Source organism: Lissotriton helveticus, chromosome 6 (assembly GCF_964261635.1).
Source record: "Lissotriton helveticus chromosome 6, aLisHel1.1, whole genome shotgun sequence".
Lineage (NCBI taxonomy): Eukaryota > Metazoa > Chordata > Amphibia > Caudata > Salamandridae > Lissotriton > Lissotriton helveticus.
This window is the reverse complement of record NC_136067.1, coordinates 2,028,016,904-2,028,138,799: the sequence shown is the minus strand read 5'-3', so window position 1 is coordinate 2,028,138,799 and position 121,896 is coordinate 2,028,016,904. Positions and strand designations below refer to the sequence as shown.

General features: G+C 46.3%; 1 long non-coding RNA gene across 1 annotated transcript; it reads right to left on the bottom strand.

Annotated features, from left to right (window-relative positions):
* Positions 1-6,265: 6,265 nt before the first annotated feature.
* On the bottom strand, positions 6,266-86,001 carry LOC144762004 (uncharacterized). Its single transcript, XR_013596001.1, has 2 exons — positions 85,713-86,001; positions 6,266-6,962 (listed from the first exon to the last, which is right to left on the bottom strand). It is a non-coding gene; the product is annotated as an uncharacterized LOC144762004 (long non-coding RNA).
* Positions 86,002-121,896: the final 35,895 nt, after the last annotated feature.

Here is a 121,896-nt window from a genome sequence, read left to right as displayed (position 1 = left end):
GGCGGCTGAACCCGCTGTTGCTGGAAGACCCGGTATTCCGCACGGAATTGCAGGAATGCCTTGAGCGCTATTTCCGGGAGAACGCGGGCACCGCAACTACCAGAGCGATCGAATGGGATGCCTTCAAGGTGGTGGTGCGAGGCGCGTGCCTCTCCTCGTCGGCCGGGGTACGTAAGTCGCTGCTGGCAGACGTTGAGCGGGAGGAGGACTCGCTTCGGCGGGTGGAGAAGGCTAGCCACGCGGCGGGGAGCGATAGGGAGGAAGTACTGGCGGCAAGGGAACAAGTGGCCGTACAAGTGGAAATGCTTCGCTGCCATGACTACCGGGAATACATGGTTCGGGCCCACGCTGAGAGGGACCGGGCCGGATTGCTGCTGGCGTGGCTGGCAAATACTCACTTTGGGGGTGCGCCGATCCTGTCCCTAGCCACACCTGCCGGGACGCTTGTTCACTCCCAACGGGAAATTAATGACCAGTTCCTAGCTTATTACTCGACGCTGTATCGATGCAGGCTACCCTTGCTCCCGACGGGTTTGGAGGCCTTCTTGGAGGAGGCCCAGCTGCCGCAGCTGGACCCAGAACAAGGGAACGCCCTGGGCGCTGCTGTGACGCAGGGGGAGATTAGAACAGCGTTTAAACACATGGCTCGGAAGAAGACGCCAGGGGGTGATGGTCTCCCGGTGGAGTTCTATGCTGCATTCCTGGACCTTCTGGCGCCACAGTTGTTACAGGTCTATGGTGAGGCGTGGGAACTGGGCAGGCTGCCGGAGTCGGCGAGGGAGGCGATTATTGTGCTGTTGTTGAAGAAGGGCGGCCAACCCACGGCGAGGACGGCATACCGTCCACTCTCGATGCTCACTGTGGACTATAAAATACTGAGCAGGATTCTAGCTACGCGATTGTCGACTCATATGTGTTCCCTCGTCCACCCGGACCAGGCGGGCTTCATTCCCATGCGGAATACCTCTGCGTGTATACGGCGCTTGCTACGGGTCATGGATGTTGAGGGGGAGGGACCTCCGACTGCGGCTGTCCTATCGGTAGATATCGAAAAGGCGTTCGATAGCGTGGAATGGCCGTATCTGTTCGGTGTGTTGCGTCGGTTCGGGTTGGGGGATGGCTTCGTCCGCTGGACGCAGCTGTTATATGCTTCCGCTACTGCCAGGGTTCGCACGGGCCGTACAATATCTGCGGCATGTGCGGTGACGAGGGGTACTAGGCAGGGCTGCTCCCTGTCCCCGCTTCTCTTCGCCTTGGCGATTGAACCACTGGCGGCGCGGGCGCGCCAGGGGCGGCACTATGAGGGGGTATTGTTGCGTGGTGTTCGACACCACATCTCTCTGTATGCCGATGACCTCCTGTTGTACCTGGCTGACGTGGCGACCTCGGTGCAGGGAGCACGGGCCTTGCTCCGAGAGTTTGGCGAACTATCGGGTCTCCGTGTTAATTGGTCCAAGACCTGCCTGTTCCCCCTGACTCCCCGGTGTGCGCAACCCGCCGAACTTGGAGAGCTGCGCTGGGAGCCGGAGTGTATGCCGTACCTTGGGGTTCACATTTATCATACCCATTCGTTCCTGTATAAGGGAAATGTGGGCAGAGCGCTGAGAGGCATCAGGGGCAGTATTGGATTCTGGCGTACCCTCCCCCTGTCTGTAGCCGGACGAATAGCCTTACTAAAGATGGTGGTTCTCCCGCGCTTGCTTTATTTTTTCTGTACACTACCGGTGCGGATCCCGCTCTCCTTCTTCCGGACTTTAATTTCACTGGTGATAGGATTCATATGGGGCTCTGGCAGGAGGCGCGTGGCTCTCTCCACCCTACTTCGATCGCGGGAGGAGGGTGGGCTAGCTGTGCTGGATTTTGAATGGTACTACCTGGCGGCACAGCTGCAGTGGCTCACCCAAGCTGTGTCGCGGGAGTTTAGGGGTCCGGACGGCCCACGGGACAGAATTGTACAGCGCCATGTCCTGTCCTTCATATTGCTCCAGCAGGGACTTCGTCTGGACCAGTTGTCTCTGGAGGAACGCACCCTCCGCCACTGCTGGCTTCGTAGTCAGAAACGGGCAGGTATCCACGTTCCGTATGCGCCGGAGATCCCCTTAGGCATGTGCACAGCCTTACCGCACGGCGGGGACTGGTCAGGGCTAGCCACTTGGGAAGACTGTGGGCTCCACATGGTGGGAGATCTGTACAGGGATGGTGTCCTGCTGTCGTTTTCCGACCTGCAAGAGGCATTTGATTTACCAAGAGGCGACTTCTTACTCCATGCGGCTTTGGTCTCTGCGATCCAGAGACGCTGGAAGAAAGGTCGGGCGGAGCCACCTACGTCTTTGGGCTGCCAGTACGTTGTGATGGCAGCTGACACCTTTAAGGCTATTACTTGTTTGTATAGGAGACTGGCGCAAGATGCCCCCCCCCCTGGGTAAGCTGCGGGAACGCTCGGAGACGGACCTAGGCTGACAGATACCGGAGACTACTTGGCCCCAGCTTGTGCGCCGGGCCTGGAAAGGCACGCGCAACGTCCGGTTCCAATTGGTTCAATACTTCACACTCCATAGAGCGTATTGGATGCCGGCTAAGATCCAGCGGGTATTTGGTGGGGCGCAGTCGGTATGTCCCCGTTGTAGCTCGGAGGGTGCTGACTTTGGACACATGTTTTGGGCCTGCGCGGGGCTTGGTTCATACTGGGCTGATGTTGTGGCCTGTCTGAATGAGATTACGGGACGTTGAGTTGACACTGACATGGGAGTTTGCCTCCTACTCTGGTTCCCGCACACCCCGTCCACGAAGGTTACCAGTAAATTCTTCGACCTGGGGCTGATCCTGGCCAAGAGGGAGCTCACCCTACACTGGAAATCTAGGGGGAGTCCCAGCTTTCGGAGATGGCGGGGATGTTTTCAGCAATGGGCATCTAGTGAGGGGACTCTCCGATTACAATTGGCCAACCGCGCAGCTAATGATAAAGCGCTAGACACAGCCAGGGCGTGGTGCGCGCTAGTAGCAGAATTACAATCAATGTCAGAGGTCGCGGAGAATAGTGAGGAGGAGGCGCAAGCGAACCAAGGGGAGGAGATGGCAGCGGAGAGGGCGGGGACGCCTACGGGGGACATTCATGCTAGGATTGCGTACTTGTTAGCAGTCAAGGAAATGGATCATCGCTCCAAGGGTTGTGGAGATGGGTTGGGGTTACATGCACGGACCTGCATGGCATTTGGACCCCACTTAGGCGTGGGAATTGCTGCTCGAGTACTAGGAGGAGACACCTGCCGCTTCATGTTGAGTTATGATGCGCTGCAAGACTAATGTAGGAGGCACACTGACATGGGGGGGTGGGGGTAGAGAGGGTGGGGGTTGTGGGAAAGACAGGGTACTGATATGTGGGGCGTAGTATTTGGCATATTGATCTGTAACATGCAACTGGGGAGCCTGCAATCATTTGTTTGTTTGTTGATAGTGACGTAACCACAACCCTGAACCAACTGCTGCAGTTTTGTCTGTGATACACACACATAGACTGTGTGTCGCATTCCAAAGAATTTCGATTGGAGGAATCATTACTGTACTATGCACACATGTACTGTGTATCACATTCAAGAAAACTGTTTTGAGAAGGTTTTTACTTTGATGCACACACAACATATATGCACAACATATAGTCAGCTGTGAAACGTGCAAATTTACTAAGTGTCACATACAAGAAAACTGTTGAGGTTAAAGCAATTTTGTGGTTGAGCATACACAATTGCACACAACATAGTGTCAGATGTGATAGGCACACACTTCTGTGTCCACAATTGATCATCTAAATATGCAGAGCATTAATGCTCCACCTCCTTTTCTTCAAACACCTGGAGATCCGCCCATATCTTGGATGTCATGGTTCAGGGCGTTGCAAAATACATTGGCGCCATAGGAGGAAATAGATATTGTTCGAGAGGAAGAGGTTTCTTCTAGAACATAATTTGGGGTTTGAAGGTCAATCCATCTATGAACACTTACCACCACTTGAGTTAGGGGAGGATACAGAAGATGTTGATGAGTTTCAGCTAGCTGTCATGAAGCTAGAAAAACATTTTGATGCTCAGCCTAGCTTGATAGTCAATCGACATAAATGTTTCACGAGAACAGCCTCAGGATGAGTCTATTGATAGTTATGTGGCAGCACTGCGCATACTTGCGGCTGATTGCAAGTTTGAAAATTGAACTACGCAAGTGATACGGGATGAAATTGTTGTAAGCTGATGGGATAAGAACGTAAAGGAAAAATTGTTAATGCTAAACAAAATCACACACTTTCAGAGACCATTGATATTGTAAAACGTATTGAGCTGTCACAAAAGTCGTGCATGGAGTTGATACACAAAGAGCAATGTGGTGTTGCTCTAGTGACAGAGCCTTGGAGTTACAAGCAGGATATTGGTAAGAGAAATGTCGAGAAAAAAGAAGGGAAAATCGATTCTTTTATGCAGAAGAATATGGCCGTCCCTGTCCTGAAAAAAAAGTCAATTGTAAAGTTTGTGGGAAATTGGGACATTTTGCTAAAGTGTGTCAATCCCAAAAAGATAAAATCCATACCATTCCTGAGAAAGAGATTAGTTAAGGATCTGAAGTTTCGGAAGGGATGTACTTTTGGATGTCCAGGGAGGCCAGCCAGAGTGTGTTGATCTTTACTATGTCTTGGTATAACCACACACTTTGACTATGACTCTTACTCTTCATGGGGGAAGGAGGAATGATGGGAAGAGTGAGTTGAGAGATGTGGTGTGTCATGTATAGTTTAAATTTTAGTGCCCAGCACATAGTCATTGCACTATATTTGCTCATCTCTGTATAAATGCGTTCACCTGTCAAGATCCCACATAATACATTTTCATTGCAGCTAATAAAGAATATAATTCTTATTAATTTTGTAAAAATGTATCGCTCAGAGGCCTATAAAAGTGGTATTTATGGGGTACCTTATTTGAGATTGTAAACATACATCTCTCACCTAGGCCCTTGCTGCTTGAACCTTCCCACCCCAGGACCCAAAGGCCCTTTCAAAGAGCTCACAGTCGAACTAGATTCCTGAGGTTGCAGATGCATCACGTGCCCGCGAGCACTTTTCAACCTAGAGAATTAGCCCCCCCACCCCCATCCAATCAATGAAGAGCTGGGGGCTCATTTATGAGCCCCTGCGCCACTTTTGCACCACCGGTGCGTCACTTTTCGTGACGCACCAGTGGCGTAAAACATGCGCCATGTTACGCCATATTTACAAACTGGCGCATCTAGGTAGATGCGTCACTTCGTAAACCCCTGCGCTACATTATACCTGCCCCACGTGTAATGTATGCAGGGTGGGTGTACCCCCAGAAGAAAAGGTCGTAGGAGTGGCGCAGCGAAATCATTGAGATTTCGCTGCAACACTTCTAGGATGCCAATGCGTCAAAACGTTACGCCTGCCTCATGGCAGGCGTAAGGGTGACGCAGACCCTTTCACATGGGGCTTGCCCCATGTGAAAGGAACATTGCTGGAGTTGAGTCTGGCTTCCAACACAACACCAGCAATTCGTCACTTTTCACACTGACCGATATGTCAGTTATACTGATGTATCTGTCCTTCCTTGCAACATGATGCGTCATATTGTAAATATGATGCATCATTGGTGTCGCAAGGAGGGTGCACTGAGAAGTGGGGCATTGCTGCTTTCATGCAGCGATGCACCAGGTCTCGTAAATGAGGCCCCGGGTGTTCAATGTTGCAACCCAGTACCTGTGACTCTCAAGAGAGAGGTTGTGGGTTTAGTACCAGAGCTGCCGACTTTGGAACTGGGGATCTAGATTTGATTCCCAGCGTCGGCTCAGCATCCTGTGATTCTGTGCAAATCACTTACTCTCTCTGTGCCTACAAAATATGAATGTGACCTTGTGTAATGTACTCATGTACATGCTCATGTAAATCACTCCAATACTTTAGGTTAGGTTTGTACTTTATAAAACTGCACAAAAAAAGAATCCAGAGCAAGGTGGATATGGTATCAGGTGGTAGAACTGCCTTCCGGGGAAGATATTTAGTCGCAGCTGGAATCTGTCACACGACTGGCTTAGGAGGTCAAGCAGAATATGACTGCCATGCCCCCAAGTTTGAAAAACAGAACATCAAGGGAAACAATAAAATGTCCCATGTTTGACCAAACAGGAAAGACCGCCATTTCTCTGAAACATTTTCCCTAATTTTTCCTATGGTAAATATCAGCTGATTGATACACATCTGCAATCATAAATGTGCCAAGATCAGTCTTTAATGAATGTGTAGACTTATTATTTTTAAACACATTTAAGATTTTTCCTGAAGAGCCCTTGAAAGATCAGGAGATGAGAGTCAGTATCTGCTTTTTCAATCTGGTGTGGCCTTAGCATCATTTCTCTGTGATTCGCTGATCCTCTATGAAGCTGTGCCTCTCTCCTCACCCCAGTGCTTACTTTGTAAAAAAGAAAGTGTCAGGGCGCTTCCCAGGAGCCGCTGAAGCTTGCACCACCCATTGCCCCTGCCAGATCTGCCAATGACAATACCAACAAAGCTACTAATATCGCTTATAATTCAGACTATTCCAGAACACCCAAAGCTATAAGTATGGTGTGGGTGACAGTTATTATTCATTTTGAATTTATATTGTATTACTAAACCCTCTTGATGTGCTCATCTCACAATTAGACAGACAGCACCACTATGTGGTAGACTGTGGTTGGTGCTGGAGTTGAGAATGAAGTGCTGGTGCTGAGCACCGGAATCCACCGGCTCAAATTAGGCACTGGCCAGGCAGCTCAGCTTCTCCACAGGGTACGCAAAGACTTGAACTTCGCACGGTGTGAAATATTCCCATCTGCCGGGCACAATGATGTTCACAAAGCGGCCAACCATTCCATTGCACTCAAATGTTGTCGTTGCTCCAGCCAGGATGTTTGGAATTGTGTAACACCTGTGGAAAAAAATAGGGCACACTTAAAAGAGTTTACTTGTGTTGGTGTTTATCAAAAAACTATTGTTCACTGTTTCTGTAAAAAAGAAATATGTTACATGTATTGTGGATTAATATTTGGGCAGTGCATAGTACGCACAGAACAGTGGCGTAACATAGGCTCCAGCAGCCTGTGCGGTGCGTGGCCCCCGAGCCCTAGGTGGTCCCCTCGGCACAATACACTGGCCGGAGAGCTCTGATTGAGTCCGGAAGGGGCCCCTTCACGTACCTTGCAGGGGGGGCCCCCTCAAGTTCCATTAAACCACTGACACAGAAATTTACACAGAAGAAAAGGTTGACAGCAGTGCAAGCAGTATACGTTCTTATATACTGTTTCAATGATATGCCATGGTTCTGCAAAACATTTTATGCAAATGCATGATCTATCAATCAACTTACTTTCGTGTATATATATATTCCTACTTGTAAGGCAAGTTGGGTGGTGTTGGGGCATTAACGGGGGGCAGCGGTCCCGTTACACTGACCCCCCCTGAAGTGCATGTGGGTCAGTTACCGGCGCAACTTTGGTGATATATATATATGCTTATTTTGGGAGGAGATGTTTGTTAATATTGCGCGCATTGCCAGATAATGCGCTTCAGAGGACCCGTTCCATCAAGAGGCTTGGGCTCATCTGGACCCTGCGTTTGCAGTTTTTCAATTGAGCAAGGTATTGCTACAGTCCCGAGCCCGCCCCTGAACACCGATGTTTCTCTGGGCGGCAGCAGCTGCTGAACCGTGACTTTACGGGGGGCTCGTAAGCACTGTCTTTTTCGGTCCCTGCTCGCTTCACATCGGGACTAGGAGGCTGGAACGTAAGGGGACCGGAGGGAGCATGCTGAACACTTCACTGGACATAGACTGTTGCTCCTCGTAACCCTGCCACATCAACGCTTGTCCACTGGGACACACCACCAGCAGCACTTACCTGGCTGTTGCATTATGGACCCTGCAGTTCCTACGAGCAGCAGGCATCGTGACTTCACTCCATTGGTGGGTGTGGCGCCTATTAACAAATGGGATTGCGGCAAGGACTACTTTTTCGAGCAGCAGAGTCGCCAGAACACTGTCGATGGCATCTGAGGAAGGCCTATGTCAGGCCGAAATGCATTATGCCCAACAACAGCTTTAATTAAATGGTGTCTCCGGTTCCCCCGCTGTGGCCTCTGCTTCTGCTTATTTTGGGAGGAGATGTTTGTTAATATTGCGCGCATTGCCAGATAATGCGCTTCAGAGGACCCGTTCCATCAAGAGGCTTGGGCTCATCTGGACCCTGCGTTTGCAGTTTTTCAATTGAGCAAGGTATTGCTACAGTCCCGAGCCCGCCCCTGAACACCGATGTTTCTCTGGGCGGCAGCAGCTGCTGAACCGTGACTTCACGGGGGGCTCGTAAGCACTGTCTTTTTCGGTCCCTGCTCGCTTCACATCGGGACTAGGAGGCTGGAACGTAAGGGGACCGGAGGGAGCATGCTGAACACTTCACTGGACATAGACTGTTGCTCCTCGTAACCCTGCCACATCAACGCTTGTCCACTGGGACACACCACCAGCAGCACTTACCTGGCTGTTGCATTATGGACCCTGCAGTTCCTACGAGCAGCAGGCATCGTGACTTCACTCCATTGGTGGGTGTGGCGCCTATTAACAAATGGGATTGCGGCAAGGACTACTTTTTCGAGCAGCAGAGTCGCCAGAACACTGTCGATGGCATCTGAGGAAGGCCTATGTCAGGCCGAAATGCATTATGCCCAACAACAGCTTTAATTAAATGGTGTCTCCGGTTCCCCCGCTGTGGCCTCTGCTTCTGCTTATTTTGGGAGGAGATGTTTGTTAATATTGCGCGCATTGCCAGATAATGCGCTTCAGAGGACCCGTTCCATCAAGAGGCTTGGGCTCATCTGGACCCTGCGTTTGCAGTTTTTCAATTGAGCAAGGTATTGCTACAGTCCCGAGCCCGCCCCTGAACACCGATGTTTCTCTGGGCGGCAGCAGCTGCTGAACCGTGACTTCACGGGGGGCTCGTAAGCACTGTCTTTTTCGGTCCCTGCTCGCTTCACATCGGGACTAGGAGGCTGGAACGTAAGGGGACCGGAGGGAGCATGCTGAACACTTCACTGGACATAGACTTTTGCTCCTCGTAACCCTGCCACATCAACGCTTGTCCACTGGGACACACCACCAGCAGCACTTACCTGGCTGTTGCATTATGGACCCTGCAGTTCCTACGAGCAGCAGGCATCGTGACTTCACTCCATTGGTGGGTGTGGCGCCTATTAACAAATGGGATTGCGGCAAGGACTACTTTTTCGAGCAGCAGAGTCGCCAGAACACTGTCGATGGCATCTGAGGAAGGCCTATGTCAGGCCGAAATGCATTATGCCCAACAACAGCTTTAATTAAATGGTGTCTCCGGTTCCCCCGCTGTGGCCTCTGCTTCTGCTTATTTTGGGAGGAGATGTTTGTTATATATATATATATATATATATATATATATATATATATATATATATATATATATATATATATATATATATATATATAGATATGAACCAAACAATCTACCTCCCACAGTGACACGATGGAAGGAAGCACGTACACGAAATGGTTCAGGATTCGGTATCACTTTATTGGAAGTTGTCACCCTCGATCCCAAGCGTCAGGAGAGACGTGTTTCAGCCTTCAACGTCACAAAAAATAAACAGTTAAAAAGCTGTCTGCCATTGAGATTCATGTCCCACATTAACCGCCCAAGCTGTGGAAAGTTCACCCAGACTAATGGAAAGTCTGCAAAAACATGACCTCCGACCTCAACTGCAAAGTAAAAAATGTTTCTTTCCATGGTTGAAATGTCTCAATTCTAAAGTTCTCAAAGCACCGGGACCGGACAAATAGAGTCTAATTGCGGAGTTACTGATTTAGACGATGAGTATACTTGCACCTCAAAGTCGCTCGAGCGCATGCTCAAAACCCCATCAAGACTCCAGATCCCATAATGCAGCGGAACGATAGCTTAAAGTTATGTAATGCAGGGGGGGGGCGCTAGAGGGCGCCAAGCAAGATGGCCGCACTGGTGTGAGGCTCTTGCTGTTCGGGTCTTCATCCGCCGATTATTCTAGCCATCTCGCATGGAAAGCGGCTGAAATAACACTTATATGGCTGCAAAGACAGGGCGGCATCGAATTTGGTCCACTAGAGGGAACGGAAAAGCAGATACGACTCGAAACTCGCCATCCGCTGCCAGAGCACTCATCCACAAAATGGCGGCTACCATGGCACCCTGACTGAACGAGCTGTCCCCATATACTGCAGTGGGAGCCCTGGATATCGTGGTGCAGTCGATTACAGCCCAGACATTGCAGGGGGCGCTTGGCCAGAAGTCGCGACAAAACTGAGGTGAGCATTGAGCAACTGCTGCACTGACCCTGCTGAGAACGCGCTGCTGCCTGGAGACAAGAGACAGTCTGAGCGGGAGGCGTCCCCCCCCCGGGGCTGGCCCCCGCTGCATGCCGGTACCAGACCTGAGCCCTACCCGGGCTAACTGAGAAATCGGGAAGGAGGTGCGAGGCGGACCCGAACCTGCGGCTGCGGAGGGGAGCGAGTTCATCACTTGTGGGACCCTGCAGTGACATCCCCTGCGGCCTTTGGCACTGTCGTGAACCGCTATCGGACTCCTGCTGATACTTGCTGTGCCGGCTGCTGCGGCCTGCTACCTGGCCTGAAACAATTGCTACTCTGGAGCGGAGGGGACGTCGAGCAGGCAGCGACCCCCCTGGGCTGCTTCTCGACGTTTGACGATACCAGACTTGCCTGCCCAATCTGGATGGGGGAAGAGGGAGACGCTGTGTGGCTGTCTGGGCTTGCGGAGGTGGAGAGGGGGATCACATTGCTTACGGAGACCTGGTGTGATCTCCCAGGCGACCTTGGGCACTGATGGGAAACGCTTGTGTATGCCAACTGATGTATGCTGCTCTGGGGCGAAAGGCTCGTGACGCCCTGTAGAGCTAGCCTGGCGACTACCCTCATGAGCCCCCCCCTGCCTTTCACAGGAGACCCGGACCCTGCTTGTACTGCTGCTGTAGGTTTAGTCTCCTGCCCGAGATTGGTGTTTGACCTGGGAAGGCGCACAGGAGGAGGGCGCTGGCTGTACTGTACTTCGCTCTGCGTGAACTGACGCTGCTTCTGGAGGTATGTGACTGCTTGAGGTAGCTGGACATAGGCCTTGCTAGGGGGGAGACCCTGCCAGACGAGACACGGGGGAAACACCGCACCGGCTTGCTATTGGAGGCCTGGTGGAGATTCAAGACTTGTGACCCATGTCCGGAGTGATTACCTGCCTTAGCTCTGGGGCGGAGCGGCAGTGAGCAGTCTGACATTTGCGGACGGATCCCCCCCCTCTCTCTTCGACGTAGTATCAGGATCCCCAACCCTTGGAGATGGGGAAACCGGACGGACGACAGCCGAAGCTGAACTTTGAGGCACGAAAGTCCACCTGGTCCCAAACAGACCAGGAAGAGGACCACGCAGAACCCCAACCCCCCTCCACTGCAGATTTGAAGGAACTCCTGCTTGTCATGCAGTCTAGCTTAACCTCCATTGAATCTAAGATGGATTCCATGAATGCGAGATTGGACGGCGTCACACATCGAGTAGACAAGCATGAAGATCGGCTGACGGAGGCGGAACATCGCATTTCCGACCTAAAGGATACTGCTACCATGTCTCGAACATCTGACATGGAGAGGATCCTACAAATAATAGCAGCCAAGAATGAGGACTTGGAATCCCGCTCGCTCCACAACAACCTCCGAATCCTCGGCATATCGGAATCGACTGCTACTGAGCGAATGGAGGACTTTGTTGAATGGCTTCTTATAACGTTGTATGCGAGGGAGGCCTTCTCGCCTGTCCTGGTGGTGGAGCAGGCTCACCGTTCCCTCTCTGCACGACTGGTCCCAGGTGCCTCTCCGCAGTCGATAATAGACAGGATCCTAAATTACAGGGACCGCGAAGCTGCCCTCCGCCTGTCCAGGGAGCATTGACAGCTCTGTTTTGAGGGTATGGAGATCTCCCTCTACCCTGATTTTACTATGGCAGTGCAGGAACAGAGGAGGAAGTTTATCCCAGTCAAAATGAAACTGCAGGAGATCAATTTGCCCTAAGCTATGCTCTTCCCGGCACGACTCAAGATAACGCATTCGGGGAAACAGAAGTTTTTTAATACCCCACAGCAAGCACAGGAATTTCTAAAAAACTTATCAAAGCAGCCCGCGGCCCGTGTCTCTCCTCCCCACCCCCGGAAGACAATGGTGGTGCTTCAGACATAGAGTAAAGATATGACAAGCTGACCATGCGATGCTCCCTTGATGATGGACGGGTCCTTGCCGCTTCAACCTGCCCTTCTCTGAGTGTGGTAGGAGTGAACTGACCGGGTGGCGCCGGGGGGAGGAACTGTGCTACAGACACTGACCGCGTGGTACGTATGGACTCCTGCTGAGTGCCTTCCCCCCTGATCGGTGCTGCTGGGGCAGGTGATTCCCTGGAGGGGACGGGACCGGTAAGTTCTCCGTCCTAATATTGTGACCTGCAAGCTGGTAATGACTTGATCCTGTACCTCGTCTGTATACTTGCGTTGGTCACCCAGTAAGCCATAGACTTAAGAAGTGAAATATTGCGACTTGACCATAAATTGCTGCCCAAATGCCCTCGCTACTGTGAGGAGGTATTGGCTGCCCTCTAGAACCCACCCATTAGGTGCACCCTCACTGCTATTAGCATATTGTGACTGGAGATGAAGAGTTTGGGATGTTTAATGTTTTCCCTCAGTCTTGTTGTTTGGAAAGTAGATATGATGTCTCTAGTGACACGGGGTGGTTGGGGAGGAGGGAGGGAAGGGGGCCACGGCAGGATTGAGCTGCTGATGTGGGAGGAGGGAAGTTTATTGTTGTTACAGAATCTTGCATTTTAATGTCTTGCCACGCGACACTGGGCAGAAGATCCTGCTAATGCCCCTACACTGTGACTAACACCCCACCGCACTTGCTGACACATACGGAATGCCATGTCTGCTGCTGTGATTGATCCCCCTACCCATCCAACTTACCGATTCCTCACATGGAATGTGCGGGGACTGGGAGACCCGCGCAAGCGCCATCATATCCTAGGTTATCTAGATCGCCACAATATACATTGTGCGATGCTGCAGGAAACACACTTAACCCTACCGTTACCCCCACATTTGCAGCTCGATGGGCCAGCTCATCTTATGCCCGAGGGACGTGCGTTCTCGGTAGGAAGAATCTCCCATACACTCCGATATGCTCTTTGGAAGATAAGCAGGGTCGATATTCCATTGCCTGGGGCATATTAGCTGGGAAACATCCTTTACAACGTAACTTTTACCACACAGTGCCTTTACGACGCAACTATTACAACGCATGTCATTACAATGCATAGCGCTGGGGGGCGCTCTAGGATAGGGAATAGATTTAATTTACTATCAAACACCTTCCCTACTATCCACGGGGACTGGAGTTGGAATAGTAAATTATACTATTCACTATCCAGCACCCCTAAGCACTATGCGTTGTAAAGCATGCGTTGTAAAAACTGCGTTGTAAAGGCATGCATGGTAAAAGCATGCATTGTAATGTCATACATCCATATTATCTACACAGACCTTGACACTCGTCTACTACTATGGGCCCAGCTCCGACGACCCAGAGTTCTTCAGAATACTCTGGGGTAAAATCCAGGAAATAGGCTCCACACACCTACTATGGGGAGGGGACCTAAACATCACCATTGACCCTGCTCTCGACAGCTCACACCCGCAGCAACAACATTGGTCCACATTCTAATCCACTTTAAAACTGATTCTTGATGATCACGAGATTGTCGATGCATGGCGACATAAGCACCCGTTGCAGAGGGAGGGGACCTGCTTCACCACAGCTCGAGCCTCTTGGTCAAGAATAGATATGTGGCTGATCACTAAGGGTCTCATTCGATGGTTGGCACACGCCCTTCATCTTCCTTGCACTTACTCCAATCACTCCCCGTGCTCATCGTTCTAAACCCCCTGCATGAAAGCTCTCCATACTTATCCTGGCAACTTAATCCACTTTCTCTGCTTGATCCAGTCTTTAAACAAGAGCTAGACCAGGAGATTGCAGACTTCTTCCCACAAAATAAAAACTCGGTTGTGCACTATGCCACGATCTGGGAGGCATTTAAAGTCACCATCCGTGGCCTATGCATTGCCAAGAGCGGAATCCTGAAAGATATAGGCGCCAGATTGTGTAGACTGGAGGGCGACCTAAAGCACATCGAAACCAGATTACAGACAGCCCCAATGCCCGAGCTGCATGCGCAAATTAGGAGTACACTGGACGAGTTCCAAGACACTGCTGAGAGCGAATGTAAACTCAGGGGTAAGTATTATAGGGCGCGACAATACGGAGAGGGAGACACACCGGGTAGGGCGTTGGCATCCTTAATCCGACCTCCGCGGTTCTCAAATACGGTCCTAGAGGTGGAGGATGAGGATGGCCAGACTCATAGGGATACGGCGGCTATAGTGGCAGCCTTTCGTAGTTTCTATAAACGTCTATACAGGACTCAAAGAGATTACTTTGCTGAGTTTGATCACTTTTTTGAGGACCACAGCGATAGCATGGTTGGGGGACGGACAAAGGAAATTTCTGTTACGGCATCATGAGGATAAAGAGATGGTTACAGCTATAATGCAGTTGTCGACTGGGAAAGCGCAAGGGCCGGATGGCCTCCCAGGGGAATTCTATGAAACCTTTCATCAACTATTAATCCCGATCTTGAGACACGTATTCGAAGAGGCTAGAGAGTCTGGGATCCTTCCCCCCCTCTATGTTGGAGGCGCACATTATCTCCATTCCCAAGCCAGGCAAATGCGCAAAATATTGTGATTCGTACCGGCCTTCTCCTTAATTAACGTGAATGCTAAGATCCTAGCTAAATTAGTTGCAAACCGCATTAGCCCTCTGATGACTGCATTGGTCCTCCCAGACCAGTCGGGCGTTGTACCAACTAGAGGTGCATCCCACAACTTGCGTACACTATTCGCGCTCCTGCAAGATATGGAGCTGGAGACAAACGCTGCAGCAATATTTCTAGACGCCACTAAGGCGTTTGACTCCCTGGAAGGGGATTATCTGGCCTACGTGCTGCAACACATGGGGTTTCCCCCCCTTCCTGGACTGGATTATTCTATTGTACTCAGGGCTGCAGGCACGGATCCTCATTAACGGGGTACAGTTGGCCCCTTTCACGATCACCAGAGGCACCTGACAGGGGTGCCCTTTGTCACCCCTGCTTTTTGCTATTGCCATTGAACAGTTAGCGGACAAAATCAGACAACATCATCGAGAGCACGTCCTGGTCTACCCGGAGAGGCAAATTCTAATATCACTGTATGAGGATGACCTGACGCTGTACCTGAGGTACCCCGATATAAGCCTTAATCCAATTCTTCAGGTACTAATACTGTTCGGTGGACTATCAGGAATAAAAGTGAATTGGGGGAAATCCCAGATATTCCCCCTAACTGACTCCTCCCCGCATTTCGATTCTGACTATCCTCTGGCTTGGTGTGCAGACTCGGTTACATATTTGGGTATCCACATCTCTCGATCCCGGGAACAATTGATGAGAGACAATTATGGCCGGGTACTGGATCAACTGACGGATAAAATCAGTTAATGGATTGCGATGCCCTTATCCATGGCCGTCAGAGTGTCGTTAATTAAAATGGTGTTCTTACCTAAACTTCTTTACCAGTTCATGAACATTCCTTACGCTCCGAGCCGCCATTTTTTCAAGAGCATCAAATCGCAACTGATCCGATTGCCATGGGGTGGGAAACAGCCCAGACTGGCATGGGCATGGGAGATCCTCACGCGTCCCTTTGACGCCGGAGGTCTGAAGATCCCGGACATGGAATTATATTTTAGTTGCGCCCAGGCTCACTTTGCGGCCTACTGGATACATCCCTCCCCGTACATGCCTCATCTGGCAGTGGAGGATGGGTATATGATACCCACTCATTCTTTGGCATATTTGAGCGCTTCCACGGTGCCTGAACACCTGGCTTCCACTACCGTCCAGTGCATTACTCGCGCTTGGCATGACCTGGCGCAGCAGCTTCAGAGTCCCCTACTGTAATCACCCCTGGTGCCTCTACGGGGATGTCACGATATCCCTGTTACACAAGAGGGGGGGTACTGTCGGATGTTACGGAATTTCTCTCGGCTCACTTGGGGTCGACTGTATACACAAGGGATTTTTTGAACCAGTGACAAATACTTTGGCGCTGCCTCCCCCACCCCACTGGAACTCTTCTACTATGTGCGGCTCAGGAAGGATGTTCGGGCCCTCATGCCATGCTTCCCACTCGAACCGCCCATCATGACCCCCCTGCATGTCCTGCTACAGCAGGAAACCCCCGAGCATGTAGTCTCACGACTATACTCCACTACAGAGAAGGAATGGGAGAGGGACCCCGCCCCGGGCCAGATAGGAGGAGGACATGGGACACCCCCTCACGGAAGAACAGTGGTGATTCTGCTGTCGGCAGACCGGGGAAATATCGACTAATAGCAGACTACGACTCTTACATTTTAAATACTTGCACCAACTTTATTACACACCTGTCCGGCGACTGCTCCGTCTCCCATTGCGTGATACTGACCGGTGTGACCGATGCGGGGTGGAGGGAGCGGGGTTCGGACACTTGGCCTGGAACTGCCCACTGATCTGGAAATTCTGGGGGGAGGTCCTTTCCGCACTGAATGAGATGACAGAAGTACACGTGCCTGATACCCCCCTTGTGGTGCTCTTGTGATACACTGAGCAATTGCCTGTTAAGATCCGAAAATACGCATCACTAGCTCTTTTGTTGGCAAAAAGAAGGATTGCATGCCGTTGGGGGAGAGGAAGGGCTCCAAAATTTAAAGATTGGTTAAACGATCTCATACACTTTCAGGATCAGCTACATATTTATGCTGAACTTATGCCACCTACATCTCGCCCACAGGACATTTGGGGCCCTCTGCAAACTTACCTCCTGAAACACACTGTGTTGGACTTGGCCCTTTTCCCTAAAAATTTTTGTTTTTCGCTCCCCTAATTCAGGATGTCCCCCCATTGTAATAAAGTTGTATAGGCCCTGTGAGGTTGAGATGCCCTGTGTAATATTAAAATCAATGCTAGGTGCCGTTGCTCTCTTCCTCCATCATGTCTGCCACTGACCCCTGCTACTGCAGCGTGGTCTTTTTAGTCGCACTCTAGTTGCCAGGAGCTGGCTAGAACCCCTAAACATTGTTACCATTCCATCCTGCCTTGCCTGCCCACAGTTAGAGTAGGGAAGCTCCTGGCACCTTCTAGAATAGGGGCGGAGCCTATTTTTGCCGCCTTTGAGGGTGGTCACCTGACCTGGGCCTATATAAAGAAAGGGAGGGAAACTTTCCAGTCAGTTGGGGCATCACGCAGGAGATTTAGGCGGTAGGGCCTGGTCAGGGGCCTATGCCACTGGGAGTGACAGGGCTGAGGTACTGCCTTCCAAGTAGAGTGAGGAACTCTAAACTAGCCCACTGATCAGGCCCGGTGGGAGGGGAACCCAGGGACCATCTTCAGTGACCTGCTGAGGAGACTTGATATACCAGCCCTCAACTCAACCCCCCCCTCTTCCAGCAACCAAGACACTGCTTCAACCCAAGGGCGCCCGAACCGACAAGCGCCGAGAAGAGACTCCCCTGTGTGAATCAGGACTGCTGGGGATCAACCAGGTACTGGACTGTGCTGCATCTGCGCCCCTCTATCTTCATCTGGGCCTGTGCTGTCCTGCCTCATCCCCCTTGCCTAACTGCCTGAACTGCCTGTTCACTGAGAGAGAGATTGCCTGCATTAACCCCCCCAGCGCACTACTCCTGTGCCCTTGAGAAGCGCTGTGATTCCAGAAATTGTTGTTGTCCCCGAGGCGCTGTATTTTCAAAGTGCTATTGCCTGGGCGGCTTCTGTGCCCCGCGAGGCGCTAGCCAAGGTGCTGTCATCTCACAGAGCGCACTCGCTTAAGACCCCCCACAGCTCCGGCCCATCGGAGACAGTGTGCCCCAGAGCGCTGCCTCATCGAAGCGCAACGACCCCGGAGGCCTGATCGGGGTACTCACCGCCGCCGCCCCGGGTCTGCCTGTGCCACCAGACGCTGTGGTCGAGCGCGACTGGGGTCGCAAACCGCCAACGAGTCCCTTCTGTGGTGCTTAACCTGCCCTGCACCAGTGTTGTTTCCCGCGCGGCCCCCGAGCTGAGGAAAGCCGCTGTGGGGTCGTAGAAAGGCCACGCTAGGCCCGACGAGGCCGGGAACCACCATCACGTGATGGGGGCCCCCGGCAGCGTCACGGGCCCCGCCCCCGCCGCGCATTCATTGGCCGCGTGGCCGAGCCCCTGCAAGCGAGCCTCGGATTGGCTCTGGGGCTCGGTACATGCCATTACTGCCTGATTCCTCACGTGCCCGGACCGGTCCCGAGGCAGGAGTAGTCATCGGGAGGCCCGGGACTGGTCGGCCAGCAGGACAGAGCCCGTCCCCACCAGCGTGAGGCCTCCCTCTCTTCCCGAAACACCGCAAGGGCTCCTTGTCGAGCGAAGACTTCAGGTACCCCCGGGGGAGGATGGCGGCCAGCTCGAGTGGATGCGGGGCCTCCAGGGTACCAGAAGGAGGCCCCGAGATCGGCCCTTCCCCGGGAGAACTGTGACTGGGCCCCATTGGCCCTACTGGGCCCTTAAGAGTACTGTGAAGGGGCAAGAGTCCTACCAGCCACATCTGGGCCTGAGAGTGATATAAAATGTAAATGTAAATTGATACTTGTATAGCGCACTCCTCACCCGCAAGGGTCTCAAGGCACTTGTACGAATACCGCTGTGGAACCCATCCTGGCTTTCCCTGTGAGGTGTCCACTCCTGGGCACCCCCAAGGTGTAGGCCAGGCATTTCTTAGCATTGTGGGGGCCGTTGTGGAGATTAAGCAAGCTATTGCCCAGAGTTGCAGAGTGGGACTCCATGATTGGAATAGGCACCGAGGCGTGAATTATCAGGTCCGTGGAATTTTTGAGCCCAAGACTCGCCGAGGCGGGGAATTGAACCCTGGTCCCGGGCTAGACCTCTGCATCAGGGTCTGCCGCTCTAACCATTGAGCCACACTTCTCTGATGAAGTTATGTTATAAGTTATGTTATGTTATGTTATGTTATAAAATGCTTATATAGCGCATGGCTACCCCAACAACGAGGCGTCCCAGCGCTTGCAGACAAGCCCAATTACATAACAGTCGGAGGGATGCGGCAAAATATCTGAACACCGCTGAACCTTAAATAGAGGAAAACAGCCAGGTTTTAACGTGTTTTCGAAAATGAAAATGGTTAGGAATGGAACGCACATCTAAAGGGATAGAGTTCCAGAGTTTTGGGGCCAAGAACTTAAAAGATTGGGCACCAGCTCTGCACCTCCGGATCTTGATAGTACTGGCAAGAGAAAGATCCGCAGAGCGGAGGGCACGCGGCGGAACATAGAAGGTACATATTCCTTGCAGGATTTGGGGACCTAAACAATGCAACATTCTATGGATAACACACAGAGTTTTAAATTGAATGCGCTGTTTAATGGGCAGCCAATGGAGCCTACGTAGCACCTGAGAAGTGTGGCAACGTTTCGGCAGACCAAACAGAGTACGGGCTGCAGCGTTTTGAGCTCTTTGTAGTCTATTAATGACTGTCAGATTGGACCCAAGCATAAGAACATTACAATAGTCTAGATGGGATAAGACCATAGCTTGGACAATTGTCTGTCGGATGGAAGGTTCAAAGAAGCCGAGAATAGGTTTTCAAAGAGCGTAGGCGACCATAACAGGTGCCAGCTACCCTTTTCGCGTGGGAATCCAGGGTGAGTGCGTCATCTAAAATCACGCCCACATTTTTAACTTCCCTCTTGGGCGTAGGAGGGGGGCCTAATGTAGGGGGCCACCACCGCTCATCCCACTTTTGAGTGTCGGTTCCAATGAGGAGGACTTCAGTCTTAGATGAATTCAACTGAAGGCAGTTCTCTGTTAGCCAGCTGGAAATGGCCAGGATGTCCTCTTGAAATTTGGCTTGATCTCCCACGGTATCGTTAGAGAAGGTAAAAATCAGTTGCGTATCATCCACATAGGATATTAATTTGATGTTACGTTCCCTGGCCAGTGTGGCCAAGGGGCGGACATACACATTAAACAACGTAGGGCTGAGGGCAGAGCCCTGTGGGACACCGCAGCCTAATGGAAAACTGCTGGATGAGTACGGGGGGGCATGAACCTGGAAGGAACGGTCAGATAGAAATGACACGAACCAATCCAGAGCATCATCTCTGACACCTATCTCCCACAGTCTCCTAAGTAGATCCCATGGGAGACGGAGTCAAACGCCGCACTCAAATCCAGCAGCACCACAGCTGAGGTGCCACCCATGTCCTGTGCCACCCTTAGATGTTCCGTAACGGCCAGTAGGGCCGACTCCGTGCTATGTTTGGCACGGAATCCGTTCTGGGACTCCTCCAAGATCCCATTAGTCTCCAAGAAACCCGTCAATATGGAATTTACATGTGCCTCCATCACTTTGGCCAAGTACGGAAGCAAGGAGATAGGCCGGAAACTTTCTGGCTTGGTAGAGTCCAGGGTGGTTTTTTTTAACAATGGGAGCACCTTGGCATGTTTCCAAGATTTCGGGATAGTGGCTGACTGCAGAGATTTATTAATCAATTCCCGCCCTTCCGTCATAATGGAATCCTGAAACAGGATCTTCCGGGGACCCCGACTTGATTCTTAAAGTCAAGAGTTCCATATCTGTCTGGGAGATGGGTGGGAGAGTTAAAAGGGAATAAGGAAGATCCAGTAGATCAGTAACAGATCTATAAGTCCTGTCTGTACCAGATCACCATTACTTTTTATCCCGAAATAGCGGACCTTTTTGATTTCTACCCCCAAAATGGCCGCCACTTTGGACCAGCATCGACTCAACCGTATCTGTTTCAGTGGTTGCTAGCTTTACACTGTGACGCATGCGTGAGTACCCGCTGAGGTCCCGCCCCCACGCGGACTCGGCGAGATATGGGCTACTTATACTCCACAGAAACACCGGGTCGTTGACCAGCTGCTCTGTCCTGACCAGACGGTGGGGGTAGGTGATAGCGGCACTGACCGCACGCCATCCGGGTAAGTGCTTCGACCTGCTTGAAACAGTTTTTTCCTAGGCCGTGGACGGACGTGCTGATGTTTTGGGAGTGTTACCTACACGCCCATTTGCTTGACGCCTCCAATTGGACGCGGGTGTGGCTTCGTCCCCAGCGGCCTCGATGGGTGTGTGGTCCGTTGTTTTGGTGTTTTCTGACTTTTGCTCCCGTTCGGGTATGCAGGGTCGGTTTTCGCCGATTCGGGGTCCGTGCACTCACCTTGACCACGGGGATGTTTCCAGCTCACTTGACCGACTTGGGCTACAATAGGCGCCCCAGTGGCCGTTCAGGTGGATTCCCTCCTCATGGGCATTTTCCTCCCTACGAGTCCTAACCCCCATGATGCTATTATTCCATCGTGGTAAGGCACGCACGGCTGCCTGACATCATCGCTGTCTCCCTCTTCTCCCAGGTTCCTGACCTATACGTGCAGGTCCCACTGGAGCAGACTGCGGGGCATCTTATGATCTCCCTTAGGGTAAGATCGTTAATGATGTGCCCCCTCCATCACGAGTTCTGTGTTCCTTGGCTATTCTTTACCAATTCAATCCCTGCATGATACACTATTGTTGTCTCCATTAGTAGACACTTACAAATAGCAATGCAGATTTTAATTTTTAATTTTTAATCTTTAGTTTAACTTGTTCTTTCCATTCACGAGTATGTCATTTAAGCGAGTTATGTGTGTGGCCTTTCAATATCACAAACATATAAAACCTTCACTGTGTGTTGTTGTGTATTTTCCTTAGGTCACCCGTACTCAGCAGGACTTCTTTGCCTGCCCCTTTATGACCTCATGGCATAAGGTTGTATGATCACTTATTTATTTCTTCACTGTGTAGTACGTCCCACTTAGGTCCTGATGAATTGCCCTCTGGGCATGAAACATGTTGACCATACCAGGGGGTTGTAGGTATCTTGCACAACACTATCTGTAGCAGTTATCTCCCCTCCCACCATTTTAACCAAGGGCGCCAGCCACGCCAATAAAGTTCTTTGTGGACTGACCCACCTTTTTTAAGTTTCACCACATTTCTCACGACTACACCCTTTTCTTCCCCGCACACCCGCATACACCATATGGCAGGGATTAAAGATCTCCGTTAAAGAGCCCCTTTATGGGTGCCCGCCGGACATTGCAGCGCCAGTCCGGCGAGGAGCAAACCCATATGATGAAGCATGACATCTAGCTTGCTAGGTGTGTGAGGGTTTTAGTCCCAACTAGGGTATTCCCCTCTTTGGCTTTCTTCTATCTTTCTCTGTACACGCTTCAATTTGACATACTCTACCTTCTCTCCACCCCACCTGGGGAACTTTGTACATTACTTTGTGGCTAGTCTCTCGGACACGTACACTGGACCCCATAAAACATTGTCCTTCTTGGTTCCCTTTGTTGTTATATAGTATAGTAACTAGCCTTGGTCTTTTTTATAAGCCTATGATAGGCTTTAGTGGCGATTCTAAAGTTGGATTTGGCTACAGAATCATACGATCGCCTCCAGATACGCTCAAGTGCCTTACACTCCTTTTTTTAAGTTAACCCCTGGCTAGGGGTCGATTACTGGTTTCATTCCCATGTGGCTTAAACATGCTTCATGAGAGTAATTGCCCAGGGACCTGGTTTTAGGAACTGTTGGCTCTGCTAAAGGAATGCTTTGCACTGGCCTACTGAAAGGTTGGTCCTGCATAGTGAAATGTGACCTGATTGCTGAAATGTTTTACTCCTGATACAGGGACAGAGTTATTCCAACCTAATGCTGCGGCTAATGAAATGTTTTACATTTAAGGAAATGTTTATCCTCATTTAATGCACTGCTTATTCCTGCTGAAGGAAATGTTTTATTCTTGCATAAGTAGTTTTATTCCTGCCTAGTGAGAAGTGGCCTGATCTTTAATGCCATATCCAGTCCTGCGTCAGGAAATGTTTGGTTATACCCTAATGAAATCAGTAATGCTGAGTAATGAAATGTCTACACTTGCAAAATGAAGTGCTAAATGAAAGCCCACAGTTCTCCCATGAAATGTATTGAATGATTGAGTTCCCTGCATTTTATTCCAGATAAAAGTAGATTGGTTTAAATCAAAACTCAATGGTGTGGGCTCAGTCTGTGCGTGCATTTATTGTCTCAGTGGATGTGCGTGCTGTGTAGTCACTTAACACCTGAGCTTTCGGGTGCCTACCTGCTCGTGCCAGGCTACCCCCGGAGAACTGGTGACCCCAGTTCTTACACACTGATACTGCCACTGATTCTGCTGACACACATCCAGATCAGCTCCCGGAGGAGTAGGGCGGAGGGGAGAGGGTGGGACCCTCAGGAGAGGTAGAATTATGAATTGCTGGAAGAGGTGGATTGTCAGGCGCTGGACATTTTGTGGGGTGGGGAGCAAAGATGATGTGGGATGCTGATACATGGCAGGGGACCGGAGTAGGGGTGGTCCACCGGGATGAAGGTCGTTGGCAAGAGATCTGTGGTGTTTTGTCCCGCTGAATAGTTGACTGACTAACATGCATGCCCTCCTTACGCAGCCTGCCCGATGGGTTGTAGGTGGCTTGCTGTGCTTCTTCCCATACCCTCTCTGTTGTGGATTCGAATGTGATGCAGTGCCGGCCCGATGGGATGTAGGCACCCTGTGTCAACTTTGCAACCAGTCAATAATGGTCTTGTGGAGAAAAAAAAAGCTATGTAATGCAGGGTCAGAGTCAGAGATATTTCACTCCGAGGCAAAGGCAAATGTCAATTCACCACAGTACCAGCCAGCTGAAATTGATTTCAATTAGGTACAACCTTGGGGTTGGAGGGATCCATCAGCAAAATAGATAGCGCCAAGACAACTTCACAGCATCGGCGTTGGTGCCTGCGGTGCCCAATTATCAGCTGGTGTCAGTAATCCAGGCAAGGCATTTCTTGCTGGTGCAAAACACAGTGTAGGAGAGTAGGGTCTGCTTTCTATGGTCACCCCCACTTTTTGCTGTGATTCTCTAGTTTTCTGACTTTAGTGTGGCTGTGGGCCTGCTAATCAGACCCACAGCCTAGCTGTTCTCTCTCTAAATTGATACCATGTACTTTAGGTACATACCAGATCGGTTACTGGGTCACTCTTGTGAGCCCCTGTATAGTGTACCATAGGTACCCAGGGCATAGGTGTACCCTAGGCCTACCAGGGGATGCAGCATGTATTGTGCCACCCCTGGTTTGCCTTCCAAACTGACACTGCAGGTCTGTTCACACAGCCTGAGTAAGGTGGTATAATTAGCCCTTACTTAGATATAGTATACCTATATCTACCTTTACATATAGACACATATACACCTATAAGCCACTCCTATAGTAGGCCTCGACAATCCTGGAGGCAGAGTGCTTGGTTTTATGTGAAAGGGTGCTCTGGCATGAGCTGAGTCCCTCTGCAGCTTTTGGAACCATCTCCTTATAGCTGTTCTATGATATAGCCATACCATATACTCTTAAATGCATTATAATCCTTGTGGTTAATGCTAACTTTGGTTTGGCTTTATCAAAACATGTCGTGTAAGGCTTCAAACCCTTTGGAATACTACGCCGCCGCCAAGACTGGCGACGGGGGTAGCATTCCACCCTTCTAACAGTTACTGATTTACCCGGTTAAAGTTAAACAGAGCCTCAGCATCACAAAATGGATGCTGCTGCCACAGACACGAGTCTGACCTCCTGTTGCTGGGGAAAACTCTGGCAGGAGAGGCCTGGGCAATAGGTTTCCTGTCCAGGGAGTTGCTGGCACCTCCCCAGACAGGCGTTTTGTGTATTGGGGCAGGGAGGGCTGCATTCTGTGAATGCATCTAGACACTGCCTGGGGCACACAAGGTGCTCCATGCATAGCCCAGTTCAAACCAGCACTCCAGCCCCAGTTCTGGCGCAAAACTGGACAAAGGGAAAGGGGTGTAACCACCCCCTTCTCGGGTCCACCCATAGGAGGGACCTAGTCAGGGAATCCAGTCCCCGTTCCTAGTATAAGTATAGGAGCTGTGTCCCCAGGACTTTAGATTATCCTGGATGAATCTTTGAAAGACATATCTTGGACCTTCGACATTCCATTCTGACTGGAAGATGGAAGACATCTCCCTTGTGGTCAAGGAGTCACCACCCTGTGCAAACAGGCACCAACAGCAACTTTGCCAGTCTGCAGTTTCAAAGCTCCCGTCAGAACCTGAAGACTCTGCGACACAAGAACTGGACTTCCAGACTTCTCTGGCGCCGACCCACATCCACAGCAAAGCTGGGACACGTGGCGGACACGAGAGATGTGGGACCGGACATCTTGGACATCCTGCATTTTGCTACCTGCACTCCTTTCCTGAAGCCTCCGAAAGTTGTGCATTGGAGTATGAGAAGCCCCAGCTCCGAGCACTATTTGCACTGAAGCTCAGGCCCCCCACACACCGCGAGTGTCCCGTGGGCCCAGCCTTTGCATTTGAGCTTGATGCATCTTCCCAATCATTTCCTGTTGGCTTGTGAGCCCCCTGAATATCTTCCTTTGAATTTTACTTGCTTTCCTGGTTGCTTCAGGCTTGCTCCATCTTCCCTGAAAAGGAGAAGCGCCACAGACCTTGCTGGTTTGCAACAGAGCCAATCTCGACATCCTGCATGGGTTGCGGTTGCCAAGGCTTGTTGGATCCAATCTGGATACCAACACTGCAGTCATCTAGATCCATTGTGGGACAGCTCGAATCCAATGCCTGGTCATCGTCGATGCCTCCTGGACTTAATGGCTGAAGAGACAAACTCCCCTTCTTCACCTTAAAGCACCTATCATCGCCTGGTTCCTTCCTGGTCACTGGCTAGTGACCCAGACTCTGTCCCCTCTGCTTTCAGGTTCTTCACATCTCCGATCCAGCCTCAGAACCACCCAGACACTTTTCCTCTGGTCACCTGCAGCACTTCTTTGCAGCTCTCCATAGAAAACGACGACGAAACCCAACACGAAAAGACACCTATACACACGGCTTCCCTGGGTGAGGTAACACGAGTACTCCAGTGCTCCCATGGGTCTTGACTCTCGAAGTGTCCTAGTTTAAAAGGGTTCCATCCTAGTCCATCCGGAAGTGTCCTTAAATTGTAACTTTGTAACTTTTACGATCTTTATAGAAAGTCATGGGGAACCCGCGCCTGTGTTTAGACACTGCGCGCATCTCCCGTGGGCCTCCTACTTCCTAACCTTTGGTTGTTTAGTGTAGCCCCAGCGATTCCACAGGCCATAGGCCTGCTTTCTAATTCTCTTGTGGTACTTATACCACTTTCTTAGTATATGGTTTGTGAGGCCCCTAGGGCATAACGTATACTGTGCAACTTATCGTATATTAACTGTGTGACTTGTATTGTATTTTTACCTCTGACCTCATAAAGAGTGCAGAGGGGTTGTGTTTATATTAAATACATATATATTTGATATATACCTTGTGTGGTATCCTTTCATTTGGTGTTCAAGGGATTATATATGGTAAAACAACTTGCTTAACTCGCCTACTGAAGTCTTAGCCTGAAGACTGCTGGTTCATGCTACCACTAGGATAGCTTTCTATAAGGTTGACTTTACAACCACCATCAAGAAGGGTCGATTAGACTGGTGAAAGGTGCCCACTAGAACTACTGGACATCATATGCCAGGCTAACTTCTCACACACAGGTCCCATGCTGGCAGTTGTAAAAACCACCCCGCTGCGAGACCCACTTCCTCAACCACAGTCATCCTCGTTCCTCTTCCTGGCCAACAAACTGGGGGCTCCCCCGATAGCACTCCAATACTCCTCCAAAAGACCGATCTAAAGGGAGAGCAACAAGCAACTGGTGTTCCGTGTAGGTGTGAAGACTGCTCACTCTGTATTCAATGAACCAAACAATCCACCTCCCACAGTGACACCATGGAAGGAAGAACGGATGCGAAGTGGTTCAGGATTCAGCATCACTTTATTCGAAGTTGTCACCCTCGATTACAAGCATCAGGAAAGACGTGTTACAGCCTTCAAGAGGCCTTTGTCAATCTAGTTTGGAATACTCTCACATCTCATTTATAAAGCCCTTCCCACCTGACTGATGTGTAGACAAAGAAAACATACTATTGGCACATGTAATCAAATACAACCTGCGTATTCCCCTAAAGAATCCGACACCGACAAGGGGGTAACATTGGCAATTCCATCTCTTGCTTTAATACATATACGCTGTATATATATATATATATATATAAAACATAGTGGGGGTCACCACTAGGTAGTCAGAGTTAGTTCAGCTCTTCCACTGAAAGAGCGGTTTTTGGTTTGCTAATAACTTAACTTTGACCCCGTTTGACGAATCTTCATGAAACTTTCCAAAACAAAGTTCATCCTTTTCAGCTCCTTACAGGATACCTTCAGGGTTGATGCGTCAAGCGAGGGCAGAGAAAAAAGGGGGGCCTGAAAATGCAAAATCCCCATGTATTTTCCTTAGACTTTTTTAGATAGGACTACAGCAAAAACAGCTTCACAGAATTACACCAAATTCACCTGGAAACTAGATCTTGGTCCTCAGATTGTGCATTTTCGAATTTGGTGTAAATTGCGATTCTCCTATTAACATGACCAGAGAATCTAGATTTCATTAAAGAGGCTAACATTATGCATTAATCCTTTTAATGCAGCTCACACAGCCGCCTACATCACAAAGGTTTAGAGTAAGAACAAAGTGACATCGCAGTATCTATAAAAGGCGTGTGCCAGGAGAGATCAGCCTCTTTTAAATGCCTTGAACGACAGGAGGAACGAAGAATGCATCTCGAAACTTGAAGGAGGTAATGAAGAAACTTGGAAGATCCTTGGAGAGACCTGGAGAATCCTTGGAGATTCATCAATTCATCAATTAGAATTGTCTGAAAGAAAATAGAGGGAGTCAAAAAAGACACAAGGTAACCTTCAGAAGAAGCAACAAGAAAAGCATAAGGTTAGAAGGTATGAATCATTAAAGACAATATAAATCAAGTCAATTCTCCATATCCCTCAAGGGAGGGACGGGAGGGATAATGTTAGCCTCCGTGTCTTTAATGAAATCTAGATTCTCTGGTCATGTTAATAGGAGAATCGCAATTTCATTACAAGACAGGAGGCTACATTATGCATGTTGGTAGCCCTGAAGAACAGCATCTGAGACATGTTCTATGGGTTTGCAGTAATGATGTGCAAAGGTGGAAGCATTAGACCAGTCTGCACAGTTTAGGATTACATTCAACTTACCACCGGACCAAAAGGATTTGCTGGACATAGCGCTCCTTAGAGAGTGAGCTTGGAATTTAGAAAGGTCAATACCAGCAAGGTCCATGGCCAGCTTAACCCATCTAGCAATGGAGCAAGATGAAATGGGTTTAAATGGTTTGACATAGGAGATAAGAAGTTGATTCGCATGAGGTGGACGAAGGTCCTTCATTCTTGAGTCATATTCTTTCATGCAATTAACAACACAAAGTTTTTTGCAGAAATCAAAACGAGGATAAAAAATGAAGTCAGACATAGTCTTAGTTCTCCTATGAATTTCAAATTTAACACCAAACATGTCATAACATCCATAAGAAATATCCAAGGCTTTGACGTCGGATACCCTGCAACAGGAAATCAAGCACAACAGAGAGGCAAGTTTAATTGAAAGACATTTCCTATTAAGAAGGGAGTTATCAGGCCAGGAGCAAAAGAGGTCAAGCAAAAGTTTAACATCCCAAACAGATTGATATTTAGGTCTAGGAGGTCTTTTAAGTCTAATACTTTTAAGGACTCTACAAATGATAGCATTTTTACCTACCGTCTTATGATTGACAAGGGAGTGTCCAGCTGAAATTGCAGATCTAAAACAGTTAATAGATCTATAGGAAAGACCGCTGTCGAAGAGTTCCACCAGGAAATTGACTATATTGACGATAGGAGCTTCCACGGGATCCAAGTCCCTTTCCAAGCACCAACCAGACCATTTTTTCCAGATGTTATTATATCTGTAGTGTGTTCCAGGTGCCCAAGATTCTCCAACGAGAGTGAGAGCCGAAGACGAAAGTCCAGACAATTGGTTAGATTGCCTGACACTTTCCAGGCAAGAAGGTTCAGGTTCCCTGAGAGAACCAGGTGGTGATCTTCTCCGTTTGCGTTTAGAAGGAGCCCTTGAGTAGCTGGAATCAGGAAGGGAATGTCGCAAGAAAGTTCCAGAGCAGTGGGGAACCATGCTTGAGACGGCTAGAAGGGGGTTATCAGGACCAAGGAGCATTGTTCCTGTCTCACCTTCTGCAGAACCCTTTGGATCATCGCAAAGGGGGGAAAGGCGTAAGGGCAGAGGGGAGCCCAAGGTTGGAGGAAAGCGTTCACAGCCAGAGCACCCGGGTCTGGCATCCAGCTGAAGTACTGGGGAAGTTGAAAGGTCTGCCGGCTTGCGAAAAGGTCCACATCGAAGGGACCCCAGAAGTGGAAAAGGGAATTGAAAACAGAGGTATTGAGTTTCCAATCGCTGAAGTCTAGAAGGAATCTCGAGTTCCAGTCTGCTGAAATATTGGATTTCCCTGGGAGGTATTCTGCCCTCAGAGAGATCTTGTGTTCCAGACAGAACATCCAAAGTTTCTTGGCTAGGTCTGATAGGTCGGCAGACCTCGTGCCACCGAGACGGTTGATATAAGAAACTGCAGAGACGTTGTCCATTTTCAGGAGAACGGATCTGCCCTGGAGAGAGTGTCTGAAGCTCATCAGAGCGTAGAGTCCAGCCGTCAGCTCTAAATAATTTATATGGTGGGAAGATTCTGAGGGGGTCCAGACACCACCGGTGTCCTGGTCGAGGAGGCGTGCTCCCCAGCCGTGAAGGCTGGCGTCCGACTCTAGAATGAAATCCGGAGTTGAACCGAAGATAGCCCTTCCGTTCCACGCATCCAAATTGTCCAGCCACCAAGAAAGTTCTAGTCTGGCTTGTTCGTCCAGGGAAACATGGTCTGCGTACCAGAGGCCGGATCTGAGAGCATTGGCTTTCACTCTCTGAAGGGCACGGTAGTTGAGCGGACCTGGGAAGATAGCTTGGATCGAGGAGGAAAGGAGACCAAGAAGTCTGGCCAATTCCCGGAGGGAGAGAGATTGTTGTCTCAGAACGAATCTGATTTCCTTGCGGATTTTGGCAATTTTCTTTTTTGGGAGTAGGAGGAGACAACTGGAGGTGTCCACGGTGAAGCCTAGGAACTCCAGAGAGGTGGAAGGTGAAAGAATGGACTTTTCCCTGTTTATAATAAATCCGAGGTCCTCTATGAGATTCATGGAGGTCTGGAGATCTTTTAATAACTGGGAATGAGATTGGGACATGATGAGGATGTCGTCCAAGTAAATAATGAGATGGATACCCGTGGTTCTCAGGGTGGAGACGATCGTTCTCATGACCTTGGTGAAACACCAAGGTGCGGATGAAAGGCCGAAGGGAAGGGCCTGGAATTGAAGGAGGCGATTGTCCCAAATGAATTGGAGAAAGGGTTGGTGTTCTATAGCCATGGGTATGGTGAAATAGGCATCTTTTAGGTCCAATTTGACTAGCCAGTCTCCTTGGAGAAGAAGATCTCTGAGAAGGTGGATGCCCTCCATCTTGAAGTGCCGATAGATGAGGTATTTGTTTACCTCCCGAAGGTTTATTACTGGGCGCCAACCCTTGTCCTTTTTCTCGACTAAAAAGAGGGTGCTTACGAAGTTTTTCTGAGACCAAGGTACCTCTAATATTGCGCCCTTCTTTAACATAGAAGAAACCTCTTCCTGGACAATTTCTAGGTGTTCTGGAGGAAGAGCGAGGGGTTTCGGAGTGACGTATTGATATGGGATCTCTAAGAATTCTATTTTGAACCCATGGACTGTTTCTAGGACCCAGGGATCTTGTGTCAAGGATTCCCAAGCGTGGAGAAAATGTTTGAGCCTGCCCCCGACCTTGGGAGGGGAAGAAGAAAGAGGAGCACTTACTTTGGGTAGCGTTGTTGGAGGCACCACGGGGGGGAAACCTCTTCCTCACGAACCTCTTCCTCTTGGCGGGTAGTATTGCCTGTTGTTGGAGGGGTAGAAACCTCTGCCGGTAGAGCCTCTTCCTCTTCCAGATGAGAAGGGCCGAAAGTTCCCACGGCCGGCCCGGCCTGGCCAAAAAGGTTTTTAGGGAAAACTCTTTTCATATTAAATTGGGCTCTGTCCAGAGCGGTAAAGGTCGCGACATATTTACCGAGCGTCTTAATCATGTCTTCCCCAAAGAGGAGACCATTAGGCTTGGAGGAGGGCTCTTTCTCTGCGAGATCGCCAAGTTTGGGATTTATTCTATTGAGGACGGTCCTCCTTCTTTCGATATTAAGTGAGGAGTTTGCGTTACCAAGGAGTACAATTGCCCTTTGGCTCCATCCCCTGATTAGGTTGGTATCTAGGGGAGTGTTAGAGATGTGGGATTCCTCAGCTAGGTCAAGTATTCTAGTAAGGGGGCCTAAAAGGTCGAGGAGGCGATCCTGACAGGCCTTAAGAGCTCTTTCGAGGCCCTTCCTGGGGTCCTTACCTAATTTGAATAGGAACTTTATAAGGTCAGGGTCTAGGTTAGGGGTTTGGCACACCTTATCTTCAATGTAAGGCCTGGGGCATTCAGACTTCATGGTGTTGCGAGAGTGTAACTCGAGAGAGTTTCTGAGCCATTTAGTAACAAACTTTGCGACATGGTCATGTGGATACCATCTGGAGCTGTTGGGGTGGGATATGTTGGTTGGGGAGAACATTTCTCCACCTAGGGGGTCAAGGACCGCGTCCTTTGAAGAGGGTGAGGAGTCTGCCTCTGAAAATGTGTTGAGATCCAAGTCGTCCAAGTCTCCCTCATCGAGGTCCAGCACGAACTCATCGTCTGGTTCGTTGAAGAACTCGTCTTCATCAGAACTAGGATCCACACGAGCACTGTCAGTATATGTGCCGCTTGGGACACCTGTCAAATTTGTGCCGCTAGGGACACCCAACCTAAGTGTGCCGCGAGGGGCAACCTTGCCTTTTGAGGCGCTAGGGCCTCCCAAACCTTGTGAGGTGCTTGGACCTCCCATGACGTGCGAGGTGTCACAACCTCCATCAGTGCTTGGGCAGTGCTTGGATTTCTTTTGGGGCTTAGAGTAGTTAGAGTCATGTGGAGAGTCATCAAGCAAAAGCGATCTTTTATTGGATATGACCTCCCTGAAGGTATCCAGCATACAGGTCCTCATTTCCCTCTGTAGGAAGGTTTTAAAGGCATCGCTATTGTGGTTAGGGGAGCTAGCCACTGCATCGTCTGATTCTAAGTCAGACATAGGTAAATGAGGGTAGGTTAATTAGAATTAAATATATAAGCGGACCAGGTCCTTAAGGTAAGGTGTCTCTCTAATTCTTTTTTTTTTTTTTTTTTGGTATTAGGTTCTTTACATTCTAATTATTGTAACAGGCTTTTTTTTTTATGGTTAGACTGAGGGTTAGATGACCAGGTAATAGGTATTTCCGCTAAGTGGGGAAAAAGGATTGGCTTTAGGAGCAGGAACAGCTGATCGGTCGAAGGAGGCGCTCGGTAGGAGTTTCAGAGAGCAACGGGCGTGCTCGCGCCGCTCTTTCTAACAGCGAGGAGGAATGGACCTTAGGTGGCACGTCGTGAAGCGTCACGGTTGCCAAGGTCCATTCCTCTGCCCAAGACGGAGAGCCGGCTCTGAGGGAGAGGCCGGTTTCGGGGCGATCCGCGAGCCGCAGTGGGACCGGGAATGGTTGGGGAGCAATCGGAGAGCTGCAGTAGGACCGGGGAGGTCGTTGGGAGGTCCTTGGAAGCGGGAGCGGTAAGGAGAAAGCGAGGACGAAATCGGGGTAAACATCGAGCTGGGAGGTCGGAAGGCGCGCTGTAATTAAGCACGAGACGGTGAGGAGGGGTGGAGGCTCCTTAGGGTTGATGCGTCAAGCGAGGGCAGAGAAAAAAGGGGGGCCTGAAAATGCAAAATCCCCATGTATTTTCCATAGACTTTTTTAGATAGGACTACAGCAAAAACAGCTTAACAGAATTACACCAAATTCACCTGGAAACTAGATCTTGGTCCTCAGATTGTGCATTTTCGAATTTGGTGTAAATCTGTTTGATAGTTTTTGAGCTATTAATACATAATCGTATATTTTGGCAGTTGGGCTCACGAGAGCCTCTGAGACTCCTGCGGGAGTGCCAATTTAAAGTTAAGTGTTCTGATTGGTCCAAGGAGCTTTCTTTTACTTGTGCCATCTCGCTCCCACGGGAGTCAGACTCTCACAGGAGAGAGTGCTCTGATTGGCTACAAGCAATAAGAGAAAAATGTTGCTACAACTGTCACAGGACTCGGGGACTTAGTCCCCAGTCCTGAAGTTCTGTGAAAAGAAAGATATATGGGGGCAGGGTAGGGATAACCTGACCCCTTAGCCCCATTGGGGGGACATAACAAGACCCCCCCTGAGGCCACAAAAGAAAAAAACAGCAAAAGTTGCCATGATCTTGTGAGAGTCGCGGGATCTAAAAAAGACAACAGAAAAAAAATGGTAGCCAGGCTGCATTTTTTAAATATAAGCCCTGGGGGAGGCTGTTCCCAGAGCCAATAACTATTTTTATGGGGAGGGGGGACAAATGTCCCCCCTCCCTGAGGCATTAGAGGCCCTGGGGAACCGACCCCGAGGACAAACTTATAATTTATGGGGATGGGGGCTACGCAACCCCCCTCCCCATGCCCCAAGAGGCCCTGGGGAGCCAACCCACGGGGATGACACAACTTTTTATGCAAAGTGGGGACGCCCCTGAAAAGGCGCCGGTTAGCCCTCCCTCGCGGAGATGTCTCTAAGGGATGAGGACCACGCTGCCCCCCTTCCTGAGTCACTAACCGCATGAGGAGACCACCCCCGGGCTGGCTCAGCAGCAATGTCCTGGGGTAGCCAATCATGGTATATGGCGGTTTCCCTACCGGCAGAAAATCTGCATGTGCGCTTGCTTAGTGGGAGCATTCTTAAATCTCCTGCCAAGCGCTAGAAGACAACGAGTCTGTTCCCAGCTGACAGGAGCTTCATAAATGCTCTAGCCCGCTGGTAGCTTACTTTAGATATCTTTTCCTGCCCACACTTATGCGGACTGGGAAACAGATCTAAATATTGCTCCCACTCACAAAAAGGAGTATTATTAGCTGCTACCTGTGCATGGGAGCAATACTGGCTCCCTCTGGATGCAGGGAGTTGCCTGGGACCAAGGGGGCCTTGGGGCTCCCCCGCGAAACCCAAGCAGAATATGGTATGTGCCCTGACTGGTGGGGTCCCCGAGACCTAAATCGTCATGGGGGGGACCAAATTGCCCACTCCTCCATTACTTTAGTGCCGGGACCAAGGGGATGGGGTCCCTGAGTCGGAGTTCTTTTTTTTTTTTGCAGAGTTTTATATAGCGCGAACTAGACCCGAACCGAAACGGGTATCAGAGCGCTTTACAAAGCACCAGTTACGTTACATGAGGACACAGATTCATTTTAGGCACGGAGAGATTAAGTGATTAGCCCAGAATCACAGGAGGTTTTGGCGTCGTTACCGAGACTCGAACCCAGATCCCCAGGTCCGAGGTCGAGCGCCCTAGCCGTTAGGCCAACTCCTCTTGTTGGCCCGGGAGGGAGATCACATGCAAATGCTGTTGCCCGAGAGGCTGGTTCATTATGGTATTTTCTTTCTAGGACAGTTGTGAGCAACACACACAGTCATCCAACTATTGCCAAACACCAAAACGCCAGGCATTTTAGCTTTGCTAATGTATGTTTTGAACAAGCACTGGCAAAAGTAATTGGTCTGGCTTGTAATTGAAAGTACCCCTCAGTGTATTTAGTTATCTATCCGTTGCCTTCAATTATCCATTCACTCAATCACTCACTCATGCACTCATGCATTCTTTCATCTACCCATTGGCATATTCTTGCATTAACTCACCCATCCACCCACATTACTACACAAACACAAACCCACCAATCAATGAACAGGAACTTTCAGTTATAAGCCACACCTGTTGTATTACTTCCAACTAAAGAGAACTTTTGATTGCTTGTATCATTTCACAAAAATCTCTTGGGTAGCGGAAGTGGTGAACCATGAGGTTCCCAAGCATTGTACGGCTTGTGGTCCGGCATTATTTCTGTATTCAGCAGTCCTGCAAACCACTAACCTTACATGAGGATCACACACTTTGGAAGATCCAAACAGGATCTGCGTTTGACAAACCACGTTGCCAGACATGTTAACCGAGCAAGAGATGAGTCAGATGGGAATGATAGAGCCAAAGATCTAAGATGGGGCAAGGAATGCACTGTTGCCAACCTGGGGGCAACAAACAAAAGAACCAGTGGGATAAAGGACATGGGGCAGTGACAAAGATAAAGGCTAAAATGGGGCAATCAGTGGAGAATTAAACAGACACAGACATATGAGGATGTCTCCCTCCCAATGAATTTATTGCTCTGGCGGCACCTTACTATTGAATTCCACCGGCTGGTGAAGATAGAGGTTCTATGGCCTTTACAGACCACAATCTATTGATGTGAGTTTGTGGTTTTGGCTGACACCTTCCTGAAAATTGCTACAAAGTTGGACGTGGGCAATATAGGACCCAAAGTTGCTTGGCTGTCACCTCCCCCTGTCCTGATGAAGACCCGCCTTTGATGTTTAATAATCTGCACTACTTTCAAGGGTCGAAACATTGGTGTTGTTGTCATAATTAGTCCACGCAATTCCCTTATCTGAAAAGAATATCATATCTTCTGTTGGGTTTTATGCAAGGAGTAGTGGACTTTCAAGTGAAATATTATTTGTTTGTAATATATGTGTTATTTATGTCACCCATGTACAGCACTTTGTCACATATCACTATCAGTCACTAATTGTACCACACAGCCTTTGGCTCATTCACTGTATGTGTTTTTTGTCTTAGACAGCTTGTTTTTCAGTGATTTACATATATATAATTACAAAGTAAACAGACTCGTTCTTTCACACAAATTAGTTGCTCTTTCTTGGTGTGTTACTTCAATATATGACTACAGCATATTTTCTTTTATGTATTAAGTACTTGATGCAAATCAGTTGATCTCCCTGACAGAACCATTGTTTCCTTTAGTAGCCAAGCAGGAAAAAGACTGATCCACAGATGAAGACAAGAATCAACAGAGCTATAAACTAATGTGGGCATAAGATATGTCAAAAACAGAGTGGAATCCACTAATGGGTGACTGTGGTCTCTACAATGGTGGGGAACACTAGGTGTTTTTAAAATACCCCTCACACACCAAAAGGACCCTTGGTGTCATGCTTCATCATAGGGGTCTTTGCACCCCTCTACGGGATGCGGCGTGCTGCTACCTAGGACTCCGCGGGAGCACTTATACACATACTATGTGTGGTGTGTGTAGGGTAGTGATGGTCAGTGAGTAGTGGGGTTTGAAGTGTGATAGGTGAGGATTAAAAAATACCTGGCTCGTGGGGTAGCTCGAAAAAGTTTTAATGGCCCCCGAGCTGGTATTGCTAAAAAGTTGAGTAGTGAGGTTTTTAATGTATTGTGATGTACATTAACCTCCTGTGTTGAATGTACATCACAATACATTAAAAACCTCACTACACACCTTTTTAGCAATACCAGCTCGGGGGCCCAATAAAACTGTTTTTGAGCTACCCCATGAGCCAGGTATTTTTTAATCCTCACCTATCACACTTCAAATCCCACTACTCACTCACCACCACTACCCTACACACACCACACATAGTCTGTGTATAAGTGCTCCAGCGTAGTCATAGGTAGCAGCACGCCGCATCCCGTAGAGGGATGTGAAGACCCCTATGATGAAGCATGACACCAAGGGTCCTTTTGGTGTGTGAGGGGTATTTTAAAAACACCTAGTGTTCCCCACCATTGTAGGGACCACAGTCACCCATTAGTGGATTCCACTCTGTTTTTGATAATCTGGCTAGGGAGAACGAATGCACATCATCTCTCTCTCCCCTTTTGTTATAAGTAGGCATAACATATGTTACATTCACTACTGATCATTTTCAACGACTTCTTTTGCAAAACAGTTTTACATTGCAGTCATTTACAAAGCATGCATTTACTTCACATGTTTAGTAAATGAATATACGATGTAAAAAAGGGCCCGTAAAAGCAAGTCGTTAAAAAAGTCTTGATACTTTGTACATTTGTGTGTAAGCGTTTCACTGCAGAACACTATCTCTCATTGTCCACTAGGTGGCAGCTGGAACCGATGTTAAAAGGGCTCCTTTCAAGAGATACTGGAGGCTCTAATTATGTTTTCTTTTCTTACTTTAAATTGGATAGCATCCAAACGTTAGTGGTAACAGATAAAACAGAAGAACAAACTACATATCCCAGCAACCCAGGGTAACAAACTACCAACAGAATCCACAGGTGTTACATTAGTTTCCAATAAATAGTCTCGGAAATCCATGTCTTTCTTCTTTCTTGCTGCTGCCAGCCACTCAGATAAGTCCCTTCATGTTTTGTGCAAGTTTTACTATTGAACTTTACTGTTTATGGCAATTTATTGCCTACTACCACCTGTTTTAACTTTCATTTGCAAGCGGCCAACCTATCCGGGTCCAGCGGTTGTTGGGTTGTGATGATACTGTCATGCGCTCCTTATTAAAAGTGACACACTGGCAGCGCAAGGGGCTTGTAAATAAGTCGCGGAGCATCAGTGCGTGCCACTCTTGTGCTGATTGCTGCCCCGGGGCCTCCGTACTGCTCGGGCGTCCTCAGCTGCTGAGCACGTCTCAGAGCTATAATGCTCATTTTTTTTTTTTTTTTAACAATTCTACTTTGACAGGATATGTTGATGAGGAGGAAAAGGATACCAATGAGAACCTTTTTTTAAACTAATTTGAAACAATTCCTCAGATCTTTTGTCACAACGGCTGTCAATTCCTCATAAATTCTATTGTCTAAGTTATTGGAAGAAGTGTTCCTGAGGTGATTCTGGCCATGACGCTCACTGCTGGCAGCAGCAGTCATGGATCAAACATATTTATTAAAAGCCCTGATAGCTACGAAGCAAATTTTCTGTCAAAACCTATTTGGGAATCTGTTCTAAAATGGCACATTTCTTTTTCTATTGGGCCAGTGACTAAAGCAGCTCTGTCTGCCACCATGATTGCGTATACAGGCCTGCCAAGTTCCATGCATCAGGCGTTGCACTAACGCATTTCAGTGTGGTGGTCCGCAACACCGCACTGAAATGCAAAGGCATGTATTTTAGCGCCTCCTCAGCTGTCAAGCCAGAGCACTGCTAATGCACCATTAGTAAAAGCTGGAGTGGCAGAGAGCAGTGTGCGCTGCTCCCCGCAGTCTTGAGACTGGCTCAGCTGCTCACGGTCAGCTCTAGGTGCTCTGGTAACAATGTAACATATAAGCATTCATTTACCTTAGACCAGTGCTTTAAATGTGCCGGTAGTCAACGATACGGAGTACCAGCACTTTTAAATTTGTGCCCATTGAGTACCAGAACTTCTCCTAGGACAAGGAGAGTACGGGTATTCATGGGGGCCTTGTTAGACACAGGTGGTGCTTCTCTCATTTTCTCGGGTCTCGGCAGCACTTTTCACACGACCCGCTGTGATTCTGCAATCCTGAGCTGAGATTGCATGCACAGGAGCGCCAGAACAGCAGCTCTTGTCACCTGGACACAGCAATCTTGTCGTGCTTCTCTGCAACTCTTCCAGCAGCAGTGAGGCGACCCTCCGATCCTGCACAGTAGGAGTTGAGAGTCCAACGTAAAGCTAATGGACAAGGTCTTGAAGGCATTCTTCAGGGCAGTACAGCTTTTTAGCATGCCATTATTTTAAATGACTGAAAATGTTAGTTCATAAGCAATTTAAATTAGGCATTTTTTCTTGAATTTAAATCCCTACCCTTGCCGCCAATTTTATGATTACCCTCAAACAAAAAAACACCTTAAACGCAACACAATTTGTTTTGGTGTGGTGCATTTAAAACACTTGTTTCATATGGGAAGCCATGTATAATCCAAATGTGACTGTCAGCTCCATGGAATGCCTTAGACTTTCAGATAGTTCTAGATTTTAGCTGGTAATGCTTTTGCATGCTGGGACTCATAGTTCCCCTTTTGCATTATAAGTAAGGGTTTCTAAAAATTCTTGCATGCAAAGCTTTGATGGCAAAATTCAGAGCCTGTTTTGAACATACCCTTGTTAGTAAATGCTTTATAAATGAAAATAAGGGCCATAGCCATTGGACAGATACTTCTGATTTTTTTACAATGCACTCGGATTTCTTGCATGCAAAATTTGGAAAGGTTGAAAACCTTGCCCCACCCCTGGCTCCGCCCCTAGTCCCGCCCCAAAATCCATCCCCCAGTCCACCACTCCTGTACTTGTTTTGTCCCATTTAACGCACTGCCTGAGACACCTGCCATGGCGTACTGTACATCATGACTGACGTCAGAAGTCAGTGCGCTCTGTGGCTAGTACTGAGAGGGTCGGTGAGGTTGAGGTCAGTACAAGTTTTGTCAGATACACTCTTTAATCAGTGGAACTGGAATGTCTTGCTACCCACGGCCCAAGTCGAGTGAGTGGCAGTTCAATAAAGTTTGTTTTGGCTGCAGCAGCGCAGGCAGCTCTCCGCTGGTCAGCAAATCTTTCTAAAAATATATTCATCCAGTTATCATGGATTATCAAGTGGCGAGTGGCGAGATAGTTTAATAAGGTATCCGTCATTCCCATTCCTCCCTCATATGTGGTTCGTTGGCAAGTCGTGAGAGCCAGGCTCGTTTTTTAGCACCCCCAAAGGAAGTTGGTAATCACTCCTTCTAGATCGCAAAGGAAGTTCAAGATTTATTGAGAAAAGAAGCAATCAGTCAAACTGTTTTCCTTCCCTCAGGGTTGTTAAGCAACATTTTTCTAGCAAGGAAAAAGAACAAAACAGTTTTCTCTGTCATGAATCTCAAGCTGTTTAACCAATTTGTTCTTTATGGACTTCAAGATTGAAATTATTCCCCATCTCCAAGACTGTCCACAACCTCTAGACTGGATGGTTTATTTGGATCTGAAGAAAGTATATCTTTTAGTTCCAATTTTTCAATCACACCAAAAATGTGTTAATTTCCAATAGGGAGCATATTTTAACAAATTCGCTGTGCCTCCTTTTGGACTTTCCTTGGCTCCTTGGTGTTTCACCAATTTATTAAACCAGTCATCACCTAACTCTGATCACAGGGTAACTGACTTCTGGTTTATCAAGACAATCTTCTGTTGATGTCCCAGACCAGAGACAACCTCTATTCTCACCTACAGACCACTATTTTCCAGTTGGAAGGTTGGGGTTTTGTTCTACACCAAGAGAAGGTTCTTCTGTCTCTTGCACAGTCTTTAGATTTTCTGGGATTCCAGGTCAATTTGATATGTCACTCTCCACCTGCCTCAATCCAAATTGTTAATGATCACAAAGGAATTGTGGTCTCTTTCTTCTACAACATCACTGAGCCACTTGGCGTTTATTGTCCGCCTTTCAGGCAATAATCCGAGGCCCTTTACACTATCGGGCATTACAATGTTTAAAGATCCGGCATCTCAGAAAGGGTCTTACAAACTCATATCATATTCCTTTAGATCAAGACACCAAGAAAGAGGCCACCTGGTAGTGTAAGCTTGTAACGGCAGATCACTTTTCAATACAACAGCTGATTTTCTTATAGAATCTGATGCAGGTTCGTCAGGGTGGGAGGCTTGCTGCAGCCACTTCTTGAATGGAGGGGCATGGTCAGGGAAGGACTCTTCACTGCATATCTACTATGTAGAGCTTCTTGCAGGCTACTTTGTCATCCAGTGTTTCACAAAAATCAGAGCTCAGCGTTCTCAACTTCTTAGAATGGATAACCTTACTACAGTTAGATACATCAGCCATCTCGGAGGCACCCGCTCCCATATTCTAGCAAAACAGTTCTGGGAGGTTCGTCTTCCTCGCCACATCTTGGTCAAGGCAAAACACTCCTGGTTATCTTAAAACACAGGCAGATTGGTTCTCTCGGCACTTGAGGAATTACAATGATTGGAAATTACATGTCTCACTCTTCCGGAAACTCCAGATTTTGTGGTGTCCCTTTTTGATCAACCTGTTCGCCACCAGATTGAATGCTCAACTACCTCTGTTCTTCAGTTGGAGATCAGACCTGATGACCTTACCATCAATCCTGTTTCTCCAACTGTGGGACAAAGGGCTGCCATATGCATTCCCCCTTCCTTCATGATTCCTCGTTGTCTATTGAAAACTCACAGGGAGTGGTCCGCTTTAACCCTAATAACTTCTTTTTGGCCCTCCTAAATCTGGTGCTCAGATCTTCTACAAATGTCAATAGCATCTCCTCTTCTCTCTCCCTTATTCACAGATCTGCTACTTATTCGCAAAGGGGAAGTCCACAACCCCTTTGTTTCGGGAGAACTACAGCAGATGGCATCGAAGATATCAAGCCATTCATGGTCTGTTCCAGGCCTTTCGACAGCGCTACTAGTTTCATTGTAAGGACCTAGCCACCGGACGCTTCCAGAGTCTACAAGTCAGCCTGGAACTCTTGGACTTGTGGGGGTATGGGATTACATTCATACCACTTGTCAGCTGATGTCGCTAACAGATCCAATTATCTCAGCAAACTGGAATTCAGGGAAACCTTACAGAACTGTTAATATTCACAGGTCCACAATTTCCTTACAACATGCCTACATTTAGGATTTGTGTGGTAGTTACACAATACACCACACGAATGAAGTTGAAAGTGGGAGCTTTAATGGAAACAGCTGTAACCCAGGCAGCGACAGGAGCAACTGCTAAACAAAAAACCTTTAACAGTAATCACCAACAACATTCTATACTCTATAATGTGAACATTCCACACTATCATGGAGACATGCCGGCGTACAGAGGCATGATTGTGTACATGCTGAAGAATGGCATCACCACCAGAGGCCTGTAGGTGAATCTCCTCTCATTCACAAACTACTCTGAGGACTATGGCCAAGTATCATTCTGTCTCCTAATTACCATGTGTTTTGGGATGTTACTGTTGTGTTGAACATGTTTCGATCTTGGCCTGATAATGTGAGTAAACGCATTTCTGATATCAAAGCTTTGAATCTCATTTCCATAATTAAACCTCATTCTCCTGTGTCCTCTCTCACTTTGGCCAGATGTGTTAAATGAGTCATTTGTCAGGCTGGTATTGATATCTCCAGGTTTGGACCTTATTCTTCCTGTCGGAACACGACTTCTAAATCTTTCTGGTCCAGAGCCTCTTTGGAAGATACTATGATGATGGCTGACTGGTCTTCAGATTCTACGTTTAAAAGGTTTTATTGCAAACCAATTGAACATGCTCCCTATACAGCTTTACTTTCAAAATAAGCATAATATGAGCCTCAAGTCTTGACATAAAACTGGTAGTTTCAAAAAAGGGGGAGTCAAGAGGGAAAAACAGGGCTAGGTCGCCCTCCACTCAATTCAAGCACCACAACAAAAAGACCTAGTCCCATAGGCAATGTTTCTTCTAGACCCATGAATACACCTGGATTGTTGAGAAAATCATTCCAGATCCACCTCTAACTATAGAGATTATTGCTGTATCCCGGTCTATTGCCATAATAAAAAATAGCTATACTCTGATTACATAACAACACAGGACAAACATTCACTAGAGGGACGACAAAAAATTGTGAAATAGCTGGAAGTCACCTCACGGGCGCACCACCAATGGGACCCCTGGTTGGTACTCACCAGGATGGCCCTGTTCTCATCATTGGTGACAACCATGTGGTAAATAAATAATTAATTACCGGTACTATTTTTTATATCATCAAGAAGCAGGTAGCTCAATAAATAAGAGTCAGGATTCGAGGTATCTTGAGTCAACAGGCTTTAATCAGGCATAAAGGACAAGAACAGGACAGCCTGTACGGGAAGGGAATGAAGGCAGCTGCCGGGGGCAGGATCTGGGAATAATGCGGGACTGGGATGACGTTTTGTAACAGTCCATAGTATATATATCAAAACAATTGCATTACATTCAATACAGTAGGCGTAGCAGTAGGCGTGACTCGTAGCAGTCGCGATGTAACAAGAAGGCGCTCACAGGACGTATACATAGACATGTGATGTAAACGTAACAGAATATGTCATAAACGGGGCGGAAACATGGAGGGGGCTACCTGAGCAGCTGGGACCTCTAACCTAGTGGTGCGCGCAAACGGGCAATGACGTGTTACCAGGGAGAACTGGGGGCTATGACTTCTGCGCTAGAAGAGGAAACTAAAGTCTGGAGTGTCAGAGCGACATGTACCCAAGGCATATCTAGTATCTGGTGTTTAGAGTACATGTTGATAGAATCCAAAAGTTATCAGGGCAAAGGCTAATAGACTCTAGGACTGGTGCATGCATAATCCTACATGTATTGCGTGTGCGAGGAATATTCTATGAATATTAATACAGTATTTCTCTTACATGGAGACAGAAAGGCTAGACCATGACGGAAACTATTGATGCGATTCAGTAGCTTAGGAATGCAGAGAAGGAGGGCTGGACTGATAACTGGAAGCATAACATACTCTTGGCAGACTGGGAGGCAGAGCCAGGCCGGGCCGAGCACTGCGTGGCATGAAGTAAGCTAAGGGTCAGGGATACAGGTGGGGGCTGTATCGCTCCTCGGAGAGGGTTCAGAAGACTGGAGCTGAATCTGAGTCCGGGCCCTTTTGAGGCCCAGAAACGGGGATAATTCAATGAATTAACGTGCACACTGTGAAATATGGCAACGTAGGTTTACATAGGCCTGATATTCGTTGTTTTCACGATGACTGGAAACTGGCATACTAGAGATGGACACAACTGTAATTGCGTCTTTAATCGATCAGAGGGGAATACATGCATATCGATCATGCACATATAACATAAGGTGGGGAACACGTAGGCACATATAACATGGCAAAATTTACTTTTCCACATTCCCTCCTTGTGCCCTACGTTTCCATCAGGAAACATCCATATTCATGATACCATCTATCATTTCATATAGCATCATTTGCTCGTCTCGAATTGTCTTGGAACGGGACTTAGGACTAGGAATACAAGAGGTAGCACACATGCCGCAAATCGCAGGGCCACATTGTATACAGAGGCAGCAACTGAATATGATCATTACTGCAATACCTAGGAATGACAATACTTTCCATCCCCAGGCAGATATAATACTCCAGAGCCAACCGGACCATGTCCAGGTGCCTGGATTCTGGTGTAACTGATGGGCAATTTTGTGAAGTCTGGTTATAGCTGAATAAACAGACGGCGCGTTATTAGGAATGAAAATGCAGCAACTAGATCCGATGACTCTACATGCTCCTCCTCTATCGGCCAGTATGACGTCAAGAACGAGACGATTTTGGAGCACGACAAATCTCATACCAGATTGCTCTTCAGTTAAGTTACCTAGAGCAGAAGTAGTCTCATTCACTACTGCTTCAAGGGTTCTGGTTAACCTACGTATTAATTTACTATTCTGGACAGGTCCTATAAAGAAGAAGAACCCTTTATTGAAGTCTTGATACTGTTCTAGAGTAGTTTCAGTTTGATCGACAATCGGGGACTCGATCTCCCTTCTATGTCTGACGTGTACTAGATGTGTGTTTCTGTGATAATCAGATGGGGCTAGAAAAACTGGTGGCAGTAGTAAGGCAATGTAACATGTTCCATCCCAATCGAGGGGCAGACGAACATATGCGGTCTGACCACAAACAAAATAAGAATGACGTGAGGCTTTGAAAATAGATTTCCCACTGTCACTATACTCGACAGTAGTAGTACAATCACTATGTCCTACATGTGCGGAACCATTCTTTCTGACACATAATTCGCCTTTGACTGGTAGTACTGAAATAGTAGGCAAAACTGGAGTAGTATCAGACTGAACATTCAGGACCATGAAATTCGAAGAATAATTACCTAAATCATATACTTCATTTTCTAGATCTAACCCTGTTCTATGGGAGAGACCTTGCTTGTCTGGGAAACATGTTCTATTTAGAAGGGACATATCATTGGAGGTTGACGTTAACGTGGACCATGCTCCACATGAACCATTATGTGAAAACGGATAAGGAAAGAGTGGCAGAACTCCCTTCGGTGTCTGGAAAGGGGGGAGTCGACCACACACCCAACAATTAGTGGCATTGCTGGTCTGGTGTGAATAGTGTAACATTCTGATAAATGTATTATTTCGCATAGCAAGACGATAGGATAGCTCGTGAGGAGGCAGATCACTAAATGTGTGCTCTACTGTAGCATTAGAAAACATATTTACATGTGAAATTGGAAAACATAAATGTAAAGCATAACTTGTGCAGGTAACCATAAGACTCAAAAATAGCAAAAAACTTAAAACAACGATACATCTTATAGAGTTTTGACTAACTCTCTCACTATGGGGGTCTATCTCATACATGTCAGAAACCTGTCTAACCGTTTCACCCGAGAGGGACTTAGACAATTAAACTGGCTGACTTATTTTACTAGACCGAAGTTTCTCTTTATACTCCTGTTGCGGAGTTTTCTCTAACAAGGGAACTTTAAGTTCAGAGTCTGTTTTTAGGCAGTCTTTAGGAATGAGGTAGTCCTTAGAAAAAGTCTTGTCTGGTAGTCCATGGAATTTTTTTATATGGGACAGGTGGACCCATCCTTTCCTGCCCTCCAGTTTCACGGCAGTCCTTGTTGTTAACAAGACGAGGCGGGGCTCCTTCCAACGGGGCTCCAGCGAACTTGAACGATCAAAATTCCGCACCAACACCAGATCGCCTGGAATGACTTCATGCGGTTTAACCTCGGTGTTGTCTGGAAATGCGGCGGCAACCTGTGAACGACAAGAGTGTAGGGCAGACATCAAGGAAGCTAGGTAATCTGTCAGCATATTACTGGAAACATCTGTAATACTGCGGGGTCTAGGTGTACCCCACATGTTTGGGGGGCGGCCGAATACGACCTCATACGGGGACAGACCTGATCTGGAATGTGCAACCATCCTCATAAAAAATAAAGCAACTGGCAGGGCAACTAGCCAGTCTACACCTTTTTCTCTACAAATTTTAGCAATGCGGATTTTCAGAGTCTGATTATGTCTCTCTACGAGACCGGCTGCTTCAGGATGGCGCACACAATGGAACTTCCACTGGTACCCTAACAGAAGGGAGACATGTTTCATAAGCTCGGATGAGAATGGCTGGCCGTTATCAGAATACACGACCCTAGGGAGTCCATAGCGGGGAAAGAATTCACGAACCAACTGCCTGGCAGTGGTCGCGGCTGTGTAATCTGGAACTGGATATGCTTCTGTCCACCTGGACAAAGCGCATACAACTACGAGGACATACTTGAAACCTCGACATCGCTCCATCTGAATATAATCCATCTGGAGGACTTCAAAAGGGTGGTCAGGAGGTTGGAATCCACCTTGTTCCACCGGGACACTTTTACCTGGATTGAACTGGCAACATATCATACAGGTACGGACTTTCTGCTTGGCTGCAGCTCGTAAGTGTTTGTTGAACCAAAGGTTCTGAATACTGTCTAACATAGCTTTCTCTCCTAGATGTGCTGGACTATGTGCGGTATTAATAATGACTTGAACCATAGAGTCGGGGAGAAACCATGTGGCTTTTCCCTTCGTCAACCATCCTTGATCTGTCTGGACCCCTCCTTGTTCGGACCATTTCTTGATTTCTTCGGGAGTAGCATGTAACTGTATGTCTATGACATCTTGTGTAGGGTCCTTGACTGTCATACAAGTAGTCTGATCTGGAGTGAGTGTCTGTGTCGTGTTAACTGGAATGTCTGGGGTCTGAGCTGTAAGCTTGGCTGTTCGATCTGCTAGATCGTTACCTTGGGAAATGATGTCAGTAACTTTCGTATGTGCCTTGCACTTCATGATAGCGATAGCTGTCGGTAAATGTATTGCATCTAACAGAGCTTGAATGAGGAGACCATGCTGAATCTTGGTTCCATGAGAAGTCATGAAACCTCTCTCCTGCCAGAGCACTCCAAAGTCGTGTACGTCTCCGAATGCGTAATGTGAATCTGTATATATGTTTACTTTCAGGTTTTTAGCACGTATGCAGGCTTGGGTCAGAGCAACTAGCTCTGCTGCTTGAGCAGACAGGGTGTCAATACGATGTGTTTCTATAACTTCGGTTTCAGTAGTCACTGCATACGCGGCTACTAGTTCTCCTGTACTTGTTCTCATACATGAACCATCCACATAAAGTGTCAGGTCGGGATTAGGTAATGCAATGTCTGTCAGGTCTTGTCTTGGCTTTGTCATAGTGTTAACAACTTCCACACAGTCATGTGTGGCAGGATTTGAAGTAACTGAGGGTAACAGTGTAGCTGGATTTAGAATGTTGCAGCGTCTGATTTCTATGTGTGGCTGGAACAGTGTCAATTCATAACCTGTTAAACGTGCAATTGTCAAGTGCTGAGTCTGTGTTCGGTTTAAAAGAACTTCTACGGAGTGTGGAACTTGTACTGTCAGGGAATGTCCTAACACTATGGAATCACTTTGTCTGATAGCTAGAGCTGTGGCTGCAACTGACTTGAGGCACGCAGGCAGCGCCTGGGCTACTGGATCTAATGTGCTCGAAAAATAAGCACAGGGTTTGTACTGTCCTGCTTGATCTTGTGTGAGAACAGATAATGCAGTACCATCACGTTCTGTGACAAAAAGTGTAAAAGGCTTACTGTAGTTCGGTGTTGCTAGAACAGGTGCTTGACATAAGGCTTTCTTTAATTCATTGAAAACAAGCGTATGTTCCTGGGTCCAATGGAGGACAGTCGATACGGCTGCCTCCTGTGTCGTTAACTGTATCAGTGGCTTGGCTAGAAATGCATACTGAGGAATCCATTGTCTGCAATAAGAAGTGAGGCCAATAAAAGCTCGTACCTCCTTCTGTGTTTTGGGCTGTGGAAGACTCGCTATTAACTGGATACGGTCTGGTGTCAACTGCCTACCCCACTTGGACAGTAAGTGTCCTAAGTAGACCACTTTCTGGACACAGAATTGTAATTTGGAAGGGGACACCTTGTGCCCCTGCTCGGCCAGAAAATACAGAACTGTAAGTGACGCACGCTCGCAGTCATGTTCAGAACGGGCCGTGATCAGTAGATCATCGACATACTGGAGCAGGGCAGTGTCAGTTGGCATGTGAATATTGTCTAGTTGTCTCTTAAGTGCTTGACTATAAATACTTGGACTTTCTGTGAAACCTTGAGGAGCTCGTGTGAATTTATAGCTCCTTCCATTTAAACAAAAAACAAAAAGGTACTGGCTGTCTGGATGAATGGGGACACTGAAAAATGCGTTCTTGAGATCGATAACTGTGAAAAATGTAGCTTCAGAATCAATGGCTGTCAATTGGGAAGAAATATCTGGGACTACTGGGTACTGGGGTATGATACATTTATTAAGCTCTCGAAGGTCAATCACTAATCGATATACTGGAGGTGCATTTGGATCAGTACGTTTCAGGACTGGAATGATAGGAGAATTACATACATTGGAGTCAGTTTCTACAACCACTCCTTGAGCAATGAGCTCGTCAATAATTTTGGATAAGGCTGCTACAGCCTCAGGTGGCAATCTGTACTGTCTGATTCGTGGCAAAACTATACCTTGTTTGAGAGTCACACGATGGGGTGTGATGTGCATACATCCTACATCAGTTGGACCTTGCGCCCATAAATGCTGTGGTACATTTAATAATCTTGGATCAAAATCACGTAATACATAATGACCTTTAAAGTCACGTAAAAACAATCGAACTCCTTCTGGGGAGCAACAAATTACTGCACCTAATTCCTTTAATGTTTTAATGCCTAACAAATTTTCTGGACATGAATTCGTAAGTAACAAATCAGTAGTTCGGGACAATGGACCAACTTCTAGAGTAACTGGTTTCGAAATTTCATTAACAATCGGCATTCCTGAAAATCCAAGGGAAACATTTTAGAGCCTGAGAGCGGAGCCCCTGGAACCTCGTCATGACTGATAGTAGTCCTACTTGCCCCTGTATCAATCAAAAACTTTCTGTCTTTCCCTAATACTTGACTGTGTACATAGGGACCCTCTTGATCTACAGGTATCTCGATGAGAGGCAAGCCTACCTCCCTCTCTAGGCTGTTTCATGAATACTGTTGATACTCTGGATACTCTGACTGGGCATACTGGTACATTTGCTGTGTAACATGCTGTGTTGCAGCGATAGGCTGCAGTGCTGGAACTGTCTGTTGTGCATTCTGGGGTGGCTGAGAAGTCTGTGAAACTTGTTCTTGTCTAGGCGGACGGGGTCTTTCTTTAGTCTTACCAGTAGCTATGTTGTGTTTCAGAACTGCACACTCGTTTATAAAATGACCTGGCTGTTTACAGTAATTGCAGGTCCCTTTAACGGGAGCTGCAGGATGACTGGCTGGATTCGGACCCCTCTTCTGACTGTCTTGTGGAACAGATTGTGCAACTAATACTTTCATTTTCGTGTCTTTCATACGTCTCCTTTCGTGTTCTTGCTCTTCCCTAATTCTGTTCTGGTGATACTGGAGCATCTGTAGCATTTGTGACGGAGTATTAGCTTGCCAACTACTTTCGACTTTCAATACTCGATTTTTGACTTGTGGACTTGAATTCTCGACTAGTTTGGTAACAAAAAGATGAGGGTACGATTCACTACTCGTTTTCAGACCACTGTTAATAATAAAACATTTTTCAAATCTAGAATAAAAATCACTAGTGTCTTCATCCTGTTTCTGTTTACAAGCTGAGATTGCATCCCAATCTTCCTTTTTCGTGGCTAATAACCTTGGCAAAACCTGTATCAATAACTCGGGCAATTCTTTAACTTTACCCCCAAGACCGGTACCTGGTACTCGGGAAGTATCTTCAGCTTCTAGAGCTGTCCAATCTATCTTTTTCTCTCCCACCTCCCATTCTTTTTCCTTGAGTTTTTCATATACCCCTGCGGGCAACAGGACCTTTAACATTTTAATGATATCAGGATACGTGTATTCTCCCATACGGAGCATGTCTTTTAATTCTCGATGGAACCCTGCTGGATCTTTGTCGTGACAGGGAATTAACTTTTTCATCTCTAAGAGTTCCATCTTCGTGATAGGGGTGTAAACAAATACTCGTTCTAGATCACCACCCGTTGTCCTAATTGGGTGTACTTATCGTAACGGATGCTGTCTATCTATGTAAAATGATTTACTTTCTGGAGGTGAGACATGAACAAAATGCGGATTCAGAAACGTTCGATATTTGTGGCGCTGTTCTAGAATGATACTAATTAAATCGGTACCTAGACCTCTCCATCTATACTGGAGTAACTCGTTCAGAACATCATGTAACGGACCTGGGTCAGAATGCTGTCCCTCATACAGTGTAATGAGGTGCTGGATCATATACATACCCACCAGTCGCTGCTCGGCTGGGGGCAGTTTCAGAAACATTTGTGCCACTATTTCGTCTGGAAAAGTGGTAGAATCAGTAGTCCATCGGACTGCTGATCGGGCTAGTTCTTGTTCATGCATGGTACTAAGTTCACTATAACCGATTCGTGATTTCAGAATGTGATCGGTAGCTTGAAATACTTGCTCAAGAGAACCTTGTTCTGGTGCTGGAGAAGGAAAAACTTTCTTGTGTTCTAGGCGTGAATGTCGGTCGGGAAGTCTAGTTCTACCTACATACGCTATTCTGGAGGGATTCTCGTCGTCTACCTCTTCGGTAGAAGAGTTGTCTTCTTTCTCGTTTACTCGTACTGCTTCTCGTTTCTCGTGTAACTTTATTATTTCCTTACGGATTTTCTTGTACATACTGTCTATACTGTTCTGTGTCTTGTGTCTTCCCTCGGCTATGTGGTCACTCCACCTGGTCAGGACTTTCATTTCTTCCGGATCTTTATCCGGATAATCTTGTTCTCGTATCAAACAATTAATTAAAAACTTTAAAAGCATGAGTTGAATCTCGACTTTTCTTTGAGCCATGGCCTCGCCAATGCTTCCTGGATCTGCTCCTGTACGGATAAAACAATATATTCTGTCTAGATAACCTTTCATATTCGGTAGGGTGTCCAAATATTCGGTCACCCGTCTTACACGCAATGAATACAGGACCATATCATCATCGCCTGGGACTGGATCATAACGGCATTCGGTAAGTGCTCGCTTGATATCGGCAACGGACTGGAGTTTGGGCGAACGCTGTAACGCTTGTTCATGTAGCTCGAGAAGTGTCAGACGTCTGTGTTGAGGCGGGGTTCTAGGAGGACTTCCCCCCGTGGCCCCTAGACTAGAAGCGTCGGCGGGTACTGTACGTGCTGGGAGAGTGACATGGACTGTAGGCTGGACCGGGGGTACCGTAACAGGTGCTGTAACGGGTGCCCCGGTGGCTGGAGGAACAGGAATTACATTATTTACAGGAGCTGGCGGAACAGGATTTGCATATTCTGGGACTGTGTCGTCCAAATAGGACGAGAGAAAAATATCAGCTGCGGTCGGTTTGTGACGTAGCTTAATCGGAACTAATGGCGGCGGAAAATTACATGGTACTTCCGGGGTTGCTTTCGGCAAGCCCTCGGCAAGAAGAGGATACATACCCTTAATGAGGGCATTTCTCTGTCTGTCTGACTGTTCGGCTTTAACTCGTTCACCTACTTCGATTAATTCCCTTTCTTGGGCTCTTTCTAAGGATTCCCTACTTAATTCTGTTTTTCTGATTTCTTTTTCGGTTCTTCTATGAGATTCTTTGCGCCATAACTCGATGGCATCTTTCTGGGACTGTCTGGCTTTCTTTTTCCATAATGCTTCTTCTACTTGCATGATGCACTCGGCATCCCATGTACCTGACATGGGCCATCTATATTTCTCTTCTAATTCCTTGGTGTAATCCACCCACAAATCTAGATATAATATGGCACTTAAGCCATGCTTATGATACATAAAATGACCTGGACTGTCCCTAGGCGGGACAGGAACTGCTTCCTCGAGCAGACCTTTTCTGGTTTTTAACTGACGTAACCTCGAGAATAGAGGCATAGTTTAGGCTGGAGTCTGGACACAATACAATACACGATAAACACAATAATAACTGGAAAAACAAATCACTCATACCACGACATTGAAAACACATAAAATAACATTTAAAATAACAGTTCGGACAGAATACTACCTGGTATACTGAGAACAGAACACATGAATTTTCTCGAGAACAGAACTCACTAGAATGACTAGATGTACTGCTAAAACAGCACGAAACTTACCGGTCCCATAAAGAGACACGTCAGGACCCGCGTCCACCTAGGTGAACACTTTGTGTTGGATTTGCGTACCCAAACCCACGGACCAGAGACAAATTAATTGACCCTGTCTAGATACTACCCCAGCAACGGTACTCACCGGGCAGCAAGAACGGAAGGCCTCGGACTGGACTGGACTGCTACGACGTCGGACTACGAACTTCAGACTTCAGTTACAGGTGGGCCTCCGGATACCTCGGACCTTGGACTCTCGGCTTGGGCTCTGGTCGGGACTCGCCGCGTTCCTCACCGCCTCGTCTGGATGCTGGACCGCAACCTCCGTCTCCTCCGTGGGCCTGAGGGATACTTGAAGCAGAAATATCTGCACGTGCACGGTATGGTTCCGTCACGGCTGCAGAGGATCAGGGGGCCTGCGTGGCTTCTCCGGCGCGTGGGGAAAGGGCAAGTCCCTATTCGGGCGCCATTATGTGGTAAATAAATAATTAATTACCGGTACTATTTTTTATATCATCAAGAAACAGGTAGCTCAATAAATAAGAGTCAGGATTCGAGGTATCTTGAGTCAACAGGCTTTAATCAGGCATAAAGGACAAGAACAGGACAGCCTGTACGGGAAGGGAATGAAGGCAGCTGCCGGGGGCAGGATCTGGGAATAATGCGGGACTGGGATGACGTTTTGTAACAGTCCATAGTATATATATCAAAACAATTGCATTACATTCAATACAGTAGGCGTAGCAGTAGGCGTGACTCGTAGCAGTCGCGATGTAACAAGAAGGCGTGCACAGGACGTATACATAGACATGTGATGTAAACGTAACAGAATATGTCATAAACGGGGCGGAAACATGGAGGGGGCTACCTGAGCAGCTGGGACCTCTAACCTAGTGGTGCGCGCAAACGGGCAATGACGTGTTACCAGGGAGAACTGGGGGCTATGACTTCTGCGCTAGAAGAGGAAACTAAAGTCTGGAGTGTCAGAGCGACATGTACCCAAGGCATATCTAGTATCTGGTGTTTAGAGTACATGTTGATAGAATCCAAAAGTTATCAGGGCAAAGGCTAATAGACTCTAGGACTGGTGCATGCATAATCCTACATGTATTGCGTGTGCGAGGAATATTCTATGAATATTAATACAGTATTTCTCTTACATGGAGACAGAAAGGCTAGACCATGACGGAAACTATTGATGCGATTCAGTAGCTTAGGAATACAGAGAAGGAGGGCTGGACTGATAACTGGAAGCATAACATACTCTTGGCAGACTGGGAGGCAGAGCCAGGCCGGGCCGAGCACTGCGTGGCATGAAGTAAGCTAAGGGTCAGGGATACAGGTGGGGGCTGTATCGCTCCTCGGAGAGGGTTCAGAAGACTGGAGCTGAATCTGAGTCCGGGCCCTTTTGAGGCCCAGAAACGGGGATAATTCAATGAATTAACGTGCACACTGTGAAATATGGCAACGTAGGTTTACATAGGCCTGATATTCGTTGTTTTCACGATGACTGGAAACTGGCATACTAGAGATGGACACAACTGTAATTGCGTCTTTAATCGATCAGAGGGGAATACATGCATATCGATCATGCACATATAACATAAGGTGGGGAACACGTAGGCACATATAACATGGCAAAATTTACTTTTCCACAACCAGCTTAACGTAAACGTGTCCGACACCCAGAGAAACAGTGAATGGAGCAGTGTACAAACAATTTATATGTGAACAGGACTAACAACATTCAACATATATCACGACAGATACTGTGCATACAAGATACAAAAAACTTTTATTCGCACTTTTCTTGTTGCAGCAGTACACACACATACATAAAAAAGTGAGTAGCGAATACTACCTATCGACTCGCACTCTACTTACAGCCGACATGTTTCATTGCCTTGGTCTTAATCAGGCAATTTCTTCAGGGCAACCAGTGTTAAACTGCCACTGCCAATGCCACTGTGTTATTTTTATGTGCTGTAAATCAAGAAAGGAAACTGCGTTTCAGAAGCCATACTATATTGCCTCCTGCTCACCCCCTGAGTATTTTATGTTGATGGATAATAGTTACCTAGTTGGCCGGTCTGTCTTTCATACCTTGGAAGAGAGACCTCTTTCAAAAAATCAAACTACAACTCCCATGCGGTGAGTGTGTTCGTATCTCCCTTCAATCTTTAAATCTAGGGCAAAGGAAAAAATCCCAGGAACAGCGGTTAAAAAACGGTTAATATAGTCTCACCACATTCATCTTATAGACCCCACCATAACCGGACCACTTGCCGCTTTTACCAGTGGAGAATACTCGGTCGGCGTCTTCTCAGCACCGGAACGCCGAGCGAGTGCTTCTCCGTTCTATTTACTTCCAGGGCATCGACGATGGTCTGCTCAGATTGGTCGACCTAATCACGTGATCTGTATTGATTCGGACCGAAAATTTTGCAATCACTTATCCCTCCTTTTTTCATATTTAGAAGAAACAATCTATTTCTTAGTGAATATACAGACGCGACCACTCGACTGTATATTGGGAAATAAGACTCGGATATTTTAGTCGTGGACGGTAATTTCGGGAGCCATCTTGGAACGGGCTAGCTACAGTGTAAGCCAGTATTAGTCCCCTATGTACCTACGAAAATTCATTTTTTCAAAGGTTGTTACATCGTTCATTATTTCGATTGTTTCGCCATTAGCCCCTTTGAATGGTAGGTAGACTCAGAACCCACTCATAGTTCTTCTACTAATTTCACATCTATCTCTTTGGAGCGCGTCACTTTTGGCGGCCATATTGGGGCAGTTGAACTCAATGTTGAGTTGCCATCAGACCTTTTGCTTATTATCTCAATGAGTTATTTAGCGTTATTATAGGTACACACTCGATGGCTCCTGGGACCGGCTGGTCCACAGAGCCCCCACATGGTTTCAATTTCTATTCATCACACATTTTTTGATGAAGTGTCTCCGATTCATTTCCATGAAATTAGCCTCTTCACTTAAAATTCAGTTAGCTTTATTTAGGCCTTTTCAGTTAGTATAAAAGGTGTACAGTCTATGTTCATATAATGTTCTCTATTCTGGTAAGGTATACAGTAATCCAAAGTACACACCTAGGACTATTGCGTGTGAGGCTTCACCTACTAATGTCGAATTTATACACTTCACTCTTCATAAAAAGGCCAATCGTGAGACATACTAAGCCAAGGAACATAAAGCATGTTTATTCAGCGTAATTTATTCCATTCAAGGAGTTCATTTAACCCTCTTTGTTCGCTTCGTTCCTGAAAAATCCAGCGTGCTTCTTTATTCATCAGCCGTCTTTCCATTGATTGTGACTCCCCCACCACTCTTTCTAAAACCTCCCAGGTGAACGAATGTCTATTGCGGTGGCAATGTTGTACCAGCTTTGTCGTCAACTTCCCTTGTCGTATAGTACTGAGATGTTCTTGAATGCGGAGTTTAATCTTCCGCATTGTAAGCCCGATGTACTCCAGGCCACATTCACATCTGAGTCTATATACTACATTTGTAGTGTTACAGTTACTGAAATGCTTCAGTGTCCATACTTTTCCAGATTGTAACACGACTGTAGTGCTTTTGTTTGTAAGGTGACAAACCGAACAATTACCACAGGGGAAGTGCCCGTTCAGTACAGTGGTGGTTTCTGCTTCTGTTTTCTCTAGCATTCTGGTGTGAACCAATTTATCTTTGAGATTATTGGCCCTCCGGAAGGCAAAACGCGGTGGAGGCATCTTATGGTCTGATGTTGATAGAATGGACCAATGTTTTCTAATCGCTTGGCGAATTCTTGTTGCCAGGGGGTCATAAGTCATGACCACAGGTACACACTCTGTTTTTTCTTTTCTCTGGGATTCCAACAGGGCTGCACGGGGAGTACTCAAAGCCCTTTTATTCGCCTGTCGAATGACTCTACGAGGGTATTCTCGGTCTTCCAACCTTCTGCTCAAGACTTCTGCTTGTTCTCTGTAGACTTCAGTTGAGGAACAGTTCCGTCTATATCGCATAAATTGTCCTACAGGGAGGTTGTCCCTAAGGGCCCTGGGGTGGTATGATTGGTAAGATAGAAGTGAGTTTCTATCGGTTGTTTTCTGATGTACACTCGTGGCCAACCTTCCTTCACAGGCTTCAATATCTAGATCCAGGTAGATGGCGTTTGTGTGATGATATTTCCACGTAAACCTTAGGCTCCTATCCTGTGTATTTAACCAGTTCAGGAAACCCAGGAGAGTGTCTTCATTTCCAGACCAAATGAGGAGCACGTCGTCGATATAACGCCTCCACAGACGTATGTGATCCTTAAAGGGGTTTTCCTCGGACTCGACGACGTGCTCCTCAAACTGTCCCACGTAGATGCATGCCACGCTCGGCGCCATCGTGGCACCCATCGATGTCCCCGTTACTTGGAGAAAAAGCTCATTTTTATAACAAAAAAAGTTTCTTGTTAGCGCCAATTCGACGCATTGTAGGATGAAACTTTGAGGGGCATCGTAAAACCATTCTTGTTTTCTAAGAGCTCTTGCAATTGCCATGAGTGCAGCTTCTTGGGGGATACAAGAGTAGAGGGATTCGATATCGATGGTCACAATATATTCGGTGGCAGGGTCAAAGGCCATCGAGTCCAGGGCATTGAGGATGTCTGTGGTGTCCTTCACAAAAGATTTTTGGGTTATCACCGACTCACGGAGGTAGTAGTCCGCGAATTGAGACAGGGGTTCCAGTATAGACTGGATACCAGACACAATGGGCCTGCCAGGGGGGGGCCTGGCAGGCTTGTGTATCTTTGGTAGGAAGTAGATGGCAGGGGTCCTAGGGGTGGTGTTAATCAGGAACTCTGCCTCCTTCGTGCTAATCCATTTCTTTTCTTTTGCAGTCCCGACAAGGGATACAATTATCTCCTTCAATTCTGGGATGGGGTCTCTTGCCAACGGTTGGTAATTGGTTCTCACATCTAGTAATTTTCGTACCTCAATTTCGTAATCAGATGCATTTAAGATCACGATTGCACCGCCCTTATCGGCGTTCTTTATAACTATTTTGTCGTTGTTCTGGAGAGACCTGACTGCGTCCCACTCCTCTTTCGTCATGTTTTTAAACCCCATTGCTTTGTTCTTATTTTCTATTTCCCCTATCTCGTCTAGGACCTTAGCCTCGAATACTGCGACTTCGGGGCCCATTGTTGCATTAGGGGGGCAAAAAGTGGATGGTTTTCTTAGATTGGAATAGAACCCCTTAGTTTCTTCAAACGGTTGTTTCATGAAGAATTTCTTCAATTTGATTCTACGCATTGTTTCGTGGAACTCTGTTCGACATTTAAAAGCATCATGATTAGGGGTGGGTACAAAGCCCAATCCCTTGTTTAACATCTTCTCTTCTTCGGGTGTCAGCAGATGATCTGATAGATTCACAACAATGCTCTTCATAATGTTTTCTTCCCTCTGCTCCGCGTCAACCGAGGGGAGGAAGTTTGCCATTGTGGTTGCGGTCGATTGCCCCGTCCTCTTCCTCTTCCTTGTTGCTGTGGTTGAAATCCCGGGCCTTTGTTCGATGCTTGACCCTGTTCTAAAAAATTCCTCAAAAGAGTGTTCAGGTCTGTGTTAGATGTTTCAGATTGATTAAATCTGACTCTGTTAGTGCTAGGGCCTGGTTCAGGTTCTTCTTCACTAGATGTATTCGCGAAGGACCAATTTGTAGGTGTTCTTTTTTGCTGTGGGAACCTGGCACCTCGCCCTCTTCTGTTGGGCCCAGCTTGTTGTTGTTGGTCTTGAGCTGGCTGGTAATACGCGTCGTCAATATAGGGAAAAGCCCACTCGTGCGTGTAGCGTTGGAGATTACGTTGTAGCCCTCTGATTTTCTGTGTCACCATGTATTGCTTATACTCCTCCAGGTCAGCTTTGATTTTCTCTAGATGTTCCTTGGCATCAGTAAAACTATTATCACGATTGATAGTCTCTTCTAATTCGACAATTTCTTTTAATACCTCTTCGCTTAGTCTCTGGGCTGTACTGATTATAAGAATCAACCAATCCCTGGTGCATTTATTTGCGATATAACTCCAATCGCATCGGAATTGTTTATCGTCTAAAAAAATGCGCGGTTCGATTCTTACTATTAGACTAGCAGGAGATGCTCCAGCTTGATAATATTCTGACATCAACGCCCCATGTAAGGCAATTCTGATGTGCTTCTTTTTTAAATTACTTAGTTTCTCCCATTCTTCCCTTACTTTGTTATTCCTAGTTAGGGGGTTATCATCAAACAAAGAAGGGCCTGCTAGAATCGCTGCAATTTGCGCGTCCGTAAACGCTAGGCAATTCTTATCCATCACACAATACTCTGTTGGTCTAGTCAAATTCTCGCAGTTTCAATGATGTACCAGCACTGTTAAAAATCAGAGCAAACACAATTTGCTATTGTAAGACAAAGACTCTCACGGCTAGTCCGCCGTACACAATGCTTCCAAAAAAGGGGGAGTCAAGAGGGAAAAACAGGGCTAGGTCGCCCTCCACTCAATTCAAGCACCACAACAAAAAGACCTAGTCCCATAGCTATACTCTGATTACATAACAACACAGGACAAACATTCACTAGAGGGAGGACAAAAAATTGTGAAATAGCTGGAAGTCACCTCACGGGCGCACCACCAATGGGACCCCTGGTTGGTACTGATGTGTTGTTATGTAATCAGAGTATAGCTATTTTTTATTATGGCAATAGACCGGGAAACAGCAATAATCTCTATAGTTAGAGGTGGATCTGGAATGATTTTCTCAACAATCCAGGAGTATTCATGGGTCTAGAAGAAACATTGCCTATGGGACTAGGTCTTTTTGTTGTGGTGCATAAAACTGGTAGTAACTTAAAGAGTTTTGTTGGGATCTGTAGCTTTTCTTCTGTTTTATCTGCTAACACTAAGTTTGACTACTATCCAATTAAAAGCAAGAAAGAAAGCATAATATTGGCCTCTGTCTTTAATACAATTAGCAATGGGCCTGTGCAAGCGTCAACAGTATCTGCACAGCAATTTCTCTGTATCAAACATTTCTCACAGATTGGTGATACGGTGTTACAAAGTATATTACAATGAATATGAACAGTCAGGAGTATTGTTTGTTCTTCTTTTTAATCCTGAACGGTTGACCAATGAAAACAAATCACCTTTAGTCAACCAAGGATGAGCTGCTGACCACGATTCAACATGAGAGGCCTGGAGGCCAGCCAGGCACGCTGATACTGCAGCAGGACAGACACGGGACAGGCTCAGTGGGTGCTGTAGTTTATTTATTCTGTAGTTTTGTGCCGGACAATCGAGACCCACAAAGTCAATAAAAGATTTACATAGTGGATCAGGGAGAGGCTGTTTGGGGTCACAGAGGCGTTCAGTGTACAGAGGTTCCTGATACAGGGTAAAAATATCATGTTATCAAGTAGCACAATTTAACCAGGGTAAAGTGTATTTAATTATTTTAATTGTCTCTTTAAAATGGTGTCTAGTTGCTGCTTTTTGATTTGCTCATTCTAGGAATGAAATCATGAGGCTTTCAACACTGGCACATATCTAAACTTTTGTCACAAACTTAGAAAAGCAGCTATAGGTACTTTAGAGTCTCTAGTTTCGTTGGAGATCAGTCAGAAGAACCCTGGGGGCTCATATGGCCGCCTTTTTACAGACTCTATCCGTGAAATGGTGGCGGGTGATCTATGGGCCCTCAATCCCAGCATGACAGCATTTAAAACATGTATCAAAAAGAGCGTCAGAATGTGCTCACTCATTATGGACAAAGCGCTGCTCCGCAGGCGCAGTCATGCATGGTCAGTCATGAACTCTTATGGGCGCATATCTCCGGCTACTTACCTCTCCTGTACTTATTCATTGCATTTAAAGCAGAGTTTTCTGGCCATTAGATTGGGGGTTTGGCGTTTTTTAAAAGATCTGCCCATATGGCAGCGTACCACGGAAGATCTAACTTGCAGAGGGTGCGGCATGACAACTGAAACGCTAGAGCTCGTGGTTTGCTTATGCCCCGCACTTACGCCCCAATGTAGACGTAAACTCAGAGCAGAGTGGAACAGGTTGGGTGTTCGGACCTGTAGACAGGCAATTATCACCTCTCTGTGCCCAGAAAACATAGCTCTGAATATCGCCATTACAACATATATTCGGGATGCTTATCGCATCTTTACAGCAAAGGCGTAAGGATCAGCAATCCCCTGCGCTGTCCCGTCCAGTGACCCAACCCAAGCTGCATTTTAGCCTTTAGTTTTAAGTAAAAAAAATAAAAAAAAAATAATAATAAAATTATGAGTCTTAGTTGTTAAACGCCTGCACATCAATTCCCCCTGCTCTTTTGCTAAGTGTTATCGCTGTCTAATACTAAATTGTTTTAATTTTTAAGGTGTAATATAAATCGAGTAACAGGTGTCGATAGATTTTTACTGTTCAACTGTGAAAAAATATGTTTTGAAGTTTTTTCAATTACAATGTACCGACTTGTGGATTCAATATGTAATGCTTTTAAGGATAGTTTTCTTTTATCCAAATAAAGATTTTTTTTATAATCATTCTAAGAGATGTTTAAGGTAATTATTACTTTTCTGTAATCTCTTTTCTACCAATATTCTTCATGTTACTTCAAAGACAGACGGTGTTTAATATTGAAACACTTTAATACTCAGCCAGGGCCGCTAGTCTGTGCTCTAGCAGTGATGACAGGGATGTGTAAGCTTCCAGCACTCTCACAAAGGTGCCCACCAGACATAAACACATTCACCAGGCAGTACTGGCACCATTCATACCTAGGTCTACACACAGCAGTAGTAAACATGCATACACTGCAGTAGCACAAAGATGTGTACTGTACACAGGAGAGTAAGGCAAGCCACTGAAGGCTCAACCCAGAGGCCTGGCTCTGGCTCAGCTCGAACCCCCCTTTGACTCTTGGGCCTAAAAGGAGCCAAACTTTCATGCGCCTTCTGCCTGCCGCCCACACTGTGACCTCAGGGGCCGTGCCTCCCATTTGACTAAATTGTGTATTCCTAGCAATTTCTTTTTTACTTTAGGTTTCCTTTTTCCTCATTATAAAATAGAAGAGCACTTTGTATTATATGAGCTCAAGCTGGGCGCTGTACAAAAACTCTCTCGAGTTTGTTTTAATCTTGCTCCATGTATTATAACACACTAAGCCACAGAATTTATGCACATGACAACTTCCTTCTTAGTTCACCAGTGGCATTGTCGTCTGGGAGGAGGGGATTTGAGAGGGGAATGACTGTTTGTGAGTTCATGTATAGTGAGGGGAGCTAGTTACTGAACTCAGTAACACCCACACTCCACCCATGGAACGCCTTCCCTATTCTGTGTAACACAGTAAGTAAGTAAGTAAGTAAGTTTATTGCATAGTTAATTAAAACCAGTACAAACATTTTGCATTAAAAATTTATAAAAATATAATAAAAAGTTTGATCATTTAGATCAGCATTTCTTTAAAACGTACAGTGGAGGGCCCAAAATGAATATCTAGCAGTCTTTTCCCGGAGCCAGGGCAGCATGCACCCTTTGCAACCTAGTTACTGTTTGCTTGTTGGTTGTGTTGATCATCGTCGATTTTTGCAGTTTTTGGCAGCCTTTGCTCTATTATAGCCAGGAACTTAACGTATCTGCAGTTCAGTTTGGTATTTGCTGGATTCAAACAGGCGAGCACCGCTTGCCTTCGTGTGGTAGTCCCTATCTGCTTAAACTGATCCTTTAAGAGCTGTTGGCGGGCTTGTCGAAACTCTTCGCAGAGGCAGGTCATGTGGAGTATATCTCCTTTTGCTAGGTTGCAAAGTGGGCAGGTTTCGTGGTTGTTGCTTCTGAGCCATGGTGGAATGTGTTCACTACTGGGCAGCACCCCCAGTCTGTGTTTCAAGAACTTCAGTTTGATGGTTTTTGAGTAGCCCTGCCTGAAGTATGCTTGTGGTGACAGTGTTTTGTAGGTGTTTAATGTCATCCAAGCATGGTTTCTTTTAGCGAAGGCCGCCTTGTCCTCTAGTAAGGAGAGATGTCTTACGCTTTTCCAGACCAATTTTTTGAACGGGTTGTGCCCGAGTTGCATATCCCAGATCGCAGATGCTTTGACGGCCCCCAATGCCGCCTTCAGGTAGGAGCGTGCCTGAGATACATCCCTACTTTGTATATCAAGCCACAACAGTGAATTTAGTGTGTCAATTCTGGCAGCGCGGAGTTTGTGGCAACAGATGATGTAAGCTCCCTGTCTGGCGAGATCCTGTTTTTTCAAGCCGAACTCCAGCCTTAGTTGTGCGGGCGAGGTGTAGGGCGGGAGCGAAAACATTGTTCTATATGCTTTTGCCTGGGTAATGTCATGGTTCCTGGAATCTCTTCCTCGTAGTGCCTCGCTACCGTAGGAAATAGAGGGGAGTAACTTAGCCTGAATGACTTTCAAGTAAGGTGTCAAAGTTGGCCCTGAGAGTTGGTTGGCTAAGTTTTTCAGTGTGACGGCTATTAGAGCTCCTCTTCTTTTTGTATCCTGCAGCTGCTGGGCAAATGAACCTTCACTGTCAAAGATGACTCCCAGGTATTTGTATTCGCTTGATGGCTCTATTTTCCGGCCGCCCAGGAACCAGGGCTTCTGATGTTTGTTCCTGTTGTTGATTGACATTGTGCGTGTTTTGCTCAGGTTTATTTTTAAGTTATTTTGTATTGCGTAGCTATGCATTTCATTCAATAGCTTCTGTAAACCAGTATGAGTGTGTGGCTGAGGAGTACAACATCGTCCGCATATAGTAGGTTGCTTAGAGTTTTTCCTCCCAGCCTCGGGGAGTGGGAGTTGCATGAGTTTAATTGGCTTGATAGATCCGCCATGAATAGGTTAAATAGTGTCGGGGCCAGCACGCACCCTTGTTTGAGACCTTTGGTGGTACGGACTTTGGATGACAGATGGGTGCCGCTTCCTAGCTTCACCTGCACCCAGGTGTCAGAGTGGAGAAGCTCCAACATACTTAAGATCGGTTGCGGTATACCCCATTGTGCTAGTTTCCCCCAAAGCCTGCCTCTCTCGATGTTGTCAAATGCAGCACTAAAGTCGATATAACACAGGTGCAGTGGCAATTTTTTTGTTTTTGCTGCATCAATAATCAAAGATATAGCCAGAATATTGGTAGCTGTTCCTGTGTTTTTGCGAAAGCCAGTCTGGTTCAATGGTATGATTTGATTTAAGTCCGACCATGACACAATCTCCTCTAGAATCGTTCCTGCGAAATATTTTGCCTCGTTGTCGATGAGGGCAACTAGGCGGTAGTTGTTGGGATCCATTTTATCGCCTTTTTTATGTATGGGAACGATTGTCGACCCTCTCCAGGACTCTGGAATTCTATTTAGGAGTCTTATTTCCATAAATAGTGGCTGCAGGATGGTTGCCCATTTTGTGTTGTTTTCCTTAAAAAGGGCCGGCGGGATGCCATTGGGGCCCGGGGCTCCTTCTTTTCTGCCCTTGCAGATTTGCTTTTTGATTAGGGCTATCTCCTGTTCAGCTGATGTTTCCGAGATGGCTTCGGATTGAGTTTGCACTAACCCTGGGCGGGCGGCTACGTTCCGTGCACGGAGTGTGCGTAGTGCCGGCTTCTACGCATTTTGCGTAGCAGGCGTAGAATCCGGCACTATGCACGCTCCGCAGACGGAGCGTAGCTGGCCGCCACCCGCCTCCCTCCCGCCCTCCCTAAATACTTTAAATTAATAGTGTAAAAGAATTAAAAGGCACTTACCTTGCCCGCCGCTGCCTGCCGCGTCCCCGGGGCTCGCTATCTTCATTGCTTCCGTCTTGTGTATCTAATGCGCATGCGCGAGCGGGCGCGCATGCGCATTTCTCACGAGAAATGCGCATGCGCGGTCGCCCGCGCATGCGCATTAGTACACAAGACGGCAGCCGGAAGATAGCGAGCCCCGGGGACGCGGCGGGCAGCGGCGGGCAGCGGCGGGCAGCGGCGGGCAAGGTAAGTGCGTTTTAATTCTTTTCCACTTTTAATTTAAAGTATTTAGGGAGGGCGGGAGGGAGGCCTGCGGTGCGTAGTGGGGCTACGCGGAGTGCGGAGGTGGGCGTAGTTTCTCGCCCACTTCACGTAGCTCCGCGAAGCCCCACTACGCCCACTACGCCCAGGGTTAGTTTGCACTCTCTTAATGAGTTGCGCTGTCAAGGGCGTTGTGGGAGCTTGATTTGTGATGTTACTTCTTGGTATTCCCATGAGTCGGGGGGGATCACAGGGAAGGGGCTTGCGCTGCCTTGAGTTACAGCAGATTTACCAAGCGGTGCATGGTAAAACTCATTCTAGGATTGATTTGCTTCACCTTGCTTGGTGCAAGGGCGATGCAAAACCATGATGAATCTGGGCTGAGGTTTAGTTATTTGAAGTCTACTGTAACCAAACCAAAATATCAATACAATTGCAATTCAAACTGTATCATTGTTGCAAAGTATAAATCATTCAGTGCCGGTCCTAGGCCTTCTGAGGCCCTGGGCGAAAGGGAAGATGTGAGGCCCCTCTAATTGCATATTGTGTCGCAAGAAGTGACATCACAGAAATAGGCATTCAATTATGACAGCATATTTATCGGTTAAATAAATGTGGAAATATAGTAATTTCAGCTTCATTTTTCCACAGAAATAAATATGGATAAATACAAATAAAATTGGCAACAAATAAATGTGGATAAATACAGACAGAAATGGCAAAAAATATGTACCATAAAACCGGGAGCCCTATTCATAATGTACCACATCATACTGGAGAAAAACACATCTCACACCAAAACCCCCAAACTAAAGCTCCTAGGCTCACTAGGTTACTATGTTATTGGGTTTCTGCAGTGATTTGCCATGGAAATATATATGTTCACAACAAATTAATTGGTGAGAATCTATGGCAAATCACCAACATACTCAAGCACTATGTGGCACACACTCATCTTTTTCCTCACGCACCAAAAGCTACAAGCAAAGAGGTGTATTTATTACATTAGTGGCCTTGGGACACCTGCTTAGCACTCATCATGTTCCACAGTCAACTCTTATCTACTTCATCTGAAAAGGATACACCATTCGAAACATCCAGTTGGTATATCATGCTAATAAATCTATACATAATGAGCCTGCACTCTTTATGTCTAGGGGCAATGTGGTGCGTGCGTTTCTGCAGGACACTGGGTATGTCCCCGAGTCCCCCTCCCCTCAAACTGGTTTCCTGCATTCCATCAGCTCTTGCCTAGGCACGAGAAGTCAGAGACATTGACCCCTGGTCCCTGCCCCCTCCACGTGCTCACTCTGTGCAAGAAAAAGAGCAAAGAGGAGCATATGGCAGCCTAAAATACTGTCGGCCATTTTAGTCTTTTTTCTGTCTGTGGGGTGAGCCTTTCCCTAGTTCTAGCCCAAACTCATCACTTAGGATGTCCTGGCGACTTGCAGACATAAATGCAGAAGACAGCACATTGCTTTTCTACTCTGCGTAGGAGAGCTCGCACTTCACTAGGTGCAACGTATTTTACCTAACCCCCCTAGTAGAATTTACGGTAAAAAATGTCTCCTACTGAATCTGGTTGATGAAATCTGAATGTTTTTGACATCCACTAAAATGTTACGATGTAGATTTCAGCTGATTTCATCCACAGGAACTCGTTGCCGATGTCTAAAGGCATGCATGTTTATTTTTTTATTTATTTTTAATCTAGAGAACTTCTTCGGGCAATAGTTTAATAAAGTCTAAAAAACATACTCTGCGACTAGACGCAGTAAGCACCAGTTGAAACTGGTTCACTGGAATTTCCAATAGTGATTGCATGTGGCGAGGGCCAGGGGCAGTCTGTCACTGCTGGTTTCACTTCCCACACCGCCGAGGTGGCAGGCACTAACTTTGTAGTGAGCTACCCCCATGTTCCCACCCACAGCCGGGCCGGGCATGAGCAGATAGATAACACAAGGAAGCATCTACTAGATTATATAAGGGGATGGAGACAGGCAGGAGGAAGGAGAAGCAGGAAGTGATGTCATGTGCCAGCCAAGAAGTCAGAATAGGGCCAAGCGGAGGGACCCATATTTTGTGAGCAGTGACAGCTTCAAGGTTGTTGTGCCTCAGTTTGGGGAACAGGTGGGCACCTCCCAGCGACACCCACAAACGGAGTAAAAACATACTCAAAACAAGATGCCCCAACATAAGAGAAATATTGAAGCAAGATACCGCGCTATGAGGTAAATATCTCATAAAGACGCACCGACACGAGGCAGGGAGAGCTGAAAGTTGAAGACTGTGCCTCGCCAGCGACGATGGCATCTGGGAGTCTGGAGAAAGGCTGTCTTTTTATGACACACACGCCACGAGCCATGCAACTTTCTTATTAATTTTGAAATGAAGAATCAGCAATTAGATAATGGGACCCGGTACAGGATGATGAATAAATAATCGGCGATGAGTGAATGCCTGCAGTGATGGGGCCCGTCCCGAACCGACTCCCGACTCCACCCTCCTCCTGGCCAGGGAGCGTGCGTACGGGGTGCATGCTGCATCACAGTTCTGTTAACTACTGCAGAGCGGGGACTGGCCAAAATTATGTCAAGGGCCGTCATTGGTAGCGCTTTCGCGCGCTACCAGATTGACGGCCCTGGCACCCACATCATTAACGGCCTGGCATGGCGCCCGCACACTGCGCACGGCACCACCACCACCACTAAGGCACCACCACCACTAAGCTAGGTGGTCACTAAGCTAGGTGGTGGGGTGCGTGCACGGTGACTGACGGACTGACTGCCCTTACTGTAATGTAACTGTTATTAGTTATTGCCTCAGCTGCGCGAGTGCGCGCAACGCTTTTCAACCAAATTTCATGACGGGCCGTGGGGCGGCCGGGGCCGGCCGGCGGTGGGCCCCCTGTTCTGCGATCTACTGTGGGGCCGGCGGCAGGGCCCCCAGGAGCGGGAGGCCCTGGGCAGCTGCCCATACCGCCCATGCCTAGGACCGGCCCTGAAATCATTTACCTGTGCCAGGCTTGCTTGGTTCTAGGAAATAAAATAACTTAGGGCCAGATGACCCAATACCGGTCGGTAACGGCCGAAATTACCGAATTTCGGCCGTTACAACCGGTATTGGGCATTTGGGATGTAGGTGGCCTAAATTACAAATTCGGTAATTTACCGATTCGGTCTTTTAAGGAATTAGTAAATTACCGATTCCTTAAAATACCGAATCGGTAAATTACCGAATTTGCAATGTAGGGAGCACTCAAATGAGTGCTTTTCCCATTTTAGGATTCGTTATTTACCACCAACTATAAGTTGGTGGTAAATAAGGAATACCTTTGAAAATGCAAATCTGTGCATTTTCACTTGTGCCATGTGGCAGACATACATGCCCCTAGGGCATGTGTGTGTGCCACATTTTACACACAAGCACGATTCAGGGGTGCAACAGGGTGTCAAAGTGACACCCTGGCGTCCTTGAATGTTTCCCCCATATTACCGAATCAAGGCCCATAGGAATGAATGGCAATTACCGAATCGGTAAATACCGATTCGGTAAATTCCGAATCTTACCGATTCGGTCATTTTTACCGAAAATTTATTTACATCCCATTTACCTATTCTTAAATACCGAATCGGTAAAATTCGGTATTTAAGAATAGGTAAATTGGGATTACCTACATCTGGCCCTAAAAGAATATTTTTATACAAACAAAATTGGTCTGAGTTCAGTCTTTGAATGTGTGACAATCATTTGCTGATTGAGTGTGAACAACAACTGCCTAACACTACCCTCCGATAAAGCCTTACTGTTCGCCCACACTAACACAAATAGAAAGTAAGGGGCTATCTACTTTTACCTCTGCCTACCTTTGGAATTCCACTGGACTCTGAGCAAACTCTTGATAAATCTAGGGTAATGCAAGGCAACGCAAATCGCTGACTTTTGTTACACTGCGGCAGGGAGGCATGATATGGTGGAAAGTGGGTTTTCCCATGCATCCACCCTCACATTCACACACATTCCCAGAATTGCCAACACTGGTAGACCTAGGAATGCATCAGAATTATACGCCTGAGGCACAACGAGGAGAAATATCTGTATTTGTCTTTGTTGTTTCTGCTTTCTACATGTGCTGCATTTTGCAGCAAACATAGAAAGAGGAAAATGCCTCTGAGGATTGTTTTTGTACAGGAAGGTGTCCCTTCCTGCACAAAAACAAACCTGCACACATAAAAGGTACTCTAGAAATCATGGTGCGTTGGGCCTAGAAAGGAGTTTGTGCGCCAGCACAGGCAGCAAGTTGGAATGTGCTGTATAATGTTAAATATGGCACATTCTTGCCTTCTCCGTTTCATGCAGCACAGTAATGGGGCTTGCTGCATTGTGTTGCATTAAATATTGATAAATATGTCTCTAGTGTCAACGTTGGATACAAGGATGGATTTCATGGTAAAAAGGTTGCGCAAAGTGATCCAAGGTGTTGGTGGCAGATAAAACCCCTCTGGTGTATTTTAATTCATGGGAAATGTTTTAGGGATACACAAAGGTCCGGACCAAATTGCTAAATTGTACAAATAATATATGAAATTAGTACGTTTTATTAAATAATTTCAGGAACAAAACAATGCAGGACCTCATTTATGAAAAGTGATGCATCGCTGCGTGAAAACAGCCATGTGTCACTTTTCATTGCGCCCTCCTTGCGACATGATGGATGCGTCATATTTACTGTACGATGCATCATGTCCCAAGGAATGACAGATACACATTGCTCGAGTTGTGACAGAAAAGTGACGCAACTCCAGCAATGCAGGGGGAGAGATATGGATATAGCACTGCGTCACCCATATGCCTGCCATGAGGCAGACGTAAGGTTTTGACACATTTGTGTCCTAGAAGTGTTACAGTCAAATCTCATAGATTTCACTGTGTCACTTATTCAAGGCTTACTTGTGTGGGAACACCCCCCCTGCATACATATTACCTGATGCAGGTGTAATGTAGCGCAGGGGTTTACAAAGTGCCACATCTGCTTAGATGCTTCACTTTGTAAATAGGGCCACTGATGCGTCACAAAAAGTGACGCAACAGTATGCAAAACTGTTGCAAGGGGCTCATAAATATAAAGCCTGCAGTACTCTTTACTACACAAAATCATTGATATTAATAGCAAAGCAGGCACAGCCAAAACCAATCGGCCCTGGTATTGCATACTTGAAAGTGTTTTCATTAATAGGAAGGTTTATGTGTGCAATTGTGTGTGGATGCATGAGTGAGTGAATGTGAGAATGAGTTACTATTTGAGTTATAAGCGAGTTTGTGCCTGGATGAATGAGTGACCCAGTTGATGACTAAACGAATGAGTGCATAGATGACCAGGTGAGTCTGTAGATGATTTGTTGAAAAGCTGCTACATGGATGGATAGATGGATTAGTATATTAATAGCTGAGAAGGTGAGTGAATGCATGAAGGGATGCAAACAGATTTCACCAAACTTATTGATATCAACATACCATATCAATGTTATGCATGTGTAGGTATTTCACCAGAGAAGGGCACTGTAATGCTAAGTATGCCCAAATATATGGCAATTAACTACCATTATGCATGTTTAGATGGTATGCAGACAAAATATCGAAATTTTAATATCGTTATACACTAATATCGAAGTTTTAATATCGAATGGACAAAATATAGAAGGTAAGTAATATCGACATATTTAATATCGATATTAGTAATATCGAAGTTAAAAATATCGATGTAAGTAATATCGATGTTAATAATTTCGATGTTACTAATATCGATTTTTAAAATATTTTTGTGTATATTATTATGTATTTATTATGTTTTTAATTTAATTTTATGTAATTTAATTAAATTTTGTATTTTAGTACTGTAGTGGGTTGTGGGTTTATAGGGGAATAGGGTGGGAAGTAATTTAATTATGTTAAATTAATTATTAATTAGCAGGAATAATAAATTAATATTTATTAATTGGTAATTAATTTTAATTAATTGGTAATTCATTTTAATTAATGATTAATTGATAATTATGTTCTGTAGCGGGTTGTGGGTTTATAGGGGAATAGGGTGGAAAGTAATTTAATTATGTTAAATTAATGATTAATTAGTAGGAGTAATGAATCAATATTTATTAATTGGTAATTCATTTTAATTAATTGGTAATTCATTTTATTTAATTGATTAATTGATAATTATGTTCTGTAGCGGGTTGTGGGTTTATAGGGGAATAGGGTGGGAAGTAATTTAATTATGTTAAATTATTTATTAATTAGTAGGAATTATAAATTAATATTTATTATTTGGTAATTAATTTTAATTAATTGGTAATTAATTTTAATTAATTGATTAATTGATAATTATGTTCTGTAGTGGGTTGTGGGTTTATAGGGGAGTAGGGTGGGAAGTAATTTAAATGTAATTAAGTAATGTTCTTTAATTAATTGTTTTGTTAATTATCTAATTGTTAATTAATTAGTAATTGTTAATTAAATATTATTAAATGGTATTTTTACTCCTACGCTATCCAACATTTTACCTACTGTTGCACTCTCTGGAGTGGGAATAGTAATTTATACCCCTTCGCTATCCAACACTTTCCCTACTGTTGAACTCTCTGGAGTTGGAATAGTAAGTGTTACCCCTACGCTATCCAACACTTTCCCTACTGTTGCACTCTCTGGAGTGGGAATAGTAATTTTTACCCCTACGCTATCCAACACTTTCCCTACTGTTGCACTCTCTGGAGTGGGAATAGTAATTGTTACCCCTACGCTATCCAACACTTTCCCTACTGTTGCACTCTCTGGAGTGGGAATAGTAATTTTTACCCCTACGCTACCCAACACTTTTCCTACTGCTGCGCTCTTTGGAGTTGGAATAGTAATTATTACTCCTACGCTATCCAACACTTTCCCTACTGTTGAACTCTCTGGAGTGGGAATAGTAATTTATACCCCTACGCTATCCAACACTTTCCCTACTGTTGCACTCTCTGGAGTTGGTATAGTAATTTATATCCCTACGCTATCCAACACTTTCCCTACTGTTGCACTCAATGGAGTGGGAGTAGTAATTTATACCCCTACGCTATCCAACACTTTCCCTACTGTTGCACTCTCTGGAGTTGGAATAGTAATTGTTACCCCTACGCTATCCAACACTTTCCCTACTGTTGCGCTCTCTGGAGTGGGAATAGTAATTTTTACCCCTACGCTATGCAACACTTTCCCTACTGTTGCACTCTCTGGAGTGGGAATAGTAATTATTACCCCTACGCTATCCAATACTTTCCCTACTGTTGCACTCCCTGGAGTGGGAATAGTAATTGTTACCCCTACGCTATCCAACACTTTCCCTACTGTTGCGCTCTCCGGAGTGGGAATAGTAATTTTTACCCCTACGCTATCCAACACTTTCCCTACTGTTGCACTCTCTGGAGTGGGAATAGTAATTATTACCCCTACGCTATCCAACACTTTCCCTACTGTTGCACTCTCTGGAGTGGGAATAGTAATTTTTATCCCTACGCTATCCAACACTTTCCCTACTGATACACTCTTTGGAGTGGGAATAGTCCTTTTTACCCGTACGCTATCCAAAATGTAATAATTTTTTTTTATTCGTTTTACATTGTTATTAATTGTTATTTATATTATTATTTTATGTATATAAATTTATTTGTAATTCATTATATTTTCATTTATTTATAATTTATTTAAATAATTATTTTAGAGTTAATATTAATTAAGTATATAATATGTATTATATTGTTATTATTAATATTTTTATTACATTATTTATTAATTTGAAATATTATAATATATTTTTAACTATGTTTATTATATTTATAAGTATTATTTTGTTAATATTACATTTTTTATTAATAAAAAAACCCATATTTTCTAAAAAAATGATATTTTTGACATCGATATATTTTTTTCGATATTTTAGTACTTACCTAGTTAGAGATAGGATCCCGATATTGTTGTCATCGATATTTTTGTTGCGATATTTTTGTACCTCGATATTTTTGTAGTCGATATTTTGTCATAGATTCGTTTAGACTTACTCTGTAATTCTTAGTGTGTTTTCAGAAGTACACCACAACTCATTTATAATAAAAACATGTTCAGATTAGTCTCATTAAGACATGCTATAAACCACTGTCAGCTTGCAGGGAATGGGGGTGGCAGGGAGAAAAACAAATAAAAGAGGAATAATTTACCTTGCACACCGTCGCTCCTGAGCTTCGTCCCTTCTCATGACCGCTTCCTTTTCAGCTTCAGTCCCGGAATCACACAGGCTCCCCTAAGCTAACCACAATGCTTGAATGCATTCTGATTGGTCTGAGCGCTGTGGTTCAGCGCTCAGATGGGGACTTGGAGCCTGTACATGTTCCCCACCAGTCTATGCATTACAGTTTGGTGAGGAACTTGCAAAGAGTGCATGACTGTTTGGCTGGACCAGGACGGCCAGCCAAACTGTCATGCGCACTTAGAGTTTGCATAAACCACTCCTTCCCGGCTCTGACACCAGCCACGCCCACTCCTCCCTAACCCAGCCCCATTGTGAAAAATAAAATGATAATAACGAGGTTGTTATAAATGTATTTTTACTGTTCTGAGATCAGTGGGGCAATGGTCGTCTGCCTTAGCAGAGGAGCCGGCTGCTATCAACTTGTTTCCAGTCACGTCTCTAATCTGACCTCTCGGACTACCAGGTCACATTAGCATAGAAGGGGCACTGCATATTCCGTGCTCCATTCTCACAGTCTTGTGATCACAGTGAGAGGCTCAAGACACATATCTCTCAGCCTCCACAGAGGTCAGTTTCTGATTATCCCCTTCCTGTCTACTTCTGTGTTAATCTAAAAACAGATGTTATTAAATTCCCTTTAGTGAAAATCGCAACTAGCCCACCATGTGCCGTAATTTGGCAGTGACCAGGTTAGCATTTAGCTCCGCTACACAAACTTTTGTGACTAAATTGACCATACTTGCAGGGGCCATTTTGTATTTCCTGGCTTCCATTTCCATGAACTTGCGGCCTCGTGGTCAGCATGCCCTTTTGTCCTTTCTCTGTACCAATGACCATTTAACTTGCCCGGCAACAGGCTATTTTTAGCACTGGTCAAGCTTACGCATGCGTACTCGAACATTTAGATTAATGAGTGGTCACCTTTGAGGAATGTTCTCCAAAACTGACCAGTGGTACTAAACTCCTCCCACATGTTGGCTGTGTTTAAAAAATGCCCTTATATGTACCTAAACTGTGTAAGAATACCGCCTACTCTTTTTATTGCTGTCTACATTGTATAAAAAAGGTCACGCACCGATGACCGGTGTGATACTTCTTGCATTGCCGAAGGGTGCTGTAGGAATGTACCACCACCCCATGGGGTCCTAATAAACTTGTCTTTTGCATTTCCAGTTTCCGTGCCAACTTCTATTCTATGGTGTTTGAGAGTTTTTTGCAGAGTATGTAGATCTGACGAAACCCGATACCACAAATTGGCGACCACGAAGGGACTCATCGGCGACTCGGATGCCCGAAGGAGTGGTCGCGACGAAGGATTGGAAACTTGCCCTGGACGCGTACGCTGCCACTGAGTGACCCGAGTCTTGGCATCTGCGGTGTTTCTTCCTTTCCTTCTGATCTGACCTTCCAGGTGGCGCCGGTCCTCGACTGAGATTCTGATCGGTTGGGTTGTCGTGCAGTGCCCGTTTGGCTGATTCGATTAAGGAACTTGGCAGTTGGAACCTGGACATTTGAAATATTTGGTAAGCTTTTGATTGGTAAGGTAGTCTACTGACACTTACTGTGGCTTTTTGGATTTGTATGAGTTAGCTAACATTTGGGTCTATGATTTGAGTTATATGTGGAGTGCACCTCACATAGGCAGGTATGTAGAGATATTTCTCTGACTTTGCATTTGTTTGAATGGCACCCCGTGTGTAAAACATATTAAGTGCCATTTTATGTAATATCGCGTTTTCGTGATATTTTGACATGCCTGTTCTAAGCACACTTCGAGGAATGTGCTGTCTTGGAAATTGTACCAGTTATCGATTAAATGAATCTCAACCAGCTCCCCCAGAGGGGACACCTAATCGTGAAATGTACATAAAATTTGGTCTTCCCCCTATTATGTATAGTACCTTATGGCACAAATATACGAAAGCTGATCATGAATTGCAATGGCCACTACATGGGTCGTTTGATTTGCGAAAGGTTCAATATGTGGAGCAATGTTTGTTTCATACGCCCTGGAATAGAACAGATGTTATGACACTTAAGAATGCTCTGCCTGACCCTCGCAAAAATCCAACGGCTTTCTATGAAGGAGTGGAAGGTGCTATTTCCTCATGTGTTATGACATTAGTCGATATTGATCTTTTCTTTGGGTTAATATTGCCTCCTGATATGTGGAGAGCGATTCGTAAATTTGATGATCGAACGATTTTAGGTGCAGATTGGAAGGATTTAGCTCAAGCTGATTTGGATATGGAACCTGCATGTAAGCCATGCCAATTGATTTTAGATCTCCCGGTGGCTATTTTGAATAAATTAAAAACGCTTGTTCCCCCTAAGAAAATTGATTGGACGATGGTGGCTTCTTGTAGACAGAAGCCGGATGAATCGGTCTCTGACTTTTTTTCACGTTTCGAGGAAGCATTTCATGATTACAGTGGGCAATTATTAACAGAGGACACGGGCAGGCATTTGTTCGTTGATAAGTACGTGGCTAATCTCCTATCGGAGATTGCAAAGCGTTTAAAGACTAGTGAAAGTTCATGGACCACGGCAACCCCTGTTTCTTTATTGACTATGGCTCAGTATTATGAACGACAGGAATTGGAGGCTAAAGAAAGTAGTGATAAGAAAGCGAAGGATTTAAAGACAAAGGTGATGTTGGCTCAGGTTTACGCTACACAGTCGAGAGGGAATGACAGGGGTAGACGAGGATCGTATGGTACGTCTTCTGCTGGTTCTGATATTTCCGAGGATCAGTGTGCATACTGTAAACAGTTTGGACATTGGGCTTCGGATTGTCCGGTGCTTCGAGAACAGCGTAATCAGCGTGGTCGAGGAAGCGGAAGGTCGCGGAATAATTATTCAGGGTCGAGGGGTGGAGCGAATGATCGCGGTAGGTTTGAAGCGAGTGGTCGTGGTCAGGCTGATTATAATACTTTTGATCGACGGAATCAGTATCAGATAGCTGAAGGAGAGTTTACTGAGTCTCAGGATAATATATATGCATAGGATTGCGTAGGATGGGGTGTGGAATCGGTTGAAGTACCAGTAGATCAAAGGGGTCCATATATATCAGCACATGTTTTGGGTTCTTCTGATCAGTTTCTGGTTGATACGGGAGCTACTCGTAGCGCTCTGTCCAAACACTTGGTTCCAAGGGCTCCCCTGTCTGGCGAAACAATTACATCAATAGGGTTTGATGGAACACCTTCTCTTAGTCCATTGTCTCAACCCCTTACATTTCACATTGATAAGTTTACTGCCCCATGCCTGTTTTTGTTATCTCCAAACACGCCAGATAATATTGTGGGACTCGATATGCTTAAACATTTTCGAGCAACTATACGCTGTGCCCCTGAAGGGGTACAGGTTATTTTGAATGAGAACTACCCAGAGGTTGAGAGATTATGCCTCATGCAGGAGGCCGATGCGTTAGCTTCTCTTCCAAGCACTTTATGGGCTACTTCTGATTCTGATGTGGGACAAATGATTATCCCTCCCGTACGTATTACGGTAAGGGAGGGAGTGTCTTTGCCTCGTGTACCACAGTACAAAATTTCCAGAGAAGGTGAAGTTGCCTTGACATATATTGTAAGAGACAGACACTAAGATCTATCGTTTAATTATTGATTTGAGGGAAATTAATAAGATAGTCATACCCCAGTATCCGGTGGTGTCTGACATTACTACCTTACTTACTTTGATTCCACCTACATCCACTACATTTACTGTTATCGATTTGAAAAATGCTTTCTTCTTGATTCCCATTCATCCCGATAGCCGATATTTGTTCGGCTTCACATTAAATAACAAATCGTGTAGATTTTGTCGAGTTCCTCAAGGCTACACTGAAAGCCCTAGCATTTATAGCCAGGCTTTAAAAAGACAGCTTGATTCTTTCGACTTACAGTCTGGGGTGGCTCTTATTCAATATGTTGATGACATTCTATTAGCAGCAGACACGCAGGAACAATGTGAGGAGAGTACTCTTTCCCTGCTTTCTTTTCTTGCCAAGAATAATCACAAGGTCTCGAGGAAGAAGATGCAATATTGTAGACCAAAGGTGACCTACCTCGGTCATCTTTTGTCTAAGGAGGGACGTGCATTGACATCAGACCGAATTCAAGCAATTTTAGATACACCAGTCCCTTGCACTCAGAAAGATGTTCGTGCTTTCATAGGTTTGACGTCCTTTTGTAGACAGTGGATACTAGGATTTTCGCACATTATAAAACCTTTGTTAGCATTGTTGTCCAAAACTACACCAATTCCCCTTGAATGGACAGATGAATGTCAGAATGCTTTTGAACAATTGAGACAAGCTCTTTGTTCTGCGCCAGTGGTAGGTACGCCAGATTATACAAAGATCTTTAGGTTATATGTACACGAGAAGGATGGGTGCGCATTGTCAGTCTTAGTACAGACACACGGAGGTAAACAGAGACCTTGTGCGTACTTCTCAGCAGTACTCGACCCGGTGGCTCGAGGACTGCCTGGGTGTTTTTGAGCAGTTGCAGCAACAGCTGTGGCTATACGACAGAGTGAGGGAATAGTTTTGTCACACAAATTGTTGGTGTTAGTTCTCCATGCGGTAGATGCTTTATTAAACCAAACGAAAACACAGCATCTAACTAGCGGTCGTTTAACAGGATACGAGCTAACGCTGTTGGCGCCACATATTACACTGAAGAGGTGCGCCACTTTGAACCCTGCTACTTTACTGCCATATCCTGTTGCTGAGACCCAGAAGGAAGAACACCATGATTGTGTTTCTCTAACTGAAGAACAAACAAAGGGTCGTATCGACTTACAGGATACGCCACTTTCAGATGTAGATGGGGAACTGTGGGTTGATGGATCGTGTGTAAAGTTGCCAGATGGTACGACTTCCGCAGCTTATGCAGTCACAACACTTAAGACAGTGGTAGAAACAGCACGAATACCGCAAAAATCGGCCCAAGCAGCTGAATTGATAGCCTTAACGAAAGCATGTGAGTTAAGTGCTGGATTATGTGTGAATATCTACACTGATAGTCGTTACGCTTTTGGAGTAGTGCACAATTTCGGCCTACTCTGGAAGGAACGAGGGTTCCTGACCTCGCTTGGAGTACACATCATGCAAGGAGAATTGGTACGTGATCTCCTGAATGCACTATTATGTCCAAAGAAAGTGGAGATAGTCAAATGTAGTGCACATAAGAAGGTGACAGACAAAATAGGACAAGGAAATGCTTTTGCAGATCGCATAGCGAGAGAGACTGCAATGTTACAGAATGTCTCTCCTATGTATGTGGTGAAATCACAGGCTGAGCGATGGCATGATGCCAGAGAGGAAATATTAGACATACAAAAATCAGCATCTGAAGCGGAACTTGCAACTTGGGCAACAGAGGGAGTGTTGGATGATGAGGGTTGTTGGCGTAGCAAAGATATGGAGAGATGGAAATTGCCGGCTGCTTATTTGCAAGCAATGGTTCAAATGACACATGGGCTGGCACATGTTGGAGCTCTTGCAATTACTAAAATGCTTACACGAGTTTGGGAGCATCCTGGGATTGCCAGCACGGCTAAGAGAGTAGTACAGACCTGTTTGATATGCTTACAGTACAATACTGCTAAAGGGACTTATACTCCTAAAGGAGGGTTCGTTCCACCTACTGCACCATTCGAAGTACTGCAAATGGATTACATCCAGCTTGAACGCTGTGGTAATCTCAAGTATTTCTTAGTGGTGGTGTGTGCCTTCAGTAAATGGATCGAGGCCTACCCCACAAAGGATAATACAGCATTGACAACAGCTAAGGTGTTACTCAAAGAGTACTTCCCGCGCTTTGGTGTTTGTAAATTTTTGTGGAATGACAATGGTCCTCATTTTGTTGGGAAAATAGTGGAGTATGTCCTGAAAGGATTGGGAATTAAACAGAAGTTCCACGCTGTATTCCACCCGCAGTCATCAGGTTTGGTAGAGAGGTATAATGCAACTCTGAAGCTGAAGCTAGCAAAGATCGTGGCATCCACGTCCTTGAAATGGCCGGACGCTTTGCCCTTAGCATTATTGTCTATTAGATCAGTGCCACATTCCTGATCTGGCCTCACACCTTTTGAAGTGGTGTTTGGAAGGCCTATGAATATATGGGGAGTCCCTAAGCCTCGCTTAGTACATGATGTGCCTTGTATAATGATGAATGATTACTTAGCACGATTAACAAATGATTTACTTTCTATTCATCAACAGGTTCAAGAAGCGCTCCCCGATAATTCCATTGGAGAGGCTCACGATCTCCGTCCTGGGGATCATGTCATGGTCCGATCGTTCGAGAGAACAAGCAGTCTAGAGCCGAGGTGGCGTGGCCCTGAACAAGTATTGCTGGCAACTCAACGGCTGTGCGAGTCACGAATAAGAAGCGGTGGGTATATTCCACTCACTGCCGTTGTGTCTCTCCGGATCTGGTGAATCCTGCGGTGCTGTCTGATTATCGAGACATCTTGGATGCAGAGAAGAGCCCAGCTACTACGCCACACGAATCGGGGGGAGCCTTCCCGGACCACACTGTTTCTGGTGGAGCGAAATATAACCTACGGCCAAGAAAGTAGTTGTTTTGTGCGAGACTGGTTGAGTTACCGTTCTGAGGTTTGTGAAAACGGAAGTCGAGAATATCAAGGGGGGGGGATCAGTTCTGTCCAGTGTAGCGACACCCGCCTTGAATCTCGGAGAAGAAACCAGCTGCTGCCTCGGAGCTCAGCACTCATTTTTATTTTTAGCTTTGTTTTGAAACTTTTATTGTTTTTCTTTTTGAACTATGGCACCAATTATGACGAGAAACAGAAGAATTCTTAGTGCAGTGCTTTTTGTTACGACTATAATGGTAATAGCAGTAATAGCCTGGATCGTAGAACGATTGATTCCAGCAAGAGAATATTTACTGCCTACCAGTCCAATCCCATCTGAACATTTTCATTTCACTCTGCCTTATCATGAAGAAAGACATAGACAGACTTACTTAAATAACAGCTTCATTCAAATTCTACATCATACCCATAATATGACGAATACTTCGAACTGTTGGGTATGTGGAATGTTGCCTGGACATCAGAAGAAAGAAGGAACTCCACTTATTCCTCTTCCGTTCTCTCATAATGGTTCTTGTAATGCCTGGTACACTCTACTCTTTACCTTGAGATGGCCGACAAAAGGTGGATTACTTTTTCGGCTTAATAAAGTTTGTTATAATGACAGAGATGGCTATCCACAGGCAGAAGGAACTAAATTTGAATGGGAAGAATATCGACCTGACAATGTATCTACAACTCGTATTTTCACTAATCAAAGAATTACAAATATGTCCAGTCTACATGTGATTACTGTTATTGATACCAAAGCTGATTTATGTGTACGAAATAAAGGTACTATTCCGGTAGGGAAGAGTGAATGTACTATTACTCTAACATTTGACACACCAACTGGTATCGCCTTTGTAGCCTCACGAAATACTTACTTTATTTGTGGAAATAAAGGATACCATCGACTTCCCATTGATGGTTAGGAACTTGTTATATATCTTTTGTGCTACCACCTGTATTTATTGCCCCCCCATGTACCATAATGATTTTGTATTATATCATGATTTTATATTAAATAGGGTTAAAAGAACATTAGAGATTGAGAATATTGATCAAACTGACACCTCTTTACAGCAATATGTAGATTTTAATTTAGGTCTATTTTCCTTTGTTGGTGCTGCCTTAAATAGCAGGAAAATAAGACGGCTAACACGTGTGGTGGAAGCTGTTGCTAATGAAACTGCCTCTGCCTTAGGGAACTTGACTGAGGAACTCCAAATTACTAGAATTGTAACGCTTCAGAACCGAATGGTTCTGGACGTAGTATTAGCTGATCGTGGGGGTGCATGCCGCATTATCGGTAGTAGTTGTTGTGTGTACGTTCCAGATAATTCACCTTCTGTGTATGATGCCATTTCTAAATTGCACAAAATTGCTGCTGAAATTCATCCTGAAAATGGTACATGGACATTCTCTAATTGGTTCTGGACTTTGCTTAGTACCTGGGGTTGGAAATTACTGACTATCCTGTGTATGATCATTGGAATACTCTTCTTCTTTTGTTTATGTATTTAATGTGGCCCTACCTTGTGTTCTGTATGTATCACTGCCTGCATTCTGTCCAAACGAGCTATTGCCAAAAATGAGCAAATGATTAGCAAGGAAATAATGAATATAATGTTGATTAATACTGATGATGAGTATCCTGATTACTTTAGTTATGAGGTAGCTTCAGCTAAATGCTAAAAGGACCATCTGTCGTAATTTGGCAGTGACCAGGTTAGCATTTAGCTCAGCTACACGAGCTTTTGTGACTAAATTGACCATACTTGCAGGGGCCATTTTGTATTTCCTGGCTTCCATTTCCATGAACTTGCGGCCTCGTGGTCAGCATGCCCTTTTGTCCTTTCTCTGTACCAATGACCATTTAACTTGCCCGGCAACAGGCTATTTTTAGCACTGGTCAGGCTTACGCATGCGTACTCGAACATTTAGATTAATGAGTGGTCACCTTTGAGGAATGTTCTCCAAAACTGACCAGTAGTACTAAACTCCTCCCACATGTTGGCTGTGTTTCAAAAATGCCCTTATATATACCTAAACTGTGTAAGAATACCGCTTACTCTTTTTATTGCTGTCTAAATTGTATAAAAAAGGTCACGCACCGATGTCCGGTGTGATACTTCTTGCATTACCGAAGGGTGCTGTAGGAATGTACCACCACCCCATGGGGTCCTAATAAACTTGTCTTTTGCATTTCCAGTTTCCGTGCCAACTTCTATTCTATGGTGTTCGAGAGTTTTTTGCAGAGTATGTAGATCTGACGAAATCCGATACCACACATGGGTCCAGTAGCTACCGCAGTAGGCCCAGCCTATGTTTCCACCTATGAGTCATGGAGGATTTCACAAGGACCATCAGAGCCATGCCTCGTGGAAGTGAAAAACTGCTGTGTTTTGTAACTCAAAGAAGCCAGTGGGTGAAGAGGACTGATATAAATCCCACTCCAAGGGGTAGTCTGTTGGCCTGCTATTCAGAGCCACAGGATGAGACAAAATAGGTTTCTAAATAGGATGAGAGAGCTTCCCCTTGCCACAGGGAGGATCCTGACCTATTTCTGTTCTATTTAAAGTAGAATCTGCAGAGCTGAATGGAGATCATGGCTCCAATGGGTCTGTGTTAACGCCACAAATCCCAAAAATCATGGCTCCCCCGGCTAATTTTAGATTTGAAGACTACAAGGAAATATATCAAGCATTAGGAGCTGAAATGGTAACTGAGGGCAGGGAGGCTGTGCACCAGTAGTAGCTGGACTCCATGCCCAGCCCCAGTAGTACACTGTGCTCAGCTAAAGACATAGTGCAGTGGATTCTGTGGGCCTGAGTGCTGAGTGCAGTGCTTGGCCAAAAGCTAATGCATAGGCCTAGAACTGCAATGCATGGCTTGTGGCAAGGGACGGTGTGGTCAGAAGCTACCGCCTGCATCAGAACTACACATGGCATTTTGCTGAGTAATGCTGTCTCGCAGGGCATACATGTTGTGTGAAGGATGTGGCAAAGAGAACATATGTGGCCATAGATGTTTCTAAACCATTGATACAATCGTTTCCAAATTGGAAATAAGAGGGGGATGCCCCTTTCATGCCCCTGCCTCTTTGTGATTGGGAAATGATTGTAAAAGACTGTTCTAACTCCTAAATTGGCTTTTGAACATAAAGGAAAGCCCCTTTGTAAACCCCGTGCTTTTGTAGACCATAGCAATTGCATACACAAATAGTCTTTGTATGTGAAGCCCCTAGGCCGGTGTTTTTATGGAGGTGGCGTGGAAGCCCTCTCCACCCAGGCATTCTGTAGGGACAATCTTAAAACCATATATTCTTAATACTGAAACCCATAAATCCCTTAATAGATGGAAGGAGTAAACAGGATTGTCTAGCTGGCTATCACTAGCCTTAATGTCATGGTGTCCTGACACCTGCAACTTTACCCCCTGTCCCCTAACCCACCCTGCTACAAAGGCCCTGGCAGGCCTGTTTCTGGTTTATTTTTTTCTGAGTTTTATATAGGACGAACTTGACCTGAAGATATCAGAGCACTTTATATGAGCACCAGTCGCATTACAGAAGGACACATTCATTTTTGTTAGCCACGTGCAGATAAAGTGATTTGCCTAGAATCACAGGCTGTTGAGCGTCCCTGTCGAGACTTGAACCCAGTTCTCCAGCTTCAAGGGCGACCACTCCAGCCATCAGGCTACATCTTCTCCCCTGTTCTTAGTAAGCCTCGGATGTGCCTGCTGGGTGAGTCTGTCGCAGGGGCGTCTCTTCCTAAAGAGTGGAGGAGCGTCACCTCATCTGCTGCAATCTGAGCAGGTAAACACAAATAAATAAAATGGCATGTCAATGACATTTTAATTATTTGCCACTGCACCAGCTTGCGCTGTGTGCAGTGTGAGGGCAGGACCGTGGCTGAATCCTGCAAATGCAGGATGACTGCAATCGTCTACAGTGTGCATGTCGGACTGACTGGCCAGCCCGACATGCGCACTGTGGACTCATCATTCCAAAGGCTGTGAATCAGCCGGGGATTGGAGGCACAGGCCCTTATCCACAAAATGAGCGCTGAGCTAGCCTGCCCCAACCAATTCTGAAGCTGCTCTCATGCTGATAATAGAATGAGAACAGCTCCAGGATTGGTTGGATTGTATTCCAATGAGCAGGAAGGAAGTCCTTTCCTGCTTCTGGACAAGAATCCTTAGTGAGAAGTGGCCGCACCGGCCATGCTCCCTCTTCCTACTTATGCTGAGTTGTGTGCCATCGCGTCCCACAACACTTTATTACTGCTAGTCGCCACTGTGTCTGTAGTGCTGATCTACACTGGAACTCTTACCTTTTCCCTATCCTGTGAATGCTGTGATGTCAGCAAGTCATATGTCTCAAAAAAGGAGGGCATTTTCAGGCATTAGTATTCATAGTCACCTAATACACCTAATGAAGGTGGGGTGGGGAGGTGCATTTCTAGTTCCAATCCCCAAATTCAGATGTGTTACAGAGAAATGTGACCTAGCGGTAAAACTAACAACATATATTGTAACACATCTAAGTACAAAGTTGTGCAAAAGCAGAAGTAAAGCTAGCTGTGCTCAGTCCGACAATGGATTCTCATATCAAGCTTTCGCTGACTGCTCTTTCTGGCCTTAGAGAGGCAGCTGCTGAGCTACAGAGTAAACAAGGCAAACGGTGGCAGCATCCTAGCAAAGGGCACCCACAGTCTGTCTTCTTGGAGGGTTGGTGTCAGCAAGCCACGTGACCCAAAAAAAGAGCTTGTGATCAAGAATCAAAGTAAAAGCTAAAGTCTGAGTTTATCCTTAACATGAGCTTTGTATTTATAAGGTGCACATTCACATACGGGTTTCTTTGCGCTAATTAACAGATGTGTATTTTTTATGCAGTTCAACGGTGCTCATTTTATTGGCCTTGGGAGGATGAAACGCTAAGCTGACCTGCCTGAACTTCTTTAAAAAAACAAGAGCAACCCATATTTCTATGCAAACTGTGTTCTGTGTTGATTTAATCAAGAAAAAGAGATGATATTCAGACAGAACATATTTGCAGGTGTAACAACACTAGACATGTCAACCAATAGGTTTGCAGTGGTACATAGTGCGCACGTACCGCTCATGTCAATAATGGGTTTTGCCACTGTCGCTATTTCATCGGCACAGTTATTAATGTGGATTTACCATATAGCTCATTTTTCACAGCACATTCATGTTAAGTTTCATTCATGTAAAAATAAATTACAATTAAAACAAAAAAGAGAGCATTCAATTAAAAAAAAAATAACACTTTTTTGCGGAGCGTCTCTGACCATCAGCACTATGTACAAGTAATCAAACAGGTGTAACACAGATATGAATACAATTGGTACTGTTTGGAGGACGTTTTTAGTGACAGTTTGGGATTTATAAAAGTTAAGCCTTTTATATACAATGTATTGCTGATCCTATGGTCATGTTAAAATAACAAAGCGGATGTCCTCACATGTGCAATGGGGAGGCAGATTCCATATTGTGGATAGATAGCACAGCCAGATACTTAGAGTAACAAACTTGCCCCATTCCTCCAGTGTGTTTAAACCTTGTCTGATAGAGTTACGTCTATCTATCCATTTGCACTCTAGGCTCTGTAGGGTAAATAAGACATCCCCACCTCGCGGAGAAACAATGCCCTTCTCAATAATCTGCCCCCTTAAGTCATCGGCTGTGTTTTTTCTCTATATAGTGTTGCACAAGTGGAGAATTCTCAACTTGGCAACATATCAAGCTTGTAAATTGAGCAATTCTTGTCTTGGTTGGTTGCGATGTTTGCCCCATGTATATCACATTGCAAGGACACCAAATGCAATAGATTATGTTTGTGCCGGCAAAGTTAGTATGCACAGCACATTATCAACCCGCTTTTTCTTGATTAAATCCACACAGAATAAAATAGTGACAACATCAAATTGTTTTCAAATTGAGTTCCATGTGAACACTTGTTGTAAGTTGATACAGTCTGAACATGGCACCACAAAAACAAATACAGATGGACTGATGCAGCGAATGTATTAGCTCACTGAGCCATCAGGCTCCCCTTACTATGTGTCTGTGATGGTCCTACTTGAAAACTGTAGGCTGGCCCTACTTTTCCAGTACTAATAACACATTTTCAATGGACTTACAGTGGATTGCTGTTCCCGTTGTTTTCGAGGGAGTCACCAATGCGGATTTCCGCTCCATTCATCCGTTCAGGGTAGAGGACTGTGTTAGTGATTGCAACATGGAGAATTTTGTGTGGTGCCAGTAAGTCGACCCGCCACCAAGGAGACAGCTGATAGTTGGTGATGGCGCATGAGCCATGGTAGTAATCAGAGTCCAGGTTCCCATCTATGGCGTTGTAAGCTCCTGCGGGGACAGCCCAGCCCAGGATCACACTTGACTGTGTGGCCTTACCATGCAGAGCCACATTTTCAACTGAAAGAAGAAACAACAAGGAGGTTGTGAGCAGCACAACATAGAAAGCAGAGGACATTGTGAGGATCACTGGTGTAGTTGGAAAAAGTGAGCTATGGAAACCCATAAATCAGGGGCCAAGGTGTGGGAGAGAAAAAGGGGTAGAGTCACAAGGGACAGGGCGTGAAAAGCACAGTCTGGAAGACAACATATACATTTATTTGAAAATATCTACTTGAAAGAAATTGGCAACAATGACAAATGTAGCAGCAAATCTGTTCTCTCTTACTTAGTTAATCACAAAGGGGCATCATTTAAAAATATCTTACAGTTTAGGACACCTGCTGCAGAGATCTTTGTGTGCCCAGCAATTCTGAGCGGAGTGCAATAGTGATAAGATAAGAGTTCTGTGTTTTGTCCAGTCACAGTTTTGACTCATAAAGAGTTAATGTGCCTGCTGCAAATTACATTGTGTACCATGCAGATCCACATCTGTATTTTATGTAGATAAGAAGTGGGCTGCTGCTTTTGACACTGAGACCTTTTTATTACTTCCAGTTTATAAGTTGCAATACTAATATAGCACAGTGATCTATTTACCGGCATCAAGAAGCTACATGCAAACTGTAATTTATGGGTTTAGATTCTTTTTATGTTTTTTCTCAATCTGTATTTGTTCTAAGATAATAAGAAATTAAGAAAGTCTTCTTAGGGCTGGCAACCCTACTTTGTTATGCATTATATCCTGACTTTCTGTTTCTCCGTCTCACTCACTCTTAACATACATAGACTATATGTGAGTCCTTCACCTTCAAACCCTTATTATCTGATCCTGTTCACTGATTTACAAATGTGTGATTTATTGTGTTTCTGTGTGTGTTGTAAAGCGCTCTGGCACCCTACACTGGGATGAGTAGCTCACTGCACAGGAACAGATCAGCACTCTGAATACTCCCACCCTTATGAACCCCATCCACTCTGGAGTTTGCCCACTCTGACTTTTCAAGCTCAGAAGAGACAAGATCAGTCACCAGCTCACGCCCATCCTCAATGCCTCCATAACCACAGTACTCATGATTGGACTCCAGGCAAATCAGAACGCAGCGGCCAGACTGATCTTCAACCGACACAAGAGGTCCCCCAGCACCTGAAGGACCTCCACTGGCTGCCTGTCCAGAAAAGATGCAAATTCAAGCCTCTGACCCAAGCCTACAAAGCCCTCCACAATCAAGAACCCACCTACTTGAACCACCGCCTGCAGTTCCACTGACCACCCAGGAACCTCTGCTCCACACACCTCACCCTTGCACAGATACCACACATTCTCCACGGCCGCTCCGTAGGGCGCTCCTTCTCCTACCTCGCTGCCAAATCCTGGAATGCCCTCTCCCTCCACTTCTGCACCTCACCCTCGCTGACTCACTTCAGGAAGGGACTCAAGACATGGCTTTCGCCTCAAAGCTGCAGCACAGCGCCTGGATAACCTCTCGGGTGATAAGCCGAGCTAACCAAATGTGATCTGATCAATTGAGTAGCGCTATATTAAAGAACTAAATAAAAAATAAACTTGTAGTTCCTATGTTAATCATTATCAGTGAAATTACTCTTACACATAGATAAATCTTTCATTTTTATAATGCATGCAGATTTCTAACATGGGGGGCTGAACACAATCAAAAACCTGTCTTCATGGCATAGTTTCTCTTAAGTACAGTGTAGTGATATGCTTTGCGCCCTTGTTTTCTTCCATTGCATCGGCATCTAGGTTGCAAGCTCCAGATGGCTCCCACCCATAATGATACTCGAATAAAAGAAGAACCGCTGGCTCTTTAAATCAAGTTTTGTTTAGGCCTGCCTGGAAGCAAAAATAAGAAAGACCCCTTGCTGTCTACAGGCTGCTGCATCCAGTGAAATGCAGACTATGTGTGGGCACTGCTGAATTATGTCCTTATGTCAGGAAATGACACCAGGAGAAAATCAGCATATTTCCCTCAGCAGGCCGGATCCCAGATCCCGACAGGAAATAGCTGCTGGAACCAGGATCCTCAGCGAATGTTTCCACAAGGCAAATGGTAAAGTCTTAAGGAAACGCCTCCTTGGCAAGCAGCATAATGATTGATAATAGACCAATATAAGGTCTGGGATCTGATGCACAATAAGAGGCTGGTCACAGCATGATTTTTACATTGCACTCCTACTAGACTCTCCTTTTGAAGCATCGGAGATGCTCAGAGTAGTGGAGTAACACAGACCCTTGCAGCGCTGGGGCCCATCCCCAAGCTTCAGCCCCTCCCCTAGACTTTAGAGGGGCCCCATAGGGGGGGGACCTATCATCCAAAGCCTAATGAATATCAGCCAGATATGGGAGAATCAGGGCCCCCTTATTTTGCATTATGCCCCCTTGCTCTTCAAGGAGTTTTTCCACGAAGAGTTGCAATCTGTAGACCTCGTACATTTTAATGGGGGAGGCTTGGATTGGGACTCCTAGCGAAAGTAACACATGATGGAGGTTGGGGGCCTACAATGGACAGCAGACCACCCTCGCTGCAGTCGCATTTGTTTAATCTTTATGTGCAGCCGCTGGCTGCGGTCGCCAAGCAGTGGGACTTGACTATACTCTCCTATGCTGACGACACGCAGCTGGCGGTGACACTGAGTGGGAGGCCCGACCTTGATGCCCCAGGTTCCGGGACGGTCTCTTAGCTGTAGCGGGCTGGATGACAGCTAACTGTCTTCAGCTCAATGCTAAGAAGACAGAGGTCCTGATCGTGGGCAAACATAGTAACCTTTGGGGTGAAAAGTGGTGGCCTTCAGAGCTAGGTGTTACTCAAACTCCGGTTTCAGAGGTTAAAAACTTAGGTGTCTGGCTAGACTCTGCCCTCAGCTTCTGCAGCCACACTAAAAAAGTGGCAGCTACTTGTTTCGGGATTTTGCGAGGGCTTAGGCCCATCCTGATATTTTTGATGCCCCCACTAGGCAGCTGATTATGCAGGCAACTATTTTATCACGGCTTGACTATGTCAGTTCGCTCCTATTGGGGGCCAATCAGACGGAAGTTGCCCGGATGCAGCGTGTTCAAAATGCTGCTGCCAGAGCCCTGATGGGTCTACCGAGGTTCTGCTCCATGAAAGAAACTATCCGGACGCTACACTGGCTGCCCATGGCACAACGGATTGACTTTAAGACCTTATGTCTGTCTTTTAAGATCCTCAAATTGTCCTCCCCCCAGATCCTTGAGAATCTTCTCATTTCCTATGTTCCTTCTCGTTCCCTGAGGTATTTGGGTCAAAACCTGGTTGTGGTCCCACGGTTCAAGCTCTGCCGAGCCGGAGGACGATCCTTCCGTGTCTTAGCTGCTAAATTATGGAACTCACTTCCATCCCAAATTCGTGCTCTGGATGAGTTGCTTGACTTCAGGAGGGCTATCAAAACCCATTTGTTCCCTTCTGTACTTTAGCATTTCGCTTTCCTGCCCTTTGATTCTCTGATGTCTTTTGTGTTATGTCTTTTATGCCTGTCCAAAGCACCGGGACGCCCCTTTGCTGGGGCAGCTGTGCACTATAAAAGTGCTGATAACATAACATAACATAACATACCAGCATTACACCCCCTCGCCCTTTATGTGTCAGATTGACAGCGCCACAACATGTGTCCCGATGTAAATGTGTCATTAAACAGTCCAAGAAGGGGACAGTGGGAGCTCTGTCTGCAGCACCAAATTAATGAAGGCTCCTAAAGCTGAGTGGAAGCAGCAAAATTGGGACACTTTACACTTTGTGCCTGAAGAAGTGTTCACAAAGCTCTTTGGGGCATATTTATGATCCAGTTTGCATCATGTTTGCACCATGCACCCTGATACATGCATGACACAAACCATAAGTGAGATTTATGAAGCTACGCAAGGCCACTTTGAGTGGCCCTGAGTGGCTCCATAAATCTGGAGTAAAGCAACGCAGCGTAAATCCCTGCGTTGCCTTATTCCGCCCTGGGAAGGCCTTACATGGGCGTTGTGTGGGTGTTTCCATGCAACTCTCATGGATTTTGACGCATTACCAGAATTGGTAAACCTGGGAATGCGCCAAAAAGATACACCTATCCAGGAGGGGAGTAAAAAGGAGAAATAACTGTATTTCTCCTCATTGCTTCCTCTTTCTATGTGTGCTGCATTCTGTATCACAAATAGAAAGAGGAATCGGCTCCTTTGTATGCTGTTGAGAAACATGCCTCGCGACAGCCCTTGCTTCTATGAAGCTCTCAGAGCACAGCAAGGCTAGCATCCTGATTCATAATGCCCAGTACAAATTGCACTACACTGTTCTCCATGTTGAGTTTATTTGAACTGGTTTAGCAAATGCCACGTTTTTCATGCATCAGGTTTATCTTTAGTTCACCTCACTCTTCTTTTTTGGAACATAGGGCCCGATGTAGGTTGCCCAATACCGGTCGGTAACGGCCGAAATTACTGAATTTCGGCCGTTACCGTCCAGTATTGGGCATTTGGGATGTAGGTGGCTACATTTCAGATTCAGTAATTTACCGAATTGGTAATTTAAGGAATCGGTAAATTACCGATTCCTTAAAATACCGAATCGGTAAATTGCCGAATCTGAAATGTAGGGAGCACTTAAATTAGTGCTTTTCCCATTTTAGGATTCGTTATTTACCACCAACTATAAGTTGCTGGTAAATAACGAATACCTTTGAAAATGCTAATCTGTGCATTTTCAACTGTGCCATGTGGCAGATGTATGTGTGCCACATGTGCACACAAGCACGATTCAGGGGTGCAACAGGGTGTCAAAGTGACACCCTGGCACCCTTGAGTGTGTCCCCCATTTTACCGAATCAGTATTTACCGATTCGGTATTTGCCATTCATTCCTATGGGCCTCCAGGCCCATAAAAAATTAATGGCAATTACCGAATCGGTAAATACCAATTTGGTAAATACTGAGTTTTACTGATTCGGTAATTGTCACAGAAAAATTATCTACATCCCATTTACCTATTCTTAAATACCGAATCGGTAAAATTCGGTATTTCAGAATAGGTAAATTGAGATTACCTACATCTGGCCCTAAGTGAGTTATCTCGGCTGCTGTGGATACCATGCCCACTGCAATATTCTAAAACACAAACTCAACTATTGAGTCTGGTATTTTGTTATCAATGGGCTAAGGTTTTGAGCACTGATGTAAATTCACCCTAAGGTTTCTGCGGGTTGAGTACTTGATAAAGTTGCTGCATCACAGCTGGTTTTCAACTCCTACATCACAAATAATCTTTTTGTTTTCACAAGGTGGGTTAAACATTTTTTCCTATTTTTGCCCATGTTAATATTTATAGATTTATTCTGTATCAATCAACTTTTTGGTAAAAACACATGCCATTCTCTGGTCTTAATTGAAGCAAATATGAAATCACAATGACAATAGGCTTTACTTTTACAAAATAAGTTGTGCACAAATATTTAGAAGCTGAGATCGGCTGCACTGCTTTGCTGTTAGTGGTGATAGTGAGATCAGCTGCTCTGCTGTTAGTGGTGATAGTGAGATCAGCTGCTTTGCTCTGCTGTTACTGGTGATAGGGAGATCAGCTGCTCTGTTACTGGTGATAGTGAGATCAGCTGCTCTGCTGTTAGTGGTGATAGTGAGATCAACTGCATTGATGTTAATGTTGATAGTGAGATCAGCTGCACTGCTGTTAGTGGTGATAGTGAGATCAGATGCTCTGCTTTTAGTGTTGATAGTGAGATCAGCTGCTCTGCTGTTAGTGGTGATAGTGAGATCAGCTCCTCTGCTTTTAGTGTTGATAGTGAGATCAGCTGCACTGTGTTGTAATCAATAAGATGATGGATACTTCATGTAGAATTGATCAAGTTACTTTTATTAAGTTAATTAGTTAAGATAGAATGATAACCCCATCAGGAGCTGCTGTCCTGCTGCTCAGCCCAAACCCAACTGACATTCATAAGCTACTCACATTCCAATCATCCAACATTCCACATGACATGCATACCAGCTGAGCAGCAGGGAAACTCAAGATACAACATATCTCCCTTCGTTATGGGTACAATTGCTAAAGAGCAATAATGGTTGTCAAAAGATTGCACTCTAGTACATAAAGTCAAAGATATTTAAACAATGTACCAAAGAACAAATTAACAACACATATAATACATTTTAAGATTTTAAGACATCCCGCATCCCACAGTCCATACAGGTCACAACATTACTTCCTGAAAAAACTTACTACCCTACATCCATATGCTACTTATTATACCAGTTGGCCAGACCAATACAACAAGCAAACACACAAAAGTAAACCTTAACCCAAAATCATCAGGAAACAACACGTTGACTACAAACTAAGAACAACCACTTACATAACTCATCCATACTACGGGCAACCACACACACACATCAAGCACGCCTCAGCACCAAACAAGCACTTACATACTCATTCATATGCCGGGAAACCACATGTACGCTCACAACATGCACACCTCAGCACCAAACAAGCACTTACGTAGCCGGGAAACCTCGTGCACATTGAACAAGCCCACACATAACCCATACTGGACATATGCGGCAAAACAACTTGTATACAAGCTAATAAGTGGCTCAACAACCTGACGCCAACTCACACACAACACCAATTGGGCACAAAGCTTGTTGAAATAAACATCAACACCCAAACAACACAACCAAGGGGTGACCATATACCGCATAGACCCCACAAACATGAGCAAATGAGTTGCCTAACATCAAGACACACTCGCACACAAAACTAGTTGGGAACAACTCTTGTTGAAATAATCATCAACACCCAAACAACACAACTAAGGGGTGACCATATACCGCATAGCCCCCACAAACATGAGCTAATGGGTTGCCTAACATCTAGACACGCCCACACACAACACTAGTTGTGGAACAACTCCTGGTGAAACAATCGCCAATTCTAAAAGACGATAACCAATGAGCGACCATATACAGTATAGCCCTCTAAAAACCATGTGACTAACAACGCAACCAAGGGGTAACCATACACCACATAGCCCCCACAAACATGAGCTAATGGGTTGCCTAACATCTAGACACACCCACACACAACACTAGTTGTGGAACAACTCCTGGTGAAACAATCACTAACACCATAACACGATAACCAATGAGTGACCATATACAGCATAGCCCTCTAATAACCATGTGACCATATACAACATAGCCACTACAAACCCACAAATATAGTGGTTTGGTATTTTGACACCACCACTGTTGTCGAGTTCAGCGACAATTGTCTCATCAAAGTGTCCGCAGTGTAGATCCTCTTCCATCACTAGGACATTTTCCTGTTTCAGCCATGGATTGCAGTAACAACATTGCTCTGATAAGTTGTCTTTTCTTTTTCTGCATCTTCCACCTTGCTCTCATACAAACTTGAGAAAACGGATAACACTGTCTGATACGGTCTTCATGCAGGCACTTTAATATCAGGATTCTAAGGATGCATCCAAACATAGTCTTGTTACGGCAAATTACATTTTTTTTTTTACTGCACTTCTCTTACACCGATCGCAGCTCAGGGATACCAAATGCTTTTCCTCATTTATTTTTTTTATTTTTAACAAGGCTTATATCGATCCTAAAGACTGTGCCAATAACTACTGAGTGTCTTTCTGCTTCAATGTAAGTCGATCAGCAACCTCCGAATAGCTTTTGGTTCCGAAAGTAGAGAACATGTTTGAAAAGTTTCCATAGCAACCCAGATCCAAATCAGTTTCCTTCCGGGTATATAGTCATTAAAAGTTCCTCACGAACTCAAGAGACGTAGCCGTGGTAACGCTCCCAAACAAAGACAGTTCTGAAATGGAGGCACGTATATTGCGTAGGGCTGGAGGGATCTCGGCACGTCACTGCTTTTAAACGTGCAAGCGCAGACTAAGGAGGGATCACGTCACAAGGAGAGGTGTGTTGCTCGCCTTCCTCGAGCCCTTCCCCATTGAAAGTGACAGTTACGCATTGCGCAGTTCGTTTGCAGTGTTTAAAATGGCAATTAAAAATTGTATTTGTTGTGCATTTCAATTAGCACATTTACCACCTCCAAACACGCATTTCTCATCGTGTGACACTCAAGCTGTAGCCACCTCATGCGCTGATATTTGCACTTCCCATTGAGTAGCATTTCACTCTCCAAGTCTCGATCCTACTATGGCACGACACTGCAGCTGACACTCAACATCTATTTGACACCGTGACTCGACTTCACAGGCCTACAGAGGCTCGATTTCATGCCCCCGAACTCCGTTTTTTTTTCTATTCTTCAAATATTCGGGAATCATACATCAGCTGTCAAAACTCATCGCACTCTACCGAGGCTCGATTTTATGCCTCCGAATAATTCTCCGTGACTCAAACTTTTCACTCAAACAGTGCTGCTGGCATTAATCACTTTGATTAACACTGAAAGTTGTGGGAGAGGTGTGGCGCCGCGGCCAGGGCGACTGACGCTGGAATCTGGGGATCAGGGTTCGATCCCCGGCTCCGGCGGCAGGTTAGCCCAGCACCATGTGACTCTGGGCAATAGCTCGCTTAATCTTCCCGACGGCCCCCAGCGCCTAGAGACCCTTACGGGTTATGGTGCGCTTTACAAATGTGGATTATTATTATTATTATAAAGTTCATGCGGAGTCAACATAAACATTTCCACTTGGCTCGAATTACTCTCATGAGTCTGGCAAACTTGGGCTTCAGGGCGACCGATGTCCTGGTCACTGATGGGGTTTGTTTGCCAGACAGCGTTAAACACACACTCTTATTCAAATTCAAAGTGTTTTACCTCGAGTTTTCCTTACTCCTCTTTAACAGCACCTCTCTGGTTCCGTTTCTTTTTTTTTTCTTCTCTCCTTGGTTGCAGTGTAATATAATCTTCTTCCTTTAAGTTGCACGCGTAGATTCTTTACAGAACAGTCCCCAAAATGTCGCCAAAATGTTGTAATCAATAAGATGATGGATACTTCATGTAGAATTGATCAAGTTACTTTTATTAAGTTAATTAGTTAAGATAGAATGATAACCCCATCAGGAGCTGCTGTCCTGCTGCTCAGCCCAAACTCAACTGACATTCATAAGCTACTCACATTCCAATCATCCAACATTCCACATGACATGCATACCAGCTGAACAGCAGGGAAACTCAAGATACAACACACTGCTGTTAGTGGTGATAGTGAGATCAGCTGCTCTGCTTTTAGTGGTGATAGTGAGATCAGCTGCACTGCTGTTAGTGGTGATAGTGAGATCAGCTGATCTGCTGTTACTGGTGATAATGGGATCAGCTGCTCTGCTGGTAGTGGTGATAGTGAGATCAGCTGCATTGATGTTAGTGTTGATAGTGAGATCAGCTGCATTGATGTTAGTGGTGATACTGAGATAAGCTGCATTAATGTTAGTGGTGATAGTGTGATCAGCTGCTCTGCTGTTAGTGGTGATAGTGAGATCATCAGCATTGATGTTAGTGTTGATAATGAGATCAGCTACTCTGCTGTTACTGGTGATAATGAGATCAGCTGCTCCGTTGTTATTGGTGATAGTGAGATCAGCTGCATTGATGTTAGTGGTGATACTGAGATCAGCTGCTCTGTTGTTAGTGGTGATACTGAGATCAGCTGCTCTGCTGTTAGTGGTGATAGTGAGTTCTGCTGCTCCTCTGTTACTGGTGATAATGAGATCAGCTGCTCTGCTGTTAGTGGTGATAGTGAGATCAGCTGCATTGATGTTAGTGGTAATAGTGAGATCAGCTGCACTGCTGTTAGTGGTGATAGTGAGATCAGCTGCTCTGCTCTTATTGGTGATAGTGAGATCAGCTGCATTGCTCTGCTGTTACTGGTGATAGTGAGATCCGCTGCTCTGCTGTTACTGGTGATAATGAGATCAGCTGCATTGATGTCAGTGTTGATAGTGAGATCAGCTGCTCTGCTGTTAGTGGTTGTGAGAAGTTGGCCTGGTATATGATGTCCACAGTTCTGTGGGCACCCTGTATCAGTCCAAACAATCCCTTATGGTGGTGGTTGTAAGTCAACCTTATAGACAAGCTATCCTAGGGGTAGCATGGACTAAGCAGCCTTAAAGGCTTAATGTAAATGTAAATGTATCGATACTTGTTAAGCACAGCTGTCACCCACAGGGTATCCTGGCGCTGAGACCATATCAATCCATCAGATGAAATACACTACATTGCTCTTGGAAAGAGGTGAGTCTTAAGGTCCCTCTTGAAAGAAATCAGATCTTGTCTGCTCCTCAGCGCCAGAGGTAGAGTGTTCAATAACGTAGCGGCCGTGAAGCTGAAGGCACGGCCGCCCATCCTCACTCTGTTAATCCTGGGAACCGTCACCAGGAACGCTGAGGAGGATCTCAAAGGTCTGGCAGCTTGATACCAGGAGAAGAGGTTTTGGAGCGGAATTGGTCCCAGTCCATGCAGAGCCCTAAAAACAAGTGGTACAAAAGGGGGTGGTGATGGACGGAGCATCTGAGCCAATCAAACACTCACACCCAGTCAAAAGATCTGGGTTTGATCCATCACCATTCTTTAGCCCACTCTGCCACCCCAGTTCAGACATGGCTATATGCAAATCAGTCTGACCCTGTGCCTCATGGGAACAGTCCAGCCCGAACTGCCAAGCCATGTCTTCCCTGGACCGGAAACAAGCTTCCGAGGACCGGTTTCTGGCATTCCAGCCGTCTTCAGCCCGGCTTGCTTGAATCCAGTGGCAAAGTGAGCAAGGGACTAACGTCTGAGCATACCCTGCCACACTTATGGCGGCCAAAGCGGTACAAAAGGGGGTGGTGATGGACGGAGCATCTGAGCCAATCAAACACTCACACCCAGTCAAAACATCTGGGTTTGATCCATCACCATTCTTTAGCCCACTCTGCCACCCCAGTTCAGACATGGCTATATGCAAATCAGTCTGACCCTGTGCCTCATGGTAACAGTCCAGCCCGAACTGCCAAGCCATGTCTTCCCTGGACTGGAAACAAGCTTCCGAGGACCGGTTTCTGGCATTCCAGCCGTCTTCAGCCCGACTTGCTTGAATCCAGTGGCAAAGTGAGCAAGGGACTCACGTCTGAGCATACCCTGCCACACTTATGGCGGCCAAAGCGGTACAAAAGGGGGTGGTGATGGACGGAGCATCTGAGCCAATCAAACACTCACACCCAGTCAAAAGATCTGGGTTTGATCCATCACCATTCTTTAGCCCACTCTGCCACCCCAGTTCAGACATGGCTATATGCACATCAGTCTGACCCTGTGCCTCATGGGAACAGTCCAGCCCGAACTGCCAAGCCATGTCTTCCCTGGACCGGAAACAAGCTTCCGGGGACCGGTTTCTGGCATTCCAGCCGTCTTCAGCCCGGCTTGCTTGAATCCAGTGGCAAAGTGAGCAAGGGACTCACGTCTGAGCATACCCTGCCACACTTATGGCGGCCAAAGCGGTACAAAAGGGGGTGGTGATGGACGGAGCATCTGAGCCAATCAAACACTCACACCCAGTCAAAAGATCTGGGTTTGATCCATCACCATTCTTTAGCCCACTCTTCCACCCCAGTTCAGACATGGCTATATGCAAATCAGTCTGACCCTGTGCCTCATGGGAACAGTCCAGCCCGAACTGCCAAGCCATGTCTTCCCTGGACCGGAAACAAGCTTCCGAGGACCGGTTTCTGGCATTCCAGCCGTCTTCAGCCCGGCTTGCTTGAATCCAGTGGCAAAGTGAGCAAGGGACTCACGTCTGAGCATACCCTGCCACACTTATGGCGGCCAAAGCGGTACAAAAGGGGGTGGTGATGGACGGAGCATCTGAGCCAATCAAACACTCACACCCAGTCAAAAGATCTGGGTTTGATCCATCACCATTCTTTAGCCCACTCTGCCACCCCAGTTCAGACATGGCTATATGCAAATCAGTCTGACCCTGTGCCTCATGGGAACAGTCCAGCCCGAACTGCCAAGCCATGTCTTCCCTGGACCGGAAACAAGCTTCCGAAGACCGGTTTCTGGCATTCCAGCCGTCTTCAGCCCGGCTTGCTTGAATCCAGTGGCAAAGTGAGCAAGGGACTCACGTCTGAGCATACCCTGCCACACTTATGGCGGCCAAAGCGGTACAAAAGGGGGTGGTGATGGACGGAGCATCTGAGCCAATCAAACACTCACACCCAGTCAAAAGATCTGGGTTTGATCCATCACCATTCTTTAGCCCACTCTGCCACCCCAGTTCAGACATGGCTATATGCAAATCAGTCTGACCCTGTGCCTCATGGGAACAGTCCAGCCCGAACTGCCAAGCCATGTCTTCCCTGGACCGGAAACAAGCTTCCGAGGACCGGTTTCTGGCTTTCCAGCCGTCTTCAGCCCGGCTTGCTTGAATCCAGTGGCAAAGTGAGCAAGGGACTCACGTCTGAGCATACCCTGCCACACTTATGGCGGCCAAAGCGGTACAAAAGGGGGTGGTGATGGACGGAGCATCTGAGCCAATCAAACACTCACACCCAGTCAAAAGATCTGGGTTTGATCCATCACCATTCTTTAGCCCACTCTGCCACCCCAGTTCAGACATGGCTATGTGTTTGCAGTTACCGCTCTAAGTGTACTGGGGATGCTCAGACGTGAGTCCCAGTTACTCCACACCACTGGAATCAAGCTAGCCGGGCTGATGAGAGGTGTTACCTCGAAACCGGGCCGGTCCTCGGATGCTTGTTTCCGTTCTGGGAAGGACATGGCTTTTGTAGTTCGGACTGGACTGTTCCCATGGGGCACAGGGTCAGCGCTGATTTGCATACCGCCATTGTCTAACCCAGGGTGGTGTGGAGTGGAAAAACGATGGATTTGGGCCCAGATCTTTGGACTGGGGTGAATGTGTGACATTGATCCACATTCTGTCCATCATTGTTGTGTTTGCAGTTACCGCTCTAAGTGTACTGGGGATGCTCAGACGTGAGTCCCAGTTACTCCACACCACTGGAATCAAGCTAGCCGGGCTGATGAGAGGTGTTACCTCGAAACCGGGCCGGTCCTCGGATGCTTGTTTCCGTTCTGGGAAGGACATGGCTTTTGTAGTTCGGACTGGACTGTTCCCATGGGGCACAGGGTCAGCGCTGATTTGCATATCGCCATTGTCTAACCCAGGGTGGTGGAAAAGTAAATTTTGCCATGTTCTGTGTCCCTACGCGTCCTCCATCATATGTTATGTGTGCATGATTAAATATGCATATGTATCCCCCATGTTTGATTAAAGACGCAATTACAGTTGTGTCCATCACTAGTATGCCAGTTTCCAGTTCTCGTGAAAGCTACGAGTATCAGGCCTATGTAAAGTTACGTTGCCACGTTTCTCAGTGTGCACGTTATTTCATTGTAAAGTCCCCGTTTCTAGGCCTCAAAAGGGCCCGGACACCAGATTCAGCTCCTGTCTCCTGAGCCTCGCTGAGGAGCGATACAGCCCCCACCTGTATCCTCGACCCTTCACTTACTTCCTGCCTCACAGTGCCCAGCTCAGCCTGGCTCTGCCTCTGAGTCTGCCAAGAGTATGTTATGATTCTAGTTATCAGTCCAGCCCTCCTTCTCTGCATTCCTAAGCTACTGAATCGCATCAATAGTTTCCGTCATCGTCTAGCCTTTACGTCTCCATGTAAGAGAAATACTGCATTTAATGGTCATTTAATATTTTTCATCACGCACTACATGTGGAATAATGCATGCACCATTCTTAGAGTCTGTTAGCCTTTACCCCGATAACTTTTGGATTCTATCAACATGTTCTCTAAACATCAGATACTAGATACTGTTTAGGTACATGTCGCCCTGACTCTCCAGACTTCAGTCTCTGCTCCTAGCACAGAGTTCATAGCCCCCAGCTTCTCCTAGTAACACGTCATTGTCAGTTTGCGCGCACCATTAGGTTAGAGGTCCCGGCTCCTTAGGTAGCCCCCTCCATGTTTCCGCCCCATTTATGACATATTCTGTTACGTTTACATCACATGTCTATGTATACGCCCCTGTTACACCCATTTTCACCCTTATCTTTCGCGACTGCTATTGACCACACCCACTGCTCCGCCTATCATATGTACTGTAATGCAACTGTTTTACTATATATGCTTGTGTATTGTTATTAAATGTTACGCCAGTCCTTTCCCCAGAGTGTGCCGATTCTGATCCTGCCCCCGGCAGCGCTGCCATCCTGTTCCCGTGCAGGTTGTCCTGTTCCTGTCCTTTATGTTGTATTAAACCTGCAAACTCCTACTACCTCGAATCTTGACTCTTATTTATTGAGCTATCTGTTATTGCTATGTCCAGTAAAACCTAGATCCGGTATTATTTATTTATATACCACATAAAGGCGCCCGAACAGGGACTTGCCCTTTCCCCACGCGCCGGTGAAGCCACGCCGGCCCCCTGACCCTCTGCAGCCGTGACGGAACCATACCGTGCACGTGCAGATATTTCTGCTTCAAGTATCCCTCAGGCCCACGGAGGAGACGGAGGTGGCGGTCCAGCATCCAGACGAGGCGGTGGAGGAACGCGGCGAGTCCCGACCAGAGCCCAAGCCGAGAGTCCAAGGTCCGAGGTATCCGGAGGCCCACCCGTAACAGAAGTCCGAAGTTCGTCCGTCCGGCGTCGAAGCAGTCCAGTCCAGTCCGAGGCCTTCCGTTCTTGCTGCCCGGTGAGTACCATTGCTGGGGTAGTATCTAGACAGGGTCAATCTAATTGACTCTGGTCCGTGGGTTGGTGGTACACAGACCCAAAACGAAGTGTCCACTTCGGTGGATGCGGGTCCTGACGTGTCTCTTTATGAGACCGGTAAGTTTCGTACTGTTTCAGCAGTGCATCTAGTTCCTGTTCTAGTCAGTTCTGTTCTCGAGAAAATTCATGTATTCTGTTTTCAGTATTCCAGGTAGTATTCTGTTCGAACTGTTATTTTAGATATTCTTCATGTATTTTAATGTCGTGGTATGAATGTGAAGTAATTATCGTGTTCATTGTGTATTGTATTGTGTCTAGATTACAGTTCAGTCATGCCCTTATTCTCGAAATTACGTCAGTTAAAAACTAGAAAAGGTCTGCTAGAAGCAGCAGTTCCTGTCCCGCCTAGGGACAGTCCAGGTCATTTTATGTATCAGAAGCATGGCATAAGTGCCATATTATATCTAGATTTATGGGTAGAGTATACCAAAGAGTTAGAGGAAAAGTATAGATGGCCCGTATCAGGTACATGGGATGCCGAGTGCATCATGCGAGTAGAAGAAGCATTATGGAAAAAGAAAGCCAGACAGTCACAGAAAGATGCCATCGAGTTATGGCGCAAAGAATCTCATAAAAGAACCGAAAAAGAAATCAGAAAGTCAGAACTAAGTAGAGAATCCTTGGAACGAGCCCAGGAAAGGGAACTAATCGAGATAGGTGAACGAGTCAAAACTGAACAGTCAGATAGACAGAGGCATGCCCTCATCAAGGGTATGTATCCTCTTCTTGCCGAGGGCTTGCCGAAAGCAACCCCGGAGGCATCCAGTAATTTTCCGCCACCATTAGTTCCGACCAAGCTACGTCACAAACCGACCGCAGCTGATATTTTCATCTCGTCCTATTTGGACGACACAGTCCCGGAATATGCAAATCCTGTTCCGCCAGTCCCTGTAAATCAGGCAATTCCTGCTCCCCCAGACACCGGGGCACCTCTTGCAGTACCTGCTACGGTACCCCCGGTCCAGCCTACATTACAATTTCCCGCCGCGCTGGTACGAAGAGTATCAGTCGACGATTCCAGTTTAGGGGCCGCAGGGGGAGGTCCTCCTGGTACCCCGCCACCGCACCAACGTAGAACGTTGGCCGAGTTACATGAATGTGCGTTACAGCGTACGCCCAAATTTAAGTCCGTTGCAGAAATCCGACGAGCTCTCACTGAATGCCGCTATGATCCAGTTGCAGGTGATGATAGTACAGTAATATATTCCATCCGTGTAAGACGGGTGACCGGGTATTTAGACACCCTACCAGATATGAAAGGAGATCTAGACAGAATATATCGTTTCATCCGTACAGGGGATGATCCAGAAAGTATTGGCGAAGCCATGTCTCAAAGGAAAGCTGAGATCCAGCTCATGTTATTAAAGTTCCTGATTAATTGTCTAATAAGAGAACAAGATTACCCGACTAAAGATCAGGCCGAAATGAAAATCCTGACAAGGTGGAGTGATAATATAGCCGAGGGTAAACACAAGACTATCAGTAGTATAGAGAGTATGTACAAGAAAATCCGTAAAGAAATAATAAAGTTACACGAACAACGTAAAGCAGCACAAGTAAGCGAGAAAGAAAATGACTCTACTGAAGAGGTAGAGGACGAGAATCCCACTAGAATAGCGTATGTAGGAAAATCTAGATTTCCAGACCGCCATTTACGCCTAGAACACAAGAAAATTTTTCATCATCTAGCACCAGAACAAGGTTCTCTGGAACAAGTATTTCAAGCTACCGATCACATTCTGAAATCACGAATCGGTTACAGTGAATTAAGTACTATGCATGAACAAGAACTAGCCCGATCAGCAGTGCGATGGATTACTGATTCTACCACTTTTCCAGACGAAATAGTGGCACAAATGTTCCTGAAATTGCCCCCAGCCGAGCAGCGACTGGTGGGTATGTATATGATCCAGCACCTCATTACATTGTATGAGGGTCAACATTCTGATCCAGGTCCGTTACACGATGTCCTGAACGAGTTACTCCAGTATAGATGGAAAGGTCTAGGTACCGATTTAATTAGTGTCATTCTAGAACAGCGCCACAAATATAGTATGTTTTTGAACCCGCATTTTGTTCATGTCTCACCTCCAGAAAGTAAACCCTTTTACATAGACAGACAGAATCCATTACGAGAAGTACACCCAGTTAGGACAACAGATGGTGAAATGCAACGAGTGTTTGTTTACACCCCGATTACAAAGATGGAACTCTTAGAGATGAAAAAGTTAATTCCCTGTCATGATAAAGATCCAGCAGGGTTCCACCGAGAATTAAAGGACATGCTCCGTATGGGAGAATACACGTATCCAGATATTATTAAAATGTTAAAAGTCCTGTTGCCCGCAGGGGTATATGAAAAACTCAAGGAAAAAGATTGGGAGGTGGGAGAGAAAAAGATCGATTGGGCAGTTCTCGAAGCCGAAGACAAGATACGAGTACCAGGTACCGGTCTAGGAGAGAAATGTAAAGAATTACCAGAACTGTTAATACAAGTTTTGCCCAGATTATTAGCAACTAAAAAGGAAGACTGGGATGCAATCTCAGCCTGTAAACAGAAACAAGACGAAGACACTAGTGATTTTTATTCTAGATTCGAGAAATGTTTTAGTATAAACAGTGGCCTCAAGACAAGTAGCGAGTCATACCCTCATCTTTTTGTTACTAAATTAGTCGAGAATTCAAGTCCACAAGTTAAGAATCGAGTTTTGAAAGTCGAAAGTACCTGGCAAGCTAATACCCCGTCCCAGATGTTACAGATGCTCCAATACCACCAGAATAGAATCAGAGAAGAGCAAGATCACGAAAGAAAACGTATGAAAGACACGAAAATGAAAGTACTAGTTGCACAATCTATTCCTCAAGACAGTCAGAAGAGGGGTCCGAATCAAGTCAGTCATCCTACAGCTCCCGTTAAAGGGACATGCAATTATTGTAAACAGCCAGGTCATTTTATAAACGAGTGTGCAGTTCTGAAACACAATATAGCTACCGGTAAAACTAAAGAAAGACCACGTCCGCCTAGACAAGAACAAGTTTCACAGACTTCTCAGCCACAGAATGCACAACAGACAGTTCCAGTACCGCAGCCTATTGCTGCAACACAGCATGTTACACAGCAGATGTACCAGTATGCGCAGTCTGAGTATCCAGAGTATCAGCCATATTCATGAAACAGCCTAGAGAGGGAGGTAGGCTTGCCTCTCATCGAGATACCTGTAGATCAAGAGGGTCCCTATGTTCATAGTCAAGTATTAGGGAAAGACAGAAAGTTTTTGATTGATACAGGGGCAAGTAGGACCACCATTAGTCACGCCGAAGTTCCAGGGGCTCCGCTCTCAGGCTCTAGAAATGTTTCCCTTGGATTTTCAGGAAAGCCTATTGTAAATGAGATATCTAAGCCAGTTACTCTAGAAGTAGGTCCATTGTCCCGCACTACTGATCTGTTACTTACGAAGTCATGTCCAGAAAATCTGTTAGGCATTAAGACACTGAAAGAATTAGGTGCAGTCATATGCTGCTCCCCCGAGGGAATACGATTGTTCCTACGTGACTTCAAGGGTCACTATGTATTACGAGATTTTGATCCGAGATTGTCTAATGTTCCGCAGCATCTATGGGCACAAGGTCCAACTGATGTTGGTTATATGCAAATCACACCCCATCGTTTGACTCTCAAGCCAGGTGTAGTGTTACCACGAATCAGACAGTACAGATTGCCACCTGAGGCTGTAGCAGCCTTATCCAAAATTATTGACGAGCTCATCGCTCAAGGAGTAGTTGTAGAAACTGACTCCAATGTATGTAATTTTCCGATCATTCCAGTCATGAAACGTACTGATCCAAATGCACCCCCAGTATATCGATTAGTGATTGACCTTCGGGAGCTTAACAAATGTATTATTCCCCAGTACCCAGTTGTCCCAGATATCTCTTCCCTATTGACAGCCATTGATTCTGAAGCCTCATTTTTTACAGTCATAGACCTCAAGAACGCGTTTTTCAGTGTCCCCATTCATCCAGACAGCCAGTTTCTTTTCGGTTTTTGTTTAAATGGAAGGAGCTATATGTTCACACGAGCTCCTCAAGGTTTCACAGAAAGTCCAAGTATTTACAGTCAAGCACTTAAGAGACAACTAGACAATATTCACATGCCAACTGACACTGCCCTGCTCCAGTATGTCGATGATCTACTGATCACAGCCCGTTCTGAACGTGCTTGCGAGCGAGCATCCCTTACAGTCTTGTATTTCCTTGCCGAGATGGGGCACAAGGTGTCCCCTTCGAAGCTTCAATTCTGTGTCCAGCAAGTGATCTACTTAGGCCACTTACTGTCCAAGAGGGGTAGGCAGTTGACACCCGACCGTATCCAGTTAATAGCGAGTCTTCCTCAGCCCAAGACCCAGAAGGAGGTACGTGCTTTTATCGGCCTCACTTCTTACTGCAGACAATGGATTCCTCAGTATGCATTTCTAGCTAAACCACTGATACAGTTAACGACACAGGAGGCAGCCGTATCGACTGTCCTCCCTTGGACATCTGAACATACACTTAGTTTCAATGAGTTAAAGAAAGCTTTATGCCAAGCTCCAGTTCTAGCTACACCGAACTACAGTAAGCCTTTTACACTTTTCGTCACAGAACGGGAAGGTACAGCATTATCTGTTCTCACACAAGATCAAGCAGGACAATACAAGCCCTGTGCTTATTTTTCGAGCACATTAGATCCTGTAGCTCAGGCTCTGCCTGCGTGCCTCAAGTCAGTTGCAGCCACAGCACTAGCTATCAGACAAAGTGATTCCATAGTATTAGGACATTCCTTGACAGTACAAGTTCCACACTCCGTGGAAGTTCTTTTAAACCGAACACAGACTCAGCACTTGACAATTGCACGTTTAACAGGTTATGAATTGACACTGTTCCAGCCACACATAGAAATCAGACGCTGCAACGTTCTAAATCCTGCTACACTGTTACCGTTAGTTAATTCAAATCCTGCCACACATGACTGTGTGGAAGTAGTTAACATTATGACTAAGCCAAGACAAGACTTGTCAGATATTCCATTACCAGATCCCGACCTGACACTTTATGTGGATGGTTCATGTATGAGAACAAGTACAGGAGAACTAGTAGCCGCGTATGCAGTGACTACTGACACTGAAGTTATTGAAACACACCGTATTGACACCCTGTCTGCTCAAGCAGCAGAGCTAGTTGCTCTGACACAAGCCTGCATACACGCCAAGAACCTGAAAGTTAATGTTTACACAGATTCACGTTACGCATTTGGAGTCGTACACGACTTCGGAGTGCTCTGGCAGGAGAGAGGTTTCATGACTTCTCATGGAACCAAGATTCAGCATGGTCTCCTTATTCAAGCTTTGTTAGATGCCATACACTTACCGACATCTATTGCTATCATGAAATGCAAAGCACATACGAAAGTTACTGACACTATTTCTCAAGGTAATGATCTAGCAGATCGCACAGCCAAGCTTACAGCACAGACACCAGACATTCCAGTTAATAAGACACCGACATACACTCCAGATCCGACTACCTGTATGACAGTTAAGGACCCCACTCAAGATGTCATAGATATCCAGTTACACGCTACTCCCGATGAAATCAAGAAATGGTCCGAACAAGGAGGGGTCCAGACAGATCAGGGATGGGTAACGAAGGGTAAAGCCACATGGTTTCTCCCCGACTCCATGGTTCAAGTCATTATCAATACCGCACATAGTCCAGCACATTTAGGAGAAAAAGCTATGTTAGATAGTATCCAGAACATTTGGTTCAACAAGCATTTACGAGCTGCAGCCAAGCAGAAAGTCCGTACCTGTATGATATGTTGTCAGTTTAATCCAGGTAAAAGTGTTCCGGTGGAACAAGGTGGATTCCAGCCCCCTGACCACCCTTTTGAAGTCCTCCAGATGGATTATATTCAGATGGAGCGATGTCGAGGTTTCAAGTATGTTCTCGTAGTTGTATGCGCTTTGTCCAGGTGGACAGAGGCATATCCAGTCCCAGATTACACAGCCGCGACCACTGCCAAGCAGTTGGTTTGTGAATTCTTCCCCCGCTACGGACTCCCTAGAGTCGTATATTCTGACAACAGCCAGCCATTCTCATCCGAGTTGATGAAACATGTTTCCCTTTTGTTAGGGTACCAGTGGAAGTTCCATTGTGTACGCCATCCAGAAGCAGCCGGTCTCGTAGAGAGACATAATCAGACCCTGAAAATCCGAATCGCAAAAATATGTAAAGAGAAAGGTGTGGACTGGCTAGTAGCTCTGCCAGTTGCTCTGTTTTATATGCGCATGGTCGCACATTCCAGATCAGGTCTGTCCCCTTATGAGGTCGTATTCGGCCGCCCCCCTAATATGTGGGGTACACCTAGACCTCGAAGTATTACCGATGTTTCAAGTAATATGCTGACAGATTACCTAGCTTCCTTGATGTCTGCCCTCAACTCTTGTCGTTCACAGGTTGCTGCCGCATTTCCAGACAATACCGAGGTGGCACCGCATGAAATCGTTCCCGGATCCATGGTCCTAGTGCGAAATTTTGATCGTTCAAGTCCGCTGGAGCCTCGCTGGAAGGAACCCCGACAGGTCCTCCTGGCCACCCGTACTGCCGTCAAGCTGGAAGGCAGGAAGGGCTGGGTGCATCTGTCTCATGTGAAAAGATTTTTTGGATTGAAACCTGTTTCAAAGAACATTTCCGAGGATCTTAAAGACTGCCAAAGTACTATTCTTAAGGACTGTCCCGCAAAAGACATTGCTACGAACCCTTCCCTGTTAGAGAAAACTCCTCAACAGGAGTATAAGCTTAAACTAAGGTCTAGTAAAATAAGTCAGCCAGTTTGATTGTCTAAGTCCTCCCCTAGGTGAAACGGTTAGACCGGTTTCTGACATGTATATAATAGACCCCCACAGAGAGAGAGTTAGTGAGAACTCTAGAAGTTGCACTATTATTTTATGTTTTCTGCTATATTTCAGCATTATGATTTCCTGCACCAGTTATGCATTTTATTTGTGTTTTTCAGTTTCTCATGTAAATAAGTCTGCTAATGTTACAGTAGAGCACACGTTTAGTGATCTGCCTCCTCATGAACTTTCTTATCGTCTTGCTATGCGTAATAACTCATTTATCCGCATGTTACATTATTCACACCAGACCAGCAATGCCACAAATTGTTGGGTGTGTGGTCGACTCCCCCCTTTCCAGACACCGAAGGGAGTTCTGCCACTCTTTCCTTATCCTTTTTCACATAATGGTTCGTGTGGAGCATGGTCCACGTTAACGTCATCCTCAACAGATATGTCTTTTCTGAACAGTACATGTTTCCCAGACAAGCAAGGTCTTCCCCACAGAACAGGGTTAGATCTAGAAAATGAAGTTTATAATCTAGGTAATTATTCTTCGAATTTCATGGTCCTGAATGTTCAGTCTGATTCTACTCCAGACTTACCTGCTATTTCAGTACTACCAGTCAAAGGTGAATTATGTGTCCGAAATAATGGTTCCGTACATGTAGGCCATAGTGATTGTACTACTATTGTCAAGTATAGTGACAGTAGGAAATCTATTTTCAAAGCTTCACGTCATTCTTATTTTGTTTGTGGTCAGACCGCATATGTTCGTCTGCCCCTTGATTGGGATGGTACATGTTACATTGCCTTCCTACTGCCACCAGTTTTCCTAGCCCCACCTGACTATCATAGGAATTCCCTCCTAGTACATACTAGACACAAGAGAAATCTCCCGATTGTCGATTATACTGAAACTGCTCTAGAACAATACATAGATATCAATAAAGGTGTCTTCCCCTACTTAGGTACTGTTGTAAATAGTAAACTGATACGTAGATTAACCAGAACACTTGAAGCAGTAGTGATTGAGACTACTTCTGCTCTAGGTAACTTAACCGAAGAACAATCCTTTATGAGAATTGTCGTGCTCCAGAATCGTCTCGTCCTTGACGTCATACTGGCCGATAGGGGCGGAGCCTGTAGAGTCATCGGATCTAGTTGCTGCATTTTCATTCCTAATAACGCGCCGTCTGTTTATTCAGCTATTACCAGACTCCATAAAATTGCCCATATGTTACACCAAGATCCAGGCACCTGGACATGGTCCGGTTGGTTCTGGAATATAATTTCCGCTTGGGGATGGAAAGTCTTGTCCTTTCTAGGTATTGCAGTAGCGATCATATTCAGCTGCTGCCTCTGTATACAATGTGGCCCTGCGATTTGCGGCATTTGTGCTACCTCTTGTATTCCTAGTCCCAAGTCCCGTTCTAAAACCCGTTCCCAGAAAATTCGAGACGAGCAAATGATACTGTATGAAATGATAGATGGTATCATGAATATTGATGTTTCCTGATGGAAACGTAGTGACAAGGAGGGAATGTGGAAAAGTAAATTTTGCCATGTTCTGTGTCCCTACGCGTCCTCCATCATATGTTATGTGTGCATGATTAAATATGCATATGTATCCCCCATGTTTGATTAAAGACGCAATTACAGTTGTGTCCATCACTAGTATGCCAGTTTCCAGTTCTCGTGAAAGCTACGAGTATCAGGCCTATGTAAAGTTACGTTGCCACGTTTCTCAGTGTGCACGTTATTTCATTGTAAAGTCCCCGTTTCTAGGCCTCAAAAGGGCCCGGACACCAGATTCAGCTCCTGTCTCCTGAGCCTCGCTGAGGAGCGATACAGCCCCCACCTGTATCCTCGACCCTTCACTTACTTCCTGCCTCACAGTGCCCGGCTCTGCCTCTGAGTCTGCCAAGAGTATGTTATGATTCTAGTTATCAGTCCAGCCCTCCTTCTCTGCATTCCTAAGCTACTGAATCGCATCAATAGTTTCCGTCATCGTCTAGCCTTTACGTCTCCATGTAAGAGAAATACTGCATTTAATGGTCATTTAATATTTTTCATCACGCACTACATGTGGAATAATGCATGCACCATTCTTAGAGTCTGTTAGCCTTTACCCCGATAACTTTTGGATTCTATCAACATGTTCTCTAAACATCAGATACTAGATACTGTTTAGGTACATGTCGCCCTGACTCTCCAGACTTCAGTCTCTGCTCCTAGCACAGAGTTCATAGCCCCCAGCTTCTCCTAGTAACACGTCATTGTCAGTTTGCGCGCACCATTAGGTTAGAGGTCCCGGCTCCTTAGGTAGCCCCCTCCATGTTTCCGCCCCATTTATGACATATTCTGTTACGTTTACATCACATGTCTATGTATACGCCCCTGTTACACCCATTTTCACCCTTATCTTTCGCGACTGCTATTGACCACACCCACTGCTCCGCCTATCATATGTACTGTATTGCAACTGTTTTACTATATATGCTTGTGTATTGTTATTAAATGTTACGCCAGTCCTTTCCCCAGAGTGTGCCGATTCTGATCCTGCCCCCGGCAGCGCTGCCATCCTGTTCCCGTGCAGGTTGTCCTGTTCCTGTCCTTTATGTTGTATTAAACCTGCAAACTCCTACTACCTCGAATCTTGACTCTTATTTATTGAGCTATCTGTTATTGCTATGTCCAGTAAAACCTAGATCCGGTATTATTTATTTATATACCACACATGTCTTCCCTGGACCGGAAACAAGCTTCCGAGGACCGGTTTCTGGCTTTCCAGCCGTCTTCAGCCCGGCTTGCTTGAATCCAGTGGCAAAGTGAGCAAGGGACTCACGTCTGAGCATACCCTGCCACACTTATGGCGGCCAAAGCGGTACAAAAGGGGGTGGTGATGGACGGAGCATCTGAGCCAATCAAACACTCACACCCAGTCAAAAGATCTGGGTTTGATCCATCACCATTCTTTAGCCCACTCTGCCACCCCAGTTCAGACATGGCTATGTGTTTGCAGTTACCGCTCTAAGTGTACTGGGGATGCTCAGACGTGAGTCCCAGTTACTCCACACCACTGGAATCAAGCTAGCCGGGCTGATGAGAGGTGTTACCTCGAAACCGGGCCGGTCCTCGGATGCTTGTTTCCGTTCTGGGAAGGACATGGCTTTTGTAGTTCGGACTGGACTGTTCCCATGGGGCACAGGGTCAGCGCTGATTTGCATACCGCCATTGTCTAACCCAGGGTGGTGTGGAGTGGAAAAACGATGGATTTGGGCCCAGATCTTTGGACTGGGGTGAATGTGTGACATTGATCCACATTCTGTCCATCATTGTTGTGTTTGCAGTTACCGCTCTAAGTGTACTGGGGATGCTCAGACGTGAGTCCCAGTTACTCCACACCACTGGAATCAAGCTAGCCGGGCTGATGAGAGGTGTTACCTCGAAACCGGGCCGGTCCTCGGATGCTTGTTTCCGTTCTGGGAAGGACATGGCTTTTGTAGTTCGGACTGGACTGTTCCCATGGGGCACAGGGTCAGCGCTGATTTGCATATCGCCATTGTCTAACCCAGGGTGGTGTGGAGTGGAAAAACGATGGATTTGGGCCCAGATCTTTGGACTGGGGTGAATGTGTGACATTGATCCACATTCTGCCCATCATTGTTGTGTTTGCAGTTACCGCTCTAAGTGTACTGGGGATGCTCAGACGTGAGTCCCAGTTACTCCACACCACTGGAATCAAGCTAGCCGGGCTGATGAGAGGTGTTACCTCGAAACCGGGCTGGTCCTCGGATGCTTGTTTCCGTTCTGGGAAGGACATGGCTTTTGTAGTTCGGACTGGACTGTTCCCATGGGGCACAGGGTCAGCGCTGATTTGCATATCGCCATTGTCTAACCCAGGGTGGTGTGGAGTGGAAAAACGATGGATTTGGGCCCAGATCTTTGGACTGGGGTGAATGTGTGACATTGATCCACATTCTGTCCATCATTGTTGGGTTTTTCAGTTACCGCTCTAAGTGTACTGGGGATGCTCAGACGTGAGTCCCAGTTACTCCACACCACTGGAATCAAGCTAGCCGGGCTGATGAGAGGTGTTACCTCGAAACCGGGCCGGTCCTCGGATGCTTGTTTCCGTTCTGGGAAGGACATGGCTTTTGTAGTTCGGACTGGACTGTTCCCATGGGGCACAGGGTCAGCGCTGATTTGCATATCGCCATTGTCTAACCCAGGGTGGTGTGGAGTGGAAAAACGATGGATTTGGGCCCAGATCTTTGGACTGGGGTGAATGTGTGACATTGATCCACATTCTGTCCATCATTGTTGTGTTTGCAGTTACCGCTCTAAGTGTACTGGGGATGCTCAGACGTGAGTCCCAGTTACTCCACACCACTGGAATCAAGCTAGCCGGGCTGATGAGAGGTGTTACCTCGAAACCGGGCCGGTCCTCGGATGCTTGTTTCCGTTCTGGGAAGGACATGGCTTTTGTAGTTCGGACTGGACTGTTCCCATGGGGCACAGGGTCAGCGCTGATTTGCATATCGCCATTGTCTAACCCAGGGTGGTGTGGAGTGGAAAAACGATGGATTTGGGCCCAGATCTTTGGACTGGGGTGAATGTGTGACATTGATCCACATTCTATCCATCATTGTTGTGTTTGCAGTTACCGCTCTAAGTGTACTGGGGATGCTCAGACGTGAGTCCCAGTTACTCCACACCACTGGAATCAAGCTAGCCGGGCTGATGAGAGGTGTTACCTCGAAACCGGGCCTGTCCTCGGATGCTTGTTTCCGTTCTGGGAAGGACATGGCTTTTGTAGTTCGGACTGGACTGTTCCCATGGGGCACAGGGTCAGCGCTGATTTGCATATCGCCATTGTCTAACCCAGGGTGGTGTGGAGTGGAAAAACGATGGATTTGGGCCCAGATCTTTGGACTGGGGTGAATGTGTGACATTGATCCACATTCTGTCCATCATTGTTGTGTTTGCAGTTACCGCTCTAACCGCCTGATTCATGTTCAGGCCGTTTTGCGTGGCCCTAATAGCGAATCATAGCGACTCGCTATTGAGGACACGCAAAACGGTATTCATGTAGGAATTGCTAATTAAATAGCGATTCCTACATGTTCTCTATTTGCGAGTAGCAATTTGCTACTCGCAAAAACTCCCCATTCATTCCTATGGGCCAAAAGGCCCATAGGAATGAATGGGGAGTATCCCTTATTTGCGAGTAGCAATTTGCTACTCGCAAATAAGATAGCGATTTTAAGGGTGCCAGGGGTGTCCAAAGGACGCCCTGTAGCACCCCTAAAATGCACATTTGAACAGGTGTTGCGCACACACATGTCCAAAGGACATGTGTGTGTGCAACATGCAACGTAGAAAAATGCTTTTAAAAGCATTTTTCTGAGTTTCTGCTATTTACCGACAGGTCTGACCTCTCGGTAAATAGCGGCCCCAAAAGTGCAAAATCGCTATTTTTCATTGTGTCATGAATAGCATTTGAGGGATCTCTATTAGAGATTCCTTAAATGCTATTCCTCGCATATTTGCGACTTCTTAAATAGCGATTTTTGCATTTGGGTTCATGAATACCAAATGCAAAAATCGCACTCGCAAAGGGCCAGATTCTCAGAATCTGGCCCTTTTGGGAGCGCTATTGGCTACATGAATCAGGCAGTAAGTGTACTGGGGATGCTCAGACGTGAGTCCCAGTTACTCCACACCACTGAAATCAAGCTAGCCGGGCTGATGAGAGGTGTTACCTCGAAACCGGGCCGGTCCTCGGATGCTTGTTTCCGTTCTGGGAAGGACATGGCTTTTGTAGTTCGGACTGGACTGTTCCCATGGGGCACAGGGTCAGCGCTGATTTGCATATCGCCATTGTCTAACCCAGGGTGGTGTGGAGTGGAAAAACGATGGATTTGGGCCCAGATCTTTGGACTGGGGTGAATGTGTGACATTGATCCACATTCTGTCCATCATTGTTGTGTTTGCAGTTACCGCTCTAAGTGTACTGGGGATGCTCAGACGTGAGTCTCAGTTACTCCACACCACTGGAATCAAGCTAGCCGGGCTGATGAGAGGTGTTACCTCGAAACCGGGCCGGTCCTCTGATGCTTGTTTCCGTTCTGGGAAGGACATGGCTTTTGTAGTTCGGACTGGACTGTTCCCATGGGGCACAGGGTCAGCGCTGATTTGCATATCGCCATTGTCTAACCCAGGGTGGTGTTGAGTGGAAAAACGATGGATTTGGGCCCAGATCTTTGGACTGGGGGGAATGTGTGACATTAATCCACATTCTGTCCATCATTGTTGTGTTTGCAGAGCCCTAAAAACAAGGCATAGAGCCTTAAAGGCAATCCGCTGCTGGACAGGTAGCCAATGGAGGTCAGCTAGTGCTGCAGATGAAGATGCAGAGCGTGGGCGAGAAAGAGCCAATTTGGCTGCCATATTTTGAATCCTGTGCAGCTTAAAAATCAGAGTTTTAGGAACTCCCAGAAGCAGTGCGTTGCAGTAGTCTAACCTACTGAGAATGGAACTACGCACCACTTCTGCTCTGGCTCCCGAGGGAAGTAACAGCAAGATTTTTCGAAGGGCTCGAAGCAAGCCCATACAAGTCGCCGCGGTCCTGTTAACAGAGGCGTCGAGCTGCAAACTAGGCTCAAACAGAACCCCTAAGTTGCGAGCCGATTCTGTGGCAGTCACTGTGCCCAATGTGGAAGTTGGCCAGAAATCATCCGGCAGAGGGCGGGGGAGTCGATCTAGGGAACAGTGGAGGACCTCAGTTTTTGACCCGTTAAATTGAAGCGAGTTAACTCGCAGCCATTCTGCCGTTGCCGACATGCAACGGTGGAAGGTGTCCCTCGACACTATCTCTTTACCCTCAAAAGAAAAAATCAGTTGAGTGTCATCGGCGTAGTTGATGACTGATATGCCGAATGACTTTATCAAACTTACTAGGGGTCGAAGATATAAATTAAAAAGGATTGGACTGATCGCTGACCCCTGGGGGACACCCTGGTTCACCTGACGTGTGGCTGATCGAAATGGTGGTAACGCCACAGCTAGCTGTCTATTGCAGAGATAAGATGTTAACCAGCTTAATGCCAGGCCAGTTACTCCCGCACTCCGAAGGCGGCCCAGTAGGACCGTATGGTCCACCGTGTCGAACGCGGCCGACATGTCGAGCAGCACCAAAAATGCTGACTTACCCCTGTCGACACTCATTCGTAGATCATCCAACACGGTGACCAAAGCGGTCTCAGTGCCATGGGCCGGCCTAAAGCCAAATTGGGCTATATCCAGACAGGAGTTGGTTTCCAGGAAGTTGGATAATACTCTTGTAACCAGCTTCTCTATGATTTTTATCGCGAATGGTAAAAGCGAAATGGGCCTATAATTGGCCGGGCATAGGGGGTCCAGAGAAGCCTTTTTTAGCAAAGGTGTTACTATTGCCAACTTCCAACTGTCTGGGACTGACGCTGTGGCCAACGACTGACGGCAGAGGGTATGGAGCGGGGGAAACAGCTCAGCTTGGAATGACTTCCAGATCTTATGTGGCATTGGATCAAGTGGTGAACCTGAGGAGACGCCATTGGCCAGGGCGCAGAATTCCTCCAAGGAGGGGATAGGAAAACAGGACAGCTGGGGAGACTCTTCCCTGTCGTCATCCCGCTCAGAATCCAGGTGATGGGGGAGTTCTGAGGGGCGAGGCAATGTGAACGTGGACTGACCGGGAACCAGGAGTCCATTCAAAATTGTCTTGATTTTCTTCTCAAACGCAGAGGCCAGGGAATCACACAGTTCCCGAGAGGCCGGGATGGCTGGTACTGCACAGGTCGGGTTAGCTAGATTATTAACTAGCTTAAAAAGGGTCTGCGACTTATTGGAAGCCTTAGCCAAGGTGTCTTCCAGAAACTGTGCTTTGGCCCTCCTTAACTGGGCTTTGTATTCCTGCAAGGCCTCTTTATTCGCTACCCTATCCGAATCCCTGTATCCTCTCCTCCAGACACGCTCCGCCTGTTTACAGCAGAGTTTCTGCTGTCCTAGATCGTTGGTAAACCAGGCATTGACTCTCCTAGGTTTATCCTTCACCCTCCGCAAGGGGGCAAGTTCATCTAATGATGTCAAAATTTGCTGGCAAAAGGTGGCATAGCTCTTATCCACATTGTCCTCCATGGAAAAAGCTCTGGGTAGTAATGTAGGTAGGCTTGATTCCCTTAGTAAGCGAGACCATTGCCTACCAAGTTTGGTCCCGCCCGGGCCATTTATACTTAGCGGAACTCCAGGCAGAGAGATAGACATGAGAATCAGTGCATGATCGGTCCAGCATTGATCCACGACCTCCCCAACTGCAACCAGCTCCTTGTCAGCAAATACTAAGTCCAAAGTGTGTCCCTTAGCATGAGTGGGTGACAGCACAAGCTGCGCAAGTTGTATATTGCTACATGCTTGGCAGAGTTCTCTATAGGCCAAATCTTGCGGGCCAGAGGGCCAGAGGTTGAAATCGCCCAGCACTATAAATCTAGCATGGGAGTTTGAGAGGTCATAGATCAAATCGACCAGTGACTGAAAGGCCGAAGTAGTCAGAGAAGGCGGTCTATAGCAGAGAAGACCCGCTACCAGAGTACCACCATGGGCAGTTATAGAGAAACCCATGAGCTCAAACCCCAACACCTCTTTTACCCCAAGTTGCGAGAGGGAGAGTGAGTCTCTAAAGATGTATCCCACTCCACCACCTCTACCGGAAACTCGAGGAATGTGTCTTATGAGGTAACCCGGTGGGCAGGCCCAACCAAGCTCCACCCCGCAGTCCACTTTTGTCCAGGTCTCAGTTAAAAATAGTATATCCAAATTTGAGGATTCTATTAAAAGGGCAATCTCAGCATGATGCTTAACGAGAGAGCGAACATTCAGCAGACCGCAAAGGAGGGTCGTATGAGAAGATGGAGGCAACACACAGAGCTTACCTAAGTCAGTATAGCTCGGCGAGGCACACAAATCCTCTTGAGGGTGTACCGACTGAAGAGAGGACGTGACGGACGCACCGGGAGCAATCGGGACGCGAACGGGCGCAAACGGGCTTACCTCTGGCTTAACTCCAAAGGACATGTGAAGCCAGCTGTTTTACCATATACAATCCTGTAATATCAAATGAAAGGACACCACACAAGTTATATATTATCAAAATATATGTATTTATTCTTAGAATAATCCCCACTACTCTTTATGAGCAATGAAGCACAAGCGTTTAAATAAAAGCACAGTATAACATAGACAAGTTGCACGTTTTGGATGAGGCCGGTGGCCACTCAAACCATATATCAATAAAGTGGTATAACAATCACTAATCGATCGGGGATAAGGCCTAGGGCCTTGTGAATCGCTGGAACTGCACTGGACTAACAGCAGTTAGGACGGGAGTAGCCCGCGGGATTCGGGTGCAGTGCGGGAAGCACGGCTTTCACCAATGTAAAGTCAATGGTGCGTAAAAGTTACAATGTTATTGCAAAAGGAGTCTTCCGACTGGACTAGGACTACCAAACTTTAGACTTAGGCACTAGAGGTGTGTACCAGTGTGGGAACACGGGTGCTAGTAAGTTACCTCACCCACAGGACGCGGGTGCACAGGTGCCAACCTGTGTCGGGTTTCGTCACTCAGTTCGATGGTGCCTGAGGATGAAGATGCTGCAGGCGTCCAGGAGAGAAGTGTCCGGTGCGATCCAAGGGTGGATCGAAGTTGAAGGATACCTGAAAGCAGAGGGGACAGAGTCTGAGTCACTAGCCAGTGACCAGGAAGGAACCAGGAAGGAACCAGACAATGTCGGGCGCAGTCAGGTCGATGTTGGGTGCCTTGTCTCCGCTGCCACGTGGACTCTGGGGCACCGAGGATATCCTGGAGTGGATCACGAGCTGTCCCACAAAGGCTCTCGCTGTCGGCGGTGTTGGCTTCCCGATCAGCATCGACAAGCCTTGGCAAATGCAACCCATGCAGGATTCGAAGATGGCGTTTCACTCGGACCAGCAAGGTCTGAGCGGGTGCTCCTTTTCAGGGGAGCGAGGGCCAATCTGGAGCAACCAGATCAGCTGTGTAAATTTAAAGGTTTGTTGGTTCACGGGCCACTAGCCAACGGGCAAGCGACTGGACCAACGCATTGAGCCGCAAAGTGCAGAAGGGCCCCACACAGCACTCGTCAAGTATAGAGGGGTGAGCTTCGGTGCACGAGCTGCTCAGGGCTGGAGCTTCTCATGCTCCAATGCACAGCTTCGAGGGAGCCTTGAATGCTGCGCGGTCAGCGCTTTGTAGTTACTTCAAGATGGCCGCTCCCACGCTTCAGGTCCCCTCCACGGGTCCCAGCTCTGCATGGACTGTGGATCGGGCTGTTGGAAGTCAGGAAAACTGGCTCTTGTTGATCTCTGTCACTCGAGTTTTGGCGGGAACTGCAACAAAGCAAACGTTGAGGTGCTGGATGGTGCCTGTTTGCACAGGGTGGTCACTCCTTGATCACAAGGGAGATTCTTCAGTCTTCTACGTCGAGTAGGATGTCGAAGGGTCCAGAGTTTTGTTTCATAAGTTTCAGTCAGGATAATCTGATGTCCATTGGCACTGCTCCCACCTATATTCCAAATCTGGGGGCTGGATTACCTGCTAGGTCCCTCCTATGGGTGGGACCCAGGAAGGGGGTGGTTACACCCCTTTCCTTTGTCCAGTTTGCCGCCAAGACTGGGGCTGGATGGCCCCAGAACCCGGTGACTGGAATCTGCCCAGTGACACCTTGTGTGCCCCAGGCAGTGTCTAGTTTCATTCAACCCTCCCTGCTACAATCCACTATCTCCTGTCTGGGGTGGTGTAACACCTCCCTGTGACTGGAGATCCTTTGATCAAACCTCCTCTGTCGACTTTCGGTCAGCAGCAGGAGGGCAGATCTGTGTCTGTGGCAGCAGCATCCATTTTGTGATGCTGGGGCTCTGGTTAGGATTAACCGCATTTGCAGTAAGTAACATGTCTTCTCCCTCTAGAAGGGTGGAATGCTACCCCCGTCACCAGAACTGGGGAGGGGGTAGTATTCCAAAGTGTATGACACCAAACACGACATGTTTTGATAAAGCCAAACCAAAGTTAGCATTAACCGCGAGGATTATAATGCACTTAAGAGTATATGGTATGGCAGTATCACTGGAACAGCAGTAAGGAAATGGTTCCGAACACTGCAGACAGGCTCAGCTCATGCCAGAGCACCATCTCACATAAAACCAAGCACTCTGCCTCCAGGATTGTTAAGGCCTGCCATAGGAGTGACTTATAGGCATATTGTGGAAAATGATTATTTATCGTACAGTTATGTCCCATCATACACCCTCTTCAGTCACGTCCCCAAGCCCATCTTGCGAGAACACGAGCACACGAGCACGAATCATGCGCTGATCATGCACCTCACGAAGTTGCACACGCACTCTCCTTCCCCAAAAAAGGTCAAAATTACACCCTTATGCTCAGGGCGATTCCGAGAACCAGTTTTCTCAGTTAAACCGTACATTTCTGTGGTCAAGCCAACGCCGAGAACAAGACCCCCCATCTGTAACCATTTCCCTATAATCAGACCTATTCCGAGAAATAGCCCCCGTTCTGTTAAACCACGACAACCAATTCCGAGAAGAAGAGCTCCCGAATGCTGAAACACGACAAACAGACATCCTGTCACGACCCTCTCTCTCTTCTCTAAGGAACCAACCTAGCGTTATTTCTTCACACCTTTGCCTCTCTTGTGCTTCCTCATTCTGAATCATGACTCAGCCTTATTTCTTCTACCATGTGCCCCCTTTTCACGACGCTGCCTCCTTTTATGGTCATGACTTCTGTTTTGTTGCCACATATGATCCGGGCCTACATTACTTCTGTTCTATTTCAACATACGATCCGGGCATGCATTGAAGGGAAGCTCCTTCCTCTTTTTCTGTTATATATACTGTATGTTCTGAGAATAAAGTTAGAGATTCTTCCGATCCTCCTCAGGTGACGGAACTCTCCCTTAACTCAAGTTACTGAATAAAGACCCTGAATTCGAACCACCACGGACTCTGCTCTTCATACTTGAACTTATTGATATTGCCTAGAAATTCAGATCAAGGTAAATTACTAAAATATTTACCACAGCAAATTGGCGCCCGAACAGGGACTTCCCTTTCTCCCCACACGCCGGTGATGCGGACCTAGACCGGTCTCTTCAAAACATCGACGGACTTCCAAGTGCACACTGCAGGGTGTTCCTGCATGAACTCCTTCGTGTCGAAGAGGGACCGAGCCACGGCCTAGCCATCCATACGAGGCGGTGAGGACGACAGCGGAAGTCTCGACCCAGAGCCCGAAACCTGTGAAGATTGCCGAGTCCGAGGTCGTCTGAAACCCGACCAGTCCCTGTCTACGAGCGCTGCGTAAACAAGTGTCCAGATCTTCAAGTTCTCTGCACCTCGGTGAGTACTGCTGGGAGTGTATCAAGACGGGTTCTGATCTTTTCAGAGCACGGTAAAGACGGGTTCTGAGTTTTCAGAGCACGGTAAAGACGGGTTATGATTTTTCAGAGCACGGTAAAGACGGGTTCTGAGTTTTCAGAGCACGGTAAAGACGGGTTCTGCTTTTTCAGAGCACGGTAAAGACGGGTTCTAGGTTTCTAGAAAACGGTATGTTTGTACTCTGATACTCGGAGTATATCGAGTTTTTTTCAAGTATAAAATCTTTGTTTGTGTTTGATACAATGCCCTTGTTCTCTAAACTGTGTAAACTGGGTACCCGGAAGGGGTTACTGGAACAATCTGTACCAGTCCCCCCGAAGGATACTCCTGGTTACTTTATGTACACTAAACATGGGATTGGTGCCATCTTGTATTTGGATCTTTGGGAAGGTTATACTAAAGATTTAGACGTTGCGATCAGATGGCCAAAGAGTGGCACATGGGATTTGAATTGTACTATGGCAGTTGAAAAAAGGTGTTGGGAAAAGAAGGCAAGACCTTCGATGTTAGAAAGCGTTGAGATATGGCGAAAAGAAGCAAATCGAAGGGAACAGAAAGAGCAAGGGAAAGTTGAGAAAGCAAAGAGAATGTCAGAAGAAAGTAAGATGAAAAAGTTACAGGATCAGAACGATGATATTAGTTTTGAACAAAAGAAAAGGGAGGCCTCGGCCTCTGCGACAGGTATATACCCTGTCCTCTCACCGAAAATAGGGTCTGAGGTTAGCTCAGATTCTAGTGTCCCTACAGCACCTCCACGTCCTAAGGTTTCTCCCGTACCCGATGATTTCATTACTACCTACTTAATGGAACCTCCTCCTGCTTATACCAATCAGATAATAGCCAGACAAATAGTCGCCCAGACCGAACCCACCCCTGACACCTCGAGCGAAACTCCACCCATGCTAGAGTGCGATTATGACCCAACCCCAGGGGAAGGGTCACAAGCAAACATCTCTCTTCGCCTACGAGAGACTCTAGAAGGTTTACAAGAAGTGACGAATATCACAAATTGCCTAAATAAAATTTACGAGCCTCTCCGAACAGGAGAAAACTTAGAAACCTTACAGGAAGCTATTAAAAATAGACCCATAGCACATAAAAAATGCCTCTCACGATTCATGATCACTTGTTGATAGCTAGCGCAGTAAAAAGAGTTCCTGGTGATTTTGTTACAACTAGATAAAGCAGTAGTCGCAGGAAATTATAATAAAATAAAATAAATAGATCTCTTTATTCCTCTCTTCACGAGTAAAGTTTCTGATTACCATCAAAAAGATGCCCATACCCAGGAAACAGAAAATGAAAGTACAAACGAAGACAGGGGAGAAGAAACTTTTTTTCACGGTGCAGTACGTTCCCGTATCCCTCGTTCTCAAAATAATGGACAATTCAAACTTAAAACCAAGAAATTGTCAGCCCCCACAGATAAGTTGTTCCAACGAACACAAGAAGCCCTAGATGATTGGATAGACGACGAGCCTCCACTCACCACACAAGAAAAAGAACTCGCTAGATCAAGCACACATTGGGTATCTCAATACTTTATATATGGCCCTGATATAGTTGCCCAAATGTTTTTATCAATCCCTCTAACTTCTCAAAGACTAGCCAGCATCTATATGGTTCAACACCTCATTACAATGTACGAAGACACTGGTTGCCGCCTAAAAAGTTACACTCTCTCTTACGGGACTGTTTAGAAGGGAGGTGGGTGGCCA